Consider the following 144,179-nt stretch of genomic DNA (forward strand, 5'->3'; position numbering starts at 1 on the left):
CTCTCTCCCCCTCCCCTCTCTTCCCTCTCTCTTCCCTCCCCCCCCCCCTCTCTTCCCTCCCCCCCCCTCCCCCTCTCTTCCCTCCCCCCCCCTCCCCCTCTCTTCCCTCCCCCCCCCTCCCCCTCTCTTCCCTCCCCCCCCCTCTCTTCCCTCCCCCCCCTCTCTTCCCTCCCCCCCCCTCCCCCTCTCTTCCCTCCCCCCCCCTCCCCCTCTCTTCCCTCCCCCCCCTCCCCCTCTCTTCCCTCCCCCCCCTCCCCCTCTCTTCCCTCCCCCCCCCTCCCCCTCTCTTCCCTCCCCCCCCCTCCCCCTCTCTTCCCTCCCCCCCCTCCCCCCCCCCCCCCCCCTCTCTTCCCTCCCCCCCCTCCCCCTCTCTTCCCTCCCCCCCCTCCCCCTCTCTTCCCTCCCCCCCCTCCCCCTCTCTTCCCTCCCCCCCCTCCCCCCTCTCTTCCCTCCCCCCCCCTCCCCCTCTCTTCCCTCCCCCCCCCCTCCCCCTCTCTTCCCTCCCCCCCCCCTCCCCCTCTCTTCCCTCCCCCTCTCTTCCCTCCCCTCCCCCTCTCTTCCCTCCCCTCCCCCTCTCTTCCCTCCCCCCCCCCTCCCCCTCTCTTCCCTCCCCCCTCCCCCTCTCTTCCCTCCCCCCTCCCCCTCTCTTCCCTCCCCCCTCCCCCTCTCTTCCTCCCCCCCCCCTCTCTTCCCTCTCTCTTCCCTCTCTCTTCCCTCTCTCTTCCCTCCCCTCCTCCCTCTCTCTTCCCTCCCCTCCTCCCCCTCTCTTCCCTCCCGCTCCTCCTCTCCCGCTTCTCCCTCTCTCCATCCTCCCTCTCTACCCCCCGGGATCAGCCTCGTTTCCCCCCCGCGCAAAATCAGCCTCACTCCCCCCTCCCCCCGGCATCAGTCTCGCTCCGGAAACGCTGCCCCTCGCGCCGAGCCGGGACGAGGAAGTACTTCCGGGAAGCGCCGAGCTGAAGATGGCGTCGCTGAAAGTCTGCCAGGAGCCTGTTGGTGGTTTCAGTTTCGAAAATTGTAGACGGTGAGTCCCAATCAAAATCGAATCCCTTCTCACCGCTCTGTTAATTCAATATTGTACGGATAGATGCTTCTGGAGTCAGTTTTATTGAAATATTTCGTTTTTCGGGCCTTTAGACATTGTATCAAGTCGAGGATGACTTAGCACATTGACCTGATTTGAATGACTCATCTTACTATATTATTTTTTAAAACTTTTCTCTAACAAAATTAATTGTTTTCGGGAATTCGTTTGACTACAATACACGAATGCTATATAAGCATTTCAAACAAATCGAAATAATTTTTGGGATAACTTTGTTTTCATCTTTTACGAATGGTGAGCAAATATGCTATTAATTTTAATTTAATTAAAGCGTTTGTTAAAAACCCGTTTTATGTACTTTACGATCTAGTATCTAAAATAAATAAACTTGAAGTGTCAAATGTTTGGTGATATTGCTCCTCCAAATGTAAATGTTTTAATGATCTCAGCTTTCTTAGTTTTTAATTATTTTTTAAAGTAATTACTATTAGTGTCCAATTGTGATTAGGTTACAAGAACTTAAAATAGAAATTCATCCAGTAATTTCTTTGTAATTACAGTTTATTTTATGGCGATCTGAAGGTTCTAGTAAATATTACATGTTAAACTATCAGAAACTGATGCAATTGACTATAATTGGGCATTGTGGCTTAATATTAAACAACTGCTGGAAGAAAGAAAATCAGCTATTTTAGCTAGTAACCTCCTTAAAGGTTTTTAATTTTATCTGCAGTTTTCATGTGCCTAGACTGACAAATAAAAAGCAAAAGAACTACAAACGTTGGATATCAGAAACAAAAACAAAAAATGCTGGAAATCTCAGCAGGTCAGTCAGTATCTGTGGGGAGTTAACCCATCATCAGAACTGACAAGACTGACACACTTCATTTTAATTTTATGCCTAATTATCTCTGGGATGTGTAGATACCAGAGGTGGTGATTGAAGCAGTGACCATCTCAACATTTAAGAATAGGTATCTTAGGTGGTTGAAGGAAATGGATAAAGTGACATGGGAATAGGGCAGGCAAATGGGATTAGGACTAGTGCTTATGCAGAGGATAAACACCAACACTGACTGGTTGGACCAAAGGCCAGTTTCCATGTTGTAATTCTATGCAGATTATCTTTTTATAAAACAACATAGAATTCAATTTACTGAGAACAGTGCCATGAGAGATTTTTTTTTAAACCGTAGCATTTTGATTTAAAAATACTCAACCTATTCCTTAAAAAGAATTTCTTGCTTGCCAATTTTCTCCTCTTGCTGGAGTATGGCTGCACAGCTACTGGGTACTATCCAGTACTTCACTCATTTGGCCACTATTTACATGAGAGTTTGAACATTGAGTGTTACCAGCCTATTCAAGTGCTGAGTGCCTCACAGTTCATGGCCAGTGTCCAGAATTGGATCACTGAATAATGATCAGCAGCAGGAACCCTTGTTGATTTTTCTCCCCTCTGACTCAGGGCAATAAGGACAATTGTAGTGTCCATTTGCTCAGCCAGCTCAGCACAGAACAGGGATTGAATTAGGTACCGAGGTAGATAACTGGGGCAGTGAAGGAATCCCTCAACATATTTAAACAAATGGATGCCAGCTCTTGTTCTGAGTAATATCCAGATGATTGGTTTCATGTATCGTTTTTAAATATCATTAAAAACCCAATATGTTTCTCTTCTACTAGCCTACTTTTCGCTAACCTGTAAAACAATGCTGTGTACTTGGTTATTAGCAGGTACTTTTACCCCCTCCTTTTATTATTGAGTTGTGTAAGGATTTAAATGTTTTCTTGGGTCATGTAATATACAGAGTAACAGTACATGCTGCTTTGTAAGTTACACAGTACTTCTAGATACACAAATTGAGGTCCGATGCAACTACATTTTTTTTCAAGGTTGAGTGGAATTCTAGTTGGCGAGGTCAGAATTATTCCTTGTCAGGAGACGCCAGTGACACGGTGAGGGGAGGGACCTTGTTGGGCACCAGATTTAACTCCTCTTAGCGTCTGGTGGTAATCAGATAGGTAACGCAGATCTGTCCATTCTGGTGTCATGCTAGGGCAGGCTTAAAGTGCAACTTAAGCAAACTTCATAGGGTGCAGTTTTGCTGCTACTTTTGTGTCAGTGAGAAGCAGTTCAGCATATAATAGAAATAACAACAGAAAATGCAGGAAATACTCAGCAGGCCAGGCAATAATAGATCCTGATCTTATTCTGTAACGAAGAAGTTGTCTAATATCACATGGGCCTGTCTCCAGGGAAGTTGCATGTAGTGCATGGAGAAAGACAATGGATTTAAATATGGTTTCAAGCTGAAATTAAAAACTCTTAGATGAATAAAACTTGAGTCTAGTATTTATAAACTTAAAATTCTTCAGTAATGTGTGCTTTGTTATAGGAATGCATTTGTTGAAGCTCAACTTACTAAACAAGGTTTCAAAGTTCTTGAAGCAAGAAAAACTGGTACCACAATTGCTGGGATTGTATTCAAGGTATTGTGTTTGCAACTGCTCGAATCAGCTAATAAAATTAAATTATTTTTCAATACCACAGGAATAGGTATGAAATAGATGGCTTTTTGAGCCCCACCCACCATTTTATTTAACTAAGCTTGTTTGAATGATGCGCTTAATCTTGGCATTAGAGTATTGGCTATAAACAAACTGGTTGCATTGAACTACAACCTTGTGTTATCAGAGTGTGCTATTTATAAAAAATAAAAAAAAATCTGTATAACTTTATGATTTACTGTAAAAATGCAGAACTCAGCAGTCGCACACAAACTACTTGTGTTTAAAACTAAACAAGAAAAGTGACAGTGACTGGTCAGAAATAATTGGGTCATTCTGCTGATTTCTATTCTCTGCTCCCATTATATTATCTGACCTGTGAGAGATTTCTGACATTACATCTCTTAGGAATTTTAACATTAAAGATCATATTCACAGCAGTGACTAATATGAAACCATTTGTAACAGTTTTGAACAGGAGAAAATGCAATCAGCGATAGCTTAGAAATTAACCTATGTGATACTAGCATACAAACACTTAATATATTTGTATGAAATTGCTATTTACCAGGCACCAGCAGGTTGACACTTCCTGTTTCACAGCAGACAAAGTAACTTCATGTTAATGTGTTGAACATTTTTACACTAATGTCGCACAAAATTTTTAAGCTTTCAATTTAGCGATTTCCATTAAGCTGTACTGTTTTTAAAAAGTCTAAGTGTTGTACTTGTCATTAATTTGCTGGGTGAAGAATGCCATTGTGAGAAATGGCGTGTGTCTGGCAGCCTTAAAAGTGTTTGGCACAGAATTAAGGGCTTAATATTTCTCACCCGACATTATGTTTTTGTGTATTTTCTTATGCATTCAAAAGGCTGTTTATAAAACCAGGAAATGTTTTTTCCCTTCAGAAATAATGTCTAATTATGATCATGTTTTAATTATCACCTTCTGTGTGCTTTGATGGTAAAGAATATTTTGATGCCAGGGTACAGCGGTGAAAGACTAATATTGTAGATAAGTTTGTGTAATGTTCCCATTTCTTGTGTCAAGAAAAACTCCTGTATGCTGCTGTGCATTAGCACTGACAGTTTAGCATGAAATTCTTCTAAAACATTTAGCTGGACTGTGAACTCTTCAGAGAAGAGTTGTATATTTTGGCAAATGCTTGGTTCATTTAAAACACAGTCTGATAGTTTTTTTTATAGCAGAATTGTACCGCTGAGAAAGTCACAAACTAAGATTCCTGCCCTAGTGTATCTTGTCATTTCCACTGATTATAAACACGCACCAATTTTAGTTAGCTTTTGTGAAATTTTTGGAGAAGCAAATCAGTTAATATTCAGATTTTGGGCCAGAAATTGGTGAACGGGGCTTGCAGCCCCGTTTCTGCACTTACCCCGCGCTACTGCCGATCAGCTCCAGGGACGCCTGGAATTGGTGTTTCCAGAAGAAGAATCCCGGGCAGCGTATGACGTCACGCCGCCCAGGAGTGCAGCCAGCGCGAAGCCAGGAGCGTGCAGTGCAAGTGAGACACGCCCCTTGAGGTCTCAGTTTCACTGGACACGCCCCCAATGTTTCTGTCAAGCTGCTAAGCATTTTTACATGCAAAGCAGCAGTTTAAATAGGTTTTTGGAAGTTTTTTGAAGATTTTGGTAACTTTTATAAACTTTTTAAAATGTTTACATTATTTTGAGTAATCTGAAGTAGTTTTAAACAGAATTAAAGCAATTTAAAGACTTTTAAAAGCCCTAAAAGAATTTTTTTAATTCCATTTATTTATTTAGCAATGTTGTCGTCATACGTGTCTTCACACTGTTCCCTTTGGGGAACTGTATGAAGTGGTGGAAGGATTTATGGCCATGATTAATGCTCATTCCATGACCGTAACCATCTTTGAACCAGGCATTAGGGCGGTTAGTCCTATGGCGGGAGGGTTTTATGGGCTCCCACAAGCTATACAAGGAGGGGGGGCCACCCACACCCACGGACGCAAATATCCCACTGGATGTCAACCCAGAATTTAGAGCCGGAGCTCCGACTCCACTTGCCGGGACTGTCTGGAGCGGGGTTCGAAACCCTACCCTGATCTGGCCCAGCGGCGGGGATCCTACCGCTATGACAAAGGCCCAATCCGATTAGCAACGTGAAATGGCAGCATAGGGCTCCAGTCACGGGGAGGGAAAAGGCACAGGAAACATATGGGTGTCACCTTTTGTGCGGAGTGGGCCTTTTGCGTAGCAGTAAGCATCCCCGCCGCTGGGCCAGAAGGAGTAGGGTTTTGAACCCCACTCCAGACAGTCCCGGCAAGTGGAGTCGGAGTTCCAACTTTAAATTCTGGGTGGACATCCAGCGGGATACTTGCGTCCGTGGGTGTTGGTGGCCCCCCCCCCCCCCCCCCTCAGATGGGTTGTGGGAGCCCGTAAAACCCTCCCGCCATAGGACTAACCACCCTAATGGCTGGTTCAAAGATGGTTACGGTCACGGAATGAGCGTTAATCACGGCCATAAATCCTTCCACCACTTCATACAGTTCCCCAAAGGGAACAGTGTGAGGATACGTACGATGATGACCTCTTGCGCAATGCACCTCCTTGGACCCTCAGTCGCAGATGCGAGGGGGCAAGTCGTGCAATTGTTAAATTTTTCATTTTATTGACATGTAAAATGTTGGCCCAGTAATTCCCTTCCAACTGTGCGAGTACGGTCGGGGTACTTACGCATCTGGCCGGATGAAATGCCGGTTTTCAGCATGCACAGTGCTTTTGGGGAAAACCGGCATTTCCTGTCCTCTGAACGAAGGGGTTCAGAGGCAGAACGCGTGCGACTGCACAGGCAGCGCGTGCGCAGTATAATTCGCCGCTTTCATTACTGCTTTCAGTGAGGTCAAGTCCTTACAACTTACACATGAAAAAAGCATGGGTACAGTTGCTCCAGAGGCTGCGGAGGAAGGTATTTCTTATCGTGGAGCTTCTGAAAGTATGTATGTCTGTATATATTCCTTTGCGTGTTATGTATATATTCCTTATGTGTATGAATGTATTATTTAATTATGACTTTCAGAGAAAGTAACTTATTGGAAAATCATAATTAAAAACATACATTCATACACATTAGTAAAGGAATATAAAACATACATACATATACGTAAAGGAATATATGTGGACATACATACATAACTCATTCTCACATTCTATTCACACAGCCACAATTGCTCCTTCTACCTACCGTTCTGAAAACCCTTTTTAAAAAAAAAAAAAAAAAAAAAAAATTTTAACTTTAAAACTTACTTAAAATTTCTTAAAATAACTTCCCTCCCTTTCCCAAACAAAAATATTGCATTTCAGAAGCTCCACGATAAAATGTTTCTTCCTCCGCAGCCAATGAACCACTTTACACTTGCTTTTTTCAAGTGTAACTTCTGAGGACTTACCCTCACGGATTTCATGAATGAAATCTACGAAGTTCACTGCGCAAGCGCTGCCTGTGCAGTCGCAAGCGCTCGAGGTCTGGAAATGCCGGTGTTCCCCGCATGCGCTGTTCATGCTGAACGCCGGCATTTCCAACGGCCAGATGCGTGAGTACCCCGAGCGCACTCACGCCTTTGGCCGCGAATTTCTGGCCCTTTGTGTTGTGTTTTTTTACCTGTATGGAGAGGTAGGATTAAATTAGATCAGCGGCTAATTGGGTCAAGTTGATTAGCCTTCCAGATGTTCCATTAGTCATCTGTAACTACAGCAATTTATATCGGGAATCAGAAGCCACACTATTGAGTTTCTTGGTTATGGTGCTTTAGTGCAACACTGCAGTTGCTGTTTGCTGAATGGCATTGACCCTTGCCAGCACCTCCTGATGGTCAGAGAATGGTGCATGTAGTAGGACCTGAAAAAGAAGTAAGAAATTAAGCTGAATTCTTTAATTCAGTCCCAACAGTAAAATTGAAATGTTGGTTCTGCACATTTATTTTCTTTCATTTTGAGGTATTTCTTTGAATAATACATTTAAAGTTAAGTGAGGCTGACTTCGAAGGGATGAGAAGTAAACTGACTGACGTGAATCTTGCCATTCATGTAGAAATGACTTATGAAATAATACTGGGTGGCCTGCTGGTGGCGCTGTCCCGGGAGAGTATAAATACTCTGGTGCGGGCCCAGCTTGCTCAGGGACATTTAGTAAACAGGAACTAGTGAAGGATAACTAGACCTCCATGTTGTGAAACAGTCGATTAAAGCCTTGTTTAATACTCCGACCAAGTGCCTAGTAGTTTTCGTACGTCACTGACCACAGTAAACTTGGCTGAACTGAAGATACAGAGAAACTAATTCCTCTAGTGGGGGGATCCAGAACAAGAGGGCATCATCTTAAAATTAAATCCATGCCATTCAGGAGTGAAATCAGGAAGCACCTCTTCACACAAAGAGTAGTAGAAATCCGTAACTCTCCCCTAGAAGAGAGTTCATCCTGACGAACTGTATCACAGTATGGTATGGCAGCTGTAGCTACTATGACCGGAAAGCCCTGCAGCGGGTAGTCAAAACTGCCCAACGCATTACCGGCACCCGGCTACCGACCATAGAGCACATATACCAGAAACGCTGTTTACGGAGGTCACGGACCATCATCAAAGACCCTACCCACCCCAACCACAGTCTGTTCGCCCTCCTGCCATCTGGGAGACGCTACAAATGCATTCGCACCCGTACGACCAGATTTAGGAACAGCTTCTTTCCCAGGGCTGTCATCCTACTGAACTCCACAAATAAACTCTAAAGCCTGCACATCTGCCAATGCACTTTATTATGGTAATGTTTATGTTAATGTATTACAAGCCAAATGTATGTTGAATGTTTAAATGTCTTAATCTAAATGTACACTCTCGGGAGCCGCAAGCCTACATTTTGTTGTACTGCACTTGTGCACTAACAATGACAATAAAGTTGATTATGATTATGATTATGATTAGAAGATTGTGGATACTGGGCTAATTGAAATTCCCAGGACTAAGTGCGATAGCTTTTTGTTAGGTAAGGGTATCAAAGGATACGGAACAAAGGCGGGTAAATGCAGTTGAGGTACAGATCCGCCACGATCTGATTGAATGGCGGAACAGGCTCGAGAGGCTGAATGGCCTACACCTGTTCCTAGAATAATCCTAATTTGGTAAAAATGTGCTTTCAATTTTTTTACCCCGACCTTTTTAGTAAGAATGTATTTCAGCAATAAGACAATGGCCCAGAATTTCTGTGAGACTTGCGCTATTGTAGTGTGGTATCTACATCATAGGGAACATTTTACAGCACAAAAGTACCAGAAAATTATGGTTTAAGTTACTTATGCCATAATTTCCTGGGACCTTTGTGCCACCCTGCCATTTCCCCTTGCCAAAACAGTGAACAATTAATTATAATAGCACTGCCTCCCTTAAAATCAATGGTGAGCGTGAATTTGCTGAATGAGGACTACTTTGATCGCTGCTGCCACTGAGGACACTTAAAGAATGGCACTTGTGGGTTTAGTATGTTTGTTAAAATGACAGTTTTGTGTGTTTATACAAACAATGTATTTTAGGCAAAAAGTGGGTTCCACTGATTTCTTTCACTCACCTTGCTCGAAGTCCATCCAAAGGCAGAACAGATGAGCTAATGGATGTGATGGAAGGAAACCTTTAAACTTCTTGCGCTGCTTAACTTTTGCTTGAAATGCTTCACTTTAATGTAGGAGAGAGCTCAAGTTATAAGAACTCGCCCACTAAATCAGTTTGGACGAGCCTTTTTTTTGCTGTCACTTTTTATTAAGATTTTATTTCCAGGTGATGGAGCAGTTTAAGGCTCTAACAGTTGCATTTTTCGGCTCCCACAGTGGCATCTTCGTTTACTAATAGCGAGGAGACCCTCTCTTGCTCTTTAAGATAGGTACAGACCTCTGACACCAAAGTGAATGTGGTGGGGACCGCTGATCTCCATCTCCCTGCAGATACGTCATTGGCTGCGCTGTTTCTGATTTGCTGCTATGCTTATCTGTGGCATATTGTAATCAGTTTCCCAGGAAATTTTGGTGTAAAATTGTCACTGGAGGATTGGGGTGCAGAACGGTCTAACTATGGCGTTACCACTGTCAATGTTGCAGGAAACTCCTGACCAATGACAATTGCCATAATTTTGCTGGTGGTGTCTGTCCTGCTAATAAAGATTTCTGTTCTATGAAATGTGTCATTTATATAGCTTCATGCCAAAATGCCCATAATTACTTGCAAAACTGTTGAGGTCACTTAAAGACTTGAGTAAACTAGACAGAAACTTTCCGGTTTCATTCTAAGGAACACAGTCAGGAAAAAACTTCTTTTGAACGGCACTGTAGCAGCTCCTGATCCATGACCTGTGAACCCTTTTTATTGTCCGTTGAAATAAGGGTCATTAATTAGCTGCCGTTTTTGGTGGGAGTCATAGCACAATCTGTTGTTGGAGCACCCTCTTCGTGCCCGTCCTGCGCTGGTTTAGTTACGAGAAGTTAGAACTGAAAATTGGTTATTTTTCGACATTCGGCTACAAATAAGCAACATAAAAATGTTGAATATGTTTCTTCATTTATTTTTAGTAACTAAGCAGACTTAAAATAAATCAGAAATTTGCTTTGTGGAAAGTAACTTAATTACAGTCAGCACAAATGATGTCACTGTTTGTAAAAGAGTTTTTATGTATGTTCTTAGAATATCCTATTCCGTTAAAGCAATCTCAATTTTACCCTTTCCTTAAGGATGGAGTAATTCTGGGCGCTGATACAAGAGCAACTGAAGGCATGATCGTCGCTGATAAAAACTGCTCCAAGATTCACTTCATTGCACCTAATATTTAGTAAGTAATAAATCTGGTAAATGTTACATTTTTTAATATTCAATTTTCATTCATGTGATCGTTCCACTATTGTGTATAAGAAGTGTTACACATTTAAAAGCCTAATCAATAGCGTGACCCTAAGGCTAGATTTTAAGTTGGTTATTACACAGACTGAATTCCTCAAAAAACAGATTAGAGGAAACTTTTTTTATCCGGCACCGATGGGACTGGCGTGGTGCCGGTTTATCAAAAAGTCCGGATTACAGAGAGGTATGAGAGCTCCGTACACAGCAACAAATCCAGGCTTCCCTGTTGCTTAGCAACAGGTGCAGGAGCCCTGGCCACAAGATCCAGGCGTCCCTGTTGCTTAGCAACAGGTGCAGGAACCCTGGCCACAAGATCCAGGCGTCCCTGTTGCTTAGCAACAGGTGCAGAAACCCCGGTTACACAGCCACAGATCCAGGAACAGGCCACTAATATGAAGTAAAACTTACCTGAACCTACTCCTGAATTTTGCCGGTTAACAGAGTTTTCCGGTTATTTAGGTGCCGGTAAATCGAGAGTTTCCTGTATGTACTCTTCCCAAATTATGGTATATTAAAACTTTTCTTAAAATCAAAAGAAAAAACTTCAACTGCTGGAAATCTGATGTCAAAACAGAAAATGCTGGAAATACACAGCAGATGAGTCAACTTCTATAAAGAGAAAATACAGGTTGTGATGTTTTGGTTGTGTAACCTTTCCTCGGTTCTGATGATGAGTCACAAACCTGAAACATCATAACTTACTTTTCTCTTTTTCCGGATGCTGACTCTCACCTGATGTATATTTCCAGCTAATTCTAATGGGTAGTTTCCATTATAGATACAAACATAGGAAATTATAATGGAAATAAAATATAAAGTCAGAATGTATGACTTGCAGATGTAATTCAGTTTCATTTTAAGTACTAATGGGTCCAATTATCCGCCAGCCTCTAACCCTGCTTCACTTAGTCTTGACTCCTTTTGTGCAACTTCATGGGAGATAGGCTGGTAGTACTCTCACCTCTGAGTCAGAAGGCTGTGGGTTCAAGTTCCTCTCCAGAAATTTGAGGACATAATCCAGGCTGATACTTCAGTGGAGTTGCACTGTCGGAAGTGCTATCTTTTGATGAGACGTTAAACCGAGGCCCTATCTGCCCTCTCGGGTGTCACTATTTGAAGAAGAGCAGGGGAGTTCTTGGTGTCCTGGCCAATATTTATCCTGCAATCAGTATCACTAAAACAGATTATCTGGTCATTATCTCATTGTAGTTTGTGGGACCTTGCTGTGCACAAATTGTCTGCTGTGTTTCTTATATTACAACAGTGACTACATTTCATAAGTACTTCATTGTCTTAAGGATGTGAAAATCACCATATAAATGCAAGTTCTTTTACTTTTTCTTTCTCTCTATTTCTTTCTCTTTCTATTTCTTTTTCTTTTCCTTTTCTTTTCTTTCTACTAGATGGCTCTGTGTAGCGAGTTTCTGAAGTCTTTCTCACCATTGGCACCATCGTATATATGTATGCATAATATATATATAACACTTATTAATCAACTGAATGTGGGCAGTGCCACAAACAGTTACTAGTAATGCTTAAAATCATACCATTTTATTTCATTTGAGGATTCTAACTGGATGAGGTTTCTGTAATCCCCTTTAGTTGCTGTGGTGCTGGTACTGCTGCAGACACAGAGATGACCACTCAACTGATCTCATCCAATCTGGAGCTACATGCTTTGTCCACCGGACGCCTTGCACGTGTAGCTACTGCAAATCGGATGCTGAAGCAAATGCTTTTCAGGTAAATAAACCTTGGTGCAATTACACTTCATGTTTAAATTGCACAATTTTATCTTATAATTCAGATTTCTAACTGACTGAGGGTTTCTGTAATTCCATTGGGATTTATGCTGCATTCACCTTATAGTGCTGCTGCTAATTGGCAATCTCAGCTTCAGCAGCAATGTGATAAGTATGTGAGCTGCTGCCTCTGGAGGCTCCAACACCTCGTTAGTGGTGGTTTTCATGGTACTTACAGAAGCGATGTCTACCCTGGCAGCAATATAGATGTTGCTGCTGGAGGGGTACTTAGCCCTGTTACCTGCTTGCCAATGGACTGCGTGTCTGACTGCCCATGTAGGCCAGGATGTGGTTTTGTGATCATTAGCCTATACATATTGTAAACCATGATATTATGCTGTGGAATCCACTGTGCATTAAAAACGGGATGGTTTACATAGCAGCGGTATCCTGAGGCAATATTGCAGGATTGTTTCTTGAAACTGTTCTGCAATACCAAGATGCCACTAGACAAGAATTGGTTTTGGAATTATGTCATAAGTATACGCTTTTACTAGAGTATCCATAACCTTGCTTTTCTGAATCTGCTCCAAATAAGTACCTATAACTTTTTTAACTTTCAGGCTATATCCTATAAACTTATAATGGGGTATAAATTCATTGCGGGCGGTAGCACAGAACAAGCAATAGCGAATCAACTGCCCATTTTGCACTCTGTCTGATTTTCTTTTCCATTGAAGTTAATGGAATTTATACAGAATATTTTTTGAATGGTGAGAGACTGGGAAATGTTTGCATTCAGAGGGACCTGGGTGTCCTTATACATGAATCACAGAAAGTTAGCATGCAGGTACAGCAAGCAATTAAGAAAGCAAATGGTATGTTAGCTTTTGTTACAAAGGGATTAGAGTATAAGAGTAAAGAAGCCTTATACAATTATACAGGGCATTGGTGAGGCCACACCTGGAGTATTGTGTATAGTTCTGGTCTCCTTACCTAAGGAAAGACATACTTACCTTAGAGGGAGTGCAGCGAAGGTTCCCTAGACTGGTTCCTGGGCTGAGGGGATTGCCCTATGAGGAGAGATTGAGTAGACTAGGCCTATATTCCCTAGAGTTTAGAAGAATGAGAAGTGATCTAATTGAAACATATAAAATTCTTAAGGTGCTTGATAAGGTTAATGCTGGGAAAATGTTTCCCCTGGCTGGGGAATCTAGAACATGGGGTCACAGTCTCAGAATAAGGGGTAGGCCATTTAGGACTGCGATGAGGAGAAATTTTTTCATTCAAAGGGTTGTGAATCTTTGGAATTCTCTACCCCAAAGAGCTGTGGTGATCAGTCATTGAGTATATTCAAGACAGATGTTGATAGATTTTTGGGAACTAAGGGATATGGGGATAGTGCAGGAAGGTGGAGTTGAGGCGGAAGATCAGCCATGATCTTGTTGAATGGCGGAGCAGGCTTGAAGGGACAAATGGCCGACTCCAGCTCCTATTTCTTATGTTCTTATAGCCCAATTTATACTCCAGCCAATTGACATTAATTTCTGGCATTCGAGACTGGTCATCTCAACTGCTGCAGGGACAGTCTGGCCCAGCTGGCTCTCTTGCACCATGGCGGGTATTTGGTGAGGGGATGGCGAGGGAGCAGACCTGCTGTTATGAGAGAGTGCAATATGTACCACTCCGGTTGCACCGCTGCCACTCCCACGGGGCTGCAGCTCATCACTTCCACTGATGTGTGGGAGAGTGGACTGGAGGAGATCAGCTACGCGATTGACGCCCCTATCCATGTGGTCCACCAATCTTTCCAAAGTAATATAGACGTTGGAGCCCAGAACCTGATTAACACCAGTTTGAGCTTTTAGCAAAGTTGAAAGAGCTGGTGGAACAGACTGCAGAAAACAGCTTTCTTTTGAAGGCTCTGAAGTCAGCATTTCTGTCCTGCTCAGCAAAACTAGGAGCTGAGCTTGCCCTTCCGCCACCTCCTGGGCTGTCTTTTCCTTTAGCCTTGCTCCTGCTCGCGTGTGCTGAAGTGTTCACCAAGTGAAGACCCTTCTAATGATATTTAACCCAACTGGGGAGCCAATTTCTGCGCTGGTGCTTGAGAGGGATGGAGCACGTGTTGATGCTTCTTCGAGGAGGATTGTCCTCCAAGTCCTCTTCTACAGGCGCCAGGTGTTGAGAAGGATATCAAAAATGGGAAGAGCGACACGGTTAGCATGACACTGAAAGGCTAGATAAAAGCAGATGATTAGCAGCACTATGCTGCATCAGGTTGCCATGCTGCTTGAATGAGTGATTGCTTAAAGAAAAGACAGCAATAATAGTAGGCGGACACCCTTCTGCGTGTGGCTTGCAGCCTCGACATTGCTGATATTCCTACTTCTACATGCCCCCAATGATGTCAGTAACTGCCAGCCCCATCACACTGAAGGCCTGGATGTTTGCTGGTCCTCTCCCTTCCATTGTGAGCCATTTTATGCTGCAGAAAGAGAGGGAGAGGATTAGTGAGTGGCTGTTGAAAAAGAATGTGCAGATGCGTGGGGTTTCTTCATATAGTGTGCATGGTGGGAGTGAGAAGCAGCAGATTGGGGAAGTGGTCATTTGAATGATAGTAGCTGGAATGTGAAAGGTGAAAGCAGCCAACAGAGGAGTGTAATGTTTAGCAGTTGTTACCTGTTTAATACAGAATGCTGTTAGTATCATTTGTGAAGGCAACAATATATGTATCTGCACCCCAGATCTGTTCTTCCACTCTATTAAGAGTCTTAGGCCTAGAAATTCGTCTCAGGCGGTGGTGAAAAATGGCCGCTATCAGATCGGCCGCCCGTTATAGGCAGAGCCTGATATTCAGTTCTACTGCAGCCAATGGAACGGAATATCAGGCTCTGCGTATAACGGGCGGCCGATCTGATACGCCTGTTTTTTTGCCACCACCTGAGACGGATTTCTAGACCTTACTGTTTAGAATTTACTTTGTTTCACTATTTTCCCCCAACTACTGTTTCGCATTTTTCTGCCGAGAACTGCATATTCTTTTTCAATTTTAGTATCACCAAACTTAAGTATCATTCCTCTTGTGCCAGTGTCCAAATGATTTATATAAACAAAAGAGGTCGCAGCACAGATCCCTGGAGCATACTAATACCCTCACCATGTCAGTCCAGCAAACATCTAGTTTTTGCTTTCTGTCCCTTGTCTATCCCTGTACCCACATGGTTACATTTCTTTTAATACCATATCCCTTAATAGTCTCTTTGGTATTTTATCAACCACCATCTGAGAAATTATATATTCAACATTATTGTATCTGTACAGTCTTTGATTTCCTCTAAAGATCCAATTAAATTAGTCAAGCACGATCTGCCCTTTACAAACTGGTGCCAACTGTCCCTGAATAGCCGGTGCTTTTGGACGTGTTAATGAACTTCATCTCACCACTGAGAACAGATTAGTTGGCCTATAATTTATTTGCCAATCCTTTTTCTTGAGCAGGGCTGTAACAATTGCTACCCTCCTTGTCCTTTGGCATAAAAACTGTGTCCAAAAATTACCTCCTCCCAAACCTCCTTTTACTATTCTGGGATGCATACCATATGGGCCTGATGAATTTTCTGTTTGTTTTTCATTTGTTCTTGGGAAGTAAGCAAAATGCAGGACTACATTTATTTTCATTGCTCATCCATACTTGCCCTGAGAAGGCGGTCATGAACCCTCTCTTCAAAGTACTGCGCTAATGTCTTTCGGGAAAGGGAGCCATTCACCCCTACCTGATCTGGCCTACACGTGTCTCCAGCACCACACTACGGTGTTGACTCTTAATGCCCTCTGAATTGGCTTAGCAAGCCATTCAGCTGAGAGCAAAAGATATTTTTGTCTCAATAACTTTTCTGTTGCAGTGTCCTTTTGAATATTTATCTCCAGTAGTGACCCATGCACATCTTCCTTGGGTACTGCTACAGTCCTACTTTCACCTTTCTCTGTATAAAGTGATGCAAAATAGTTTAGCACCTCTGCTGTTCTCTCACTCTGAAGTAGTAGATAGCCTCCTTTGTCTCTAAGCGGCTCCATCCCTTTTGGCTATCCTTTTTATTTCTTAAGTGCTTATAAAAATTCTTGGTATTTTCCTTTTATATTAACTACCAATTTGCTTTCATTTGCCCTTTTAGCATTCCTAATCTCATTTGATTGTACTTTTAACACCGTTTACATTTCTCAATGTTCTTTCTCTATTCTCCCCCTGTATCTGTTAAATGCCTTTTTAAAAAAATCTAATTTTGCTACAATCAACTTATTCTTGTCTTTGCTGTGCCCCTTTTGCTCCTAGTCAGACTGTACCATATCCATTGTGTATTGAAATCTCTCACACGGCTAGCCTGCTATTTTATCTCCAATTTTTTTCTTTATTCAATTATTCTGGGCTATGTCAACTTTCATCTCACTGAATTTGGCTAATTTTCAGTCCAGTACCCTTATCTTGGACACTCTATTTTCAGTGTAAACCTAACTAAGTTACGGTTACTTACCCACGGGTTGCTCAGTTGTCCTGCTTGGTTACCCTTTTTAAAAAATAATTAATTCTCGCAATGTTGGCGATGCTGGAAAGGCCAGCATTTATTGCCCATCCCTAGTTGTGCCGATACATGGAAACATAGAAGATAGGAGCAGGAGTAGGCCATTCGGCCCTTCGAGTCTGCTCCGCCATTCAATGAGATCATGGCTGATCATCCAAATTCAGTACCCTGTCCCTGCCTTCTCCCCATATCCCTTGATCCCTTTAGCCTTAAGAAATATATCCAACTCTTTCTTGAATATACTTAATGAACTGGCCTCCACCACCCTCTGTGGCAGAGAATTCCACAGGCTCACCACTCTCTGGGTGAAGAAATTCCTCCTCATTTCAGTCCTAAATGGCTTACCCCTTATCCTTAGACTATGACCCCTGGTTCTGGACTCCCTGGCCATCAGAAACATCCTTCCTGCATCTAGTCTGTCCAGGCCTGACAGAATTTTATAGGTTTCGATGAGATCCCCTCTCAATCTTCTAAACTCCAGTGAGTATAAGCCCAATCGACACAATCTCTCCTCATACGTCATTCCTGCCATCCCAGGTATCAGCCTGGTGAATCTTCGCTGCACTCCTTCCATGGCAAGAACGTCCTTCCTCAGGTAAGGCGACCAAAACTGCACACAATACTCAAGGTGTGGTCTCACCAAGGCCCTGTACAACTGCAGCAAGACATAAGAACATAAGAAATAGGAGCAGGAGTAGGCCAATCGGCCCCTCGAGCCTGCTCCACCATTCAATAAGATCATGGCTGATCTGATCCTAACCTCAAATCTTCTATCACTCTGCATCCACCCGAACCCATGTGATCTCCCAGGAGAGGCGAAAAACCAGATAAAGACCCAATGGCCAATTTGGGAGAAAAAAATCTGGGAAATTCCTCTCCGACCCATCTAGGCGATCGAAATTCTTCCAGGAGATCACTCTGTCCCTATACTTTCTACAGTACTTACCTTCTGTAAAGGCGATCTCCACCCCAGCCAGGAACAGGAATAAAACCATCTCCTGAAATCTAACACAGAATTAGAACACAGTAGGAGCAGAACAAGGCTACACGGCCCCTGGGCCCACTCCACTACCCACAGGGCCATGACCATTCCGAACCTGGACTCATGTCCAATTTCTTGCCCGCTCCCCGTAACCCTTAATTCCCATTACTTCTAGGAAACTATCTATTTCTGTTTTAAATTTATTTAATGATGTAGCTTCCACAGCTTTCTGGGGCAGCAAATTCCACAAACCTACCACCCTCTGAGTGAAGCAGTTTCTCCTCATCTCAGTTTTGAATGAGCAGTCCCTTATTTTAAGATTATGCCCCCTAGTTCTAGTTTCACCCATCATTGGGAACATCCTCACCGCATCCACCCGATCAAGCCCCTTCACAATCTTATATGTTTCAATAAGATCGCCTCTCATTCTTCTGAACTCCAATGAGTAGAGTCCCAATCTACTCAACCTCTCCTCATATGACCACCCCCTCATCCCCGGGATTAACCGAGTGAACCTTCTTTGTACTGACTCGAGAGCAAGTATGTCTTTTCTTAAGTATGGACACCAAAACTGTATGCAGTATTCCAGGTGCGGTCTCACCAATACCTTGTACAACTGCAGCAATACCTCCCTGTTTTTATATTCCTTCCCCCTAGCAATAAAAGCCAACATTCCATTGGCCTTCTTAATCACTTGCTGCACCTGCATACTAACTTTTTGAGTTTTGTGCACCAGGACCCCCAGATCCCTTTGTACTACAGTACTTTCCAGTTTCTTGCCATTAAAATAATAACTTGCTCTATGATTTTTTCCTGCCAAAGTGCATAACCTCACACTTTCCAGTATTGTATTCCATCTGCCAAATCTCTGCCCACTTACTTAGCCTGTCTATGTCCCTTTGCAGGTTTTTTATGTCCTCCTCACTCACTACTTTCCGTCCCATCTTTGTATCATCTGCAAACTTTGATATGTTACACTCGGTCCCCTCCTCCAAATCGTTAATATAGATTGTAAAGAGTTGGGGACCCAGCACTGACCCCTGCGGAACACCACTAGTTACTGGTTGCCAATCTGAGAACGAACCATTTATCCCAACTCTCTGCTTTCTGTTAGAGAGCCAATCCTCCACCCACGCCAGAATATTACCCCCAATCCCGTGATTTTTTATCTTGAGCAATAATCTTTTGTGTGGCACCTTGTCAAATGCCTTTTGGAAGTCTAAATACACTACGTCCACTGGTTCCCCTTTATCCACCCTGTATGTTACTTCCTCAAAGAACTCAAGCAAATTTGTCAAACATGACTTCCCCTTCATGAAACCATGCTGAGTTTGTCCTATTAAATTATGTTTATCCAAATGTCCCGTTACTGTCTCCTTAATAATGGACTCTAACATTTTACCAACCACAGATGTTAGGCTAACAGGTCTATAGTTCCCAGCCTTCTGCCTACTACCCTTTTTAAATAAGGGTGTTACATTAGCAGTTTTCCAATCTGCCGGGACCTTTGTTGAGTCCAGTGAGTTTTGGAAAATTATTACCAATGCATCCACAATCCCTACCGCCACTTCCCTCAAGACCCTAGGATGCAAGCCATCAGGTCCAGGGGATTTATCCGCCTTGAGTCCCATTATTTTACCAAGTACCACTTCCTTAGTGATTTTAATCGTATTTAGTTCCTCCCCCCCTAGAGCCCCCTGTTTGTCCAGTGTTGGGATATTCTTAGTGTCCTCTACTGTAAAGACTGATACAAAATAATTGTTCAGTGTTTTTGCCATCTCCATGTTTCCCACCATTAATTTCCCGGTCTCATCCTCTAAGGGACCAACATTTACTTTAGCCACCCTTTTTCTTTTTATATAACTATAGAAACTTTTACTGTCTGTTTTTATATTTTTTGCTAATTTACTTTCATAATCTATCTTCCCTTAATCAATCTTTTAGTTATTTTTTGCTGTCTTTTAAAGACTTCCCAATCTTCCATCCTCCCACTAGATTTGGCTACCTTATATGCCCTTGTTTTTAGTCGGATACTATCCTTAATTACTTTACTTAGCCACGGATGGCTATCTTTTCTTTTACACCCTTTTTTCCTCAGTGGAATATATATTTTTTGGAAGTTGTAAAATAACTCCTTAAATGTACACCACTGGTCATGTACCGTCTTACCCTTTAATCTATTTTCCCAGTCCACTCTAATTAATTCCTTGTTCTTGTACTCGAACCCTCTTGCTACGAAGGCCAACATACCATTTGCCTTCTTAACCGCCTGCATGCTTACCTTCAGTGACTGGTGCACAAGAACACCCAGGTCTCTTTGCACTTCCCCTTCTCCCAATCTATTGCCATTCAAATAATAATCTGCCTTCCTGTTTTTGCCACCAAAGTGGATAACCTCACATTTATCCACATTATAGTGCATTTGCCATGTTTCTGCCCAATCACCCAACCTGTCCAAATCGTACTGGAGTTTCACGACATCCTCCGCACAGCATACCCTCCCACCCAGCTTTGTGTCGTCTGCAAGTTTGGAGATATTACATCCATTTCCCTCGTCCATATCATTAATATATATTGTGAACAGCTGGGGTCCCAAGACCGATCCTTGCGGTACCCCACTAGTCACTGCCTGCCACTCGGAAAACGACCCGTTTATTCCAACTCTTTGCTTTCTGTCCGCCAACCAGTTCTCTATCCAAGTCAATACCTTGCCCCCAATCCCATGTGCCTTAATTTTGCACGCTAATCTCTTATGCGGGACCTTATCGAAAGCCTTCTGAAAGTCCAAATACACCACATCCACTGGTTCTCCCTTATCTATTTTACCAGTTACATCCTCAAAAAATTCCAGTAGATTAGTCAAGCATGATTTACCTTTTGTAAATGCATGTTGACTTTGTCCGATCCAGTCACTGCTTTCCAAGTGCTCTGCTATTACATCTTTTATAATGGACTCTAGCATTTTCCCCACTACCGATGTCAGGCTTACCGGTCTATAATTCCCCGCCTTTTCTCTACCACCTTTTTTGAATAGTGGGGTAACATTAGCTACCCGCCAATCCATGGGTACCGTTCCAGAGTCTATAGAGTTCTGGAAGATGACCAGCAATGCATCTACTATTTCTAGGGCCACTTCCTTAAGTACCCTGGGACGTAGATTATCAGGCCCTGGGGATTTATCGGCCTTCAGTCCCATCAATTTTCCTAACACCATTTCCCTACAAATACTGATTTCTTTCAGTTCCACCCTTTCATCAGACCCTATGTTCCCCGGCATCTCTGGGAGGTTATTTGTGTCCTCCTTTGTGAAGACAGAACCAAAATATGTATTTAGTTGGTCTGCCATTTCTTTGTTCCCCATTATAAATTCCCCCGATTCTGACTGCAAGGGACCTACGCTTGACTTCGCCAATCTTTTTCTCTTCACATATCTATAAAAGCTTTTACAGTCAGTTTTTATGTTCCCTACAAGCTTACTCTCATATTCTATTTTCCCTTTCTTAATTAATCCCTTTGTCCTCCTTTGTTGAATCCTAAACTGCTCCCAATCCTCAGGATTATTGCTTTTTCTGGCCAATTTATATGCCCTCTCCTTGGACCTTATGCTATCCCTAATTTCCCTTGTTAGCCACGGTTGGGTCCCCTTTTTTGTTTTATACGGTGATGCTGGTGGGCCGCCTTCTTGAATTGCTGCAACCTGTATTCATTGTAGTGGTTTGACACAACTGAGTGACTTGCTAGGCCATTTCAGTGGGCAACTATGAGTCGGTGTGGGACTGGAGTCATATGTAGACCAGACCGTGTAAGGACGGCCGGTTTCCTTCCCTAACGGACATTAGTGAACCAGTTGGATGTTTAATGACAATCTGATAGCTTCATGGTCACTTTTACTAAAAGTAGCATTTATTTCCAGATTTTTTAGAAACTGAATTCAACTTCTCAATCTGCCTGGTGGGATTTGAAATCACTATCTCTGGATTATTCGTCCAGGCCTCTGGATTACTAGTCCAGTAACACAACCACTACAATAGCGTACCCAGCGTCATTCTCCTGTCCCCGCAAACCAAATTTGGCTTTAACTCCTCCCTTATCAGAGATCTAACATACCAATGAAGTAATCAGTCCTGGAAGCATTCAAAGAACCCCCACCCCATTTTGATCACAATCTTTTGTTTTATCCCAGTCTGTCTTATGATAGCTAAAGCCCTCCATAATTACAACTCTATTATTACTGCAAACCTATCTAAATTGCCTACAACTTTCATCCGCGATTATCTTTTCCACTATTAAATGGTCCAGAATGTATTTCCCTTACTATTTCTTCGATTCTGAGCACCATCATCAATTAAAACTTTCTATGACTTAAATGTTGTCTTTAATTAAGAAGTGCACCCATCACAAACTTTTGTTTCATCTCAATCTTTTTTCTTCTTCTCTCCTGAAAATTGTGTTTATCATTGTGGAGTAATTATGACAATGATGGCTACGGATTATTTTCTGATCCAGTACAGTCTGCTCCTCTGTTCAAATTTGTTTTTGCGCTTAAAAGAATTGAATTATCCAGTAATAAATTGAGCAAAATAAGTAATACAACAAAATAGGAACTTAGTGATTAAAACTTCTGAACTATCAGATAATTTGCATGAAGCAACTTTGAATCAAGAGCAGAAAATGCTGGAAACACTCCGCAGGTAAGGCAGCATCTTTGGGGAGAGAAACAGTGTTAACGTTTCAGATTGATGTTTTTGTTTCAGATGTCCAGCATCTGCAGTATTTTGGTTTTGAATTGCGAGGAGACCGCACTCCCTAAGTTTTGGGTGTGTTTGCTAATGTGTCACTTTTGGTTTGTGTTTAGATGAGGGAAAACATATGTTAGATTTGTAAGTTAAACTGCACCACACTAAATCAAAATGTCTTTGATAATTTAGGTAGTTCAGAGCCCGCTACACTAAGTAGGGAATATCTTGCACTATAAAATTTGATTTCAGTAACGAAGCCAGGAAGGAATGCACATTTCCAAACTCAAATGCTAATTCTGAAATACCGAAACTGATGATCATTTTTTACATCTGAACCATCTTTATGTATGGTTGTTGAGGAAGTGTGAGTATAAATTGACAATTCTTTCTGATCTTCTGAGTTCCTGATCTTGGGTGAGACAGCAAGCATAGGTAGGACACTTTCCCTGCACGTTGAGAAAGCTTGCCTAAACTTGTGCACCTTCTGGAAGGACTTTGGCAGAGTGACTGGTGAAAGTCTGCGAATAACTTACTCGATTTTTATTCTTAAGCATTATGTATATAAAAAAATATTATTGTTGCCCTGGTATTGTCATTCACAGTAGTTTAGAACCTGTTTCTAATGTGATATATTTTCAAACAGGTGTGTTAGATCGAACTGAAATCATCAACTGTCCGTCATGCGGCACCTTTACTAGCAAACAAATAATCTGTTCCTCTTTCCTGAACTAGATATCAAGGATACATTGGTGCAGCACTAGTACTTGGTGGAGTGGACTGTACTGGCCCCCATCTGTATAGCATTTATCCACATGGATCAACTGACACATTACCATATGTAACTATGGGTGAGTGATTTTTTTTTTTAAGATTACTCAACATTCTTTGCTTGAAGAAATGAAAAGGGAACAGAAAATTATTTTGGGTTATGGTTCATTAACATTTTAGAAGAGTTAGTTGAGTATTGTGCCACTATAGTAATGAATTTGAGTTCGTACTGCCCATTGCATAAATAATTGAAAAGGAAAAATTTGCTGGGCTATGGGAATAGAGCAGGTGAGTGGGACTAATTGGATAGCTGTTTCACAGAGCCGCCACAGGCACGATGGGCCGAATGGCCTCCTTCTATGCTGTACCATTTTGTGATTATTATCAGAAGAATGGAACTATAAGATTTCTAATTACACGCAAGGTCACTCCCAATGATTCACGTAGGGTTCTGGATTTTCGACCCCTGATTAAAATGGAGGAATGATGCTTGTAATTATGGAGTTAGCTAAAAATAAAATTCACATTTGATAGTGTGATTTTCTGAACCGCTTCCTCTCTGCAGGCAATGCTCCTTCACTTCAAAAGTGTCATCAGCCCCTCCATCGTAGTCAGCTATTCCCTCAGTTACAGCTTTTCAAAAATATAACTGCTTACCTCTTTCACTACTCCCTGTTTGAATTCTTTTCCTCTAGGTTCTGTCCTGATGACAGCATTTAGTACTCCATTAGCTAGTAAGCGCTTTCAAGGGTCCTGAAAGGTGCTAAATAAATGCACGTTCTTTCTTTACACAATCTCCACGTTGTGCAAAACCCAGGTCCCACACCTATCACCTCTGTCCTTGACCACCTCTTGTTCTCCATCCCCCAACACAGTCATTTCAAAATCCTTCCATGGCCTCATACCACTCGCCCCCTCCTTACCGTAGCAACTTCCTTCAGTCCTTTGTGCTAGCTTTCACCCTCTGCTCTTCTGAAGCTGGCCTATTGTGTGCTTGCCCCTCCCTCACTCCTCTAGATCCTACATTAAAAAAAAAAATTGTTTATGGGATGTGGGCGTAGCTGGCAAGGCCAGCATTTATTGCCCATCCCTAATTGCCCTTGAGAAGGAGGTGGTGAGCCGCCTTCTAGAACCGCTGCAGTCCGTGTAGTGAAGGTACTCCTACAGTGCTGTTAGGTAGGGAGTTCCAGGATTTTGACCCAGTGACGATGAAGGATCGGCGATATATTTCCAAGTAACTTGGAGGTGGTGGTGTTCCTATGCACCTGCTGCCCTTGTCCTTCTAGGTGGAAGAGGTCGCGGGTTTGGGAGGTGCTGCCGAAGAAGCCTTGGCGAGTTGCTGCAGTGCATCTTGTAGATGGTACACACTGCAGCCACGGTACGCCGGTGGTGGAGGGAGTGAATGTTTAAGATGGTGAATGGGGTGCCAATCAAGCGGGCTGCTTTGTCCTGGATGGTGTCGAGCTTCCTGAGTGTTGTTGGAGCTGCACTCATCCAGGCAAGTGGAGAGTATTCCATCACACTCCTTACTTGTGCCTTGTAGATGGTGGAGAGGCTTTGGGGAGTCTGGAGGTGAGACACTCGCCGCAGAATACCTAGCCTCTGACCTGCTCTTGCTGGTCTAGTTAAGTTTCTGGCCAATGGTGACCCCCAGGATGTTGATGGTGGGGGATTCGGCAATGGTAATGCTGTTGAATGTCAAGGGGCAGTGGTTAGACTCTCGCTTGTTGGAGATAGTCATTGCCTGGCACTTCTGTGGCGCGACTGTTACCTGCCACTTATCAGCCCAAGCCTGAACGTCGTCCAGATCTTGTTGCATGCGGGCATGAACTGCTTCATTATCTGAGGAGATGTGAATGGCACTGAACACTGAAATTTTCTTCCTAAACCTCTCTGCCTTCCATATCGCCCCTCGCTTTTGGCCACACCTTCAACCACTATCCCTAAATCTAACTCCTGATATATGTGTCTCCACTCCTCTTCCTCCCTTTTGGGATGCACCTTGGGATATTTTGCTATGTTGAAGGTACTATATAAGTTGAATACGGACCCAGTATCCTGTTTGAATTGTGTTTTGATCTCCAATTGTATTGGGTGAATTGTGGGGATATCTGCCACTAGTTTGTATAATGCAGGTTGAGCGCCCAAAATCCGGAGTACCGGAATGTTCAGGACTCCGGGACGATCGGTGGCAGTGTCGTCCGGAATCTGTAGAATGTTCTGGAATCCGGACACCCTGTTTCCGCCGCCAGCCGGGCCCAGGCATTTCTGGACTTGGAACGTGTTTCTGATGTCCGAAGTCCGGAAACGCCCGAGCCCAGGTTGCGATATTTCCGGACTTCGGACATCAGAAACACGTTCCGAAGTCCGGAAAAACACGAAAACCGGCTCGGCCTCGGTCCCGAGGTTGCTGGATTCGGGATGCTCAACCTGTACCGTCATAATGTTTTCAATTCTGAAACTTTGTAGCTCTGAAAATTTCTCCATGCAAAAATGTTCTGAGTTTCCTATAATACTGAATTGTGAAGATCACATTCCAATCATCATGTAAATAAAATGTTACACTCGAGTTTTCTTTTTTGAAATGCTGCTGCATTGTGGGTGTAGCTCAGTTGTATTGGCAAAGCAATATATTAGCATTGCTGTTGAAGTAGGATTGATTTGTACTGTTAGTAGTTCCAAAATCCAGTCCAGACTGAATGTTAGACTTTGGAACCAGGGAGCTGCATGTTAATCCAAGATGGGGAGAAGGCAGGGACAGGGTACTGAAATTGGATGATCAGCCATGATCTCATTGAATGGCGGCGCAGGCTCGAGGGGCCGAATGGCCTACTCCTGCTCCTATCTTCTATGGTTCTATGGTTGCCTTGGCTTGCAGAAAATCTGATCAGCATCAGCTTGCCCGGTTCGAACTGTGCCATCTATTGGCTGATCAGAGTGCTGCTGTAGGCATGTACAATTCTGTTTCTACTCGCATTTGCAGGGTGCAATTTTAAGAACATCTGAAACATCAATCTCTTTTAAAGAAAGTGTACATAAATTTGTAACGTAGCATATTTGGTGTTTTTAATACTGAAGAAAGTTGAGGCTTATGCAGCATGATTTATTTATTTGCTCCACTGTTGTGTATTTTACAGTCCCCTTACAATTGCCTACAACCATTGCTAATAAAAATGTACAAAATCTAACTACATATCCCCAGTCTATGTTCCTTACATAAATAAAACAGTATAAGCAGCAGGGTAGTACAAGCTGAAATACGTAAATTATTTTCTGCTTTGCTTTTAAGCGTGCGTGTTGCATACTTAAAATGCAATTCAGATAGTGGTAGAGAGCTTTGGAAACCAGTAGATGGTGTCATTGCATTAAAATTGAGCTCTAACATTGTGCACCAAGAGGCTTCTTAAAAATCTGAAGGATATAAATAAAAATAATTGATTCGCAAGTTGCATGTACAACTGTTATAATGTAATTTGCTATTCAGAGTTTTTAGTTGCCTCTTAAGATGCATTGTTCTTTCAAATTTTGAGGCAGTTCTGTTCAGATGCATGCACAGAATGTTATTATGTAAAGTGCACTGCACTCTTTGTATTTTAAATAGGTCAGAGATGATGGTAATTGAGAATGCTATCAGCTGCTTTGTACATTCTATTGTCAACAGACCCTTTTTTAAAAACAAATCTTATTTTATTTGCTCTTGATGTATCATGCTTAAGTGGAGAAGGCCCACGTTGGGCAGGAGGGGGGCAAATAGCGAGTGATCTTTCTGTGTTCATGTGTTCTCCTGAAAAGATTTTGTATCCTCAAAACAGCATGATTTCTTGTGTCCCATGTATAATGCAACTTGTGAACTGTTTGCCTTTTGCTGCTCCTGTTGTCAGTCTCATAAAAGAAAATTGACAAACAGTACCACAGCTGTTTCTGAGCCTGTGGGTTTGTTTTCTAAATTCTAATTTTGTTTCATGATGAAAAATGTTCAACTTATAGCCAAGTCTAACTTTAACGAAGGTGACTGCAGGGGGAACTACTTAATCCTTTGTTTTAGACACCTAATGGTTAAGGACACCCGCTAGTGAAAAATTACTTTTTTCCCAGAAACGTTACCCAGCATTTTGGAGAGCAGATGTAGTATACTGATGTCGGTGACTGGTATTTTAACCAGGTGTGCCACCATATAGAATCATACAAGTTTACGGCACAGAAGGAGGCCATTTAACCCATTGTGTCTGTGCCAGCTGAAAAAGAGCTATCCAGCCTAATCCCACTTTCCAGCTCTTGCACGTTACGACACTTCAGGCACATATCCAAGTACTTTTTAAATGCGATGAGGGTTTCTGCCTCTACCGCCCTTTCAGGTAGTGAGTTCCAGACCCCCACCACCCTCTGGGTGGAAAAAAAAATCTCCTCAACTCCCCTCTAATCCCTCTACCAATTACTTTAAATCTATGCCCTCCTGGTTATTAACCAGAATGGAGATTGGTATAGTTTTTATGCTGGGTAAAATTAAATCCTCATTTGCTTCTGCAACAGTACAACACAGAAGCTATTGCACATCAGGCTGTTGCGAATCTTCCTCTCTTCTAGGGTCATCAACTTTTGTTAATCCTGCCATTTTTAAATTATGAAGTTGCATGTTACAATACAAGATATAAAATAATAGTTACTGCAAGGTGATTGTGTCTGAAGTTTAAAAAAAAAAAAAGTGGATTTGTGGATTACTCGCACTTAAACTCATCTTTAAAGTTGTACAAGAGCTCATTTTCTTTTGGCTGCCTGAGCCAAAGGCATTTTTTTCCCCTACACATACTGAGATTTTCAGATTGAACCTTTTATTTGGCTTCTGCTGCCCTCTTTCCTGCATTCTCTTTCTTGACCATTTACACCCCATCTTCTTTTTCTTACTTAATACTTTTCACGAGCTGAAAATCTTCCTGTCAGTAAGCCAGATTCTTGCCACTGGATAGTTGAGTAATTGTTAAGTTTCCATCCGCTCAGGCTGCAATTATGTGATTTCAAATCAGCAGGTACAATATTGATTCACGGTTGACAGTACCTTTTTCATATCACCTGGATGTGAATTTGATTGGCTGCTTTTCTTCAGTTCATAAAAGTGTCCAGGAGGTCTAGTGAATCCCCTAATTACTGGCCAAACCAGGTTTGACATTGCATTGCAGTTATAGGCCATGTTGCATCAAGCCAAAACAGTATATATGAGATGACCTCCTATAAGGGGTCTTTCACTGCTACATGCTGGAGTTGGGCTGGAGCCCAACACTTGTCACTTTCCGTGATAGCTGTACCCTTACAGCCACTGTGCAGAAATGCTTATTGTGTATTAGTACTGTTAAATTGGCTTGAATTGTATATAGAAGCTATAGTGTTTGTTGTGGTGCCATCAAATGGCAAGAATGACATACTACAGTCTGTTTGATCAGTAGAAGATGTCCACTTCACAACTTCATGAGGTAGAAATTGTTCGTCATTTTGCCCTTTTTCTGGATGGAAGACGGAAGCAAAGGTCACCAATTTTGCAAGTCACCCCAAGGATGCCTGAAAAATGTTGGATGCCATATTAGTCTCGGATGATTTTCAGGCATCCTGAGCAGCTGCCTAAAACAACTTATTCGGCCCCTTGCTATGCTTCAGGGCCTCTCTGAGAAATAGCGCTGCCCTGAACAGAGTAGGCACCGGGTGTACTCTGATCACGCTTTTCTGGCATGGATGCAGCCTAGAAACTGACTGCCGCTGAAGTGGTAAGTTTTTATTTTTTTAATTCTTGTGGTGGCCAGGAGAAGCAGGAGGACTCCCCCTAGCTCCACAGCACTCCTTGTAGTCTCTGATAGCCACAATCGACCTCTCTTGGAAAATGGACCCAGGCAAAATGCTACCCTCATGTCTCTTTAGATGTCAATAACTTAATGCTTCACTATGTACTCAGTAATTATCTCTCCCTTCTTCCCTGCCCCATTAGACATTTGTTTCTTCAAAATATTTCATTATTCTTTTCAAGTTCAGTAATAACTGCCTTTCTTTTAAATTCCCGTGCTAGTGCAAATTCTATGGTTTAAAAGTAATTTTTTTTAAATTGCCGTGCACAATTTGTGCTTCATTTTTCTAAACTGGGCCCTTTTATTGTTTGCAATTGGTTTGGAACTAAGGTGCACAATATGCGAAGAGCACTCTGCTTCTATATACAAAACAAACCCCCACAATTACATACCCCAGGAACCACAGTCCTTCCCAGTAAGGTATTGTCATTTAAAAAAAACTCCAAGGGTTTGTTGCATTTTGTTGCAATAAGGCTGCTAGAGCTCGTGGGTCTGCTGAAAAAGCCTTGGGTGGTTTGGGGGGGGGGGGGTGGGTGGCGAATGGGGCAGAAGGAACAGATAAAAAGCTACAAAAACAGCACTGTATAGGATAAATTATTAAATCCAGTGCTTTACTGTGATTTTTCTCCCAATTCAAGTGATTACCCGAGGATTAGGACAGCAAAAAGTAACCAGCAATAGTCTGGTAATATGTCTTAAAATAAGTCTATTTGAAATAATTTCAAATTGTTGTAGCCCCTAAAGGTTCAGCTCACAAACATTTAGAAAAGATTTCCAACAAAGTGCCTTCATTTTTTCAGTTCAGCAGAGAATAGGGAACAATGTAAAAATCTATCACACATTAATATTTAAAACCTATTCCTGTAGTTCAGTTTTTTATGAAAATCAATTGTATATTTATCAAAATAGTCAGTCTTGGAAAAATTTCAGTGAAATCATGTTTTTGTTTTTGAGATGCTAATATTCCTAAATTGAATTTAAAGAGGAAGTTTTGCTTTCGCTTTTTTTGGGGGGGTGGGGGGGGGGGAAATATCATTCTTTTAACCTCTTATTTTTAACTGGATATTTTGTTACTGGGTGGGGAAATGACTGCTGCTGACAATGTGATACTTTTTTTGGAGAGGAGGGTGGGTAGGAGGGGGGAGTTGGATTAACATCAGAGAGAATTATTAGCCTAAGGTGGTTCACTGACTTTTTAAAATTTCCATATGCATGTTCAGCTCCTTTCCACTGACATTTATATTCAGCAACTTTCCCCAGACAATTTTAGCTGTTGAATGTTTCTAAAAATTTCTCAATACTGCTGATTGTAATTATATGAATTGTCCTAAATAGGTCACAGTCTGTCTCCTAAAGGTGGTCGGTGTAGAGAATAAAAAATGTACCTTTGGTGTAATAGGAAATGCCCTTTTCAGTTGAGGGTTAAACACACAATTTTGAACACACTAAATGAAAGTTATCCAGCATATAACTCCCTTCATAAACTTCTGCTCATCCAAACTTCTGCTCCACATATCCGATTCCACAAAGACCATTTCACCCTATCCTCACTGACCTACACTGGCTCCCTTTAATAGCCATATAAAAACGTACCTTATTGAACGAGCTTTTGTCGCCCCTCCTAATCTTTCCTTCTTTGGCTCGGTGTCCATTTTCCTCGTGACTCTCTGAAGCATCTTGGGATGTTTATCTACATAAGAACATAAGACGTAGGAGCAGGAGTAGGTTATTTGGCCCCTCGAGCCTGCTTCACCATTCAATAAGATCATGGCTGATCTGATCTTGGCCTCCACTCCACTTCCCTGCTGGCTCCCCATAACCCTTGACTCCTTTATTGTTCAAAAATCTGTCTATCTCCACCTTAAATATATTCAATAACCCAGCCTCCACAGCTCTCTGGGGAAGAGAATTCCAAAGATTCACAACCCTCAGAAGAAATTCCTCCTCATTTCTGATTTAAAAGGGTGCCCCCCTTATTCTGAAATTATGCCCCCTTAGTTCTAGATTCCCCCACGAGGGGAAACATCCTCTCTGCATCTACCCTGTCAAGCCCCTTCAGAATCTTGTGTTTCAATAAGATCCCCTCATTCTTCTAAACTCCAATGAGTATAGGCCCAACCTACTCAACCTTTCTTCATAAGATAACCCCTTCATCTCCGGAATCAACCTCGTGAACCTTCTCTGAACTGCCTCCAATGCAAGTATATCCTTCCTTAAATAAGGAGACCAAAACTGTACGCAGTACTCCAGGTGTGGTCTCACCAACGCCCTGTACAGTTGTAACAGGACTTCCCTACTTTTATACTCCATTCCCTTTGCAATAAAGGCCAACATTCCATTTGCCTTCCTAATTACTTGCTGTATCTGCATGCTTACTTTTTGTGATTCATGTACAAGGGCCCCCTGATCTCTTTGTACCTCCACATTTTGTAATCTCTCCCCATTTAAATAATTTGCGTTTTTATTTTTCCTACCAAAGTGGATAACCTCCCATTTTCCCACATTAAACTCCATCTGCCAGATTTTTGCCCACTCACTTAGCCTATCTATATCCCTTTGGAGATTCTTTGCGTCCTCCACACAATTTGCTTTCCCATTACATTAAAGGCGCAACATAAATGCCTTTTTTTCCTACCATCTGACCAGAGTGTATCTGATACAGAGTGCATAACAACAAAAAGGAGGTATATTTTTAACTCTACTACAGTAGTTGTTGCCTTGAGCTGAGTATCACTACTGCAAATAAATGGCCTATTTACTTAAGTGCAAAATCTTTTAATTGGAAGCAATCAGTGATGTAAATTAGAAGAGGGAGCTGGAATATTCAAGTGCATTTTTTGATACGCTAAACCTGTAATAATTAGCCACTTGGTTATTCACGAGACTAATTTTGTGCAGTTTTCACACATGCATGTAGTCAGGAGTGGTAAAAATAGAAGAATTAAGAGCAGCCTTCAAAATACAATACAAAAGCGAAATACTGCAGATGCTGGAAATCTGAACTAAAAGCAGAAAATACAAGAAATACTCAGCAGGTCAGGCAGCATCTGTGGCGCGAGAAACAGAGTTAGCGTTTCTTGTCGATGACCTGGGTTCTGATGAAAGGCCATCGACCAAAACATTTCTCTCTCCACTGATGCTGCCTGACCTGCTGAGTATTTCCAGCATTTTCTGTTCCAAAATACAGTCCTGGGTGCCTTTATAAGGTTAGGGAAAAGCAACAAATTCACTTGGAAAGCTGTTCAGTTGGTTTACTCCAAACTGTTGGGTTACTGGATTAAATGTTTAAGCTCCAGGGCCTAGAAATTCAGTCGCGCCACTTCTGGGGCGCTAAAGTCGGGCGGGCGCTAAAGTTAGCGCTCGCCGGAAAGTGTAGGCCACTTCGCCGAAATTCAGTAGATTTGGCCAAGGAGTTTGGGCGAGCGCTGAAACTGGCGTTGCACTCCTATCTTTAGGCGCTAAGCTGGCGGTGCGGACTGATAACGCCGAGGCCGGGCGCAGCGCAGGTGCGGTCATGTTTTGATTGACAGCAGACACCCTGACGCCGGCCAGCTCTTAAAGGGGGAAGGGTCGACTTTGTCTGCTGCCACGCCCTGGATAGTGGAGCCCTGCAGCTAGGCCTGAACACTGCTGGTGGACCCAAATAGCGCCTGAAGCCATGCAGAAGGCCCGTGAACGAGCGCAGCGCTTCTCAGAGCATGCTTTGAGGGTGCTGCTTAAGGCTTTTGAAAAGAGAAGAGAGATCTTGTGCCCGGACAGTGGCAAGAAGGCTCCCAGGAGGCAGTACAGGAGAGCCTGGAGGGAAATCGCCCGCAGGGTGTCATCCACCAGCGATGTCCCCAGGAGTGCGGACCAATGCCGCAAGAAGTACAACGACCTCACTCGGATGGTCAGGGTGAGTACCCTTTCCAGTGTCCTCCTCATCCTTGCATGTGCACCTCACATTATGGGCAAAGGGACCTCAAAGGCCTAATGGCCATCCCTCCTCCCGCAGCTATGGCACTGGCATGATCATCAATAGCACTTTCTGCACTTTACACACTGGCCAAGCTATTCGACCATGGGAGGCAGTGCACACAACAACAGGGCACCACACTGGCCATGCTATTTGACCATGGGAGGCAGTGCACACAACAACAGGGCACCACACTGGCCATGCTATTCGACCATGGGAGGCAGTGCACACAACAACAGGGCACCACACTGGCCATGCTATTCGACCATGGGAGGCAGTGCAGACAACAACAGGGCAACACACTGTACTTAGAGGCCGTCCTTTCTCTTGCAGGCCAAGCTGGCCAAGAATATGAAGAGCCGGAATGTCACCGGGGGAGGCCGTGGCCAGTTCCAGGAGCTCAGTGACCTGGAGGAGCGCGTGGCTCAACTCATGCGTGGCCGGGTGGTTTGCCCCGTTGCTATTGGAGATGCCGACCCTGTGCTGGGCCCCAATGGTAAGGACATGACCGTTTGGACCTCTCTCGTTCCCCTTGCGCTTCAGATCTACATCCTTTGCCACTGTCCGACCAATGCGCACAATGCCACCACTCATGCCTCCCTCGCTGACGCCCTGTCCTCACTCTAAAGCTACTCTTGTGCCTTCCTGCTTTCAGCTGGTGAGGAGGAGGTCCATGAAGCTGAGAGTGCCAGTCCCTCGGAAGAGGAGGACGACGAGGACCAAGAGGAAGGCGGCACATCGGGGGAACCCTCATCCCCCGCCAGGGGATGGCAATGGAGGGGACACGTCTTGCCTGGAGGAGAGCCAGGGGGAAGTGTTGCAGGGGGGTGCAGCTCCTGGGCCCAGTGGCGTCCAGGCAAGCGGGAAGGGTCGGGCAGCACGGCTGCCTTCTCCCCAGAGGGGGGAAGTGTTGCAGGGGGGTGTAGCTCCTGGGCCCAGTGGCGTCCAGGCACGCGGGAAGGGTCGGGCAGCACGGCTGCCTTCTCCCCAGAGGGGGGAAGTGTTGCAGGGAAGGGCAGTTGCTGGGCCCAGTGGCGTCCAGGCACGCGGGAAGGGTCGGGCAGCTCGGCGGCCTTCTCCCCAGATGGAGAGTCCGCCCTCCAGTCCGGAGACGGTCCTCGCCCAGGAGGTGCGCCTCCTTGATGAAATGTCCGCGGCCTCCGAGCGGCGCCACAACGAGTTCATGGGGGTTGTGGGACAGTTGCCTCAGGCCATTGAGTCCCTGGCTCATAGTGTGGCCGCTTTCGGGGACTCACAGGCCAGGGGTGTCGAGCAACTCGCGGCAGCACAGGTCAGGGGTGTCGACCAACTCGCGGCAGCACAGGACGCGAGTCGCGAGTTCATGAGTGGTGCCGTGCAGAGACTGGCTGATCTGATGCGGGCACAGAACAGGGCAGTTCGGGCACTCACTTCTGCCACACTCGCTGTGTCACGGAAGCATCGACAGGGCACCCGCCGCCCTGCTGCAGCACAGCAGTCTGGCCTCCACCAGATTGCTGCGCTTGCTGCAGTGCCAGCCCGGCCGAGTGCCAATGTCTCTGGCGACCAGCGAGCGCCTGGCATCAGCCAGCTTGCCCCCATTGCTGCAGCCGCCACTGCCACTCCCCCAGCCAAGGTGCGACGAGCTGCTGCAGAGACTGATGCTGCCCAGCCACAGCTGCAGCAGTCAGCAGCCGGACCCTCCAGGGCCGGACCTCGTCTAGGCCGACCCCCAAGGGCATCTGCCGTTACGCATTGTGGCCCTCAGGAGCCTTCCCCCAGCCTTCCAACACCCACAGGGCCCAGGTTGAGGCGGAGCAACAGGTCGGGCAGGGGCCGGAGAAGCCTGCACAAGGACTCGCCCTCTCGGCACACCAAGTAGAGGGTGTCGGCAACTTTTTTTTATATGGGGGTGTTTGTGTTCTGGAGGGGGAGGGCTTATTTTGGAAAGGCCGAAGATGAAGGCCAATTGGATTGACAAGTTTTGTTATTCCTCCCCAAGTTGTGGGAGTGAGATATGATTTTCACTGTTTTTTGGGGGTCTTGTCTGTTTTTCTGTTTCATGTGGGAAGGGCCCTGAGTTTGTTAAATAAAGCTTTTTATTTATTCAGCTTGTCCAGGTGTCATGTTTCAAGTGGTTGTTGCGTTAACCGGCTGAGGGCTTGCGGAGCGGCTGCATTCAGGTGCGTTCATTGCCACAAGCCATTCCCTGACAGGGGGCCTAGAAGTGTCGTTCAATAAGCCGCCGGCGGACGGCCCTTGGACCTTGTGGCTCCCTTCTGGGCTGGTACTCCTCCTCCTCCTCCTCATGGTCCTCCTGCTCGTCCTCCTGAGGTGGTGGCCCAACGTGAGGTGGCAGTGCCTGAGTCCTGCGGATAGCCAGGTTGTGCAGCATGCAGCAAATGACGACGAACTGGGAGACTCTATCCGGCGAATACTGTAGAGATCCGCCGGATCGATCCAGGCAGCGGAACCGTTGCTTCAGGACGGCAATCGTTTGCTCTATGATGTTCCTTGTGGCTTGATGGCTTTCGTTGTATGCCTCCTCCGCAGGGGTCCTGGGCGCGCGGAGCGGGGTCATGAGCCATGTGCACAAAGGGTAGCCCTTGTCCCCAATAAGCCATCCCCTTGGTGGAGGCTGTGCCTCGAACATGTCAGCCACAGTAGTCTGGCGCAGGATAAATGCATCGTGGCTGCTTCCTGGAAAGTGGGCATTGACAGCTAGGATGCGCTGCCTGTGGTCACACACCAGCTGTACATTGAGGGAATGGTAGCCCTTCCGGTTGCGGTAATCCTCGGCATTGTCGATAGGTGCCCGCATAGCCACATGCGTGCAGTCAATGGCGCCCTGCACCATGGGGAAGTCGGCGATCCTGGCAAATCCGACTGCACGCTGCTCCTGCCTCTCTAGGGTCATGGGGAAGGAGATGAATTGGTGTCTCCTTGCGAAAAGGGCATCGGTGACCTGCCGGATGCAGCGATGCACGGCGAACTGGGAGATATTCGCTATGTCCCCAGCAGCGGCTTGGAAGGAGCCGCTTGCATAAAAGTTCAGAGCCACCGTGACCTTCACTTCCACCGACAGAGACGTCCTGCACATCAGCTGTGGACGCAGATCTCTGTGAAGCAGCTGGCAGATCTCTGCAACCACCTCCCTTCTGAAGCGCAGCCTCTTAACACAATGCGCGGCAGTCATGGTGAGATAGGACACCTGCTGCCGGTATTCCCTGAGTGGGTAAGGCCTACGTTGCCGACGCCTGATGGCCCCTCTGCGTCTAGGCATGGCTGGCCCTCTCACACAGCGTCTGCGAGCCCTTCGCACATAATGCTGGAACTGAGGGTTGGAACCCCATGCAGCCCCCATAATAAACTTGCAAACAGTGAAATCACAAAGAGTCAAATTTCCAAGCTCTGGCCAGAAGCCAAAAATACCTCTCCTATGTTGTCCCAAATCAGTAAGGTCTGTTCCTTGGTCTCTGTCCAGAAATCCAAAGCACTAAAGTCATTGCTGCAAAATGGCTGGCCTTTATAGTTCAGTGTAAGTGCCCTTTAATTAGCGCTCCCCGAGGCCCGCAGGGCCTCTGCTGCGTTCCACTTCACAGTTCTTAACAGCGTCACGCCCACATTGGGCGGGCGCCACTGAATTTCTGGTTTGGGGCGCACAAACAGCGTTGCACGACGAAATGACGTCATAAGCTGCGCGCGCAGCTGAGCGGGCCGGCGCTAAATGTCAACTGAAGTTGGGCGTTGGCGCAGACCGGCCTGCGCCCGGGCGCTAAGTGCCTAGCGCTGGAAATCTACCCCTCTTATGGCGTGAACGCAACTGAATTCCTAGGCCCAGTTTCCATGCAATTTTTAAATAAATATTGGAAGCTTTGCGTTGGTATCTCACAGGCTTGGTGATATCTGCTTTTTTGTGTGTGGAAGGCTTTGTGTATGATACTTCTCAAAAATGAAAAATTTGCACAATTGACTCCGTTCTATTAAATGGATATTGTAAAACATTCTGGAATTTGCTATCCAGTATAGGTCTTAATTGACAATTAACTGAAGTTAGTTATATTTTCATTCTAATGTTTCCACTGTGGATCTGTGAAAATACCAAACACCTGTGTAATTACTTGGAGACTGTCTCCTACTGTACTATGCGCAGGATTGAATATAATAACTTGCTTAAAGTTGTTTGTCTATTGCAAAAAATAGCTACATTGGAAATTGAGACCCAAGCCATTCAAAAGATTAAAAATGCTCTGCTTACTCAGGAGTGAAATCATCAAATTAAACTGTTTGTGCTGACAAAAGACAAATTTGGTTTTCAGCAAACGGTGCAAGATAGTTTGATTGCTCGGCTTGTCCAGGGATGCTCTTGGCAGACACTTGTAATGAAATGTGGAGCGTTTGCATAAAATTAAAGTGTTGCAGGCGATCAGCAGTTCAGCTATAGGAAGGCAAGAAGAGATCTTCCTCAATCTCTTGTGGATAAACTTACTCCCCTGACACTGAAGTTGTTTCATATTCATAAATCAGCTTTTTGTGCATTGGCAATGTCGGCCTGCGGAGCAAGCATTACCACCAAGAGACTAGGCCTCTCAGCCAGGAACCAGGGTGAAAAATGATCACAATTGATGGGGCTGTGGAGTGCACCAAATTTTTACACAGAACAAGCAGCAAATTGAATAACAATGAGTAAGTGTGAATAAGCACTCTGTCACACCATTCTGACACTGATGGATGAGAAGGTCCTAAATGTTGTACTTTCGCCGCTGCACAGATCCTGTACTGTGGCAGGCTTCAGAATAAGGAACAGGCTGAAGTGGCAAATGGGGCCTTGGGTACTTAAAATGGACTGCTGTGTAGCATTACAGCAGGGTTAGGAGAATGCCACAAAAGGCATTTAGGAAAAATGAGAAATCCTGTTTAAAGGAACTAATTATAATGTTCTTGAAAAGGTGACAGCGTTTCAAACAGCGAGACTCGTATAACCCAAGGACCTTCTGTTACTGTTTAAATTTAATACATGAACTTGCAGGGATATAGAAAAAATAGAAATTCTTCAAGTCATCTTGTAAAGTCTACTTATGAGGCTAGCTTGTACATTTTAAAAAGCTAAATGTCTTAAATATTCAAAAAGCAATGGGTCTTAAAGGTCAGGCTTCAGAATGTTGGCTTGCACCAGAATTTGTGTCACTGATCAGGCATGTCAGTTCTGTCATACTCATTCAAACATTACACCACTTGTTACAGCTAGTGTATCTTTGCCTGGTTCGTTCATCACACTGGAAAATCTCCTGTGCTGCCATGTTTTACAAAGCTAACATTATGCCCATCAATGTTTAGCTATGCAGTGGAAAAATAAATGAGTACTTTCCCATATTTGCACACTGATTGTTGAAGTAGACTGTAAGGAATTCAGTACACTTTAATTTAAAAAGAAAATTTAAAATCTTGCTTAAGCTTTTCAAACTTATTTGAAATGCTTTCATTTTTGTTGTTGCATTTGGGACAGTACACTGCATCGTGGCGTAGTAGGTTGTGAGTTTGTGTCCCATATCTTCTGTCCGGAGACCCTGGCCTCCATTGTGCTGATGTGGGGAGGAACCAAGTGGAGGTCCGGAGGTTCTTCACAGGGGAGGGGTATTGGAGGAAGTATTATCCCAGGTCACCGCTGTGCGACTCCTGATGGCTAGTTTGAAAGTTGCAATAGTGCAGGCTTGAAAGTAGGTTGACTTCTTGGTCAGCGATACTGCATGGTGTGGGGAGGCTAAAGAGTGGTGAAGGAGAGAAAATGCCTCTGGGTTTGGGATTGGCAATTGGCCCTTAGGAAAGAAATATTAACACAAAATCCACACAAGCTAAGGGAAATAAATAGGGGACTGAGAGAGAAGAGGAAACTAGGACCCAAGAAAATAAATGCTTAATTTAGACCATAATGAATATGAATATGTGTGTATTTTGGTGGTTTTGCAATATCACTAATTGATTTGGCATGAAGCAAAACCAATCTACTGGGGACAAGCCCATTTTGAAAAAAGGAAGCGCCATTCAAAATGGACAGTAGTCAATATATGCACTGAGTCTAGCCATGTTACACTAGATGGCATGTAAAACAGTCATATGGGGTCATCTTTACAACCACCAAACATTGCTTCCTGAATACAGCTGCAAAAATGTGCAATGTAGTAGAATTTTCTTAGCTTGTGTAGTGATTCCTGAGTAAACCTGTCCCCTCTTCCATGTAAAGGTAGTTGCTTTCGGAGGATTATATGTAGAAGATAACTATGGAAGAAAGGTAGATTGCTTGCCAATTTGGTTGTAATATTCCTCTTCTGAGTTAAGGTAACTTGCAGATACCAATTTGTTTCCCTCTTTTATCCTTTGCACTTTAATTTGAAGTAAGAATATGAGCTCATTGCAATTTGGTTTTTGCACCTGTGTTTTCTACCACTAAGTTAAAGTTCAAGATAATTGTTAAATTAATACTGGTATACTAATGTCATTGTTTGAAAAAGACAGTGTATATACTTGGAATCTCATTTTATGGAATAGTTAGATTCCAGCAGCTTGTGTCATATGATCTTGTGTTAATTAGCTGCATTTGGGGGAAAATAGTGAAATTATTTGTAGGGATGAAGGAAATCGTACTGCTGATCTAAAAGTCCTTAAAGAGGGGGATGTATCTTCTGTTTTTGCCAATTGTTTTATCACATAGAACTGATGAGGTTAACACTTAGAATGGAGAATTCTCTAATTCAGTTGTAATAATCTCCTGAGTACTTTTGTTGGGTAACAATCAAGATCGCAAAAGATTTCCCTGCGTCTTGCATTTCAGGGGAATCCGAGAAGTGATAATATAGGAAACTACTTTTAAACATTCAAATCAATTTTATACATTATTATTTATAAAGTTATTTTTGGTTTCAGTTTGCCAAATTCAGATGTAGCAATTCTTTGCTTTATGCGTTGGAATGTGGTTGTGTTCTTTCATATTTTTCATACAAAGCCTACTGTTCAAACAGTCACGGTCACCATTCTGATAACTTTATTCTGTGCTTTTGCTGCCTTTGTCTTATAGTTCAGTGTTTAGGGCTTCTGGCTTGCAAAGGGACCAGCTTTCCCAAATTGTTCAGACATTATTTGTGGCCAAGCTGGTCTCATTTGGGAGCAGGGAGGGACAGTGGGAAAAATGAGAGTTTGCCCAAATGTTAAGGATGTGGCACTTGTCAGCCCTTACCCGAGAATGTTCCTTTTAATAGATTCCGATTTAAAATTATTGATCATTTCTACAAACAATTGTGCAACACGTTAAATGCCTATCTTTATAAATTGCAATCAAATTGAAGTTGTAATTATGCAATATGCATTGTGGACTTATGGAAATTTGTTTCGAATCATTTTGAGGAAAGAATGTTAGTTAATTGCAGGAATTCAACAAACCCTTTCAGAAATTGAAATTACCTATTTCTGTTTTTATTTTTAGAATGCATAAATCTGATATAACAAACTGAATTCCAATAATGTTGTAAACTACAATTTATTCTCTGCAGATTACATTTTTTCCAAGTATTTATTGCTAAATATTAGAAAATGATACATGAACCTATGTATTGTATTTTAGTAAGGTCCTATGAGTTGGTGTGTAGCCATCACAACATTTCCTCATGTCATAACTGGTAGAATAATTGGGAGGAGGGAGGGTGTAATATTTTTAAATAATGTAAATGAATTGCTATCTTCACTGTGACTTAGGAGCTTATTTATCAAAATTTGTGTGTGGCAAATAATATGAATATGGAATGCAATAATATACATTGCTGATGCAAAATTTGCATTTATATAGCACCTTCTTACCACTTCAGGATGTCAAAAGCGCTTTGCAATCGATGGATTACTTTTTTGAAGTGCTGTTAATGTTGGCCCAGAAATTCGGGTCCCAACGCGTGAGTACACACTGGGTACTCGCGCGTCAGCCCAACGAAAGTGCCGGTTTCGTGCATGCACTGCGCATGCGCGGGAAACCGGCACTTCCGTTCCCCTGAAAGAAGGGGTTGATAGGTGGAACGCGTGCGCCGGAGAGGCAGCGCGTGCGCATCGAACTTACGTTTTTTTCCCAGGTTTTTCCAGGAGGGTAAGTCTCCAGCAGTTACACTTTTAAAAAGCAGGCGCAAGGCCTGCTTTTAACAAGGTAAGTGGTGAATTAATTAAAATTAAAACACTTTTTCCACAGGTTTATTATTTTTAAATACTTTAAAGACAGGTAAGTTTATTTTTAGCCCTGTTAGAAAATGTAATTAATTTTTTCAAAAATTTAAATTGTTGTTTAAAATAGTTACTTCATGTAAATTATAGTTATTTTTAAAATGTGATTTAAAAAAAAAATTATTTGAAGTTTTAGTGATGTTTTGCGGCTTATAGTATTTATAGGTTTGACAGCTCTTCCTGTCAAACTTATGAATGAAGCATTCCCTGCTACCATTGGCTCTCCATGGCCCACGTGATCCCAGGGGACGCATCGAACTAACTGCGCGCCGGCAGTTGAAGGAGGCCCAGGATCGGAATCCCACGTGGGCCCACAGCTCAACGGCCGGCGCGCTAGGTAAGTGCAGGTCGGGGGCTTGCACCCGTGGGGAGCCTCCGACCCGAATTTCTGGGCTGTTATGTAAGCAAACACGGCAGCCAATTTGCACACAACAAGACACCACAAACAGCAAATGAATGAGTAGGTAATCTGTTTTTGGTGGTGTTGGTTGACACAGGAAGAACTCCTTTCTCCTTTTTGAACAGTGCCATGGGACCTTTTACATTCACCTGAGCAGGCAGACCTTTGATTTAATGTTGCATCTGAAAGATGATACCTTTGACAATGCAGAATACCTCAGTACTGCCTAGATTATGTGCTCAAGTCTGTAGTGGAGCTTGAACCCACAACCTTTGGACTTTTGAGGCAAGAGTGTTACCAACTGAGACAAATTGACACTTAAATATAACTACATCTTGCATGATCTATATTCAAAAGAATTAAGCTAGCATAGGTCATTGTAACACTTCTGGGTTTTATGTAATATATAAACATTCCCTTAAGTGGACCTTTCAACCCTTACACTTCAGAGTTTGTCTTCACCTGCCCAATATCTTGGTAAACAATAGTGAGACCCAGGGATCGAACCGAGAAGTCTTGTGGAATGTGCCTTGTGCCACCACACGATTCTTCTCTTCTTCGACTGACTGTAAATCAGCTGACAAAAAACAGGTAAATGAATAGTATTTGGTGCAAAGCAGTATATTTTATAGTAATTGATGATGCATATCAAAACAATAAAGGTACTTCTGCCTGTGCTATTGCTACTCACATTCAAACGTGAAAATTGATGTTCACTTCTTATGTGGTGAAACGTTCTTATGGAGTCAAACTAGCCCGCACCTCTGCCCTCACCCCTGCCCCTCCCTCCCGGAACCACGATAGGGTTCCCCTTGTCCTCACCTTTCACCCCACCAGCCTCCACATTCAACGGATCATCCTCCGGCATTTCCGCTACCTCCAAAGTGATCCCACCACCAAACGTATCTTCCCCTCCCCTCCCCTTTCAGCATTCCGCAGGGACCGCTCTCTCCGAGACACCCTAGTCCACTCCTCTATCACCCCAAACAGCCCTTCCCCTTCGCCTGGCACCTTCCCGTGCAAGCGGAGGAGATGTAACACCTGCCCCTATTCCTCCCCCCTCCCCACTGTCCAGGGCCCCAAACACCCCTTCCAGGTGAAACAGCGATTTACTTGTACTTCTCGCAATCTAGTATACTGTATTCGCTGCTCACGATGCGGTCTCCTCTACATTGGGGAGACCAAACGCAGATTGGGTGACCGCTTTGCGGAACACCTCCGTTCAGTCCGTAAGGGTGACCCCGAGCTTCCGGTCGCCTGTCATTTCAATTCACCGCTCCATTCCCACTCGGACCTCACCGTCCTTGGCCTCTTGTACTGTTCCACGGAAGCTCAACGTAAACTCGAGGAACAGCACCTCATCTTCCGATTAGGCAGTCTGCAGCCTTCCGGTCTCAATATCGAGTTCAACAATTTCAGATCATAACCTCGGCCCCTATTTCATTTTCACTTATATTTTTCCACTCCTTTCCTTTCCCCCCCCCCCCTTTCCTTTTGTTTCTCTCTCACACCTGGCAGCTATCTTTTGCCCTGCCAGTACACTTTACACCTAATCACAGCCTATTACCATCTCGTCTAGCTTCTAATCTCTTTTACTTCTTTTGGTTCTTTAATTCTTTTGTCCGATCGCAGCCCTGCCTTCGATCTAGTTCCTTTTCTCTCCAGTTTTGAAGAAGGGTCAAACCCGAAACGTCAACTCAAATTTCTCTCCACGGATGTTGCCTGACTTGCTGAGTTTTTCCAGCATTTTCTGTTGTTATTTCGGATTTCCAACATCTGCAGTATTTTGCTATAGCCTAGGTTCTCCGTTAGTTGTAAACTGATGAGCTAATTGCAGGTAGCCAGATAGGAACCTGTAACCACATTGTTCGTTAACACGACTACAAAGAATTATTGGCGCTGCACTTACTCACTGGTCCGACCCATGTCTTCACCCCACGCACAGCTATCAATTAAGAAACACTACCCCAGGATGTCAGTCTCCTGGAGATTGTGGAATTGAATGAGATGGGCAGTTTTGTTGATCTTGTACTAAAGAATTTGAGCAATCTGCCAGGTGGGCTCACTAACGCACAATGTCAGCAATCAGACCACGCATATCAAAGACTTCAGGACTAACCAAGTCTCTCTGCCTTGTCCCGAGGTGCGAATAATAGCCAAACTGTGATGTAAATTTCCCCCAACCTTGCAGAAAACAGCTAGCAATAATTAACCGTAACCCTATTCGTGTGCTCTAGGCAACAATAAAGAATTGAAAAATAATCTAATGCAGACAAAAGTTTATTTTTTGTCACACTATATCAAAATCATTTATTTTTTGCTCAAGATGCCAGTTGTTAGAGAAGAAATCCTTTTGTGTGGGCCCAATGTAAACCTAGCTCCTGGAGGCTGTGGGGGTGGGGGGAGGAATTATATAAGTGGAGATTCACTACAGTAAGTTTTTGCTTCAGATAAATGTCATCTGAATAAGATTCTGCTGTCATAAAATAATAGAGTACATTTTTAAAAGTCAACTGTTATGTGATAATCAGTTAATCTATAGTTCAGAAAATGCTAGAGTCTATTATAAAGGATGTGATACCAGGGCACTTAAAAAATATCAACGGGATTAGACAAAGTCAACATGGATTTATGAAAGGGAAATCATGTTTGTCAAACCTACTGGAATTTTTTGAGGATGTAACTGGTAGAATAGATAAGGGAGAACCAGTGGATGTGGTGTATTTGGATTTTCAGAAGGCCTTTGATAAAGTCCCACATAAGAGGTTAGTGTGCAAAATTAAAGCACATGGGATTGGAGGTAACATACTGGCATGGATTGAAAATTGGTTAACAGACAGGAAACAGAGTAGAAATAAATGGGTCTTTTTTGGGGTGGCAGGTGGTGACTAGTGGGGTACTGCTGTGATCAGTGCTTGGGCCCCAGCTATTCACAATATATATCAATGATTTGGATGAGGGAACCAAATGTAATATTTCCAAGTTTGCTGACGACACGAAACTAGGTGGGATTGTGAGTTGTGAGGAGGATGCAAAGAGGCTTCAAGGTGATTTAGACAAGTTGAGTGAGTGGGCAAATACATGGCAGATGCAGTATAATGTGGATAAATGTGAAGTTATCCACTTCGGTAGAAAAAACAGAAAGGTAGAGTATTATTTAAATGGTGATAGATTGGGAAATGCTGATGTACAAAGGGACCTGGGTGTCCTTGTACACCAGCCACTGAAAGCAAACATGAGGTGCAGCAAGCAATTAGGAAGGCAAATGGTATGTTGGCCTTCATTGCAAGAGGATTTGAATACAGGAGCAATGATTACAGTTGTACAGGGCCTTGGTGAGACCACACCTGGAGTACTGTGTGCAGTTTTGGTCTCCTTACCTAAGAAAGGATATACTTGCCATAGAGGGAGTGCAGCAAAGGTTCACCAGACTGATTCCTGGGATGGCAGGACTGTCTTATGAGGAGAGATTGGGTCGACTAGGCCTGTATTCACGAGAGTTTAGAAGAATGAGAGGGGATCTCATTGAAGCGTATAAAATTCTGACAGGGCTAGACAGACTGGATGCAGGGAGAATGTTTCCCCTGGCTGGGGGGGGGTCTAGAATGAGGGGTCACAGTCTCAGGATACTGGGTAGGACATTTAGGACTGAGATGAGGAGACATTTCTTCACTCAGTGTGGTGAACCTGTGGAATTCTCTACCACAAAAGGCTGTGGAGGCCAAGTCACTGAATATATTTAAGAAGGAGATAGATAGATTTCTGGACACAAAAGGCATCAAGGGGTATGGGGAGAGAATGGGAATATATTGAGATAGAGGATCAGCCATGATCATATTGAATGGTGGAGCAGGCTCAAAGGGCCGAATGGCCTCCTCCTGCTCCTATTTTTCTATGTTTCAGTCATTACAACAGGCCTCACTTTGCTGTATTATAATATACTAAAATTGTTTTCTTAATAATGTAAGTCATCAGAAACATATTTTGTAAAATTGTACATGGTTTTCTCCTTTAAATAAATGAGTGCCTGGAACATAACTGACCGGGTGAACCCTTTCATTCATCCATGTGTGTGTGCGTGCGCATGTGTAAGTAATTTATGGAAAGATAACCGTGATAAAAGTATTTATAATCAGATTAATTAACATTTTAATTAAGATTATTTATATTTTAATTGCCAAAATTGTTCCTAAAAACTATTTAAATTCAAAAGATAATTTGAAAAATGGGTTTGCAAAATTTATCTTTAAGACCATCTCCATTATGTCGGTCTAGTGGCTTGCTTGCCACATTGCTGCTTTGCTGCATTGCTGTTTTGTCTAGGAAACTGTTAGTACAGTGTTAATTTAACTATTTAGCATTCACCCTACACTTACTCCCACACAGAAATTTACATACAGCATTGAAGACCATGTACCAGGTTGAGGTAGTGCCAAATCAATTGGGTCGGGATGTACCACACATAGACTAGCAGCTAGAGAGGAAGGAGCAAGAATGTGCATTTATATAGTACGTTGGTGGTACCTCTCCAGTGCTTTGAGGTGCCTGCTGTACATGGTTCATGTCTCTGAGGCATACAGCAGGGCAGGTATCACCGCTGCTCTGTAGACCATGAGCTTAGTGCCAGGTTTGAGGTCCTGGTCTTCAAACACTCTCTTCCTCAGGCGACCGAAAGCTGCACTGATCCGCAAGATCCTGCAAATCCATTGGCAGGATAGACGCACCAACGTCAGTGTTCTCGCTCAGGCCAACATCCCCAGCATTAAAGCTTTGACCACGCTTGATCAGCTCCGATAGACGGGTCACATTGTCCGCATGCCCGATACGAGACTCCCAAAACAAGCGCTCTACTCGGAGCTCCGACACGACAAGAGAGCCCCAGGTGGGCAGAGGAAATGCTTCAAGGACACCCTCAAAGCCTCCTTGAAAAAGTGTAACATACCCACCGGCACTTGGGAATCCCTGGCCCAAGACCGCATAAAGTGGAGGAGAAGCATCCGAGAAGGTGCCGAACACCTCGAGTCTCTTCACCGGGAGCAAGCGGAAGCCAAGCGCAAGGAGCGCACGTCAACCCAAGCACCCCACCCACCCGCCCCTTCAACCACCATCTACCCCACCTGTGACAGAGACTGTAGGTCCCGCATTGGACTGAGAACTCATTTTTAATGTGGAAGCAAGTCATTCTTGGTTCCTGAGGGACTGCCTAAGAATATAGTGCATTATCACATCTTCAGGATGTCTTGAAGTGTTTTACAACTAGTAAATACTTTGTTTTAAGAAATGCAGTCACTATTGTTATGTAGGCAAACATGGCAGCCAATGCGCACACAGCAAGATCCCACAAAGCAAATGAATAAATTACCATATAACCTCTATTTGCTGGTGTTGGGTTGAGGGAGGAATGTTGGCTGCAACACTGAGAAAACTCCCTGCTCTTCTTTGAATAATGCTGTGGAACTTTTTAAGTCTACCTGGGGCAGGTGGGAGTTTAGCATCTCATCCGAAAGGTGGCAATGCAGCACTTCCCTCAACACATCACTGAATTTTAAACCTAGAATATTTGCTCAAGTTCATAACTGGGTTGAATCCACAGCCCTTTGACTTGGGCAAGTGTTCTACCAACTGAGCTAAGCTGAAAACTGCCTTCCTCTACTCCGTTCCAGTGGATACGCACCCAGAAAATTAAGCTGTTTCGATACATACTTTAAATCTCCAATAGGCAGTCATTGCTTATTATGTACCCTTTTGCTTTCCTACAGCTTTAAGCAATATATTTTGTTGCAGAAAATTGCTCCACTCTAATCGCCCTGAATTTAGTGATATTTTATCCCAGGGTTATCTGTCCGATTGAATATGACTATTCAGCACACTGATCAATTTATTTCTTGTAAATCTGGTGCTTCTAGGCATTGTATTTGATCTATAATCAGACTGCTTAAATGTTGCTGATGAGAAAGTCAGTTTTTTTTCTCAACACCATAACTGTCAAGTTGTATTATGCCATTACATATTCACTAGAATTGATAAAGTCAGCAGGACATCTCATTCAAAAGCCTTTAATCGCTACCTCTTTTCAATTCAAATCCATTGCGGAGGTCGACCAGTGTTCACAAATCACTTTAAATGGGGAATGCTGTTCCTTGTGCAGGCCTGTTAAATGAGAAGTAGTATGCAGAGTTACTTAAAACAGTAATAAATGCCAAAAAGTTATTTTAATTGGATTGAAAAATAGGTACCAAATGCATTTTTCAGCAGAAATAGAAGTTTCGAAACCATTTAGTAACTATATAGCAGATGGGATGATGTGTTTTAAAGCCCCATGCTTTGCTCTGCGTGGCACAAATTGTTAACATTTCTCATTTTCAAAATGATGCTGAATTGCTTTTAATGCCTAATATAGAAGACGTTATATATTTGCTGTTTGGGGGATTAGGTGTTGGTGAGATCACACCACACATAGTTGCAAACCCATCTCATTGGATATTCATTGACCTCTTGAAATTGGTTTAAAAATGGTATATTTGCCATTTTTTAATTTTGCAATCCATTCTTTAAAAAAAAAAAAAGATTTTAGTGATTTCTTGTACGTCTGTGCCAGCCCAAATAGAGGTGGCAGTGGTTTGTGGTTTCACTTATGAACATTACTTGATGTTGGACAGATCTCCGTGAAAGAGATCTATAGTTTATGGAAAAGTGAAATATTTTAGAATAAATTCTGCTTTGCAAAGCACAATGTGTAACGGATGGATACTGCAGGATGTAATTTGTCCAGCGAGCTGTCTTAACAAACTTGCTGTATCCAGAGCTTGCTCACTCTGTATAGTGATGGACAGTTTAGTACTGTGAAGGCAATAAGTTTCTAGCCTGGCCTGGACATACAAGTACTGTACTGCACATTTTCTCCACAATTTTATCTCTAGCTGGTTTAGTTGCTGCTTCAGTTTGAGATGATTGCATACATTGCATTCCAATCTTGGACTTTTTTTGTGGGAAACACCTCCACATACAAAAGGGGGAATCCAGGTTGTTCCTCTAGTGACCGGTCAATAACTGCATGAATGGTTTGCCTGGTAAGGGAAAGAATAAGAGATTGTTTTATGATAGACTCATATAAATTTCAACAAGAGAAGAAAGAACTTGCATTTATATACAGGAAACTCTTTGGTATCCAGCACCGACGGGACCGGCGTGTTGCCGGTTGATCAAAAATTCCGGATGACGGAGAGGGTTATCTACCGAGGCTATTTTTAACAAAGAAAAATTTAAAAATCAAGAAATGTGCAGTATACAGTAATTAGGTACTCACCTACAGAATGTTGTGTTAAATGGATGGTGGAAGATGCTTAAGTACAGTACTGCCAGTTGAGGGTAATGCAATGCAATGACTACCAGCAGCGTGGGAGACACACACTACCCCTGTAAAATGGCGGATCAGAAGAGACTACCGGCAGCACGGGAGAGTCAGACTCCTGTTACAGGAGTATTGAGGTGTTCCGACTTCCGACAGCGCCAAGAAGCCGAGCAGTGGCAGTTTGGAGAACTACCCCCACTGACTAACTCGGCCACCGCGGGAGACTCGGGACTCGGACTCGGCAACATTGCCGGTTATTAGGTGTTGTTTTTGGAGTATGAATTTTGCCGGTTAATAGAGAATTCTGGATATTTAGGTGCCGTTTAAACGAGAGTTTCCTGTAGTGCTTTGTCATGTCCTCAGGATATTCCAAAGCGCTTCACAGCCTATGAATTACTTTTGAAGTGTAATCGTTGTTACATCGGCAAATGTGGCAACCAATTTTTACACCGCATGCTCCTACAAACAGCAAATGAAATGAATGATTAGACAAGTCTGAATTTGGAGGTGTTGATTGAGGGAGGAATGTTTGCCTACTTCACTGAATAGTGCTATGGGATCTTTCACATATATCTGAACAGATGATGGGGACTCAGTTTAACATCTTATCCAAAAGACAGCACCTCCACCAATGCGGCATTGATATGTCAGTCTAGATTATATGACCAAGTTCTGGAGAGGATCTTGAACCAACAGTGTTCTGACTCAGAGCTGAGAGTGCTTCCAAATAAACTGGGCATTTCAGCTCTCATTCTCTTGCCAGTGCTCGCCCAACGTCAGAGCTATTTTAATCCTACTTGCCTGTTTTTCTTCAAGCATTCAATTTGCTCCTAAACTCTGTAATTGACCTAAGCTTTAATGGCCACTTGTAGTAATATATTCTATATTTTAATGACCTTTTGTTTCCCAAAATAATCCTTCTAACACACTTTTATGCTCCCAATAGTAATCTAGATTTTATGCCTGAAAGGACCAGTTTGTCATCAGTGAGGTGTGTTCCCAACTACCTACAGTCTGATTTTATTTTCAAGATAGCATGTGGTATGGTAACCAATGCAACAGACTTGCTACTGCATCTGCTTCTGCAACTGACAGGACAGCAAATTTCCTAAACAAATTGGAAAAATGTAGACAGTCACAAAAATTTGAGATTGCATCATTATTAGATCAGCGGGGGAGTGGCGGGAAGGAAAATAAGTTGCATTATTGTCCGCCTGTCTGCAATTCATCCAGCCCGTGTGCCAATGATCTTTAAAGATATTTGTACAGTTAACTACATGTAGCTATAATTAATAATGTGCTTGAATATTTTCACACTTGTATTATGTTGAGTTTTACAGATATATGTGATCTTTAATGCTTTTAATTCTTAAACAGGTTCTGGATCTTTGGCAGCAATGGCAGTATTTGAAGATCGATACAAGCAAGACATGGAGGTAAGAGTGTCACCACGGTAAATAATAGCTGGTGATCTGGTATTCTTATCGGTGCGTAATAATACAACAACAACTTGTATTTATATAGCACCTTTAACGTAGTAAAACGTCCCAAGGCCCTTTACAGGAGTGTTATAAGACAGAAAATTGACACCAAGCCACATAAGAAATTAGGACAGAAGTTTGGTCAAAGAGGTAGGTTTTAAGGAACGTCTTAAAGGAGGAAACCGAGGTAGCGAGGCAGAGAGGTTTAGGGAGGGAATTCCAGAGCTTAGGGCCTAGGCAGCTGAAGGCACGGCCACCAATGGTTGAGCGATTATAATCAGGGCAGAATTTGAGAAGCGCAGATATCTCGGGGTGGGTGGGGGTTGGCTGAAGGAGATTACAGAGATAGGGCGGGGCTGAAGGAGATTACACAGATAGGGCGGGGCGAGGCCATGGAGGGATTTGAAAACAAGGATGAGAATTTTGAAATTGAGGCGTTGCTTAACCAGGAGCCAATGTAGGTCAGCGAGCACAGGGGTGATGGTTGAACAGGTGTGAGTTAGAACACAGGCAGCCGAATTTTGGATGACAAGTTTATGCAGGGTAGAATGTGGCAGGCCAGCCAGGAGTGCGTTGGAATAGTCAAGTCTAGAGGTAACAAAGGCGTGGATGAGGGTTTCAGCAGCAGATGAGCTGAGGCAAGGGCAGACAATGGCAATGTTACGGAGGTGGAAATAGGCAGTTTTGGTTATGCCATGGATATGTAGTTGGAAGCTCATTTCAGGGTCAAATATGACACCAAGGTTGCGAGCAGTCTGGTTCAGCTTCAGACAGGTGCTAGGGAGAGGGATGGAGTCGGTGGCTAGAGAACGGAGTTTGTGGCAGGGCCTGAAGACAATGGATTCGGTCTTCCCAATGTTTAATTGGAGAAATTTAAATATTGGCCCAGAAATTCGGGTCGGGGGCTTCCCACAGGTGCAAGCCCCCGACCTGCACTTGCCTACTGTGCCGGCCGTTGAGCTGTGGGCCCCTGTGGGATTCCGATCCTGGGCCTCCTCCAACTGCCGGTGCACAGTGCTTACGTATCCCAGGGGCGCAGTTCGATGTGTCCCCTGGGATCACGTGGGCCATGGAGCGCCAATGGTAGCAGGGATTGCTTTATTCATAAGTTTGACAGGAAGGCCTATCAAACCTATAAATACTATAAGCCCCAAAACATCACTAAATCTACAAATAATTTTTTTTTTTTAATCACATATTTAAAATAAACTAAATTACATGAAATTACTATTTTAAACAATAATTTACATTTTTGAAAAAATGAATTACATTTTCTAACGGGGCTAAAAATAAACTTAACCTTTCTTTAAAGTATTTAAAAATAATAAACCTGTGGAAAAAATGTTTTAATTTTAATTATTTCACCACTTACCTTGTAAAAAGCAGGCCTTGCGACTGCTTTTTACATGTCTAACTTCTGGAGACGCACCCTCCCGGGAAAACCTGCAAAAAAAACGTAAGTTCGATGCGCACGCGCTGCCTCTCCTGCGCACGCATTCCACCTCTCAACCCCTTTCAGGGGAACGGAAGTGCCAGTTTCCCGCGCATGCACGAAACCGGCACTTCCATTGGGCCTACGGGTGAGTACCCCGTGCGTACTCAGCCGTGGAGACCCGAATTTCTGGGCCATTAAATACAGTAGGAAAGAAGAATCTAAATACAGGAAACTTTCGTTTAACTGGAGGTTAAAAGTCCGGAAAGCTCTATCTACCGGCAAAATTCAGGAGCTGTTTTCTATAAGTTTTTTTACTTCTCGTTGCTTTTTTTTTTCCCAGTCAGGCTCTGCAAGGTCTGTAGCTAAGCAACAGCTTCAGCTAGAGACGCTTGCAGCTGCAGCTGACTGTTTTGAAGCTGTCGCTAAGCAACAGGGTTTGTTGATTCTCACAGAGCTGAAAAGCTCTGTATGTTTTAACATTGCCGCTGGTTTATACGGCAGTTTTGATCTAACGGCACCAGCTCGGTCCCGTCAGTGCCGGATACCAGAAAGATTCCTGTATAATTTTCATTTTCCCAATTTCTGTTCCCAAAAGGCAGAATGTAATATGGCTTGAAAATCAAACTTTAAATGCTACTTATAAAAAAGACTGATCAGAGTCTGGTTTTAATACATGCCATTAAGTATGAGGGTGAATACAGTATTAGATTTTTTTTTCCTTTCCTATCCCCACCTCGCCTCCAAAGAAATGATTACCCTGGATGTGAATGAATCTTTGGGTCTAGTGTGCATTGTATAATTTTAGGTTTGATACTGTAGTAAAGAGCTAGCCAAAACTTATATTGTGAATGTTATAGACTCAAAAGAGAAAAGTTTAGATTATGGAAAAATTCTAGGTTTTAATACAATGTGAAATTTAAGAAAAATCAAGATCAGTTTTGAGGGATGTTGAAATTACTTATAATTCTACAAGAAAGGAACGTAGACAAGGAACATTAAAAGCTAAGGAATTGTACAATAACGAAGCAAGTTCCTGAAAGCAACGAGGAATTTTTCTTGTTCTTAAAAAGTATGTTTTAGATTATGAAGAGATCATGTTCATGGGAGAAAATAAGATAGAGATGGAACATGATCCATGTCTTCAAAGTGCTGACAGATATGGGCAGTATGAATGTAATGCTATTTAACTAAACTTAGGTTCCAGAGCTGGAGGACAGAAGTATAAAATTGGCAAATCTCAAGTGAGGCTAGAGGAAATGTTCTTTTCCTTACAACTTAGTAGATGTTTGAAATTGTTCCATTAATGGTGGACTTCTGTGTTGCTCCCTAGTGAGGTAGAAGTACAAGGAAAAGGTTTTGCCCTAGTTGTTTTCTTTGTTTTAAATTGGACAGAATATGCTTCCTGAAATATTAAAGTAAAGAAGAAATAATAGGCAGTCCCCAAGCTTGTCTGTACCACAGACAAAGTCTGAAAGTGACGAAAGTAAGTGACTACACTCTTTTGAAGCACCAAAATGGGTAACTACAATTGGGGAAATGAGTCTTCAACTAGGAGACATCAAAATCGCAGGCTACTGCGGTACTTATGATAAAAAGGAACCGTGGAAAAGGACAGAAAGATATGTATGTTTCATAAGGGTTAATGAAATTTTGAAATTAGGTATTGATTCAGTGTCAAACAACATGAACATTTTCATTGAACAAAATGATTTTGACAACACATGGGGCTAGATTTTCGTGGAGCCATCAGGCGGGGTTTCAGGCATGTGGGGGGGGAAATCCCGAATTTGGGGGTCCCGACACCATCCCGCCCAAAACCCCGCCCCACGTAAGTTTCAAGGGCGGCGGGTACCTGCCCCGCACTGGGACCCGCCGAAACCAGGCGGGAAGGGATTAGTGCCAATTAACTGCCAGTTAACAGGCAGTTCTTAGCCTAATCCCTATTTTGAGGGGTTTCGTGTGGGTTTCCCAACGGCTCCAAACCACGCCAGGTTAGAGCAGGCAGGTCGTCGGGTTGAAGGAGTTGGAGGGGTTGCGATGTTGGCGCTCAGGTGAGTGATGGGTGCATGAGTGTAAAGGTAAGTGTGTTTGGTGTGTCTAAAGTGTGTAAAGAACTTTTACTTACCTGTACTTACCTTCACAGCCTTGCTTCCTGTAGCCGTCGGGAGCGCATCACTCAGCCGGAACTGAAAGCTGAACGGCTGCGATCTGTGAAAAGTGACAGCCTTCAGCTTTGAGTGCCGGTAAGAGTTCTAACTGAGCCTGTGCAGAATGACTCATGGTAGAACTCAGACTGTCAGTGTGTCACAGCGTCAAACAGCTGTAAAACGCTGATATTTCAAGATGAAATTTCAGTCTGTGACGTCACCTGTTGCCGGGTGGCCCTTAATTGGCCTGCTGAGCCCGCTGGGCGGGCTCAACAAGGTCAATCAAGGGAAAATCACGCGGATTGGCCGGATGTCGAAGTAGGTGGGTCAAAAACCCGAAAGGGGAAGTCCCGCCTTCTTCCCGACAGGGTCGGGAAAATCTACCCCCTGGAATTACTAGAAGGGCCAAATGGCCTACTCCTGCTTCTAATTCTTATGTTTTTAGGAGGATAACTGGAAATTTACCTTAAAGAAATTAATGATGATGGAAATGGTCCAGAGTATCTGATCCAAAACCTGAGGCCATATGTCTTTCTTTTAAGTTTAAATTTTTTGTGTTTTTAAGAAAAAAAAAACATTCTTTACATCTTCCCTCCACTTTCCCTAATAACCAAAATTCAGAAATCGGAGTGGAGAAAACTTATTTCCTAAATCCTACTATCTCAGTAGAGGAACAGATATGACAAAGATTCCTCAGAGCTTCCATCTGACAGCCTGGCCTCTTGAAAAGGCCAGCCTAACAAAACAGCTTCCATCCTTAAGTGATAGATATTTCTAGCATTGAAGAAAGCTTTCACATTAAAAGCCTTTAAATGCTAAATGGGAAATGGTTGTTGGTTGCAAGACTATGACTATTGACACGTGTCACATGTAGTGCTTAAAGGAATTATCCTCCTAGGCGTTTTTTTCCTGTTGGGACAATGGAATATTAATTTGTAATGTAGAGATCGAATGGGATAGATAGTATTATAGTAGTTCTATGTTAGCATCGCTAAGAACAAGAATAAAGCAGGTGACCACTTTTAGTCAGCAGACTTCAACTTGTATACAGATTTGTCTGCTGCATTTCTCCAGCATTTGGAGTGCACCAAGAACCAGCTGCAAAGTGTATAATGTTGCACCAGCCTACGTGAAAATACTTCACATATATGGAAACATAGAAGATAGGAGCAGGAGTAGGCCATTCGGCCCCTCGAGCTTGCTCCGCCATTCAATGAGATCATGGCTGATCATTCAAATTCAGTACCCTGTCCCTGCTTTCTCCCCATATCCCTTGATCCCTTTAGCCTTAAGAAATATATCTAACTCCTTCTTGAATATATTTAATGAATTGGCCTCAACTGCCTTCTGTGGTAAAGAATTCCACAGGTTCACCACTTTCTGGGTGAAGAAATTCCTCCTCATCTCAGTCTTAAATGGCTTACCCCTTATCCTTAGACTGTGGCCCCTAGTTCTGGACTCCCCCGCCATCGGGAACATCCTTCCTGCATCTAGTCTGTCTAGTCCTGTTAGAATTTTATAAGTTTCAATGAGATCCCCTCTCATTCTTCTAAACTCTAGCGAATATAAACCTAATCGACCCAATCTCTCCTCATACGTCATTCCTGCCATCCCAGGTATCAGTCTGGTGAATCTTCGCTGCACTCCCTCCATGGCAAGAACATCCTTCCTCAGATAAGGCGACCAAAACTGCACACAATACTCAAGGTGCGGTCTCACCAAGGCCCTGTACAACTGCAGCAAGACATCCTTGCTCCTGTACTCAAATCCTCTCGCTGTGAAGGCCAACATACCATTTGCCTCCTTAACCGCCTGCTGTACCTGCATGCTTACCTTCAGCGACTGGTGCACAAGGACACCCAGGTCTCATTGCACTTCCCCTTTTCCCAATCTATTGCCGTTCAGATAATAATCTGTCTTCCTGTTTTTGCCACCAAAGTGGATAACCTCGCATTTATCCACATTATACTGCATCTGCCATGCATCTGCCCAATCACCCAACCTGTCCAAATCATACTGGAGTTTTTCTGCACCCTCCTCACAGCACACTTGCCCACCCAGCTTTGTGTCGTCTGCAAACTTGAAGATATTACATCTAGTTCCCTCGTCTAGATCATCATTAATGTATATTGTGAATAGCTGGGGTCCTAGCACCGATCCCTACGGTACCCCACTAGTCGCTGCCTGCCACTCAGAAAAAGACCCGTTTATTCCAACTCTTTGCTTTCTGTCTACCAACCAGTTCTCTATCCACCAACCAGTTCTCTATCCAAGTCAGTACCTTACCCCCAATCCCATGTGCTTTAACTTTGCACGCCAATCTCTTATGCGGGACCTTATCGAAAGCCTTCTGAAAGTCCAAATACACCACATCCACTGGTTCTCCCTTATCTATTCTACCAGTTACATCCTCAAAAAATTCCAGTAAATTAGTCAAGCATGATTTACTTTTTGTAAATCCATGTTGACTTTGTCCAATCCTGTCACTGTTTTCCAAGTGCTTTGCTATTACATCTTTCATAATGGACTCTAGCATTTTTCCCCACTACCGATGTCAGGCTTACCAGTCTATAATTCCCCGTTTTCTCTCTACCACCTTTTTTAAATAGTGGGGTCACATTAGCTACCCGCCAATCCATGGGAACTGTGCCAGAGTCTCTAGAATTTTGGAAGGTGACCAGCAATGCATCTACTATTTCTAGGGCCACTTCCTTAAGTATCCTAAGATGTAGATTATCAGGCCTTGGGGATTTATCGGCCTTCAATACCGTCAATTTCCCTAACACCATTTCCCTACAAATACAGCAGAACAGCTTTTGTGTTTTTACCTAGTGAGCTGGAGACATTTTTAGAACTGAAGCAAATTAAACATTCAATTCAACAGCGTACCGGACAGTAAAAGACAGAAGGGAACATCATGACTGTGTGTGGACTCCAAAAAGATAAAGCAGAAAGGAGACTGGGGCAGAGGGTGAGCAGAAAAAGCAATAGAAGAACACCAAATGAGAAATAAGCTGAAGTTAACAATATGGCTGAGGTCTTGGAAGAAGAGAATAGGAAGATTTGGGCACAAGGTAAAAAACAAAAGCATAAAGGAATTATAGGCAGTGAAATACCCCAATCCACCAAGGAGATCAAATAAATTATATTTGGCAAGAAGGGAGTGGAGATTGAAAGAAAAACAAACTTAGGAAGAGAGTCTTAACACAGCTGAACTTGTCATTGTAGAAAAGATTGAAGGCAGATATGGCCCAAGTATTTTAAATTAGGTGCTTGGATGACGTTACTATAACCTGGTTATTTAGTTTAAGTCACCTTCAGAATTGAAAGACAATAATTACAAAAGGAATTAACTGAGACTCAGGATGCCAGGAAGTTTTCCTCTTAGAACAGATAATTTATAGAATCTGCCTGCAGCAGAAACAGTTAATATTGACTCCTGTTAAAGATCACGTTAAGAACAGGATTGCTGATTATATGGATAATCATGGATATAGATGATTTTATTTTTGTCAGCTGGGAGTGAACCACACAGAAATCCTAACACCATGTTGGAGTCGTCAAATGAAGTTATGGAACAATCCATACAAAACCTCCACATGTGTGCATGGCAACTGCTGAGGCTGAACCAGCTAAAACCACACAACTTATTAACACGGTGTGGACCTACCTGCTGGAGATGTTGGATTACTGAGTCTGCCATAGGTTTGATTCATTTCCAATCTTCAAATGCCAGGTGTGCCATCTTGTAGTCAACTTGCGCACCCCCCCCCCCCCCCCCCAATCACTAGAAAGGAGGATAGTCAGGTTGAACCCTTCCATACTTTTAGGATCATTTGGGACAGATAGCCCTTGTACCTTCCAATTAATGCCTTTTTGAGATGCGATCTTGAGCTGTGTAAAGCCTTGGTGCCCAGCACAATATTCCACTAGTTTGCGAATTGTTCAACATGGTGAGTAGAACACAATAAATCCTTGGGTGAGTCTGCCAACAAGACGGTGTCATCTGTGAAAAGAAGCGCTGCTATTCTTTTAGAACTGCCTGGCGCAGACCATCTGAGACCATCAAGTAGGAAACCATCTAATATAATGATCAAGACATCAAATAGAATGGGTAAATTTGGTCAACTAAGTGTCCCACTGATCAGTTGGTAGCACAGCAATGTCATCTGTGGAATGCACCAGGTGAAAGTTGATTCATGCAGGGTGTCATGTTAGATTAACGTCCTGAAATTTCCAAGAGCTTTATCTTCTCAAAAAATGTACTCATTGTTAATTGTCTTGAAGAGATTAAATAAATTGGAGAAAGTCCCTGTGACGAAAATGTAAATGAAGTATGGAAGGAATGGGCTAAATGGCTTTTTCTTGTTGTGTTCTAACAGCCAAGATGAGTAAAGGGGGTGGAGAGGGGAAACTATGTTGCCAATTGTGACTATCACTGGAGAATGCATGGAGTGCAAGTACATGTTCACACTTCAGAAATGTTTTTGTTTGCAAAAGATTTTGTGAATTATGCAATAATAATGTACTGTAAGCATCAATATTGGGAAAGTGTAGTAGCTCCATTGAGCTTGCCACGGTGTAATGTGCTACTAATATAGCTGTTATGGAGAAGAGGGATTTAAAAGTGCCATGTAGAATGAGGATCTGTACAGGTACCTGCAACCGTCTGTGGGAATTGATGAATGATTGTGGTGTATAAGATCGTTCTGTAACTGCAATAGAATGAGATGTGGGAGTAAGTTGATGGAAACATAGGAACAAGAGTAGCCTATTCAGCCCCTTGAGCCTGTTCCACCATTCAATTAGATCATGGCTGATCTGTATCTGAACTCCACCTATCAGCCTTGGTTCCATAACCCTTAATACCCTCGCCTAACAAATATCTTTCGATCTCAGTTTTCAATTTTTCAATTGACCTACCCTGAACAGCTTTTTGGGGAAGAGAGATGCAGATTTCCACTACCCTTTGTGTGAAGTGCTTCCTGACATCACCCCTGAATGGCCTAGATCTAACATTAAGGTTATGCCACCTGGGTCTGGACTCGCCCACCAGAGGAAATCGGCCTCGATCTTATCTAGGAGGCGGGGAGGGAGGGTTCCCTCAGGCCCTGCCAAATTTAACGGTAGGACCTGATTACAGGAAACTCTATTATCCGGCACCAACGGGACCGGCGTAGTGCCGGTTTATCAAAAAGTCTGGATTACAGAGAGGTATAGTTAAAAGGTACGAGAGCTCCGTACACAGCAACAAATCCAGGCTTCCCTGTTGCTTAGCAACATGTGCAGGAACTCCGGCCACAGACCAAGCGTCCCTGTTGCTTAGCAACAAGTGCACGAACCCCAGTTACACAGCCACAGATCCAGGAACTGCCACTAATATGAAGTAAAACTTACCTGAACCTACTCCTGAATTTTGCCGGTTAACAGATTTCTGGTTATTTAGGTGCCGGTAAATCGAGAGTTTCCTTTACCATTTTTTGTCTCCGGTTCCCGGCTGCAGCCAGCCAGATTGAGAGGCTAGCTGGCTGTCAGGAGGGTAGGCCTTCGGCACCAGGCCGCAGCAGGGAGTGGAGTGGAGGGAGGGATCGGAAAGACTGGGGTGAGGGGGTTGATGGTATAGTGGAGATTGAAGGCCAGAGGGGAGGTCAGGGGAAGATCAGGGTCTGGAGCAGAGAGGAGATCGGAGCCCGGGGTCAGGTGAAGATCGGGGTCCGGAGCAGAAGGGAGATTGGAAGCCTTTGGGGGATGGCCGATTGCGGGGGGTGGGTGAAGAAGGTAAACTGGATCCAGCAGGTAAGTGGAAAGGCACTTACCTGCTGGATCCAGCAGTCCTCGCCTCCCTTTAGCTGCCAGGTTTTCTGAGCCCGGGAAACCCGGCGAGCCAGGGTTAAAATGGTGGTTAATTCTGAGGCACACAGCCTCGTTATAATATTTAAATAATCAACCCGCCTCTTGTGAACGGGTTGGTTGCACCCACCCCTGCCCACCATCCTGCCTCTGTTAAAGCCGGAAGTGGGCGGGTTTCAGATTTTTAATATTTTTACATTCCACCTAACCCAAACCCACCCGTTTTTGGGGGTTAACATTCTCCCCACAGTTTCTCTGTCTACCTTACCAAATGCTTCAATCATCCTAAACATCTCAATTAGATCACCCCTTAATCTTCTATATTCAAGGCTAGTCTATGCAACCGGTCTTCATAATTTAAACCTTTTAGCCCCAGTATCATTCTGCTGAATCTGCGCTGCACCCCCTCCAAGGCCAATATATCTTTCATGAGATGCAGTGCCCAGAACTGAATTCAGTACTCCAGATGGGGTCTAACCAGAACTCTGTACTGCTGTAACTTCCAGTCCCCCTTGAGATCAAGGCCCAACATTGCATTAGCCTTTTAAATTATTTTTTGTACCTGTCCACTAGCTTAGCGTGATTTCTCTACTTGGACCCCTAAATATCTCTGCTCATCCATAGTTCCTAGCTTCTTGTAAATGTTCCCTTTATGCTGCACGGCCACGCAGCGATCTGCAGGTCCCGCGCAGCCAGCTCAACAGCGTTCTAATGGCAAAATCCGCACATGCGCGGTATTTTGAATGGACCGCGCAGCCCCCTTAAAGGTTTGCAGATGAGAGGGGCTTAGGACAGGCAGTAACTTATTGCAGTGCGTAGAGGTGACACTGCTGATCAAATGTAAGGGCATGGAAGTATATGTGTGCTGTTTATTGTGGAGAGCAAACACCAGTAAAAACATTTTTGAAAGCTGCTAATGTCAGTTACCAGTTATTAATGAGTTATTTGGCTAAGAAGAGGACTGAAGATAATAAGCATGCATATAGATATAGATGTGCTGCAGGACACTCTTTCCAGTCCTATCGGACCCATGAAAGTGTTGTCTGAAATGCAAGGCCGTAGGGTTGAGTGATACAGATTTTAATGCTAGAGCAATATCCTGGAGCTTTTGCTCGATTTGCTTTCAGTTCAGGGGGGAAAAAATGTGTAATTTCTTGGAAATTGGACCTTTGTTCCCTCAGGAGATTAAAATGAGTTCTGTGATTGTGAAATTTGTATATGGTTTGTTGGCAGGAGTGGGCTAAATGGCCTTTTCTAGTTGCATGTTCCCTTAGTTTATAAATCTTAACCTTTAGATTACCGTTATTTTCCATATACTGTATATGCCACTCCCTGCTGAACCATTTTAATATAAACCATAATGTTACTAAATCATGTATAATTTAATAGGTTACATTGTAATGAGACATCAAAATAAAGGTCCTGAACTGAATTTTGTGTATAATGCATGTTATTAGCCCTGTTTTTCAAACTATGGTCACAATTTAGTTGTAGGTTTTGGCACAGTTATGTATTTTCCACTTTGAAGTATCAGTGCAGCTATTTTGAGCACAGTCAGAAAAGTAATTTGGGAGAGAGAATTCTTTTCAAATGTTTTTCTGCAGACACCTACAGTACATAGCCAGCACATTCCTAAGCAGTGTTTGTTGTTCATTAACAAAAAAATATATCTTTTAACATGCATTCTGTGAAATAAAATTATTTGCAAACTGAGCTGTAATAATCTGTAAAATAATTGAAACCAAATTGTTTGAAGATTTACACTTACTCTGTTCCTGACACATCAGCATGACACTGTCTGAGATTGGCATTTTGAAATTATTCATCAATTTCTCCAATTTATTGCTTTAGCACAATATTTAGAGATTTAAAGATTATTAGTTAACAGCCATGATATTGGGTGTTCATGCAATGAATTGAGTAGTAATGTGTATAGGCCCCCATGTCAAGCGATGTAAATACAGTAGACTTTGTAGCTGGCAATGATGAAAGCACCAATGCAGTGCGATTTGCTTGCTCAAAATATAACAATCCCAAGTGCCTTACATAGATCATCCATTCCCATGTTCAAAAGCGGCTCCTGTAGAGAAGTGCATTATTTTGGAGCAGCAATATGCAGCATCTGAGTCGAGAGGCAAGGGTTTGACACCCAACTCTGCCGAGTTCGCAATTATGGTTGCACTGTTTGGAGAGATACCGAGCAGAGACCAGGCGAGATCTCCTCAGCAATGAAGGAATATTGCACAGGGCACTCTCGTGCAACTCTTGCAACCTAGAACAGCAGTGGCTTGAGAAGAAGACTTTCCACTCGGCTTCTTGGCTGTACAAAATGATGGGGGGGGCGCGGGGGGAGAGCAGGAGCCACTGGGGAAGAAAAATCGGAAGAGTGAAGGTATATTCCCTCAGAGCTAAATATAACCTGACAACAAAAATGAGACTGAGACAGGACACCATTCTCTAATTTTCCCAATTACGCAGTATTAAAATATACTATCTAGGGACTCTGGTATGTCTGCTTGGGTGGCATACTAATAGTATTTGAACTCTAATTTATTTGGAGAGAGCTGAACTGTTCCTTCTGTTGCCGAGGCCCTAAGCTCTGGAATTCCCTGCCTAAACCTCTCCACCGCGCTACCTCTCTTTCCTCCTTTAAGATGCTCCTTAAAACCTACCTCTTTGACCAAGCTTTTGGTCACCTGCCCTAATTTACACAGCTCAAGAGGACATCTTGAAGGTGGAAAACTTGTTTGGGGAAGGGGGGAGAGAGAGAGAGAGAAACAAATGTTAAGAACGTAAGAACTAGGAGCAGGAGTAGGCCATACGGCCCATCGAGCCTGCTCCGCCATTCAGTAAGATCATTTCTACATCAACTCCACTTTCCCGCCCTATCCCCATATCCCTTGATTCCCCTAGAGTCCAAATATCTATCGATCTCTGTCTTGAATATGCTCATGGACTGGGCATCCACAGCCCTCGGGTAGAGAATTCCAAAGATTCACAACCCTCTTGAGTGAAGAAATTTTTCCTCATCTCAGTCCTAAATGGCCAGCTCCTTATCCTGAGACTATGAACCCTTAGTTCTAGACTTTCCAGCCAGGGGAAACAGCCTCTCAGCATCTACCCTGTCAAGCCCTCTAAGGATTTTATACGTTTCAATGAGATCACTTCTCATTCTTCTAAATTCCAGAGACTATAGGCCTATTCTACTCAATCTCATAGGACAGCCCTCTCATCCCATGAATCAATCTAGTCAACCTTCATTGCACCCCCTCTAAGGCAAGTATATCCTTCCTTGAGTAAGGAGACCAAAACTGTACACAATACTCTAGGTATGGTCTCACTAAAGCCCTATATAATTGCAGCAAGACTTCGTTGCTCTTAATCTGCAACCCCCCTTGCAATAAAGGCTAACATACCATTTGCCATCGTCATTGCTTGCTGTACCTGCATATTAACTTTCTGTGATTCATGTATAAAGGCACCCATACCCCTCTGAAAACCTCTGAAATGGTCTGTATTTTCATGGGGCGAAAGTATAAGATAAACTGATTTTTCAGATTTATTTGAAAGAAATGTAAACTGAATTATTTTATCGTTCAGTATCTGGGAGGAAGGGTTTACTAAAGGTGAAATTTCATAGGTAGAAAAAAATATATATTTTGCCCATTTGTTCAGTGCACCTTAGGTGGCAATACTCAACACATTAAAAAGATAAACTATTGTAATTAACACGTTGAGTAGGGGTTCATGAAGAGCTAAATCCTGAGCAGATCATGTTCTATTTTATAAACAGTTACTTCTTTCAGAGCCATTAAAGTACTTGTTAAAATCTTAAAACTGCTTCCGTGTCAGTTGAGTCATTTTCCTGTATGAATTAGTGAGTTGACCGTCCTAGCAGCACAAAGGATTTGAGCATTGCTTATTGGTGAAATGGCTCCTGCTCCAAGTCCTAGATTACCGCTTTCTAATTTTGAATTGATTTTGAGCTTGCAATTCGAACATGGGGGCATCACAGCTGTACCAGATATCTAACAACACATCTTCTAGTCATTTGAAACATTGGGCTGATTTCCTTCTCTCTTTCCCTGCTCCCACCTGGCGCATTAAGGTCAATTGTAATGCCCCCATTAGAACAGAGCGGGGAAACAAATCGCAACCTTTCTGATCTCTATGATTCCGTTCCACCCTGGGGCAGTGCACAAATTCACGGATCCATTGGGGAGTTATATTCTTGCTTTTCCTAACCAGCCGCAGATCATTCAATGACCATAGTTCACAGCTCATATGTTCTTGCCTTTTTCTCCCTTTTGCTATTATGCGGAGAGAAACCTGTTTTTTTTGAGCGCCCAGCAATAAGGAGGGAATTTACAAAATTGATTGCTTCACACATGCTACTTCAGTTAGAGATTGGCTTTTTTTAAATTAGAGAGGGAGAACAAGCAAGCTTTGAAAAACAGCACATTTTAGCCTTGTGACTGTGGTGTTTAAATATACTTTTGTTTGTCACAGTTGTGAAGGTTTTAAGGGGGAGGGGAACTGAAGAATTCTAGGAATTATAGTCTTTTTAGGTCTTTTACCTTAGTATTTTCAATGTGCCATGTGTAGTTCTTTTAACAATATTCCCCTTTGGTCCTGCGAAGGCAGTTTGACAATTAGTACAGAGTGTCTATAGGGTACACATACAGCAGCATATCACAGGGGTGCAATTCAAAAGCAAATGTCCTGCAGCCTCTGGTTTTGACTTGTAAATTAGCATTTGGAAAGTAATTAAGCCAGCTTAATTAAGACTGCAATTGAAATCCATTGGAAATAAAATCAGATACCTGCTGCACTAAATCTACTTCATTGTTGAAAGTAATTGGTGAATGAATAAAATGTAGGCAAAGTGAAAGTGAGATTTTTCAAAAGAACTGGCCTTTTTTTTCATTCTCTTATGTTGTCACGTAGTAGAGTCCCATGAGAAGCTCACCACGGCATACACTGAGCAATATTTATAAATCCATGACAGGCAATAATGGCAACTTGAAATATTCTTTTGCATGAATCTTGAGTACTACTCAAAACTGGAGCCGTATCAGATTTGTGATGGCAGCTGTTGAGCCCTACAGTCACATTTCTGGGCTTTGAAGGCACTCCAACTCAAGGAATAGAGGCCGGAGGCTTACCCTGTTTCTGTGGGTTGCTCGCACTTAGGCTCTCTGCCTTTTGAAGTTGTGCCACCACCAATTCTGCCTGTGCCCGAGGCAAGTTAGTACCAGCAGGACCTGTTTTCTGCACAGCCTCTGAGTTGTAGTCTTCAGATGTAAGCAGCAAATGCTTTGTCAATGCCAGTAGCTTGATTGTCTGGTCCCTTGTTGCACTGCTGAGAGATAAGCTCTACCCAAGACCCTTCAGAGACGAGTGGTGAGATGGATGGTGATGTGCACAAGTGCCACTTCTGCAGCCTGATTTATGGTATCGTATTTCATACTGATGCAAGTACTGGCCTCTAGAGGGACACTTATGGATTGCTGAAGATCTGAGCAGTTTCAGCCCTGATGGGCCCATAGGCTTCAGAACTGTGATGCCAAGCACCAAACAACTACTATAGAACGACATTAATTTGTCATGTGGGCAGCTATGGATCTACCTTAAACAACTAAAGTGGAAAAGCAGTTCAGCTCATGACGTACTTAAAATGGAGAGCTTTTACGAACTAGAATGTGCATATTGTTGTTGTGTTTGGATGGTATTACAGCATATAAATGTTGACTTTCTACTTGGCTTTTGAAACTAATTGAATATGAGAAAGCAGACATAAATAGAAATTAAACTCTTTACTATACTGTCCCTTGTCTACATAACCAGTGCTCCTATTTCTTATCATCTTTTGCTTTGTATTTTCAGTACACGCAACAGTGCTAATGCACTAAGAAAATAAGGTATAGGATCAGTAAAACTTTCTGTACTTCATTTTGTTTTCAGTTGTGTATACAGTACTAGGATTTTCTTTATGTAAAGTTCTATTATATACATTTCTGATTTACGGTTCATTCTCAAAACGACCTCACTTTGATTGTCTTCTGACTTTTTTGCCCGTCTCTATTATTTTTGTAACTCTCAGCACTTTATTTTCTCACTCTGTGCCCTGTTGCCCTGAAGTGAAGTAATTCAAGTGTCCTTCCCAGCCACTTAATCTACCTCTTTGAATATTTCTGATTCCTGCCCTTACAGCAAAAGTTGAGCCACCCCAGTCTCTCATGTGCTCTGAAATTGGAGAGTTCTAAATTCAAGAGACTGGGATAGTCATAATTCTCATTATAGGAACAAGCGTGTTCAGATTCAGGCTGGAATCTCTCACAAATAACAAGTAATTTTCTTTAGAGCCCAAGCCCAATAGAGTTTGAGAGCACTGAATCTGACCTGTGTGTAAATGACTCCCCAGTTTTACATTTTAAAAACGACATGTTTGGGCCACAGAGAGCAAAAGTCAAGTCAGCCAGGATTCCTGCTGCAGCATGCGATCTAGTGACCCTGCTCGAAGTGCAAGTTTGTGGGTGCTAGGTGAACAGGATCATGCTCGGCTGAGAAGGCCCCCATGGTCAAATAGCCAACCACTGTCTAGTAACAGTGGCGAGTACTGCTTTAGGTATGGTACACTGTAGATTAACGGCAATATAACATTTTCTTTTTTGCTGAAGCTCATGCCTGCGCTGGTTTGATCTCCTCACACCCCACACCATTTACCCATGCGAATGTCAAATACGTTACTGATTTATGGGTGGTTTTATCTTATGTATCTGTGTTTATTGGAAACTATTTGAGATTTCTCATTCAGTTTATAAAACCCTCAACAGTCACTTGGATGGAAACTATGGGGTTGAATTCAGGTGCCAAAGGCTAAATATCTTCAATGACTAAGCAATCAGCTGTCAGTGGCTACTGTGTGGCTAAGGTGTATAGTAGCAAATTAACCAGGTGCTGGAATTTACCTAACACAAGCTAGGACTGCAAAGAGACCTTTAACTTTCTCTTCACATTGATCAAACTCCTCAAGTCAATCAGTGGATTAATTCCAGAGGTAGAAATTTAAATAAGAATAAAATGCAGGTTTGCTGCTAAGCTAGAAATTGAATATAAGTAATGCTGATGAAGGTACTAGCCTTGAGAGTAGTCACAATTTTATGAATCTCTCCAATCAATATTGATGCTCAAAAATATTAGTGTATAATTGCAACACCGTGACTATTTTGAACAGAAATTTTCAACTCAAATGTTCAAATGTTTTCTGCTATCCTAAGAAAGTTTCAAAACTTGGATGAATAGCTGCAAGTGACATTACGTTACTGTAGAGATGACCATAAAAGGGGCAGTCATCTACTCCTGAGCAAAGGGAACAAAATAACATGTTCCATTGTCCCCAAAATTTCTTAACATTTTATATTCTATAGGTAGGATGAGTATGATGTGTGGGAATTTCTACACTTGCCAGTTATAGCATGATTTGCTGCAATTTTGAACAAAAAGTCAAAAGTGGAGGCATTGAAAATGCCTGTTTGAGCTGTAAACGACTTGCCTTATCCTTAGGGTGTATCTGTATGTTCTCTTTCACTAACACTTTCCAGTAGTTACAGCCACTAATTTGCTTTTTGCCCTGGAATTAACATTTTTTGTTTCGGCAGAACAGGATGCTTGGAGACAGCAGAAATTCCTCAAGACCATAACAAAATAAAACGAGCACCGACTGTCATGGGCCAATTATATTGAATTGTATTGCATTTGATACCTTTTTTATAGTAGCAAATGGGAGCTGATTGAATGCATCACATCATTCGGCTCCCATTTACCACAATAATGGCGCAAATTTCCGAGCTCCGTGGCACCAGAGATTGTTTCAGACTTTGCTTTTCTATCACTAAACAGTGGCACAAAATGCAACATCAGCAACAGCAATGATACATAGTCACCATGAGCAAGACTGCCCCAACCCCCACCCCCCTTTATTAATGTTATGGTTGCACAGTGCCACTTCCATTACAATGGAAAGTTGTTGCGGGGGGTGGGGGGGGGGGGCAAGAGAGGAAATCATAAACTGCAGAATCATGCTGTAATAGCATGCATGCATATTTTTTCAAATTCTTGAGGCAGGCATACAAAAATCAGTTTTGCTGTTAACATGGTAGAGATTAACTCTGAAAACTTTTTATCCTTTTGAAATGCACGCACTTTAATCAATCTCATTTAGACCGCATCTGTCAGATGGAAAACGGGAGAGTAATGACAGGCTGCATATGAATTCAGTGTTTGTTACTGACAGTGATCCAAACAGCCTGTATGTGCCTGCCACAGGGCTCAGGTGTGGAAGTCCGCAGGCTAGTACCACCAGCTGACATTTTGAGTTTTAATGACTCCATAGGAAGGTGACCGCTTGCTGTGAGGTTTGCTTACCAGATCAAGACAGCAGGCAATGGAGATAAAGCAAGACTATTAGTGTCGTGGTGAATACTCTGACAAAGCAGTTTTTAAAAAAAAGTCTTGAGGCTCATGGACTATCGTGTCATTATTTCAGTAGCTCTAGTCTCCATCCTGACTGTTCGGACAATTACACTGCAGTACCTGGAGGAAACAAAATTGCCATTTCGTAACAAGACTTATGAATATATTAATTGTCCTTTCCCTTAGGAGTACTTATAAAACCCGTATTTTATTGAATTATGCAACATGGAGCAGGATTACAGAATACATTATGTATATTTTAGTTATTTTTTGAGTAGCTTTGTACAAGTACTGTTTTGTGCTGTAAAGAATTTATAATGTCTAAATATTGACACACATTCTATTTTAGTATCCTGGCATAAGCTATTTGCTTTATTTCTATTTGAGGTGGTTGTTAATGGTGGCTTTGTGAATTAATCATTTTAAATTTCCATTGATAATGGTTGTAACCAAATCAGATTTATTCGAAAGCTATACTGCTAATTAATTCATTTTAAACTTGAATTACTGATCAAACCTATCTTGAAAGGGACCTAATGCTCTAGGGGTAGCAGATGTTAAATTTGCATTAAAAATAACGTACTTAATGTAAGAACAGTGAGGTCAATGGGCAAAAGGCATTTTGTTTAAATTCATAACCAATTTTCTAATAACAAAAACTAACAATGATAATCATTTGCTTAAAACTTTCAGTTAAGGCTTTATAAGGAAACCTAAAAATGACTCTTTAAATTTTAAATACCACTGCTTCATTTATAAATGTTGCTTTTTAATAAGATATTCCTGTAAACCTTATATGGCATTTGATAAACATTGCTAAAATAGACCATCCAAAATGCTGTAACATGTATAATGTAATCATCATGGGCACTACAAAAGAATCTCAGAAAAGGAAGTATTGGAAACTGCTTTAACGGTTTATACATATAGTAACGAAATGGATTGTGACTAAAGGGCCCACAGTCTTAATAGTTTCAAGTACATAAATATTAAAATCAACTTTTGCAATAAGCTAAAATTCAAAGTTCTTAGTCAAAAGGATTGCTGACCACAAAACATAATATTGAGCCCAGCTCTTGAGATTAGTTTTCATTAAATACAATGGCAAACAGCTATACATTAACAAGGCATTACGCTACCAAAGATTAGAGGTAAAATTGTAGCCTCCAGCGGTTTTCGATCACCTGAACCGTCTGTACGTAACCGCCTTTTAAAGTGCATTAAAAAAAATGTAAACTGTCACTCCGCTGTAAAAATATAACTTGGCATTAACTGCACTTTGTAGAAACAAATAAGGATTGCTTGCTTTTAACCCTATGGTTTAAAATGCTTAAAATCAGTACTACACCAACTGGCGCTGGAAACACTCAGCAAGTCAGGCGGCATCTGTAAAGAATAGAAAATATTGACATTTCAGGCATAACCCTTCATCAGAACTGTGTTGTTCGCAGTCCTGATGAAAGACTACGCCTGCAACGTCAACATTCTCCTTTCTTAAAGATGCTGCCTGACTTGCTGAGTGTGTCCAGCATTTTCTGTTTTTGTTTCAGATTTCCAGCATCTGCAGTATTTTATTTTTTGTTCTACTTTTACTGGTGTTCACTCTGGATATAACATGGAAAATAGCAGAGGGGGGGGGGTGCATTGTTTAGAACAGCGTTTAGTACTTTTATGCACTACAGAGTGAGGCTTTGCACAAGATATTGTTTATAAATAGCAAACCAGATCAGGTGCAGATGAAACTTGTTTTACTAAATTGTTTGTCATTTTACCAAAGAGACACGAGTTACCATTTGTTACAAGTTAGTTTTGAAAATTGGAATAATGTCAAATTAGTTCATAGATTAAATACATTGAGCACACAAATCATATTAAAGATGTATTCCAGTTTCTTTGTTATAGTTTGATTGAAAATTCAAAAATTAGCTTAAATTATTTTTTAAATCTTTATTTCTGTTTTCAATGAAAACTTTTTTTAATACCTAGCTTCGAGGGTATCAGGAATTTTTACCGTATAAGACAAAAATCCTTGTTTATAATGGCCAACCATTTGGAGTATCAGAGGCGGCAGCAGGAATGTTATTCGACACTTTTTTTCTTACAACAGAGACATTTCTAAGTTTCAAAAATTGTGTTTTTATATGAAGATGCTGCCTTTAAAAATTTCACTGCTCGGTGATGTTTGCTTGAAATCCCAGATACTCCAAATTGGCTGTTATTTGTATACATGAATTTATGGCTTGCAAGCTTGGAATTCCTGACAACAATAGCTTTTTTAAAGGACCAGAATCTCCTCTTGATGAGCTCCAATTCCTGTTGGTGTGCAGTTCTTCAGATAATGAGCTTAGATGCAATATACAACTATCAGAAACTCATTTGTATATCTTGGATTGTGCGACCAGTAACAGAACCTACATGAAGTACTGCAGCAATATATAAATCATTTTCGAAAATGACAATGCTTAGAGTGCCTCCTTGTATTAAATGCAGCAGATTGGCAATGTTATAAATATTTTATCAAACACAGTTGTTGATTAGCAGTATATGCTGAGATTTTTATTTATCTCACACACTGTTAATTCCTCTGGTACCTTCTGAAAGTGGCCATTAGTGGTCAATTTAATGACTTTTGGTGTTGCTTAAGCTTGCTGTGCACTATGATACAGCTGAGGTGACCGTTACATGACTGGTGTAGACCTTTTCACACTTCCCGCAAGTGCTGCTCATTTGTCATCTGGCAGTAAATCGAGCTGCACATAAGAGCCCAGGGACACATTCTGTGATGGTCTGATGGAGGTGAACAGATAGTGCTGTAAAGGCTGCTTGTCACAGATGACTTGTGTTGTAGAGCATCATTCTGTGCAGGCTCCTTTAAGGTAAAACACTTAAGCTCCAGGGGATGAGATGCCTAGAGTAAGTTATTGTAAGAAATTGTGTGTTTTCACTGTATTAAGTTAGTGATTTAAACAGTTATATACATGTCAAATATTTGGCACAATTGTCTCTCTAACAGTTGATCTTGAAAAATGTTCAAGTATGCCTGATTTCTGTGCTGAAAGATGAGGGAATTTGCTGCCTTTTTCTGAAAATTGAACTTCACTGGTTGTTAAGACATTTTGGAAAAAATCTTAAGACATTGTAGCTAAAAGTTCGCATGTAGAATTTACTTAAATTAGTCAGGAAAGAAAATGGTCATCTAAAATGGCATGTGCACATGGATCATGGCTGCCAATGCATGTGGTTTTTAATTCTGCGCCATTATTTTTCCCTCACCAATCATCTCCTCCAAAAACACACCATCTACCTCTATTAAAAATCTTGTTTCTGTGTATCTGTAATGTGTGATTGGAATATTGTATGATTGATTGTAGTGAGCCGCTAACTTTGAACCATGTGTTGACACAAAACCAATCAAGACTGTTAGAAAAAAATTTCAACCTCCTTTCAGCTGCAGTTCCTCTTCCCACCCCATCCCAATGTACACTCCTTAAAAATAAGCTTTAATATATTAACATAAAAAATGTGATAATTCTGGGGGGGAAACTTGTCTATAAAGATCCTCACTCCAACTTCCAGAGGGTGAGTGAAGAGAGCAGAGTGAAAAGAGGAGAGTAATACAGTCACAGAGGGATCCCAGAGCAGCTCTTCCAGGGGGCTGGAAACCCTTTTAATCTGACCAAGTATACTGAGAGCCAGTGAGATGTACACACAATCCATAGTTCTAGTGAAATCTCGTTGATTCCCAAATGTTAATTGTCAGAAAACATAAAGTGCTCCACAAGCAGCACCAACAGAACCAGCCCAACCTCAGCCTTCCAACCCTCAAGCCCACAACCTTAGTGCCTATTCTTGTCCTGATGGATAAATGAAGCCCTTGAGAGACAACTGCGAGTCCGCGATGAGAAGCAAACTGGCGGCATCAGCTTAGTATAGGTAACGTCTATGGAATATCACGCTTCAAATCCCAAAGTACCCATGAGCAATGTCATAGGAGATCTACTTTAAATTTAATAGCTTTACTAGCAACATTGCATTGGAATTTGTAGGATATTTAAAATCCTTATTGGACCAGATTTTGTTTGCGTTCTTTTCAACCTCCCTCCCCCTGGTTCATATGAAATTGGTAGGTGAAAATCCATTTTTTTTAAATGACTATCAACACCAAACAGGTATATAAACAGTTAACTTGGTTTAAAATTGTACATTGCCATTCTTTTTTAAACCAGTCTGAAAATGTCCAAACCTTTGCACTTAATGAAAATCTATTTTGCACAGCCTCCAGCAATCGGAAACTTGAGTTGTTCTTACTTATTCCTGGACTGAGTATTGAATTAGCTGATTAATAGTTGCTGATACCATGTAACACAACTGTCATGGGCCTCCAGCGTGTAGGGGTGTGGTGGCTGAAGACTCTGCCATCTTAGGAGGACCGGGGATGGGGGTAAGCGTATGCAGTAGACCAAAGTTTCAAGATCAGAGGATGCAATCTGAGAGGTCGGGCTGGGGAAGATTATGAAGGTAGGGTGAAGTGAAGCCGTGGAGGGATTTGAAGATGAGGCTTTTGAAATCGATACACTGAAACGGAGCCAGTGGAGTTTAGCAAGAACCAGTGTGATTAATATACAGAATTTATTTTCAGAATAAGATGCAAGCTGCAAAATTCTGCATGTGTTGGAATTTTGTCAAGAGTGGAACTGGGAGGCTGGCATGGGGAGTGTTGGAGAGATAAAGCTTTGCAGTGACAAAGCCATAGATAAGGATTTCAGCAGCAGTGTTAGTGAGGTAGAGGCGTAGGCCAGTGATGATATGGAGGTGGAAGTAAGCGGTGTTGATTATTGATCTGGTGTGTGGTTTAAAGCTCACCTGATGGATAAATTCCCTTTCCTGCTCTTAATTTCCTCATTTTTAACGTGCGTCCCCTCGCATTTGAATCTTTTACCAGAGTGAGCAATTTGCCCTAATCAATTTTGTCAATTCACTTCATAATCACCGTGATGTCTCCCCTTTTTCTAAAGAAAGCAATCTCAAATTCTATAACTTGTCGTTATAACTTAGGTTCATGGATGCCTCGCATCCTTTTGATTTCTTCTGTACAGATTCTGCTAATTGCCAGTTGCTAGTGTTGGCAAAAAATATCAATGCTGATGGTTTAGAGCCACAGCTTCGCCTAACTGGCTCACTTAAGATGTACAGTACACAAAATTCAATCTAAAATAAATTTATGGGCCAGTATCCTTATCGGTTGGCTGGATGCATTTTTCATTTGGTTTGGAAAAGATCTGTGCTACAAGGAGATAAAAAGCAAACAAACCTGCAAAAACAGGAGGTTTAATAATTTAAAGTACTTGTGTGGCCTTGAACAAATCTCTCAAAAGATAAAAGCCCCAGTTAATCCATTAGAATCTGAATGTTTTTAATAACTACCACTTGTACTGTGTGGGTCACAAGAGAATGCATGTGATGCAGTGGGGATAGGTTTGATTGTTGTTGATAGTTTTAGGATTCTGTTCAGATTCACTTGAGCATTGAGAGCACATAGCAGCTGTATCATCTTTTAAGTGGCCTTTCTGCAGAATACAAAATTATACACCGTTAGTTCAGGTGTGTCTTCCAGTCTTTTTAATGGTGTAACACTGGCAAAGATGGTTTGTATGTAACTTTTTTCTTAGTCAATACAATGGCGAGGCCTATGGAATATAACTTTTGACTATTTTTGTACTTTTGGTTCCTGAAAGACAAACTAAGGTAATACATATGGATTTTGGAACTGCACTACTAAAGTATAGAGACATTACCAGACTAAATTAAAAAGCATCAGCCAGGAATTTGTCAAAACAAGGAAGTTAATAAACTAAATTTAAATTTCTATACTTTTAACTTCCTACTTTTATTTCTAGACATGCCCTTGCAAAACATTTCGCTCGTTGCATTGATGGTAAACCGTGTTAAATATACAATAATCACATTCATTTTATGTACAAAAAAAGTAATTATTATAATGCAGTTTCCTTAACACACAAATGCCGTGCCACATATGGTAAGTTTGGTCAAAATAATAACGAGGCAAAATTTCTGTAGTTTGCTGAAAATGCAAAAAAATTGTATTATGGAAGCCTATTGTGTGAATAAACTTGTTTCTATAGTTCTCCCAATAGAGGGAGCTATTGCTGTTTCATTGTGATACATAATGCACAGTGTTATACCAAGAATAGGAAATGGAGAGTCTTGGGATAATAACCAGGCAGGAAAACTCCAACTAGATTTTACAAAGTGCCTCAAATTGTCCTTCAATGCAAGATGCAAATAACTACTTTGCAACTAAAGAAAAACAGTTTCTCCTTCATCAGAGTTTATAATCCAACGTTTATGGATATACAGAAATTTTTGCCTTTAACTGTTTCCAAATTATTTTAACTTTCTAAACTCCATTTGACGAGACACCTCTCCAAAACTTTTCTAATAGGAAGAAGAGGCTAAGCAACTTGTACGAGATGCCATTGCTGCAGGTGTTTTCAGTGACCTCGGATCAGGAAGTAACATTGATTTGTGTGTGATAACGAAGAATAAGTTGGACTACCTAAGACCTCATGATATTGCCAATAAAAAGGGTGTGCGGTAAGCAGTTTCTGTCTTTTTTTTTGCACTATGAATGTTTCTTTGCAGAATTTCCAAGGAGTTCGCAATCTAAAATTGTGTATTGATGATGCAAAGCTAGAAGGTGATAGGATATAGGGTTACATCTGTAATGTCCAGATCTTACCTGGACTACTGGGAATTTTTCCTATGGGGACATATTGGGGCGGGGGAGAAGTGGAGACAGATTTTGACAGAAGACGGGCCATGCCTTCTCTAAACATAAATTGCCAAAGTGTGGCTTTGTCAAATGCTTAATAAAAAGAAAACTTACAAAAGAGGATGAAATCACATGGAATTGCCTGTGTTGGACGGTGCGTGGAGTTAATGAAAGTGAAAGATACTCTAGAAGTACAAATAACATTTGTAAAACATCGAATGGTCAGATCCCAGTGGTAATTATAAATATTGCTTTCTTATAAAACACTCTTCATGTTTTATTTAAGTGGGGCAAGGGGAGGAAGACATTTTAATGTAGAAATTCAGCTGGAAAGATGACCTGGAGAGTTGAGACACATAGACCAAGAAGGTTTCAGATTTAATCCCTAGTCTGTGCTGAGTTAGCTGTTCTGAGTCAGGGTGGTTGCAGGGATACTGCAATTGGACTAGGTTACAGAGGAGAAAATAGGCCAGGATTTCCATGCCTGATCCCTGCATGTGTGAACATTGGATAAGGAAAAATCAGATTCAGCTGTGATGCCCCCTAGACCTTCTTTCCGCCCCCCGCACCCCCCCCCCCCCCCCCCACCCTCAGTCTTTGAACAGCATTCTGGCATTCAGTATTGAAACCTAAATAATGGACTCTTGTGTGAGATAATGGTAGGTGCCTGATGCCCTCAGAGCCGTACCCAGACTAGAAGTCAATGCTTTTGGGAGTTGAGGTGGTGGGAGGGGTGTGGTGGGGGGGGGAGGGGAGAAAAAAGTCAAAATCTAGCTTGGAAAAACATAGCATCCAAAATACTGAAATAAACACATTCTGATTTTATTAAAGGATGCCTTGTGTTTGGCAATAGCTTTTGGACACTAATAGATAAAGTATGCAGTCTGTTTTTTATGGATCAACCAACAAGACTAGTCTTGACTTTCAGAAGAATCACAAGATAGTACTTCATTCGTTCAGAAGTGTATCTCAGAATTGTACAGCATCTGAATATTCGTTCAACTGTATCTTACCATCTGTGCTTTTGAATGGGGGTGAACTAATGAGTTTTTAATGATGCTGACCAGAGATTTTATTGTGTCTAGACTAGAGCCGAAAGTGTAATTAAACTATAATGACAGTAAATAAACATTTTGATGTCACTAAATATGCTATTGTGGGACACTAGCTTATTACTTAATATATATAGTTTTTTTCTGACTATTTTCCCTCTGATCTCTTCCTTATCCCTCCTCTCCTAAAGGCAGTCATTCATGCTGTGATATGATTCCATAGGCAGCAATGGCCCCATGTATCTTGCCTAAGTGGTCATTTTCATGTGACTGTCTTGGCAAGAAACTATCAGAGAGTTCGTTTGACCATGGAAGACATCACAACCAAGTCCTATTCACATGCATTTTTCAGCAGACATCACTGAAAAGTGATCAGGAGAGGAGCCTGAATGACTTTCCCCCTTCCACTCTGGTAGGGTTGATACCACTTGTAACAGCCACACCAATACGCTAGCTGAAATCAGCTAACTGAGCACAGACAACTGATTCAATCTGAGCTCTTTTCTCGCATGAGCCACTGAGTCCTATCAGTGTAGCCCACGTGATTTGTTTTTTTGAGAGTTTACAGTGGTGATTAATCCAGGAAAAGGTGTTCCATTTTGTGTCAGTGTAATATTTTTGTATCAACAAAATATTTTAAACCTTCCATGCATCATATAAACCTTTATTCTCTCCACTCAATTTTCTCAGTAAAATTTATTTCATTTATAAGAGATATCCAATTTACAAAACCCAGTCCTGAAATGCAGAGAAGCTGCTATTATCTGTCCTCCCATTTAGCTGCCAGAATTGTCACTGGAGAAAGCCTTGGGTGAGACAGCAGCTTATTGCACAGTCCACTAGCCCAATCTCCTTACTGTAAATCAACCTCTGAGTAAGAAATATTAAATTAAAACTATTTGTATTGTACTTGTCCATCCCATGAGAATTGGGATACTGAACCCTGTATGGCCAAAACTTGGGCCCCCTTAAATTGCCACTGTATGCTGGGGAGGAGGGTCTCCCTGCATTAGGTCAGAATTGGAGATTACATTTAGGAGCTGATTTTGTGTTAAATTATAAACTATTGGCCTTTAGTACTTAACACACAGGAACCTAATACAGTGTATTCCACTAAAACTTTTTGTTGCAAATATTCAGTTAAGCACTGTTTACCAGTAAAGTTGTAGCAATGTTTTGAAGGGTAAATGCTGCAGTTTTCTGTAATCTGCCTACAAAATTAATTTGATCTCTGGCTGCTCATAGAATCATACCACACAGAAGGAGGCCATTTGGTTCATCATGCCTGTGCCGGCTCTTTGAAAGTGCTATCCAATTGGTCCCACTCCCCTGCTAATTTTCCTTTTCAAGTATATATCTACTTCCCTTTTGAATGTTACTATTGAAGCTGCTTCCACCACATTTTCAGGCAGTGCATTCCAGATCATCATAACTCGCTGTGTAAAAAACTTTCTCCTCAACCCCCTGTATTGTTTTTCAAATTATCTTAAATTTGTGTCCTCTTGTTACTGACCCTCTTGCCAGTGGAAACAGTTTTATCAAAACCCCTCAGAATTTTGAACACCTCTATTAAACCTCCCCTTAACCTTCTCTTCTCTAAGGAGAACAATCCCACCTTCTCTAGTCTCTCCAAATAACTGAAGTCCCTCATCACTGGTACTATTCTGGGTACCCTCTCCAAGGCCTTGGCATCCTTCCTAAAATGTGGTGCCCAGAATTGGACACAATACTCCAGCTAAGACCTAACCAGTGATTTATAAAAGTTTACCATAACTTCCTTGCTTTTATACTCTATGCCTCTATTTATAAATGCCAAGGATCCCGTATGCTTTTTTAACAGCCTTATCAACTTGTCCTGCCAACTTCAAAGATTTATGTATGTGAACCCCCCCAGGTCTCTTTGTTCCTGCATGCCCTTTAAAATTGTACCATTTAGTTCATTCATTCTTTCAAAATGTTCTCTAGAAATGTTGTTCATTTGTATACTGTATTTTTCATTCTGTTGTTATGGAGGCCATTTTGTCCACAGAAGGGTCAGAGAAACAGCAGTCGTCAATGACCAGTTAATTTGTTTTCCATGGGTGGTGGTGTTTGCAGGAGGAATGTTGGCAGGACACCAGAGCTCCCTAGTCTTGGAAGAAGGGATCTTTAACATCCACTTGAACCACTGTAATAGGCAGGCATGTCCTTGGTTCAGAACCTCATCCGAAGAAGGATAATTAATCTGTTTTCCATATAGCCTGTATTGTACTTTAAATATATCCGTAACACACACATATCTGATTCAGATTTCACAGGGATCAATCAAAAAACAGTCTACTTCATATCTGTAACCTTGCACGCCTCCCCAAGAAAAAAATTAAGTTACAGCCTACTAGTTGTACATCCCTTGACTCACTGTGAGCAACTTCACAGGAGATGCACTAGTCTGTATAATTAATTTTAATGTAAATGAATAACATCTGTTTAACTGTGCAGATGTTTTGTTGCTTCTGCTATTATTTCTCCTGTCAGCATTTACCAGAAATAGGATAGCAACCTTTTTTTTTGAAGACTCTGCAAAACCGTGGTATTGTTTTCAGCAAAGAATTTTGTGTGGGGGAAAATACTCAAGTACAAAGTGTGGAGCAACTGAAACCAAATATATACACATTCATTTAAAATAATTTTGTTGATAGTAGCTGCATACTTTATCTTTGCTACTCAAAAAGGCACATCACAAAAAAATTCTGTCACGCCTGCAAGAATTCATACTTTTAACCTCTTCCATCAACTTTGAAAGCTGAAAATTTCAGCAAAAGCAATTACAAATAAACAATTATGTAATGCTCCCAATACCAGGAAAAATTTGGTTTCTCTGCTGTAGATAGTTACTGTGTACTGCATGACGTAAGAATACTACTAGGCACTTGGTCTAAGCGTTAAACAAAGCTTTAATCAACTGTTTTACAACATGGAGATCTAGTTGTGTCCTTCACTAGTTCCTGTTAAAGAATGTCCTGAGCAAGCCAGGCCTATGCCCGAGTATTTATACTCTCCCTGGACAGTGCCACCAGCAGGCCGCCCAGTATTATTTCATAAGTCATTTCCACATGAATGGCTGATTCATGTCACTGCATCTTTTTTGTCCCACCAGGCAAGGCAACTACAAGTACAATAGGGGAATAACGGGAATCCTAACGGAAATGGTTACTCCACTGGATCTCGAAGTTGTGGAGGAAGTTGTGCACACAATGGACACTTCCTGAAGAATCTGACCATCGTTTTTTACCTCCTTGATGTGGATGTGCATAAAAGCTCTAATAGTTGTATGTACATTGAAATAAGTGAAATGTGTACTAACAGGAGACCTGTTTAATTTTTACAAATAAAGTTAGTCTCCAAGATTTCTTTAACATCCACAACGAGTTGTCTATTATTTAAAACCCTCCCAATTTCCCAGGAAGTATTTCCTATTTGCACATATAATAGTATCCATATCTCATTTCTGCATAATCCTTTGTTCTACTATTATCTGGTTATGCCTGTGCAAGTCTAGCTGGGTTAAAAGATCAGTCAATACCTTTCCTAAATTAGAAAGTCAAAGGTCAGGTTTTGCATTGAATTTGACATTGCTCCTGTCTAAGAATTGAGTGGATAGTTGGTCTACACAGCAACTTGAAATGTTTATACAATGAAAATGTTTCCTTCTGTGCAGTCACCACTTAATAGACATTTAGCTGCACACATAAGGTCATTCTACCAATTAAATTGATAACTGACAATTCTAGTACAGACCAAATACCAATGTGCAGATTAGTTCAAAGCAAATCCTATCAGATTGGTATGAAAACCCACACATACAACTTTGTATACACCAATGAAACATAACTAATGTGTTTTGTTTAACACATTTTTTTATATCTGCCACTTGCAGTACTTGGTAATAGTTCATATAAAATGAATGTTGGGTGACCCAGGGCTTTTTATTGTGGCACACATCTGACTTCATCATCACGTTATTGGTGAACCACATATTTTGAGATTAGTGTTAAGTACTTAACCTTACTTGGCATCTGTTTATTTTGGGATTTATATTATTTAATATGTACACCATGTTTGTAGCTTAGTCCTAAATTATGTTGAAAATGTGTTGCATCAGTTTAAATGTATATGCCAGGGTGGGAGAGTAAACTTGCCCACCAGTCATGCCACATAAAAATTGTTATTTAAGTTGTGTCAGTTTTTGCCCTCAAATATTCTTGTAGGTTCTGAATCTAATTACTGGATATGTTTCTTGGTAATTCACTCTGATTTACTATTGGATTAGATTTGCAGTGGAAAAAGGAAGGATGTCCTAGAGTGCTCCACACACACAGAATTACTTTGAAGCCTGTGTTTAACATCTCATCTGAAGAATAGCATCTCTGACAATGTAGTTCTCCATCTGTCCTGGAGTCGGCCTTGAAGCCATAATCTTCTGAGTGCTATCAACTGAGCCACGCAGGCACCAGTAACTGCACCACATTTGTTAATCTCTGTAGGTATTATCAGATCTTACATGAAGCCCATGTACAGTCAGTGTTTGCTATAATCTCTCATCAGCAACAGAAAGACCCAAAAGGAAATCAAACCACCCATGAACTCCTGCTTTTTAGAGGGAAAAGATGTGACTAAAGGTAGTAATCTCATTTATGAATCTAGATGACAATTATAACCTCAAATCCCCTAATGAGGCGGCTGATTTATAATTGTTTGAGTTGCAGCTCCAATACCTCTCCAAAGATTTATAACCGGTTTGTCAAACATAATCTCTTCCCCTCCTCATAAAGGCCTACTGATTTTCCCTGATGACTTCATTTATCTTGAGGTGTTTCATGATGCTCTTCTTCAGCCTTGCCTCTAATATTTTACCATCGACAGATGTCAGGCTCACCGGCTTGTAATTTCTAGGACAATTCTTTTACCCTTTTGTAAAAATAGGTGTGTTCCTTTCCTGTAATCATTTGTACAATTTCCAATCCTAATAATTCCCTAAAGATCCTCACTAGAATATGACCAATTTTGTTGGCCAATTCCTTAAATACTGTTGTGTGCAACTCAGGTACTTAATGCCAAATTAGCAAAAAAATCCTGAAAATTAATTTGATAGAATAATTTGACAAACATCTGTCAAGGGCAACTGACCAGTAGGAAGAGGAAACAATGTAGGCATTTAAAATGCTGAAAGATATGGATAATGGTAAAACTAGGTTTTGGCTTTTTAAAATTAAACTGATGGCAAGACTAGAGGACAAGTCCAAATTTGTGAGCCTCGAGCAAGGCAAGAACAATTTCTCGTTAGCCCCCTCCACAATATTGGATATTTGGAATGGATTTCCATCGAAAGCAATTAATGTGTGATAACTAACAGAAAGAAGTTGGAGAATTCTCTGGGTGAAAGAAATTGAAATTTACCTGGAAAAGTATAGATGTAAATGATCCAGTATTGTACAGAATACTGCAATTCCAATCCTATTGGGCCCCAGGTGTACTTCTATGGAATGCAGCCAGTTAAGTTGAATAATGTTGATTATAATGGTGGATTTACATCTTTAGAGTTTGATTTATATTTATGCACTGGAGAAATTTCAATTTTCTCCTTGAGGTTGGGTTTCTCAGTAGATTAAATAAATTAGAGAGAGTTCATGACCGTACTAAGTATATATTGGTTGTTAGAGGGGATAGGAAATTACTGTTTCTTCTACACTAAAACATTCTTGAAGCAGGCCAAAGCAGAATCACAGACCTGCCAAAGAATTAGTCCATTTTCTTTTGGGGGTGGAATGTTAAGCCACAACGTCTCCTTAATTCTAAGTAGCTGCTAAGTGAAAATGTGAATATTACTCCTTGCACGTGTGCACTGATTATTTTCTCAACAGCTTATAGATCCATGTCTGTATCTCAAACAGATACAGTTGTACCCCTTAGGTGATGTTTGGCCCATTCAAGGCCTCTCTGGAGTGAATTCTTAGTTATATGGGTTGTGCAGACCTTTTGCAGTACTGCAAGTTTGGTAATGTGAAGAAATCCAAATTGAAGCCTCTGAAGACAATCTTCATTGATTTAATTTTTGACTCTACTAAGTAAAGTTTGCTGCCTGAGGACTAGCTTACAGGTATTCAAATCCAGCTATTGAGATTCTCATCAAGTGACATTATCATGACTTGTCTGAGCTTTGAAATTAAGAGTTGGTACCAAACACAAAATGTGAGTTCTTTGAAATGCAACCTAATGCCAAGGTGATTGCCTTTATTCCATCAAAAACATGCCTTTGGTGGTTAAATCAAGGCAGGATGAGTCCCATTGCTGTACTTACAAGTACAAAACATCTTATCCCTTCATAGGAAAACAACATCACAGTGACGGGTATAAAACTAAGGTGCTGCATAATGCAGAATTCTATGCTTACTGGTTTAGAAAGCATCAAGTTATAGTGGTAGTCCAGCACACAGGAAGCACAGAACATAGTGGCAGACCTCAGTGACAGCATGATTCAACCTCGCTAATGGATTCTTCAAGGAAGCAGTCTCCATGATATTTGGCAGATGGAACTCCCTCAATTAACATTTGCTTTGAGTGAGAATGTACAACTACACCAGTTCATTTCCATGGCTTAAGATCAGTGCTCTTGAAAGAATAAGCTGCCCCTTTCCTAGCATCTGAAATATCAAATGCCCCCTTTTACCATCTGTACATATGGTTTCATTGCAGATTATAGGGAAAATGATGAGGGATCTACTAGGAAAAATACAGCAACTCCAAAATAAAATGCTTTAAAAAAGGCAGTCAAAAGGGAAAAGCCGAAACTAGCAATGAGTATAGCTGTGGAACTCAAATGCAACAAGAAATAAATGTATTATTACAGCAAATGGGTTATCAGAGGAAAATTGTGATCCCTTAATGATACAGCTGATAAACTAGCAATAGATAACTTACTAAATGATTATTTCCTGTTAGTATTGAATAGGGAAGACACCAGCAGGATACCACCCATTGAAGGAGGTTTGAAGATGTGAAAGGTGCTATCTAAATACAAATTTTTTCTAAATACAAGTTTTTTCTTTCAATGTGCTTAATCTGTCCCCAACTAGGAATAAAATCATATAGCACAGGAGGTGGTCATTCAGCCCATCGTGCCTGTGGGATATTCTAGACCCAAAGGTAAGAGATTGTGACTTTGCAAATTCTGATTATTGTTAGCTTACCACAGATTGATTTCATATTCATCCTTATCTGTTGCAAATTCTGTTATTTAAAAATAGAAATAGGGCTAGTGTGACTTAACATTTCTTGCCATGTTACATAAAAATAATTTCAAAATGTTGTATTTAGTTGCTGCAGTTGCGTTTCGTACTGGGTGGTAAATTTGTTTAGGGTGGATGCAAATTCATTAGGTTCTTTATATATAATTCATTTTCAGGATATGGGAATCACTGGCAAGGACAGCATTTATTGCCCATCCCTAGTTTCCCTTGAGACGGTGATGGTGGACCACCTTCTTGAACCGCTGCAGTCCATGTGATGAAGGTGCTCCCACAATGCTGTTAAGTAGGGAATTTGAGGATTTTAACCCAGCGACGATGAAGGAACAGCGATATATGTCCCAGTCGGGATGATGTATGACTTGGAGGGGAACTTGAAGGTGATGGTGTTCCCAAGCACCTGCTGCTCTTGACCTTCTAGGTGGTGGAGGTCACGGGTTTGGGAAGTGCTGCCAAAGAAGCTTTGGTGAGTTGCTGCAGTGCATCTTGCAGATGGTGCACACTGCGGCTATGGTGCTCCAGTAGTGGAGGGAGTGAATGTTTAAGCAAGTGGATGGGGTGCCAATTAAGCGGACTGCTTTGTCCTGGATGGTGTCGAGCTTCTTATGTGTTATTGCAGCTGAACCCATCCAGGCAAGTGGAGAGTACTCTGCATCTACCCTGTCAAGCCCCCTCAGAATCTTAAGATCACCTCTCATCCTTCTAAATTCCAATGAACATAGGCCCAACCTTTCCTCATAAGACAACCCCTTCAACTCAGGATTCAACCTAGTGAACCTTCACTGAACTGCCTCCAATGCAAGTATATCCTTCCTTAAATAAGGAGACCAAAACTGTACGCAGTACTCCAGGTGTGGTCTCACCAACGCCCTGTACAGTTGTAGCAAGACTTCCCTACTTTTATACTCCATCCCCCTTGCAATAAAGGCCAATATTCTATTTGCCTTTCTAATTACTTGCTGTAACTGCATGCTAACTTTTTGTGTTTCATGTACGAGGACCCCCAGATCCCTCTTTATACTGCACCTTTGGCACTTTCCGTGTAACCATGCAGCGGTGAGAGGGTAAAAAACGGCCCGAGAGCGGACCTGAATTAAAGCAGCGACAGCGGCGAGAGGATAAAGAGAGTGGACTTGAATTGAAGCAGCGGCAGCGACGAGAGGATAGAGTGGCCTGAAAGCGGACCTGAATTAAAGCAGCGACAGCTGCGAGAGGATAAAGAGTGGCCCGAGAGCGGCCTTGAATTAAAGCAGCGGCGAGGCTCCGATTCAAAAAAAACATCAAAGAGTGACGTCACCGGAGAGCAGGTAGGTGATTGATTGGTGAGTATTACAGCTCTTTTTGTTCTCTGTTAGGGAAGAGGGTTAAATTAAGAACTGAGAAACTGTAACTTGCTACTACTTAAAACGAAATAAAATAATCAAAACAATAAACCTAAAATATCAATTGAATAAAATCTTTAAATAATTAATAAATAAAACAAGGTTAGAGATGGCAGGGCAGGTAGTGTGTCGTAACTGCAGCATGTGGGAGTCTGTGGAGAGCATCGCCATCCCGAGTAACCACATCTGCAGTGTCTGCAACTCGAGGAACTTCGTCTCAGAATTGTTGAGCTGGAGTACGAGCTGCAGACATTGCGATGCATCAGGGAGAGGGAGAGTTATCTGGACACTTTGTTCCAGGAGGCAGTCACACCCTTTAGGTTAAGTAGTACTTTAGAGTTTGTCAGTGGTCAGAGACAGGAGGGTGTGACTGCGAGTCAGCAAAGTATGGGGAACCAGGATATAGTGATGGAGGAGCCTCAGCCCTGGACCTTACCCAACAGGTATGAGGTACTTTTACCTGTATGGATGAGGAAAAGGACTGCAGGGAGGATGGGCAAACTTACCACGGCAGTGTGGTACGGGGGCCATCTAAGTAGGGGGAGAAGGAAGGAATGTGGTAGTAGTAGAGGACAGTATAGTCAGGGGGGATAGATACTGGTCTCTGCAGCCGTGAAAGAGTCCCGAAGGCTGTGTTGCCTGCCCGGTGCCAGGGTTAAGGATATCTCCTCACGGCTGGAGAAGAACTTGGAGTGGGAAGGGGAGGATCCAGTTGTCGTGGTCCATGTAGGAACCAACGACATAGGTAGAACTAAATGAGTTTGAGGAGCTAGGGTCTAAATTAATAAGCAGAACCACAAGGGTAATAATCTCTGGATTACTACCTGAGCCACGCGCAAATTGGCATAGGGTCAAGCAGATCAGAGAGTTAAATGCGTGGCTCAAAGAGTGGTGTGGGGAAAAAGGGGTTTCAATTCATGGGGCACTGGCACCAGTACTGGGGAAAGAGGGAGCTGTTCCGTCGGGATGGGCTCCACTTAAACCGGGCTGGGACCAGCGTCCTGGCGAATCGAATAACTAGGGCTGTAGATAGGGCTTTAAACTAAAAAGGGGGGCGGTCAGGTGAGGGGAAATTTAGAAATTTAAAGAGAAAGGTCAAGACAATAGAGCAGTGTAGGGTAAAAATAAGCAGAGTGTGACAGGAAGGGACAGAGCGTTTAATGGTAGCAGTGCAGCAGAGAATAAGGTCAAAGCAGGGAATAATGGTAAAATATTTAAATTAAAGGCTCTTTACCTGAATGCAAGAAGCATTCGTAACAAGATAGACGAACTAGTGGCACAAATAGAGATAAATGGGTTTGATCTAATAGCCATTATAGAGACATGATTGCAAGGTGGCCAAGGTTGGGAACTAAATGTTCCAGGGTACTTGACGTTTCAAAAAGACATGCAGAATGGAGAAGGAGGGGGAGTAGCCCTGATAATAAATGATGACATAAGGACAGTAGTGAGAAAGGATCTCGGCTCGGAAGATCAGGAAGTACAATCAGTATGGGTGGAGATAAGGAATAACAAGGGGCAGAAAACACTGGTAGGAGTAGTATATAGGCCCCTTAACAGTAGCTATACAGTTGGACAGAATATTAATCAAGAAATAGTAGGAACTTGCAACAAAGGTAATGCAATAATCTTGGGGGATTTTAACCTTCATATAGACTGGACAAATCAAATTGTAAAGATAGTCTGGAGGACGAGTTCATGGAATGCATTTGGGACAATTTCCGAGAACAATATGTCATGGAACCAACCAGGGAACAGGCTATTTTAGATCTTGTATTGTGTAATGAGACAGGGTTAATTAGCAATCTCATAGTAAAGGATCCTCTGGGGCAGAGTGATCATAATATGATAGAATTTCACATTAATTTTGAGAGTGACTTGCCTAAGTCCAAAACTGGAGATTTAAACTTAAATAAAGCCAATGAGGGGCAAGTTGGCTAAGGTAGATTGGAAAAATAGATTAAAAGGTATGGCGGTAGATAAGCAGTGGCTAGCATTTAAAGAAATATTTCACAATTCTCAACAAAAATACATTCCATTGAGAAACAAAAACTCCACGGGAAAAGAGATCCAACCATGGCTAACTAAAGAAGTTAAGGATAGCATTAGATTGAAAGAAGAAGCTTATAATGTTGCAAAGAATAATAGTAAGCCTGAGGATTGGGAGAGTTTCAGAAACCAGCAAAGGTTGACCAACAAATTGATAAAAAGGGAAAAAATAGAATGAGAGAAAACTAACAAGAAATATAAAAGCAGATTGTAAGAGTTTCTACAAGTATGTAAAAAGGAAAAGAGTAGCAAAAGTAAATGTTGGTCCCTTAGAGGCTGAGACAGGAGAAATTATTATGGGGAATAAGGAAATAGCAGAAACGTTAAACAAATATTTTGTATCTGTCTTCACAGTAGAAGACACAAAAAGCATACCAAAAATGGTGGAGAACCAAGGGTCTAATGAAGGTGAGGAACTTAACATAATTAATATAAGTAGAGAAAAAGTACTAGAGAAACTAATGGTACTAAAAGCCGACAAATCCCCTGGACCTGATGGCCTACATCCTACGGTTCCAAAAGAGGTGACTGAAGAGATAATGGATGCATTGGTTTTGATCTTCCAAAATTCCCTAGATTCTGGAATGGTCCCAGCGGATTGGAAGGTCACAAATGTAACACCGCTATTCAAGAATGTAGGGAGAGAAAAAACGGAACGACAGGCCAGTTAGTCTGACATCAGTCATCGGGAAAATGCTGGAATCCATTGTTAAGGAAGTGGTATCAAGTCACTTAGAAAATCATAACATGATTAGGCAGTCAACATGGTTTTATGAAAGGGAAATCGTGTTTGACAAATTTATTTGAGTTTTTTGAGGATGTAACTAGCAGGGTAGATAAAGGGGAACCAGTGGATGTAGTATATTTGGATTTCCAAAAGGCATTCGATAAGGTTATTACACAAGATTAGGGCTCATGGGCTGGGGGTAATATAGTAGCATGGATAGAGGATTGGCTAACGGACAGAAAACAGAGAGTAGGGATAAACAGATCTTTTTCAGGTTGGTAGGCTGTAACTAGTGGGGTGCCACAAGGATCAGTGTTGGGGCCTCAGCTATTTGCAATCTATATTAATGACTTCGATGAAGGGACCAAGTGTAATGTATCTAAGTTTGCTGATAATACAAAGCTAGGTGGGACAGTAAGCTGTGAGAACAGAGTCTGCAAAGGGATATAGTGAGTGCGCAGTAAGGTGGCAGATGGAGTATAATGTAGGGAAATGTGAAGTTATTCACTTTGGTAGGAAGAATAGAAAAACACAATATTTTTTAAATGGTGAGAAACTTTCAAATGTTGGTGTTCAGAGAGATTTGGGTGTCCTCGTGCAAGAAACACAGAAAGCTAGCATGCAGATACAACAAGCAATAATAATAATAATAATTCAACTTTATTGTCATTGTACAATGCACAAGTACATGAACAACAAAATGTGATCTTGCAAGCTCCCATGAGTCCAGTACAAATAACATTAACATTAAACGTAAATAGCACCGTCCTGGGAGAAGCAAAGCCGCTGCGTCTGTGCGCGCCGCCATTCCATTTCCACCATTCCTCCTGTCCGACAATCTTCAGCCCAACGCCCGGGCCTGCTCACCAGCCGCCCCTCCCGGGGCTCCTTCCGTGACCTTCTCACCAACCGCCCCTCCTCGGGGCTCCTTCCGTGACCTTCTGCACCTGGTCTTCCCTGATGGTCACCCCTCCAGGTACTAACCAGGCCTGGCTCTGCTTAGCTTCCAAGCCTTGCCAGTGACCCTGTCCCTAGTCCCAGGAACAGGGCGGCAAATGGCATTTTGGCCTTTATTGCAAGGGGGTTGGAGTATAACAGTAAGGAAGTCTTGCTACAATTGTACAGGGCCTTGGTGAGACCACACCTGGAGTACTGTGCACAGTTTTGGTCTCCTTATCTAAGGAAGGATATACTTGCCTTGGAGGCGGTGCAACAAAGGTTCACTAGATTGATTCCTAGGATGAGAGGGCTGTCCTATGATGAGAGATTGTGTAGAATGGGCCTATACTCTCGAGTTTAGAAGAATAAGATGTGATCTCATTGAAACATACAAGATTCTGAAGGGGATTGACAGGGTAGATACAGAGAGATTGTTTCCCCTGGCTGGAGTGTCTAGAACTAGGGGGCATAGTCTCAGGATAGGCCATTTAAGACTGATGTGAGGAGGAATTTCTTCACTCAGAGGCTTGTGAATCTTTGGAATTCTCTACCCCAGAGGGCTGTGACTACTGAGTCCTTGAGTATATTCAAGGCTGAGATAGATTTTTGGAATCAAGGGATATGGAGATCAGGCGGGAAAGTGGAGTTGAGGTCGATGATCAGCCATGACCTTATTGAATGGTGGAGCAGGCTCAAGGGGCCGTATGGCCTACTCCTGCTCTTATGCCGAAGTGCAGCATAAAACTTGGGGTGAGTTTGGTCATTTATTATGTTTTAAAAATTGATTGATCATTGCCATTACTTAGTTGTTTCTTTTAACTCTACTAATAACTGCTGAGCTGAGGTAATAATTTGCTACCTGAATGAAATATGTGAGAGCTTTATTGAGGCATATGGCTCTGTTTCATCCTGATACTTTTAATAGCGCTACCTGTGATAATGTAAATAATCTTTAAACCAACTTGCAACATGAAAATAATAGAATAGTAAGTTTCAGTTACAAAGATCTAAGCTCCTAAGTAGTTAAAGGTATTTTTATTCTGTTAGTATGCTGCAAATCATTATGATTTAATGGTTGGCAATTCATTTACAAAATTTTGCAAGCACATGATAAAAAAAAAAGCACTATGCAGTTTTGAATCCATGTATCAACGTAATAAAAATCAATAGATGCAAATACAATTTTACCCCTTTAAGCAACTATGTTTTTGAACATGTCAAATAGCATTGCTTTACAATGTATACAGTGTTCCTATATTAGCCTGCATAAATGTAACTGATGCAGTGTTTAGATCCAGAGCATAATCCGGTACACACACATAAATAATGGACTGCTTAACCACAAGAGTTGTATCAATGTACTGGTTCTGGCTACACGGGTTGGAGATACGACTCCCATTTGAAACAGCAAGAATGTTGACCTGGAAGTCCTTCTGCTTTACCTGTGTATTGTCGAGCATTAATCATTAACAATGGTCTACAATTCCCTACTGTTGCCTTGCAGGGCTAGTACCAGTAAGTACTGAATGAAGCATAGGGAAACAGAACAGACATTTAAGTGTCCGTAACATTCTAGCACTACTTTTTGTGTGAGTCATATCAGTTATTATGTTTAAAAATACTCTTTTTTAACTTCAAAAATGACATTGAGTACACAGGAAACGTTCACATTTTACAAGGTTTTCACAGTCGGTAAATTATCCAAATTGTTGCAAAGGACCACATTGCTCCAACCTAATCATTACTGGCTATGTTGAACTATCACAGTTATTGTGTGTTTTATACACTTGTTCTCCCCAGTCTATCTGATACAGCTTGCTCTGGGTCTTTGGGCACAGTGTGAATGTTATTTTGTCTTTTGAACTGTGCCCAAGAAATTGCTCTGCATCATTTCCTCAGCGAGGATTGACCAACCAAAAGCTGCTTTTTTTTATTTCATTGTATGTAAAAGTATTACAAAAATAATTGCAGAATAGTCTACACCAGGTAGTGATAGAAGTGAACTAGTTTAGACATGGCAAAGAGGAGAAAAAGGAACGGGCACTGTTCTGAGCCTGAACAGCAGAGAAGCCTAAATGGCATTTCTGATGCCAACAGACTTACTTGGAGAAAAAAACATCATTATGGTATATCAATAAGTAAAAAAGCACTCATTTTTGTCCACGGTAATTAAGCTGGACTTGTTCTTTAATTCTCGTTAACATTTAATTGAAAAGATGGATAACGGGTTATGAGGATTTTTGTATCTGGTTACAGTTCAGTGGGAAGAAGTAGATTAATAAAAAAAAAAAAAATTTACATTTGGCTTACTGCAGCATGTTTTACAGATGCTGCCTTTTTGGCCATAATAAAAGCACACAAGATTCCAATCCTTTTCAACGGCTAAATATTCTACTTACAGATTATCTTCCTGGTTATAAAGTTTAGATCCTCCAAATAAAGATTTGAAAGCTGACCACATAGAAAATTTAAGAAATCAGTGGGTCAATCAATGCTAAAATGTTATCTGTCACTGTAGTTTGAATCCACGTCATGGACTAAGTCTAGGTAAATAGTGTCAAATCCCAACAAGGCAGAAATGGGGTAAGTTTCCATTGCAATACTGCTACTTGAGTACTTAACCTACAAAGACAACAGTATATCCTGTGGGTAGGCACAGTGGAAGTACGCTAAATAAATGTGAAACGAGAAGTACATTTGTTTCTAAGTTAATGTGTTAGTACAACTATCAACTCTTATGAAGATTCTTTTATAGATCATTTATTTTTCTAATAATACAAAGATTGGCCTACCATTTCTGTCCATTTAAGCATATTATATCTATAATTTCCATCATGCCACACTGACAGCAATATATCTAAAACTGTGATGTGTGTACTGATTTCTGTTTCGCCTAAGCACTGTACTCTTGTGTAACTTGTTTTCGTTACTGTATCTTAATTTATAGACAGAAATAAGAGTATGAAATTAGAAGTACATCTATAAATATATTTTTGAAAATGTAACAGAACCATGGAGACTATATCATTCTTTTTTCATTTGACCAAATGACAGAACTTAACCATTCTACAGTTGCTAAAATCTACTCCTAACAGTATCAGTCCTTACAGTGCTGTTTAATTCCAAATGGCTCAGCCACATTCCACTAATGATGGCGCTTTCCCTCTTGAGATCTTCACTGTGGTGCTTCTTTTGTTTTTTTTAACAATATTCAAGCAGGAGTGTGATGTAATTGTTTTGTAAATTTCCATACAACTTAATGAGTTCAGGTGCTTGATGTCCATCCATGCATCTGCTTAGCTATTTGATGCATATAACTAACGTCAGGTCGAAGATCCGCTTCAGGGTTGATGCACATGATCACTAACTCTCGTAACTAAGGAAAGAATAAAATACAGTTTGTTAGACCAATCTATTACATTTTTTTGCCAAAGAGATGTTAACATTATTAGTCTCCATCATCTACCAGTAGGAGGACTGCTTTGTAACTAAGTATTGTGAACAATTCTTGGGACCGTAGCTTTATTGGGAACAGAGCCCAGAGCTAAGTGAATTTCTCAGTAAGCACTGCAGCAAGAGAGACCAATGCCACCCTCTTGGGACAAAGGGCAGGGTTACCAGCTCATCATCTCCAGCATGAAACTACATGGGGTGAGAACAGAATGACAACCAACTGTGCTGGTAAGCAGTTTTTGAAACCATCACCTTATGGCACCTATATGGAGCTACAAGGAAAACTACTATATGAAGCATCATTAACTACGCAAAGTGCTGACTCCTCTGCCCAATTTAGAGCTTGCACAGTGAAACATAATTATATGATTTTTGGATACAAGCTACAATTTATAAAAGACTCCACAACTTTTGCTCTGCACACAAATCTTTGGCTGTGATTCCACATTACATCATCTTGATTTAAACCAGTGATTATCTAAACAATAGCAAAATACTGTGGAAATCTGAAATAAAAACAGAAAATGCTGGAAATACTCAGCAGGTCAGGCAGCATCTGTGGAGAGAGAAACAGAGTTAACGTTTCAGGGCGATGACCCTTCGTCAGAACTGGACAAAGTTAGAGATGTAACAGATTTTTAAGCAAGGGAGGAGGGGAGGAAGAACAAAAGGGATGGCAAGCAGGAGAGATTAAAAGACAAAAGGGATGATGGTGCAAGGCAAAAGGAGATGGTAATGGGACTAAATGAGGTGTAAATAGCAATGGCAGAATCATCAACAGCTACCATGTGTGAGAGAAAAAAGATAGGGGCTGAGGTCATAGTCTGAAGTTGTCGAGCTCGATGTTGAGTCCAAAGGCTGTAAAGTGCCGAATCGAAAGATGAGGTGCTGTTCCTCGAGCTTACGTTGAGCTTCGTTGGAACAATGTAAGAGGCCATGGACGAAGAGATCCGAGTGGGAGTGGAGCAGAGAATTAAAGTGACAGGCGACCAGAAGCTCGGGGTCACGCTTACAGATTGAACAGAGGTGTTCCGCAAAGCGGTCACCCAATCTGTGTTTGGTCTCCCCAATGTAGAGGAGACTGCATCGTGAGCAGCGAATACAGTATACTAATTGCAAGAAGTACAAGTAAATCGCTGTTTCACCTGGAAGGAGTGTTTGGGGCCCTGGACAGTGGGGAGGGCAGGTGTTGCATCTCCTGTGCTTGCACGGGAAGGTGCCGTGGGAAGGGGAAGGGGTGTTGGGGGTGGTACAGGAGTAGACCAGGGTGTCGTGGAGGGAGCGGTCCCTTCAGAATGCTGAAAGGGGAGGGGATGATGTGTTTGGCGGTGGGATCACACTGGAGATGGCGGAGGATGATCCGTTGAATGTGGAGGCTGGTAGGGTGAAAGGTGAGGACAAGGGGAACCCTATCATGGTTCTGGGAGGGAGGGGAAGGGGTGAGAGCAGAAATGCGGGAAATAGAATGGACTCGGTCAAAGACCGTATCAACCACGGTAGAGGGGAATCCTCAGTTGAGGAAAAGGGAAGACATCGGAAGCACCAGTACGGAAGGTGGCATCGTCAGAGCAGATGTGGTGGAGACGGAGAAACTGGGAGAATGGAATAGAGTCCTTACAGGAAGCGGCGTGGGAGGAAGTGTAGTCCAGGTAGCTGTGGGAGTCAGTGGGCTTATAGTGAATGTTTGTCAATAGCCTATCCCCAGAAATGGAGACAGAGAAGTTGAGGAAGGGAAGGGACGATGTGAAGGTGAGGGAAGGGTGGAAATTGGAAGCAAAGTGAATGAAATTTTCTAGTTCAGGGCGAGAGCAGGAAACAACACCGATTATCTAACCAATATTGTTCTGTAAACCACTTGCAAAACTGTTCTTTGTCAAGACTTTGTAATTAATGTTAAAATCAAGAAAAATGCTTAAAATTGTATTTTGGTTGGTGATTGATTATTGCACTTTTAAAGGAATAATGGAAAAACTTTACATTTTTAACCTGACTAATTAGGCACATTGATAAGAACTGGCAGTCTTTGTGAATTAAGTGAAAGTCTTCTCCCTCACATAAACTCTCAGTTCAAATCAGTAATCCTTGTGTGAAAAATAGTAGCCCAGTGAAGGCAAAAGTTTTTAAGGTTATTTAGATTCAAATTGTGCACATTTCATCAGGGAATGTGCTACAGTGTCACAAGGGAATACTATTATATCATTCTCTGCGGTAATCTTGTATTTTATTCTACAGTAATGTAATAGCATACACTCTGATACAATCTGCTGCACAGTGCTCTCATTATTGCCAAACAAGAACGCAGAAGATAACCGGATTCATATATGTACTTGTGTGCACCTTTAACCCCATTGTAAAGTGATTGGAGTTACTAGGGAATATTTCAATATATCAAAACATAGTTTATGTGCTTTTCTAAAAATCAGGTTGATTCAATTATCATGTACAGGCCAAATCAGTTTCTGTACATTACATTTCATAATATGTTTCCATTGATCTTTAACCCAAATAGGGAAATAGCAAATAGCCCACTTAATATCAGTGGCAGCCCAATTTTACTGAAAGTGCTTTATGGTAAATGAGATGGCACACTGCCTCCGTAGGCTGTGAGATCAATTCAAAGTGATGCTTTTTGTTGGAGTTAAATGAAGTAGCCACACTCCAGTGCTAATGCAAAGTTGCTGCTAGAGACTCAGGTAGCCAAGTTGACAGCATGGCTGGTGATAGGCTGAGTGGCTCTGTACGAACTGGTGGTGAAGTTTCCCGGTGATTTGGGACGGTGCCATAGCCTGAAACTAAGTCATTGCAACTTTAAAACAACCGCATGAGTGCAAACTCGCACGTGTACAGCTGTTTTCCATTGTCCCAGCTGATGTGGGATCTATCTCCATCCTGATCCAGCTGGGGAACGCTGTTACATGAAGGGGCCTGTTTGATGTCACCATCCCTACAGGAATGCTGTCCATACTGCACGGGTTAACAAGGTGTCCGAAATCCAGAGGATCTGGCAGTTGTTAGGATAAGTTCTGGCAGTATCAGAAAATTTGCCACAGTAAGGCTACCCAGCATTTCCATTACGAAGTAGATGGGCAAAGCATGTTTGCCACAAAGAGCTTCCTCTCGACCTGTTATATCTTGACTGAAACTGCATGTAAAGCAGTCAGACAAACATATACAGGAAACTCTTTTTTAATCCGGCACCGACGGGACCGGCGTGCTGCCGGTTTATCAAAAAGTCCGGATTACAGAGAGGTATAGTTAAAAGGTACGAGAGCTCCGTACACAGCAACAAATCCAGGCTTCCCTGTTGCTTAGCAACAAGTGCAGGAACCCCGATTACACAGCCACAGATCCAGGAACGGCCACTAATATGAAGTAAAACTTACCTGAACCGGCTCCTGAATTTTGCCGGTTAACCGAGATTTCCGGTTATTTTAGGTGCCGGTAAATCGAGAGTTTCCTGTATTGTAATTCTTTCATAGCTTCACATGCACGCCTGAACTACAACTTAAAACCAGAACTATTGTCGCATTAGTACCTGTAACGGTGGGCCCTAAAAGCAATCTTTCAGGAAAGCCTAGCTACATGATGCATGCTCATTTGCTCACACACACTGGGATGTCATACTCCACACTTCCAGAATCTCAGGGCGACTTCTCTGTTAGTAGGACAAGGTGGTGCATAAAAGGAGGAAGCAAACCGGTGAAACTTTTTAAGTCCTCATCTCCCTTTGAAGAAGCCAACTCCAAATGCTGGGGCTGGAGAGCATGGAGTGAGAGGGGAAATTTCCTGCGATCTGAGATCCTTTTTTACTGTTTCCCCTTACTCAACCACTCACTGAAGCGCATACACTGCAGCAGACCACTGTGAAACACAGTATACAAGCCATTTAAGCACTGTTTAAAGAGGTGTCTTGCAGCCAGTATTCTAACATAAGGCCATCTTCTGTTGCTATAAGCGACCACCAAAAAACAGTCTGACCTGGAATAAGATAGCGTCACACAGCATTCTGTCATTCATGCCACCTGTCGCAGGCACCGACACAAGTCCATCCGCACTGTGGGATGTAGACAGTCAGTTTAAGGAGGGTACACTAGGTGAATCACAGAGTACAAGTGAGCAGTTGCATGCAAAGGCAACAGTGAAGGAACTGCTGGCCGAAGGTCTAGCATGCATTTTTGATCATCTGCATGCTACTTGGGTTTGGCCCTCGCAGATCCTGCACTTAAAATAAAATTGCTCTGAGCACTAACATTTATGCAGCCAGTTCAAAGTGTGCAAAGACCCTTGCAGTGAGTCTGGAGGAGTCCACTATCATTATCTGTGCAGTTGTATATGACCGCTTAACCAAAGAAGTCTAACATAGAGTGTGTGACAACTGCGGGGTCACCTGCGGTGGATCCCCAGTTACAGAGCTCTTTCGTACAACAGCAGTATCTCTTGTGAAAACTCACACTGCTGATATGGAGACCCTGGGATCCAACCTCCAACAGATTTTTTCTCTGGCTTTGTGGTTGACTCTTAATTGTCCTCTGAAATGGCCTAGCAAACCACTCGGTTGTAACAAACCGCTACAAAACAAAATAATAAGAATGAAACCGGACGGACCGCCCGGCATCAACCTCAGCACCGGCTACGGACACGGCAACGGCACTCCCAGCCCAGTCGACCCTGCAAAGTCCTCCTCACCAACATCTGGGAACTTGTGCCAAAATTGGGAGAGCTGTCCCACAGGCCCATCAAGCAACAGCCTGACATAGTCATACTCACAGAATCATACCTTTCAGCCAATGTCCCAAACTCCTCCATCACCATCCCTGGGTATGTCCTGTCCAACCGGCAGAACAGACCCACCAGGGGTGGCGGCACAGTGGTATTCAGTCGGGAAGGAGTGGCCCTGAGAGTCCTCCACAGTGACTCCGGACCCCATGAAGTCTCATGGCTTCAGGTCAAGCATGGGCAAGGAAACCACCTACCCCCCTCCCTCAGCTGATGAATCAGTACTCCTCCATGTTGAACACCACTTGGAAGAAGCACTGAGAGTAGCAAGGGCACAGAATGTACTCTGGGTGGAGGACTTCAATGTCCATCACCAAGAGTGGCTTGGAAGCACCACTACTGACCGAGCTGGCCGAGTCCTGAAGGACATAATTGCCAGTCTGGGCCTGCGACAGGTGGTGGGAGAAGCAGCATGAGGGAAAAACCTACTTGACGTCGTCCTCACCAATCTACCTGTCGCAGATGCATCTGTCCATGACAGCATTGGTAGCAGTGACCACCGCATAGTCATTGTGGAGACAAAGTCCCGTCTTCACACTGAGGACACCCTCCATCGTGTTGTGTGGCACTACCACCGTGCTAAATGGGATAGATTCAGAACAGATCCAGCAGCACAAAACTGGGCATCCATGACGCGCTGTGGGCCATCAGCAGCAGTAGAATTGTATTCCACCACAATCTGTAACCTCATGGCCCGGCATATCCCTCACTCTACCATTACCATCAAGCCAGGGGATCAACCCTGCTTCAATAAGGAGTGCAGAGCATGCCAGGAGCAGCACCAGGCATACCTAAAAATGAGGTGCCAACCTGGGGAAGCTGCAACATAGGACTACATGCATGCTAAAAAGCGGAAGCAGCATGCTATAGACAGGGCTAAGTGATCCCACAATCAATGGATCACACACAGAAATCACACACAAACCCCACAGTGCAGATAGAGGCCATTTCGGCCCATATCCCACCCGATCCCCGTAACCCCACGTATTTAATCCCCCTAACACTAAGGGTCAATTTATCATAGCCAATCAACCTAACCCGCACATCTTTGGACTGTGGGAGGAAACCGGAGCACCCGGAGAAAACCCACGCAAACACGGGGAGAATGTGCAAACTCCACACAGACAGTCACCCGAGGCCGGATTCGAACCCGGGTCCCTGGCGCTGTGAGGCAACAGTGCTAACCACTATGCCACCGTGCTAAATCTCTGCCGTCCTGCCACATCCAGTCGTGAATGGTAGTGGACCATTAAACAACTAACGGGAGGAGGAGGCTCCATGAATATCCCCATCCTCAATGATGGTGGAGCCCAGCACATGAGTGCAAAAGACAAGGCTGAAGCGTTTGCAACCATCTTCAGCCAGAAGGGCCGAGTGGATGTCCATATCAGCCTACTCCTGAGGTCCCCACCATCACAGAAGCCAGTCTTCAGCCAATTCGATTCACTCCACATGATATCAAAAAACGGCTGAGCGCACTGGATACAGCAAAGGCTATGGGCTCCGACAACATCCCGGCTATCGTGCTGAAGACTTGTGCTCCAGAACTACCCGCGCCTCTAGCCAAGCTGTTCCAGTACAGCTGCAACACTGGCATCTATCCGACAATGTGGAAAACTGCCCAGGTATGTCCTGCCCACAAAAAGCCGGACAAATCCAATCCATCCAATTACCGCCCCATCAGTCTACTCTCAATCATCAGCAAAGTGATGGAAGGCATTGTTGACAGTGCTATCAAGCGGCACTTACTCACCAATAACCTGCTCACTGATGCTCAGTTTGGGTTGCACCATGACCACTCGGCTCCTGGCCTCATTACAGCCTTGGTCCAAACATGGACAAAGGAGCTGAATTCCAGGGGTGAGGTGAAAGTGACTGCCCTTGACATCAAGACAGCATTTGACCGAGTGTGGCACCAAGGAGCCTGAGAAAAATGAAATCAATGGGAATCGGGGGAAAATCTCTCCACTGGCTGGAGTAATACCTAGCACAAAGGAAGATGGTTGTAGTTGTTGGAGGACAATCATTACAGCCTCAGGACATTGCTGCAACAGTTCCTCAGGACAGTGTCCTAGGCCCAACCATCTTCAGCTGCTTCATCAATGACCTTCCCTCCACCATAAGATCAGAAGTGGGGATGTTCACTGATGACTGCACAGTGTTCAGTGCCATTCTCACCTCCTCAGATAATGAAGCAGTCCATGCCTGCATGCAGCAAGACCTGGATGACATTCAGGCTTGGGCTGATAAGTGGCAAGTAACATTCACGCCACACAAGTGCCAGGCAATGACAATCTCCAACAAGCGAGAGTCTAACCACCGCCCCTTGACATTCACTGGCATTACCATTGCTGAATTCCCCTACCATCAACATCCTGGGGGGTCACCATTAACCAGAAACTTAACTGGACCAGCCACACAAATACCGTGGCAACAAGGGCAGGTCAGAGGCTTAGTATCTGGGTATTCTGTGGTGAGTGTCTCACCTCCTGACTCCCAAAGCCTTTCCACCATCTACAAGGCACAAGTCAGGAGTGTGATGGAATATTCTCCACTTGCCTGGATGAGTGCAGCTCCAACAGCACTCAAGAAGCTCGACACCATCCAGGACAAAGCGGCCTACTTGATTGGCACTCTATCCACCACCTTAAACATTCACTCCCTCCACCATCGGCGTACCATGGCTGCAGTGTGTACCATCTACAAGATGCACTGCAGCAACCAAGGCTTCTTCGGCAGCACCTCACAAACGCACGACTTGTACCACCTAGAAGGACAAGGGCAGCAGGTGCATGGGAACACCACCAGCTCCAAGTCACACACCATCCTGACTTGGAAGTATATCACCATTCCTTCACAGTCACTAAATCAAAATCCTGGAACTCCCTCTCTAACAGCACTATCGGAGTACCTTCACCAGAGGTTCAAGAAGGATTCTCAAGGGCGATTAGGGATGGGCAATAAATGCTGGCCTTGCCAGCGACACCCACATCCCATGAACGAATAAAACAAAATGGAACCTCACAGACCTTTCCACTTCATCACACTGACCAGTAAAATGAATTTAAATGTATATTTTATCTTGCTGGGTAGTGTAAATATCAAGCAGATAAAAAGAAAGTGGATATGTTTCAAAATTAATTTTTTTCCTTGAATGGGTTCAATGGGGTAGATCTTCATCTTCACTGCCTAGCTGTTAGCATCGTCTGTGTGGAGTGCAGAAAGAAAAACCTCGTGGAAAGGATTGAACATCCTTGCAGAACCTGCTGGATTTTCCTTCCCTTCATTTCAATGGGAGGAAACTCCGGCAGATTCTATTACTGACGGTGATTCCTGCTGCCAGATTTCCTTCTCCACGTTCCGCCCAGGCGATGCTTAGTGTCTAGGCCGTAAACACGGACACCTACCCCATTCAGTCTATTATACTGAACATATGTTACGGATTGTTATAATTGCAAAATAAGTCTCTTTTATAATTCAAAGTTAAAACTTTGAACTTCTGTAGACTTAAAAATATAAATGTCACTAAATTGTCCATTGAATCCATTTTAAGGCATAACTCAAATAGTGCACGCTTGACTTTGTAAACGATATAATCTACAGAAATGTTACAGCAGCAACCGAAGAACCCAGTGGAAATACATGATTTATGATCAGCTTATTCCTCTTTTTAAACAATTTTGTTCATTTAAATTTTTTAACAGTGCATTATGATACATTATTAGTGAAATGGAGCAGCTGGTTATAAATGTATTTATGAAAAATGCAATCATGAACATTTTCACATTTTATTAACTGTGGTAAGCTGTTTACGCTGAGCAGTTTCAGGAAAAGTTGAAATAATTACTTTTGTATTTCTAGTTTTTTGCACCACCAACTCTCCTCACAGTAACAGATTTGTCAAGTTATTCATCAATATTCATTCTGTTATTGAGGTATCGGCCTGTAAGAAAATCACAAGCTGTATTGCAGCACAGGATGATAAAAGGTATCCAATGTACGGCCTAATTTCAAGCTCCGTCATCTTCCCTGTTAAATGTAATTGCCATCTGTGTTTCAGCTATCCAAGACCTGGTGCTTTGGAATCAGAATTTTTCCTCACACCCAGCTTCATATCATGTATATTGTACTGACTTTTAGCACTACCAGAGGGAGACCAGCACAAACAGGAATCAGGGGGAAGGAGCCACATCTGTCCATTATGTTAGGATTCCTGTCAGTTATTGGCAGGCACAAGTGAAATGAAGTGTACTGAGATCCCAACAGCTGAAATCTGATGCCCTGCTTCATCAAAATCACAACAATTTTACGTGTCTAACATATAGATAAAGTCATAACAAGTTATTTGCTTTAGAGCAGTATAGTCTTAGAGGTGACCTGATAGAGGTCTATAAAATAATTAAAGGACTAGATAGCATGCCTATTGATAGATTATTTCAGTTTTAACAGCATGAGGAGGACCAGGGAACACAAGTTTAAACTGTAAGAGTAGGAATAGACTAGTTGTTAGGGAGGAAGTGTTTAGTCATGGTGCTCTGGCCATCATGGTGTGGGGCATGCTTTATGGACCAGCTGGTCTCTTCCTGCCCATCAATTTTGTATGTAGGTATGTGCAATTGCTGATCAAAGTTTAAATGTACACATCTTTCTTGTAACCACATAATTTTTTCAAGTGTGTTTTATTCCCTCAGTACTGGGGAAAGAGGGAGCTGTTCCGTTGGGATGGGCTCCACTTAAACCAGGCTGGGACCAGTGTCCTGGCGAACCGAATAACTAGGGCAGTAGACAGGGCTTTAAACTAATGAAGGGGGGTGGGGGCAGGAGGATTCAGGAAAGAGTAAATTTAAAAGCAGCGAGAGAAATGTCAAGGCTCTACAGCAGAGTAGAGTTTTGGGTAAAAGTAAGCAGAGTGGGTCAGGAAGGGACAGAGAGAGTAACAAAGGTAATAGGGCATCAGTGACTAAGGTGACATCAGGGAAAAAGAGAAATAAGTCAAAGCTAAAGGCACTATATCTGAATGCGCGAAGCATTCGCAGCAAAATAGAATTAATAGCGCAGATAGAAATTAACAGGTTTGATCTAATAGCCATAACGGAGACGTGGTTGCAAAGTAGCCAATGTTGGGAACTAAATATTCCAGGATACATAACTTTTAGAAGGGATAGGCAAAATGGAAAAGGAGGAGGGGTAGCTCTGATAATAAAGGATGGGATAAAGACAGTAGAGAGAAATGATCTTGGCTCTGAAAATCAAGAAGTAGAATCAGTTTGGGTGGAGCTAAGAAACAGCAAGTGGCAGAAAACATTGGTGGGAGTTGTTTATAGGTCCCCAAACAGTAGTTGTAATGTAGGGCAGAGTATAAATCAGGAAATTAGAGGCGCATGTAACAAGGGTAATACAGTAATCATGGGGGACTTTAATCTACATATAGACTGGGCAAACCAAATTTGCAGTAATAGTGTGGAGGACGAATTCATGAAATGTATACAAGATAGTTTTCTAGATCAGTGTGTTGAGGAACCAACTAGGGAACAGGCTATTTTAGCTCTAGTATTGTGCAACGAGAAAGAGTTAATTAATAACCTTGTAGTACAGGGGCCTTTAGGGAAGAGTGACCATAATATGTTAGAATTTTATATTGAGTTTGAAAGTGACTTCGTTAAATCCGAAACTAGGGTCTTAAATCTAAACAAAGCAAACTACGTAGGTATGAGGGGCGAGTTGGCCAAGGTAGATTGGGAAACTACATTAAAAGGTATGACAGTGGACGAGCAATGGCTAGCATTTAAAGAATTAATAAATAATTTACAACAAATATACATTCCTTTAAGACACAAAAACCCCACAGGAAAAGTGGTCCAACCGTGGCTAACAAGAGAAATTAAAGATAGTATTAGATCAAAGAGGTTTATAATGCTGCTAAAAATAGTAAGCCTGAGGATTGGGAGGATTTTAGAATGCAGCAAAGCAGGACCAAGAAATTGATAAAGGGAAAATAGAATGAGAGTAAACTAGTGAGAGACATAAAAACAGACTGTAAAAGTTTCTATAGGTATGTAAAAAGGTGAAGATTAGCGAAAGTAAATGTGGGTCCCTTACAGGTTGAGACAGGAGAAATCATAACGGGGAATAAAGAAATGGCAGAGAAATTAAACAAATACTTTGTGTCTGTCTTCACGGAAGAAGACACAAAAAACTTCCCGGAAATAGTAGACAACCAAGGGTCTAGCGAGAATGAGGAACTGAAAGATATGAGTATTAGTAAAAAAGTAGCACTGGAGAAATTAATGGGACTGAAAGCCAATAAATCCCCTGGACCTGATGCCTACATCCTAGGGTTTTGAAAGAGTTGGCTATAGAGATAGTGGATACATTGGTTGTCATTTTCCAAAATTCCATAGATTCTAGAATGATTCCCGTGGATTGGAAGGTAGCAAATGTAACCCCACTATTTAAGAAAGGAGGGAGAGAGAAAACAGGGAACTACATACCAGTTAGCCTGACATCAGTAGTAGGGAAAATGCTAGAATCTATTATTAAGGATGTGGTAACAGGGCACTTAGAAAATAATAATAGGATTGGGCAGAGTCAACACGGATTTATGAAAGGGAAATCGTGTTTGACAAATCTGTTGGAGTTTTTTTGAGGTTGTAACTAGCAGAAAAGATAAGGGGGAACCAGTGGATGTGGTGTATTTGGATTTTCAGAAGGCATTCGATAAGGTGCCACACAAGAGGTTATTATACAAAATTAGGGCTCATGGGATTGGGGGTAATATACTGGCATGGATTGAGGATTGGTTAACGGACATAAAACAGAGAGTAGGAATAAACAGGTCATTTTCGGGTTGGCAGGCTGTAACTAGTGGGGTACCACAAGGCTCAGTGCTTGGGCCTCAGCTATTCACAATCTACATCAATGATTTGGATGAGAGGACCAAATGTAATATATCCAAGTTTGCTGATGATACAAAGCTGAGTGGGAATGTAAGTTGTGAGGAGGATGCAAGGAAGCTTCAAGGGGATATAGACAGGCTAAATGATTGGGCAAGAATATGGCAAATGAAATATAATGTGGAGAAATGTGATGTTATCCACTTTGGTAAGAAAAATAGAAAAGCAGAGTATTTTTTAAATGGTGAGAGATTGGGAAATGTTGGTGTTCAGAGGGACCTGGGTGTCCTCATACATGAATCACTGAAAGTTAACATGCAGGTACAGCAAGCAATTAGGAAAGCAAATGGTATGTTGGCCTTTATTACAAGAGGATTTGAGTATAAGAGTAAAGACGTCTTACTGCAATTATATAGGGCCCTGGTGAGACCACACCTGGAGTATTGTGTACAGTTTTGATCTTACCTAAGGAAGGATATACTTGCCATAGAGGGAGTGCAACGAAGGTTCACCAGACTAGTTCCTGGGATGGGGGGATTGTCCTTTGAGGAGAGATTGAGTAGACTAGGCCTATATTCTCTAGAGTTTAGAAGAATGAGGGGTGAACTCATTGAAACATACAACATTCTTACAGGGCTTGACAGGGTAGATGCAGGGAGGATGTTTCCCCTGGCTGGGGAGTCTGGAACCAGGGGTCACAGTCTCAGAATAAAGGGTCGGCCATTTAGGACTGAGATGAGGAGAAATTTCTTTACTCAGAGGGCGGTGAATCTTTGGAATTCTCTACCCCAGAGGGCTGTGGAGGCTCAGTCGTTGAATATATTCAAGACCGAGATCGATAGATTTCTGAATATTAAGGGAATCAAGGGATATGGAGATAGTTCAGGAAAGTGGAGATGAGGTAGAAAATCAGCCATGATCTTATTGAATGGCGGAGCAGACTCGAGGGGCTGAATGGCCGACTCCTGCTCCTATTTCTTACGTTCTTTTCCCCTTTCATCAACAGTGCCAGATTGAATGGATCTGCATTCTACTTAGAGTTACTCACCGAAAATAGCATTCAGTGATGTTACAAAAATTTGGTTCGAATCGTTAACCTGCTTTATTTTATGAGGTGAACATGCAATGGAAGTCATGAATGGTTTCACTTATTCCAATCAATATAACTAGTCCCTGCATGCATAGTACTGTACTATAAAATAGTGAATACACTTCGCTTCCCTACATCAGTGGGTCATCTTATTTAAGTTAAATGGAATTATCTCCTTCATTCTAGTCCGTAGCTCCCGGCAGAATCTCTTCTCCCTGTAGTATCCTGTCTTTTTCTAGCCTGTTTTTTCTGGGGCCTCAGCATATTATTAGCTTCTCCCCTGTAAAAGCTCCGCCCTTCCTTTTACCTCTCTTTTCACAGACATCAAGCAAAGGCTCTTCCGATACAATGAGTGTGAGGTGTTTTTTTTCAATTATCCAGACAAGCTTACAAATGACTTATTGTTTAATCTCTGGATAAAACAACTTCCATTTAGCATATTAACCAACTTTTGTCCAGGAGCCTTGTTTTTGCACTTGTGGGAATACACTTCTGCTTTAAGAGTAACTGTTATTTTCAAATCCTTTCTGTAAAGAAACTGGTCAAAACATCCTGAATTGTGACCGTAAAACATTTAGAGAATGCAGATGTTGAACCCAGCATTGTTCATATGATTTTCTCTGCATTAGCTCTTCGAGTTGGGAGGCTCCTCCTTGAAGGGAGAGGTCGGCTGTGTATCTTTTGGGTCTCTTCTAATGACGGAAGATTAGAACGGAGTCTAGGGCACTGCTGATGATTGACCCGCCAACTTCGATAATGAATGGGACATGGAGGCGTAGACCTGTCACTGGGGTTGACATTCTTCCCACTTGCCTCTAGATAACCCTACAAGTTAATGGCCAAACGGGTAGCTGGATAATAAGTGGGAAGAGCATTGTGCTGGTAAACTGTACAATTTCAGTAGGTTAAACTCGAGCAATGCCCGTGCAGATATTTGGAAATCACAATATGATTATGATTGTTAAACAGTAGGGCAGTTGTGGACTGTTTGCACCTTTGGTGTCGTATTTGACCCCAAGATGAGCTTCCGACCACCTATCCACGCCATTACTAAGACCACCCATTTCCAGCTCTGTAACATTGCCTGACTCCGCCCCTTGCCTCAGCTCATCTGCTGCTGCAACCTTCATCCATGCCTTTTGTTACCTCCAGACTCGACTATTCCAACCCACTCCTGGCCGGCCTCTCATGTTCTACCTTCCAGAGACTTGAAGTCATCCAAAACTCTGCTGCCGTGACCGAACTCGCACCAAGTCCCATTCACCCATCACCCCTGTGCTCGCTGACCTAAATTGGCTTCCAGTTAAGCAACGCCTCAGTTTTAAAGTTCTCATCCTTGTTCAAATCCCTCTATTGCCTCGCCCCTCCCTATTTCTGTAATCACCTCCAGCCCTACAACTCTCCGAGATATTTGCGCTCCTCCAATTCTGGCCTCTTGAGTATTGTGGTGTATGTGCCTTTAAGAGCCCCAGGTGTGCGTAATGCCGGTAATTGCCACTTGGGCTATATAAGCCTGTGTATTGTGTATATCCTTTAGAACCCCCCCCCCCAGACTTGCTTAGTAAATACCTATGAACCAACTCCTGTCTTCAGTGTCTTTATCTACACACGGACACCACAAGTATCCCCAATTTTAATCGCTCCACCATTGGCGGCCGTGCCTTCAGCTGCCAAGGCCCTAAGCGCTGGAATTCCCTCCCTAAACCTCTCGGCCTCTCTACCTCTCTATCCTCCTTTAAGACGCTCCTTAAAACCTATACCTTTCATCTGCCCTAATGGCCCCTGAAATTGCGGTGTCTGTGATGGCGTACACTCAGAGTCCGCCATCGCAATTCCTTTGAAATGCCCAGCAAGTTTTGGATTTCCGCAGGCGCTTGTGCGTGCGCGAAATCCGGCACTTGCGGCCCTGTCAACGTACGCGTTCACAGGCCATCAGCGGGAGCTCCGAAAAAGCAATGGCTGGTGCAGAGTTGGGCTATTTGCCCAGCGACTGGCCAGCAATTGCACATATAAGTCTTATGGTTGATGCAAGCAGGTGTAGGTCGGGCCTGTTTGCATCAGCATATGGGGATATCTAAGGCTTAAATTAAACATTTACATATCCAAAAATTATGTACATACACTGTATTAAATGAGTTTATGCAAATATCGGCCTGGATTACAGTTTTAATGATGTATGAAATTATCAAAAAATTTAATTTTTATTGAGTTTGGTGGAATGAGGTAATTTTGATTAAAATTCCAACTCTGTTAATTGTATAATTTTTACATTTCGGGATTCCATTGCATATCATTAGGGGATTCCTTTCGTAAATGATTGAAATGAAATTCTCCTTTGTCATTGGAAGACCAGGCCTACGTAATCCCAGGTACGATTCCGCACCTCCTGCATCTCTGGGATCCACGGGCCATTACGCTGCCCTCCGCCTCAAGGCCTGAGACGCCAACTTTTTGCAGCCTGGCCGCCAGCAGGTAATTTCGTCATTGTTTCGGGGAGGTCGGAGGCTTACTCCGGAGGTATGCCTCCGACCACAAGTTCTAGCCCATAATCTCCCTATGTTTGCTCCTGTGAAGCGCTTTGGGACGTTTTACTACGTTAAAGGCGCTATATAAATGCAAGTTGCTGTTGTTGTTTATTTCAATGCAATGCTGTCAGGTGGTATTTTAGATTGCATCACCTGGAATTTCCACGGGGGTTCTCCCATTTCTCCAGGGTTTCCACCGATCTTCCACCAAAGTTATGGTGGGAGATTGGGGATTCCCTGTGGAAATTCTATCGCTGTGTGTTTAAGTGAATCTGTATTTACAAATTTATGCAGCATATAGCTTTAAAGCAAGGATGATACCAGAAATGCGAGGGTATACATATCAGGAAAGGATGAATAGGCTGGGTCTCTTTTCTCTTGAAAAAAGGCTGAGGGGTGACTTAATAGAGGTCTTTAAAATTATGAAATGTTTTGATAGAGAGAGAATGTTTCCACTTGTGGGGAAGAGCATAACTAGAGGCCATCAATATAAGATAGTCACCAAGAAATCCAATAGGGAATTCAAAAGAAACTTCTTTACCCAAAGAGTGGGTGAGAATGTGGAACTCGCTACCACAGGGCGTGGTTGAAGTGAATAGTATAGATGCATTTAAGGGGAGGCTAGACAAGCATATGAGGGAGAAGGGAATAGAGGGTTATGCTGATAGATTTAGATGAGGAAAGACGGGAGGAGGCTCGAGTGGAGCATAAACGCCGGCATGGACTGATGGGCCAAATTGCCTGTTTCTATGCCGTATATCCAATGTAATGTAATCCTATGTAAAACGTAGATTAAAAATTACAAAATATAAGAAAGAAAATAATCAAAACCAGTAAATCCAGAGGCAGTGTACAACATGTTATGATAAAATGATTGAAATTGAGTGCTATAAACTGTGCACAGAAGTCAAATAACTGGCAGAAAACAGAAAATATAAACTAAAAATTAAGGAAACGTAAAGGGAAATGTGAAAGCGAGGGAGCAGGTCTGTCAAAAGTCAATGAGAGAACATTTCAAACGAAGGCATGTAAAGAAGAATCTGAGATTATATGAAGCACAGAGATTGCTACTGGTAATCCCCAGTGAGAGTTACACCACAAATGTTATACCTGTTTTGTAAATCCAGACCCTGGGAAGATTGCAAGAAAGATTTATTAATGAGAGGATGGGATCAAAAGTTGTTGAGCAAAAAAAAAATTGCAAATATATTTCCCACAAAACAAGGGGGAAATGAGAAACAGCAAGAAAACGACAGCTTGGAGAAATAAATAACGTCAAATCAGTACAAAACTGGTTTTGAAAATAGAGGAAGAATGTTTAACCATTTAACAAGGCCGTTTTTGTACTGCAACATCTTTTCTGTGAAAGGCTTCAATTTTGCTTTTATTAACCTCATAATGCCTGATCATTTTTAAGGTTCAAAGCAATTCCGGTTTTGAGGTCTTATGCTGTGGGTTAATGTGGTTCCCATGGTAAGTATATGCTTCTTAAAAGCATTAGAGATAGAAATATGGGGATAGATTTTCATGTGTCCAATTACATATTCGTATCCTATGTAAGATAAGAATATCACTTGGAATAACAGAGAACCCTTTTTAGATTACCTCAGCTACTGGATCTATCTCGTACCTCCAAGGGATTTTTCTTGTCTTTGAAAGACACCAAAGCAACACTAACACTAGACCTTATTTTACACTTTAAATGCCAAACAAGTTTATTGAACAGTAAATGAACAAGTGAATAATAGTGGACACATAACGTATACTATGCTAGCTTCTTGTACAGATTGAGCGGCCCAAATCCGGAGTTCCAGAATCCGGACTCTGGGACGATTGTTGGCAGGGGTCCGGAATCCGCAAAATGTTCCGGAACCCGGGTACCCTGAGGGAGGCTTACCAAAAACTGGAAATAGCACAACCTGGGCCCAGGTATTTCCGGACTCGGCACGTGTTTCTGATGTCCGAAGTCTGGAAATATCACAACCTGGGCTCGGGCGTTTCCGGACTTCGGACATCAGAAACACGTTCCGAAGTCCGGAAAAACAGAAAACTGGCTCGGCCTCTGTCCCGGGTTGCCAGATTCGGGACGCTCAACCTGTATAGTACAAAATAAAAAATAGCTCATGATTGTAGCGCTGAAACTATTTCCTCACCAACTACAGAAATTGTTTGGCATATCTTTTTCTTTCAAGAGGTTCCTGTCAAACAACCTCTTTTTGAAGATTCCAGGTCAGACTTACTGATTTGAAAAGCGCAGACCAGCAAATAACCAGAGCTAAACAGTAATTTAAATAACTGTTTGCTAAATTCAAAAAGTTGCAAATCAGAAACATATCTAATCACACAGCAAGATTTGTATGAGAACTGAGTGACTTGGCTCCTCCCTCAAGCCAGCTGTTCAGTGATGAACCAAATCATCATTGTAACATCCGATCAGACGTAACTGTGAGTGAAGTTGTTTTTTAATCTCTGATGTACTGTGATAGTAACTTTCAGGACTGCGATTGATAGACTTTTGTTAGGCAAGTGGATTAAGGGATATGGAACAAAGCTGGGTAAATAGTTGAGCTACAGATCAGCCATGATCTAATTGAATGGCTGAGCCAGCTTAACGGGCTGAATGGCCTCCTCCTGTACTAATGTCCTGATATTCTTATATCCTATATCTCTTGCTATAAAACCCAGTATTCCTTAAAAAAAAATTGTGGCCTGATTCACTTGAAATACTGTTTTTATTGTTTTATGAACCTGAATTCCCCCAAATCCCTCTGCTCTTCCACATCACCCAACATTCCCCCTTTAAAGGGTAATTATTACTTTTTTTTAAACCAAACATTTACTACTCCATCTGCCACATTTCTTCCTTTTCTTCATCTTATCTTATAGCTCCCTTTGGTTCTCAGAATTATTTACTATGCCTCCTATTTTAGCATAATCTGCAATTTTGGACAGCACTCCCTTTAGCTCTGAATCGGAAATCATTGATATACACAGTGAACAAGAGCCCTAACAGACCCCTGTGGGACAGCCGTACCCACTACCAACCATTCTGAGAAACTGCCCTTAAGTCCTACTCTCTGTTTCCTCCCTTCTAATCCATGTTGTTACCCTTGCCCGAGTCTCATATCCAGTTTTGGGGGCTGCGCGGCCCATTCAAAGTACCGCACGTGCGCGGTTTTTCGATTTAAAAGCCGGCAAGGTGGCTGCGCGGGATCCCTGGAGCGCCACGCAGCTTACGGGGCACATTGCTCATACCCTTTAATCTTCTCTAATGATCTCCTGTGTGGTTCCTTGTTAAAGACTTTCTGAAAGTTCATGTACACCAGGTCAACTGCATTCTCCCCATCTAGCACATCTGCCCTCAAAGAAACTGAGACTATTTCCAACAGGGCAGCGAAGGCCAAGAGGAGATTTATAGAGGTTTTTAAAATGAAGAGTTTTGATAGTGAAAGGGGTCAAGGGGTCCAAAGTTTAAAAGTTCCACTAAGAGAGAGCGGAGAGAGTTTAGGAGAAATTTCTCTATGCAGTTGGGCCGAATGGCCCCCTTCTGTGCTGTAAACTTCTATGGTTCTATGGCTAAGATAAGAATACTGAAGTTAATAACAGTGACAGATTGGATGAAGCTTTCTTGAGAATTCTCATTTTTCTACCAATATTTCCAGTCATGCTGGTCATTTGGGATCTAAATACCAAACCAAGAGGTTGAAGGAACTTGGCTGAAGTATTGGGGCCAACAATGTACAGGGACTGAATTAAAATCAGTTCAGACATAGCCATCCACGTAGGCACTCGAGCTGTAAGTAGGTGTTTTAATTCAGCTCCATCACACTTTCAAGCTGAGTAACTCCAGATGATATCTTACTGTTTAAAATTAAACTATATATAAAAATCAACAGGAATAAATAAAAGAATGTTAAATTAAGTCATGGTTCTTTGTAATGTTGAATATTTTTAAAGGGATAGTCATAGCTTTTTAAGATCAAATTTAATTGAAGCTAATTAAGATAAGAAGGCCAACAGGTTCACTGAATAAACAGGTTTTATCATCAGTTGTTTGAATTCCTTAGGACTAATTAAGAATATAGCATCACTTTTGAAGCTGAAAGAGATCTTTCAGGACAATTTAGAAATTGGCATTACTACAGTCTCCAACATCATTAAACTTGGAAGTTTCATGGTGGTTCTTCCAATCTTCTGCTGTAACTTCAGCAGAAGAACTGTGATACCCTGGTGAAACAGCATGAACCTCCGATCTTGGTGATACCCTGGTGAAACAATATAAACCTCTGATCTTGGTGATACCCTGGTGAAACAGCATGAACCTCCGATCTTGGTGATACCCTGGTGAAACAATATAAACCTCCGATCTTCTCCCACAGTTATGGCGGGAGATCGGAATACCCTTGTGGAAATTCTATCTCTTAGTGTTTAATGTTTAAAAAACCAAATATATTTAATAATCAATTCACTGTGAAATATTTAATTTTATTTATTGTCAATTCTCCCCATTTCTCTTCTGTACTGAAGGTGTTTCAACAGGGTGTTCAACGGTGGGAGCGTCACAGACCTCCCTGGTCCTGTCATCACCCGACATCCACAGTTATACATTTCAGTCCCCATTTTAAAGTCATACATTCTGTTGTTATTTTTATATTATACTTTGATGTAATATTATTTATACCTAAATAGCAAAAGGTACAATTTGGGAAGCAAAGTAGGGTTGGTTGGAGCATAGGACTTTCAGTGGTGTATGCTGAGGAACTGGGAGAGGCAAAACTCAGGTGCTCCAGCACCACCATTGGCAGGAGGGTGTAATTACAGCCTGACAAATTTACATAGACATTTTCCCAAACACTGCTGTATGCATTCCTACCAACAAACAATAGAAGGAAGAATGGGCAGTAAAATGTATTGTACAAAATGTACACTCACATCACTTCAATGTATAGACAATTTAGTCTGTTTATCATCAGTGAAATAATGTTTTATCACAGAGGACTGTATGACCTTTGTCTTGTAGCCTTGAACCTGCCCAGCGTTGTTAAATAGACTGTTGTATTTCTAACGTGGCAGGATCAGTAACCTGTGGCCATACTGGTCCTGGCCTTGGTCCTGGAGCAGTCCCACTCTCAGATAATTACATTTGGATTTTGCAGCCACCTTTCTTCTCTGCTACAACTTATTTGACCTCCTGCTGACTCGGTTGGTTCCAATGTACACAGTGTTGAACTACAAAATTGCAGGGTTGATGGATAACAGAGTTCGTGAACGGGGTCACAGCAGTTCAAGGGAGACAAGACTAAACAAGTCCCATTGGGCAACTAGCCTCAGCGGTTATTCAAAAAAACTTCATTTAAGAAAAGAAGGTGACGGTCAAGGCCCACAGCACAGGACATCACCAAAATTGGAAAGAGTAAAAGACATGAGGTAAATCAGAAAGTAGTGATTAGGTGACAGTGAGGTTTGATTTAAAAAGCCTGAAGATTGTAAAAGGAAAGAAATACTGAGGGAAGTAAAGTTTTGCACAGTTTTGAAGTTGTAAGAAAGAATGAGGTAGAGTAGGAGACTGTGCGATGAGCCGTTATTTCAACACAGGGAGGAGGAAGAGCTTATGTGCCAGCCATCCACATTGGATACAATCAGGTTTGGGTGCCCAGTCAGTGTTGCTGTGCTTAGTTGGACGCCCCTCCGGCGCCATTCCTACCTGAGTCCTACTGGACATGTAAGGATTCAGTCTGCTGTTACTGCAGGCTGGAATTCTTGGCCGAAAGAGAAGAATGCAGAAGCAAGGGCAAAGGGTGGGAGGAGGGAAGAACTCGGGAGCTCCACTTTGAGGAGGGGAGAAAAGGGCAATCTCAAGCATATAACTGGGGTTCAGTTTATCTATTCCTTTATAATCTGGTCTAACTAGTATTAGCTGTTCTTTCCTTGTTTTCAATATGATGGGCATTAATTTCAGATAAGCTCTCTCCCCAGAGAATAGTGGACCTGTGGAACAGGCTGCCGGCTCGTGCAGTCAACACTGATTCGTTGACCTGCTTCTGGCTGAGGCGGAGATCACTTCGTACAAGAGATACCTTTCCTCTAATGTAAACACGGCCTCTGTGATCTCCTAGACTGCTTTTCCATCACCTAAGGGGGCTGGATTTCTATCTTTTTTCACATCTTCCAGGGGATGACATGGCTCCGGGTGGGCTGGAGAATGTATGTATTGTGATGTATAAGGTATCAAAACTGCATAGGACAGGCCGGAAAGACCCGTCTTTTCCTGTCTTGTTATTTTTGTCTGTTCATAAGTTATATTCATACAAGCTCAACAGGATGTGTTTTAAAATTATTTGTATTGCACTGTTTTGGGACCTTGGACAAATAACGATAGGAACTGAGTGAGATCGGTGCTAAGCACTCTGCCTTCAGCCCCAAACACTGAACTGTGTAGGACTGTATTATTAGTCGATACAGATCTCTATCGAAGAAAAATCTAAAACTTGCCATAAGGAAACATTATCCTTTCCATAAGTTTTTATATTCATATGTTGACAATGATAGAAATGATCAAACATCATTTCGTACTATATCTCCCATGGTGCATCCATCTGTGTGAGTGTGTAGAAACACAAGATTAGATTAGTATGGAATCGTACAGTTCCCCTTTCACAGTTTGGTTCTTTGAGTTTTATTTCAGTAATCATTTTCTAATAAGCCCCCTACAATTCCATTTGCAAGCACAATTCTATAACTTGGATTTGAGTGATCTTAAATTGAACATGAAAAGGATTGGTTATATTTTTAAACTGAAATGTGGATAAATGTGAGGTTATCCACTTTGGTGGCAAAAACAGGAAGGCAGATTATTATTTGAATGGCAATAGATTGGGAGAAGGGGAAGTGCAAAGAGACCTGGGTGTTCTTGTGCACCAGTCGCTGAAGGTAAGCATGCAGGTGCAGCAGGCGGTTAAGAAGGCAAATGGTATGTTGGCCTTCGTAGCAAGAGGGTTCGAGTACAGGAACAAGGATGTCTTGCTGCAGTTGTACAGGGCCTTAGTGAGACCGCACCTTGAGTATTGTGTGCAGTTTTGGTCGCCTTATCTGAGGAAGGACGTTCTTGCCATGGAAGGAGTGCAGCAAAGATTCACCAGGCTGATACCTGGGATGGCAGGAATGACGTATGAGGAGAGATTGGGTCGATTGGGCTTGTACTCACTGGAGTTTAGAAGATTGAGAGGGGAATCTCATCGAAACCTATAAAATTCTGTCAGGCCTGGACAGACTAGATGCAGGAAGGATGTTTCCGATGGCAGGGGAGTCCAGAACCAGGGGTCATAGTCTAAGGATAAGGGGTAAGCCATTTAGGACTGAGATGAGGAATTTCTTCACCCAGAGAGTGGTGAACCTGTGGAATTCTCTGCCACAGAGGGCGGTGGAGGCCAGTTCATTAAATATATTCAAGAAGGAGTTGGATATATTTCTTAAGGCTAAAGGGATATGGGGAGAAGGCAGGGACAGGGTACTGAATTTGGATGGCCAGCCATGATCTCATTGAATGGCGGAGCAGGCTCGAGGGGCCGAATGGCCTACTCCTGCTCCTATCTTCTATGTTTCTATGATCCAGTTTTTAAATATTGCTCATATCTTGTTCTGAATGGAAATCTGACACATGGCTCAGCCTTTGTTCCACATCTGAAGTCTGACAATCTGTTAGCACTGTTGCAATCACTGCATTCAAATACATTTCCCAAATGTTGATTGTCTCCATTGCCAAACACTTCTTTGATCATCAGCTCAGTTGAGCACTTACCTTTTCAGAATAGTGCTCTGCTGGAAGAGGTGGGTAGTCACATTGTTCTATCTTTTTACAGAGAGAAAAGAGATTCATTTTATCTCCATAAAAGGGACTCTGGAGCGCGGCCATCTGAGATAGGAAGGAAGCAGAACGATGAATAATTTCAGACGATTACTTTTAGACAGGTCTTGCATTGTATTTTTCGTATCTGAAAAGTACTCGTGGATTTATTTTCTGTTGCAGTGAATCTCCATGTCATGAACATTATAGTTGTAAATGTTTACACACATCAGACAGACTTACAGGCATGGAATTTCCTGTGTATAAAAGCTTGAGGAAACTCGAGCGCAGCGGTGTTATGCACATAATTACATTACGCCTGAATTTCCTCTTTCACAACCGTCTATTGATCCTTGCACTCGGACGCACCTCGATTCATTAAAGTGACTCCATTCCTACACTAACGAGCCGTGCAAGCAAATTTCCTGCAATTATTGCTGGTTCACAAAGGGTGTAAAACAATGCCCAGAATTTTAGACGCAGCAGGAGGCAATTATTTTTCTGGTGTTTTATTACGATTTTCGCGATTTAAAAAAAAAATTATCTTCACTATATTTTCTGGGTTTTTTATGGCATCAGTATGAGTTACATTAAAAATTCCATGATTGCATGTTCTTAAACATGCCATGCCTAATGTATATGAATGGTGCTTAGACGGATTGAAATTTTAATTTTTATACTTAAAAAAGGAATATATAGTGCAAGTTCCACGCTTTCCTTGGGTCTCGAATCATTTATGCTGATTTCCGCTTGCTTGTGCCAATTTTTACGTTCCGGTGTATGCGAATAGATTGGCAGGAAATTTAAGCGTAAATTGACATCTGCAAAATATGAGCACGAAAGGGTGTAATTTTGGGCGTAACTTCCCAATTACAGGAAACTTTCTGGTATCCGGCACTGACGGGACCGAGTTGGTGCCATCCCATCAAAACTGCCGTATAAACCAGCGCTAATGTTAAAACGTACAGAGCTTTTCAGCTCCGTGTGAATCAACAAACCCTGTTGCTTAGCAACAGCTTCAAAACAGTCGGCTGCAGCTCCAAGCGTCTCTAGCTGAAGCTGTTGCTTAGCTACAGACCTTGCAGAGCCTGACTGAGGAAAAAAAAGCAACGAGAAGTAAAAAAACTTACAGGAAACGGCTCCTGAATTTTGCCGGTAGATAGAGCTTTCCGGACTTTTAACCTCTGGTTAAACGAAAGTTTCCTGCACATCCCTGCAGGAAATTCTACCCCAGTGACTGTCCGCAGATATAACAAAAAGCCACAAGTTTAAACTTAGTCCATTTATAGGTAGCAGGATATTGGGCCGTATTTTCTGATCGGAGGCTTCCAGCGTGCGGAAGCCACCGATCTGGAAAAAATCTACACACTTACCCGAGGGCTCCCGAGGTGCGTATAGTTCCGATGCTGGGCCTCTCGAACTCCAAGTGTGCAGGGCCCACGTATCCAAGGGGCGCAGGCGGTTCACAAGCGTCCCTGGGATCACGTGGGAAGTCAATCAAAGAAGGGAATCTCCCTTCATACACTTGACAGATAGACCTGTCAAATATATGAATGTAGATCACCCCAAAAACACTTCAAAACACTAAATACATTTTTTTAATGAGTTGAAATTACAATGAATATTTGAAACAAAAATTTAATTTTTTGAAAAAAATTAAAGTTTTTTACGGGGCTAAAAATAAACTTACTTTTTAAAGTATTTTTAAATGATAAATGACTGAAATGTTTTTTATTTTTTTTACTTTTTTCAACTCTTATCCTGGTAAAAGCAGGCCTTACGCTTTTACCAGGCGTAAGATTTCTAAGGGTTTTCTGCGGGCGGAGGGTCTCCAGAAAGCAGAACTATCCGCCCGCAGGGCAGGCGTCCAATCCGTCAAGAGCATTCTTGACAGATCGGAAATGCCGGTTTTTAGTGCATGCGCTGTGCAGGCCTGAAACCGACATTTCCGATGCCCCTACGGGTGGGTACACAGCACGTACACACCCATAAGGATCGGAATATCCGGGCCAATGTTTGAACCTGGAGTCCTGATATCTCCATATGTTTCTGGCACAGAAACACTTCACATGGGAACCATGACTTACTCCTTTTTAAAAGCTTACTAGAGGCGTTGCTATGCTCTGAAGGGAGAAAAACAAATCAACCTAGCTTATTATCCCTGTTTAGGTCGTCATTCAAAATTGAGTATCATACAGTACATAGTTTTGAAATTTTCACTGCAGTTGAGGAATGTAGTGGTAATTTACTATCCACTGGGTTATAGGAGTGATTGAAAATGTCATATAATGCTTAAAAGAATGAGGTGGATTATTATAGATTGGAGGTCATTTATGTAACGCAAAAGATAATAGCATACATTATAGTCTGAAAACTGTAATCAATAGAGTCTGTTCTTCATGCATAATATATTATATACATACACGCACACACTTCATTTGGATATTTTACAGTATATAGGTAAGAAAGGTTCCTATATACAATGAAAGAAATAAAGGTTATAAGGAGCTTCTCTGATGGCACAGTAAGTAGAGGAACCACCCAGTGTAGCACTACACCATACAAACCAGGAACAAGCTCTAGTCTCTGCAGAATTTGCTTATCTGAGTTGGGACACTACTGTTGCCCTCAGTGTATCAATACTAGGGAGGACAAAAATCAGCCAGGGTTCTCATTTACCATCCATTGACCCTTGCTGAAAAGTGCACAAAAATGAATGTTAGGTTAGAACAGGAGTAGCCTCGATTTCCATGCCTTCCATGGTCCAATAGCTTTCCATGGGAAGAACGGTTACTTGGGTGAGGGGCAAGAAGGCTGCCTGCTTCCCATGGAACCATAAGGCACTAAGAATCAGTGCCTTCCAGAGAGATGGAGGGAAAATTGGACGTCCCGCTTTGGTCTTCTGACTTCCAGCTGCCGCCAACCAACCATGGGCAGTACAAGGCCCAGCGCAGCCATTTCAAAGGCTATATAAGGAATCCTCAGCTGTTCTCAGGGAAAGCTGTATGGAGCTTTTGGAGGCATTTTTTCTTGCAGTTGCTTGTGAGTTTTTTGACCTTCAAGGATTTTAAAGTGTTTGTAGTCACAATTGTAGGTTCTGAATTGTTAAGGGCTAATTGCGGGCACCAACTAATGGGTGTGTCTAAGAGTTCTCTATCAGACTGTTCAAGGAGTGAGATCTCACCAGGGCCGGAAGTTTTTCCCTTCTGTCCAGCAGTCCACACTCCCGCCCCCCATCACTCCACCCTCTGCCCCACCCAACTTTAATAAAATCAGATGTAACATTGCACTATTATTCCTTATTTTACTTTCTCACTAGGGGTTTGCTTCTGCAGGGACTAAAATAGCCATCAAAAATGCTGCTGCCTCAAGCACGATGTCCATCAGCCACAGCCCCGATTCAACTCTTAAATTAATCTTCTCCATACTTGCTACAGTTGGTAATAACTCTGCCGGCTGAGATTTAGCCATCATAAGCAATAATTGTATTGATTACATGGACTTTTGCCATTCACAGAGTTGAAAACAGCTGCCGTCACAAACAGAAAGCCAGCCAGACCTGCCCCAAACATCAACATGTATAGCATGTTCATTTGTTAACTGAAACTGCAGGTGCACTGACAGCGAACACGAGTACTGGCACTTTGTGTACGAGTCTTTGGAACTATCTGCATTAAGCAGAAGCAGATCACAGAAAAAAAGATGAACTTAACATAAATGACCATTTCTGAATCTAGTTATTCATCCCACGTTCTGTTCACTTACCTCACAGTATGTCCTATAACAATTATACTGTGTGACTCAGGTAATGTCAGTGAGTTGCTTCAATAACAATGATTTATATGTCAGACTAACCACAATCTTCAGTCAAATACGGGGTAAAAAATCATAATAGAGAATGTACCAAGGGATCACACAGGCTTAAAGTAAAACTTAGAAATGCGTGGATCACTATTTGATGGTCCTTAAGCAATATTAGTGAAATTTTATTTAGAAATCTAGTTCTACGTCGACAGGTAGTCATAGCTGGAAACAGCAGTCTTCAGTGTTAAAAATAATAGTGAGAGGCAGATACAGTCCTGAGAATGGGAGGGAAAGATAGGGATTTAGTGGATTTGGAGATAGTCTAACTTGCACTTTTTGCACGTAGGGGCTGATTTCATGCCTCCCCCCTCCCCAAGCCCCTTGTGCACAATGCGCTGTGTCTGTCCAGGCTGAGACACCTAACTGTGATGGTCTGGGCACAGTTACATCCCCAGTGCAGGCCAGCCCTTTGGGAGGACCTTGTGTCAGGATTTGAGGGTGAAAACAGGAGTGCAGCTGCAGGCTTCTGATGTCCACAGCTGTGGGTCTGGCTACTGGCCTCGGGGCCTTCTAGCTGGCATATCCGGTTATAAAATTTAACGCAGAAAAGTGCGAAGTGATACATTTTGGTAGAAAGAATGAAGAGAGGAAATATAAACTAAAGGGTACAATCCTAAAGGGGGTGCATGAACAGAGACCTGGGGATATATGTGCACAAATCGTTGAAGGTGGCAGGGCAGGTCGAGAAAGCAGTTAAAAGTGCATACGGGATCCTGGGCTTCATGAATAGAGGCATAGAGTACAAAAGCGTGAAAATTAGGATGAACCTGTATACAACACTGATTCAGCCTCAATTCTGGGCGCCGCACTTTAGGAAGGATGTGAAGACCTTAGGGAGGGTGCAGAAAAGATTTACGAGAATGATTCCAGGGATGAGGGACTTCAGTTACGTGGATAGATGGGAGAAGCTGGGGTTGTTCTCCTTAGAGCAGAGAAGATTGAGCGGAGATTTGATAGAGGTGTTCAAAATCATGAGGGATCTGGACAGAGTAGATAGAGAGAAACTGATCCCATTGGCAGAAGGGTCGAAAACCAGAGCTCACAGATTTAAGGTGATTGGCAGAAGAACCAAAGGCGACATAAGAAAAAACTTTTATACGCAGCGAGTGGTTAGGATCTAGAATGCACTGCCTGAAAGGGTGGTGGAGGCAGACTCAATCACGGCTTTCCAAAAGGGAGTTGGATAAGTACCTGAAGGGAAAAAAATTGCAAGGATACGGGGAAAGGGCGGGGGAGTGGGACTAGCTGAAGTGCTCTTGCAGAGAGCCAGCACAGGCTCGACGGGCTGAATGGCCGCCTTCCGTGCTGTAACCATTCTATGATTCTAAAGCTCCAGTGTCCAGCTTCTATATAACTCCCACCATAGAATTCCCATATTCGCCATATAGCATTCCCCAAATGGAGTCTCCTAAAACTCCCAGGAAGAATTTTTAGCATGATCATTGACAGAACTTTTAAAGTCACATATAGAGATTCAATAAAGTATTCGCTATACTGATACTCCAAATCGCTTGCAGACAAAAGCTTTCAGGTCTCTCCCATAGAGATTCTAGAAAAGTCCTTGATCAAATTAATTATAGTACAGCAATTGGTGAAATGATGGAAATGTGAAGTAAGATACTGCAGACCGATTTCTCGTTTCTGGCTAGGGGAGTCAACGGATATGGGGATCGGGCGGTAAAGTGGAGTTGAGGTCGAAGATCAGCCATGATCTTATTGAATGGCGGAGCAGGCTCGAGGGGCCGTATGGCCTACTCCTGCTACTAATTCTTATGTTAACTAAATATTTGATTCAGAGTATTAACTACATGTGTGGTGTGGGGTATATAACATTTGAGTGGCACTGCGCATCAGTGAAGTGCTATATGAGCAATATGAGGTAAGGTATTAACTATCAGTAGTGGGGTTTATTAACCGCTTGCATAGCGTATTTTGTCAGTTTTCTCCTTGGATGTGAGAAAAGATGTCCATTTTGTGAAGCCTGAGTCTTCTTACATCTTGTTTGGAGGTATCTACACCTCATGCCAACTGAGATATGGAATATCATTACTGCTAAAAGTACGGTTGAAAGAAAAAAAAATAAAGAACTTGCATTTATACGTTCCAAAGCACTTTACAGTCACTAAGGTACTTTTGAAATGTAGTCACTGTTGGAATGTAGAAAACACGGCAGCCAATTTACACACATAAGGTCCCACAAAGCAATGAAATAAATGATCAGCACATCTGGCTTCGGTGTTGGTTGAAGGATAAATGTTGGCTAGGACACCAGGAGAACTCCCCTGTTCTTCTTCAAATAGTGCCATGAGATCTTTTACATCCACCTGAGAGGGCAGGTTTAACGTTTCATCCAAAAGACAGCACCTCCGACAGTGCAGCACTCCCTCAGTACTGGAGTGGGACTTGAGCACGTGACCTCCAGACTCTCAGGTGAGAGTGCTACCACTGAGCCAAGCCTGAAACCTATAGTGCAACCCATTCGCTGTTCACCCTGTTTCCTGGCTGGAGGAAGTAATGTGTGGAGACTAATGGATAAGGATAATGCATGGAAGGTGCAAAAAGTAGAAATACAGTCATGTTTGCCATATAAATGTAATGAATTCCAAAATAAGAAAGTCACCATTATTTGTACATTTTAGTTTCTCTGTAATTAAAAATGTTATTGAACCAATTGGATGGAACGTCCTAACTCTTTCCATGGTCATTCACAAACTCTTGTTGCAAATTACAGTTATGGACTTGGTTCTTTCCAACTGGTATGAGTAATCCAGGTGTTGTTTCAATGCATCCATCGGAAGTACAGCATCTGGCACTGTGACGAGTTCAGACTTTGGAACTCCTTGACTGATTCTAAAAATAATTGCTAAAAGCACTGCTGCATTTACATACCGAGGAGCCAACAGTACTAATGGGGGTCTATCTTCAGGAGCCAAGATTCAGCTGTATGCAGGCTCAGTAAGCAAGAGGTATGTCATCGCAGCAGGCAGCCCACACAGTGCCCCAGCTGCTTATTAATCCATAATGTGATTCAAGTGCTTCTTGTCACTCTCACTCACTGTCACATACAGAGCCATATAATGGAATAATACCTCACTCTAATGAATCACCACTGGATAATTGTTGATATTATCTACTCTGTTTAGAGTGTTCATGCAAACTGCTTGCTCAGACCTGTGACACCTCTCATCTTATGATTTTTTTTTTGCATGGCAGTTGAAGTTGATGTAACTTACTGTTTTTAATAAGGTATTATTTGATAATTGCTTTGACCTTTCACCCCAGGATGTGTCTTTTGCTCATTAGCATGCACTGCAAGTGCCAGCCAAAGGGTGCTGCTGTCTTGCTGCTGACAGTCGCTGCCACCTCATGTCAGTGCTCAAAGACGGCCACAGTCTCTGCTATCGCTTTGCAAATGATAAGTAGCACTGACAGAAAATTAGCTGTATGGTAATGAGCATGTTCTTTAACCCTTCAAGCATGCTGCGTGTAAAGAGCTCGACTGCCCTTAGGCATTTAATGCACACAGCTGGCTGACTCTTAAGCTTAAGATTAGCACAAATTTGGTTTAAAGCGACAGAGTTCCATTTTCTATGGGAGATGGCTGAAATTTAACCCTTTCACCACTTATTCCCTTAAGAGCAGGAGGTTATTTATATTTAAGAATCGTGGGAGCTTTCTTTTTGAAGCCCAACGTAACATGACAACGTTTTTGAGTAATGATGGGATGTTTGGTGGCTTGCATATTTCTCCAGTGTTGCTGTAATATTTAGCATTACAAATTTAGAGAGAATTATTTTCCCAGATGTTATACACGTCCCTTGAAAGGTGCAAAGGGAATTCAGTACTTCAACTGCAAACCACCTTGTCATAATATTTAAGGTGTTTGAAATTGTTGTACACCTTTTTATTGCAGTAATGTGCGTTGTGACGGCCTCAATTCAAAATCAGCTGAGTAAGGCAGAGATTGCTGTAACTGTTAGACAGGATGGTTGCTTGGAGAAGTTCAGCTTTCAGATTTGGAGATGTTGAAGTCCAAAATTGGGATGATAATGCCTGGGTACAAGTGGGGGGAAGCCTCAACTAGATCACCAAATATGTCACATGCCAGCCCCAGTCCTCTAACTCCAGTCCTCCAAGAGCCAGAATACTTCAGTATAAACTATCGTGCGTGTATCGGCCTCAATACCAGGCTGTTTCCACAGAGGATTGGACATTAGCTCAACATAAGGGTTAAGATGTATGCCACTAACCCCAGATCACCATGATTTAGGCACAGACCCAACACTAGCCCAGGTATTGGACAGTACCTGGTTCCTTTCCTACATTACAACAGTGACTACATTTCAAAAGTATTTCATTGGGTGTGAAAGGTGCTATATAAATGCAAGTCTTTCATTCTTTTCTTTCATATCCCGTGTTATAAAAAATATTTTATTATTGAAAGTACTCCCATCAGCAGATTAACATTGCCCTTTAAAGGGCAATGTATAATGTTTGGCAAAGATTTTTTTGTTGTGAGGGAGAAGAGCTACAAGAGCTGTACATTATCATCACAATGTTGTCATGTGTAAGTGATGTGATGATGGGACCAAATCTGCTTCGACCTTCTGGCACACTCTGGCCACCACTCAAGCTGGGAGTTCCCTGTCAGCCACTTAAGGGGGGGAACACTTTGCCCGCCCCTTACAAAGCCAGTGATGCAGAGTGGGCAGAGCTGAGGGCATGACTAGGGCAAGGACTCCGTATAATGGGCGTTCTGGCTTCTCAAACCTCAGTGGAACCCAGTATGAGATTGGAGGCAGGTATACCCAGTGAGATGAGGCCTACAGGCCTCCAGTTTTAAAAACATTTTTAGTATTGAAGAGGATCAATACATCATTTCTCCAGTGGAGGTAAGTGGACACCCTGCCTTTGCCCCTGCCCCCGGTTGGCAGAAAGCATTGGAGTTCCCAGCAGCATTGGTGTGTCAGGTCCGTCTATATTGGCGCAGGTGCCCACCAACTACAGGCAGATGAGGTGTCCTTCCACTCACCCACCATACTCTGCCGGGGTCAGTGTTGGAGGGCACAATTCCAGCGTAACTGCCTGGATCGTGGCCCCCTACAAGTCCGAGGCTAATGTGCTTAAGCGTGATTTGTGTCATTTGGTTTGACGTTTGTAAACGAGAGGAAAAAGACTCAACAAATATTTTTTCATGAATACAAGATCCTTTTTAAAAAAATAAAAAAAAACAAGAGAAGGCTTGAATATGTGTGAAATTGACCTGAAATGGATAAGTACCACGTACTGCTGGAATCAAAATACTAGAACTTGAAATGCAACTAAGATGCATTCTCAGTTTAAACATTACATGACAGCATCTGAACTGTGGTTTATCAAAATTATTTACGTTGTGATTTTTTTTTAACAAGCTAAGCCTCTTAATATTGGAAAGATTTGATTTAGATTTTTATAATTTCAGTCTACACCAGGCCAAAGGGGAAAAAGGGATATATGTTCCTTGAAACTCCTTTGTGCCTCATATTGCCTGGACAAAATAACATGGTAAAGACTGACAATGTGCAGGAGATACATCTGTGGGGTGCGTAATTGTATTTCACTGAGGACAGCTTCATAGTGACTGCTGTGACATGACACAGAATACATTCAGGAAATAAATTCATTTAGCACAGTAATACCTGTAAGTATTATGTGAGTTGCAAAGCAGGTCTATGAGAATTTCAATGCCTGTGACAAGAAATGGCTTATATTAACACTGATTATTGGTCCATGTACATGCATGCACTCAGTGCCAATCTGTGTAAAAGGTTTCATTTATTTTAAGGAAGAAATCTTTCAGGCTCAGATTGATTCCTTTTACCCTCCCACTGAAAAGCTGCTGCTCCACGATTGGTTTAGGCTGAGGATCTTGGGAATGGTGTGTATCTGTAGCGGCTGCTAATGATGATCAAAGTTATTGTGTATCTGTAGCGGCTGCTAATGATGATCAAAGTTATTGTGACAAAGTGGTCACCCCCTCCCAGGTGGTTGTGCAGCACACGGTGAGCATTTGAACCGAGCTAAGCTCCAAGTTGTCCGCTGGTTTCCCCTTGATGTTGTGTGGGTGTTTCTGTGTTCTTCTCATACCTCTGCTCTGAAATGTAAATGGCTTCATTGCCTCGCAAGACACCACCAAGATTTCTTTGGTCAGCTGAATGTTTGACAAAAACAGAAGCCATCACCATGCTTACAGGTTTCTTAACCAAACCAAACTACTGAGGAATCCTTCCCGTGCAAGCGGAGGAGATGTAACACCTGCCCCTATACCTCCCCCCTCCCCACTGTCCAGGGCCCCAAACACCCCTTCCAGGTGAAACAGCGATTTACTTGTACTTCTCGCAATCTAGTATACTGTATTCGCTGCTCACGATGCGGTCTCCTCTACATTGGGGAGACCAAACGCAGATTGGGTGACCGCTTTGCGGAACACCTCCGTTCAGTCCGTAAGGGTGACCCCGAGCTTCCGGTCGCCTGTCATTTCAATTCACCGCTCCATTCCCACTCGGACCTCACCGTCCTTGGCCTCTTGTACTGTTCCACGGAAGCTCAACGTAAACTCGAGGAACAGCACCTCATCTTCCGATTAGGCAGTCTGCAGCCTTCCGGTCTCAATATCGAGTTCAACAATTTCAGATCATAACCTCGGCCCCTATTTCATTTTCACTTATATTTTTCCACTCCTTTCCTTTCCCCCCCCCCTTTCCTTTTGTTTCTCTCTCACACCTGGCAGCTATCTTTTGCCCTGCCAGTACACTTTACACCTAATCACAGCCTATTACCATCTCGTCTAGCTTCTAATCTCTTTTACTTCTTTTGGTTCTTTTATTCTTTTGTCCGATCGCAGCCCTGCCTTCGATCTAGTTCCTTTTCTCTCCAGTTTTGAAGAAGGGTCAAACCCGAAACGTCAACTCAAATTTCTCTCCACGGATGTTGCCTGACTTGCTGAGTTTTTCCAGCATTTTCTGTTGTTACTGAGGAATCCAATTAAGTTAAGATTCTATTTGCCTAATATGGAGTGCGCAACCTCTCTCCATAGGGACACATCTTACTTGCTTAAACCCAGGACACGGGTACTGGTTGGCCAGACCCAAAGCTTGGCGATTCCTAAGTGTGCATACAGATACTGCTGGAGTTCAATTAGCTCAAACCGTCCAGTTTATCAGTATTTAAGACTCCTTAAAACCTGCCGCTTTTACCAAGCTTTTAGTAATCCCTCCCAATATCCCTTTCATTGGCTGGTGTCAATTTTTATCTAATTATTCTTCTGTGAAGCACGGTGGGATGTTTTCTATATTAAAGGTGTTATAGAATTGCAAGTTGTTGATGGGACTAGAGCTTCATAAAATGATACCCTTGCTATTGTTATGAAATGATTGCTATTGTTTTTATTCTGTTTGGTTTATTGGAACAGTTGGATAAAGGGAACATTGGGCTGTGACTAAAGTGCTCCTATTAAAAGGCTTTCACTGGATTAACACCTTTTATAATGAGTATCGAACTATTAAATGAGTCTGTTGCAGAGAATGAATTTAATGATTTATAATTGTATCATATGAAGAATTACATATCAACCTTCTGGGTTTGTTTGGCATCTTGTAAAAACAATAGCCTACGGTTAAGGGACGCATTCTTTCTATTTTAATGACCCGCAGATACACAAGACTCACATTTTATGTCAAGAGCCCAACAAAATGCTAGTGGAGATTTCGGCTTTGTAATTACAAGCCAAGCATTGCAAGTGAGGCTTGGGACTCTGGGGTGCAGCATCCCAGCACAAAGCCTCAGTGCCCTGGTCAATTAAAGAGCTGGAAAATGCAGCATTCTCGGATTTATAAAGAGTGAACTGTATTCCACCTCACCACGCAACCAGATTTTCCCCTGCCTACCTCTGGATTGCTGTTCGAGGTAGAACTCTCACAATTACTTGCAGTTGGGGATGGACCCTATACAGGAAGAGATCAGAAATTATGAATATTGATCATTTAAAGTTTTACAGTGTGGTAGTGAGGGATACAGGACGGTGCCAGTGAAGTCCAGACTTTGAGAGAGGCCGAGGCCTTCAAGTAAAAACTTTAATGAAGGTAGTTAAAGAGACAAACACAATTCAATGTAATCATCCTATTGTGAAATATGTAATTTAAAACATATTAATGCAGGCATTAACTATTTATTTAAAATGGGTTAATGTCTTTGCTAAAATAACAGACAAAAGAATCTCATACAAATGTGTTAAGTGCTCATCTGCAATTATTAGCAACACATTTCTAGGCTACTGTGTGGAACATGACCACAATACAAACTATGGCATCAAAAGCGCAACAATACATTAAACGGTTGGGGGAGGGCGGTAGATATTTAGCAGCACAGTTCAGATTTTAAACCTTTAAGCATTCGAATATTAATAACGGATCCATTACATGTCAGAGTTTGCTTCTAACTTAAGAATTGTAAACAAATTAATGTATGCAACATCCATTTTCAATTTTTTAAAATCATTCCAACAATTGCAAGATACCTAAGCCATTTCTTCACTATTAATCTTGACATTAAGCAAATATTGCAAAGATGAATGAACACAAGATATCCAGTGAGCAATTGTGGGATATTTAGTTTATCCTAACAAGTGAGGAAGACCCATTAATGTGATAATTAACTGTGATGGTGAAATGTTGACATGCTCCTATGGGGTTTTCCATTATAAATGTTGATATAAAAATGTTATAGGAAGTGAGGTTTGTAGACAAGATGCACACACCATATTTAAGATTTTTAATAATATATTTGATGTGTACAATTTTGTATCATTTTCAGAATTCAAAATTGTTATTTCCAGTCTTTTACATGTAGGTGGGAGATGGTTCATGGCTTAATAATGGTCCTGTGGTCACCATTGTGGAACGTTAGGCTTCCAGCATTGATTTGTATTGGACAATGTTGGAGGAGTAGCTCATAGGTACAAGCCGAGAATGACATAACAAGGCAGAACATTAGACTAAATGGCAAACTGAGATCAGTACTTTAAATGAAAGCAGAGAATGAAAGGCAAGATACAGCTGAAGGAAATATAAAGAGAATTAGCTGATGTGGGGAACTGGCAACTCGTGAGAGGGGTTCTTGAAGGGCTCAATAAATCTGTTTAAAAAGATGTTTGAAAAAAGGAGTGAAGGTTTGGGAGAAAGTGATAAAGTACCATTGATCTTTATTTAATCTGAAAATTCCTACCCCTCCAAAAATGGATTAATTAACCTTAGTAAAACTGTAGACAATAAGCTGTTCCTTGCTTGCTACGGCCTTGTTAAAGGTCAGTCATGAGAAGACATGCAAAATTGTACAACACTGGAGGATCATTGAAAGTTGAGTGTTAAATGCCTGTTCAGGCCAGACGTTAGTGAGTTTATGGGGTCCCTTTTCAGATGTTGTCCTTTTTTAGTTCTTCGTATTATGAATTAACAACAGAATTGTTGTTAAAATAATAAAATGGGAATTAGAATATCTTTGGACAGCAAAATTCATCTCAAAGGTGCCACCCTGTCTGTGGGAACTATGAAGTTGCAACCAGACCTCCAGGCATCAGGGAACACAATATGTATTTTAATAGCCGTCTGGGACTTGTACATAAATTTGCATCAATTAATGCTTTAACTGCACTTTGTGGTTTAACAATCCACAAATGACTAATGCATGGGGTCTTTATAATGGCTCTTACAATGAGTGAGGATAAGCTATATCCTGTAATGGGAATAACACAACTGTCAGTCTGTCTGTGTGTGGTGGTGGTGATACATCAGAACACCTTTATCAAAATACACTTAAACATAAATCTTGGTTCCCAACAGCTTATTTTTGTGCCAATTAAATTATATTTGATTGAAATGTTCTTCAAATGTTTTCCTTACCCCTTCATGGTAATGGGTCTCATTAAATCTGGCTTTTATTTTCAAAAAATGTCTTCTAGGCTTTTAGACAAAGATCAATTTGAACTTAACTCAAGACACACAAACAAAATAGGGTCAAATTTATTTTTGTTGTGTGAGTTGTCCCAATGTCATATTGGTGAAAAATCAAAATATGGAGACATTATCAACAGTAGCAACCTATACCATAGCTCGGTAAATCTATATGAACGGCACATGGAATGATGTTGGGGGAAGAGGATCTTCAGACAAGTGGAACACGTTTTTAATTTCACTGGGAGTAAGAATTGAATTTTAATCTTCATTGTGATATTATGAATTGTTTTGGAATTTACATGGAGAGGGTAGGGGAGCAGTAGGTTGTTGGCATATGCAGTTCAAAGTAACTAAGTATGAAGTATACATTCTGGGAATAAGAATAACGAATGCAAATAAACTCTAAATGACTAGTTCTCAAAGGAGTGAAGGAACAGAGAGATCTAGGAGTGCAAATACACAAAAGGAGGATTAGACGCAGAGAGGAATAAAAAGGGCATTAAGATTTTGGATTTTATTTCTAAATGCATTGAATATAAAAGAAATGATAATGATTCTATACAAGATATTGGTATGGCCACAGTTGTGGGAAGTTTGAGACATCTGTTATAGCAAAGAGCCACAGAAAGTGTACAACGTAGACGTTCCAAAATGACACCAGGTATGAGAGGATTTAATTATGATGCAAGATTTGAAAAACTAGGACTGTATTCACTAGAGTAGAGAGGGTTAGCAAGAGATTTAATAGAAGTGTTAAAAAATGTAAATGGTTTGAGATGATAAATAATGAAAGATTATTTCCTCTGGCTAGTAAATCTGTAACGGGAGCATGGACTTCGGATTAGTACTCGAAGCTTAAAGGGGGAGGCTAGAAGACATTTTTTTCCACACAAAGGATTATTAGAATACAAAATGCACTAACATAAGTTTCTGTTCTAGTTGAGTCAATCATAACATTTAAGGTGGAATTAGATAAACTCTTGAAGAAGAAAAATATTAAAGGCACAGGGAAAATAGCAGAGAAATGGGACTCGAGTAGACAGCTCCAATGATGGAGCCAGCAGTGGAACAGTCACAATGGGCTGAATTGCCTCCATCTGTGCAGCAATTTCTACAATTCTGTGATTTCTGTCTGTGTTAGTGGGAAGTGTCTAACCCTTATTTAATGTTGTTTTATATCCGTTCAGTGCACAGTGTTTGAAAACGAGTTAGATTTATGCCTCTGCTTCTGTTTACCATCCAGCTACTATGGAAATTGGACCTTTGGGTAATTACTGAATATAAGTTGTTTAGTTTGGTTATTATACAGCCAGGTGCCTGACAATGGAACTGTCAAAACCAGTAAATTAAAATATTGACTCATTCTTTTTAAAGTAGGGTCATATTTCAAATGTCCAGGCGGACCCCATATCTAAACGGTCAGGTCAGGCTGATTGTTACTTACACAATATCCTAAACCTTACTATCCAGCTGTGTGTGCAAATAACCCGGAAGTGATTCTTCATACACACAATAGCACATAAAAATGAATAGATAAATAAATGCATGCAGAATTGCATGAATTATGACAGCTTGCCTTACACTGGGTATCTGTATTACTAATTAGTTCTGCTCTGGTCCAAGAAGATACTCTATTTTATCACAGCTACAATTTAATATCTCTCATAATCAGAGATAATTTCATACAAGACTAACCAGAGCTGTGTATACATTTGCAACACAACTTCTCTAAAATGCAACTAGCTATAGGATGTCTATAGGGTCTGGATAAAGGAGGGGGGGGGGGGGGGGAAGGGAAAAGCACAAAACTATCCAGTTTTTCCACTTGCACTGATTTTATTTGTATAGTTGAACGTTTGAGAGGTGGGCATTGTGAGTGTAATAGTATTTGTTAAAGCTGAATTTCTCATGAGCTGTTTAATAAGCATTAAATGTTCATTACTGCATGTATGTTGTGGTTGGCTGATATTTGAGTAATACCTCTAACTAAATCTTTCTAACATAAACTGTACATTTCAAAGTCGTGTTCTGTTTCTATCACCCAAAGCCAGGCCCCTCTCATTGCAAATTATTATTGCAAAAAGATGATTCTTTTTCACTAAAGATTCAAAAATACTTTCCGAGATAACGCCCAGGCCCACAAACCCTATGCAGTATAAAATAAGGGATTAGTGTTGTTCGTTTAATGATTTATCTCAGAAATATGTTAAACTTTAGGAGCTACCACTACCGAAAGCCAGTATAGGTTTCTACTTTCTTGCTTAAGGACATGGCAAAAATTGACTTGTGAATTGTAACATTAGTAAATGGTCAAATGTATTAGGTGATAACAAGTGTGACAAAAAATTGATGACAGCAGATGTGTGACAAAGCAGAAGCAGAATATCTCAAATGAGGCAAAACATTGAGGAAGTGAAGATTCGAGTGTGGGGGAGGAGAGAAGGGAGAAACAGTTGTGGAGAAGAATTATTCCGTGTATCCTCCACTGAGGAGCCACAATGTATCACTGGCAGCCTTAGCTTTCTGGAGTTGTTAGAATTATCGACTTATCAGCGATAATATTAATACTATATGGATCATTGAATGTATAAGCATTCCCATTTCTGATTATACAGTAGTCTTGCTCCACACAAGCAGCCTGTTATGACCAGGGATGCATTAGAGAGAATGCTATAATTTGGTTTCTCTCTGAATGTTTTGACTACTGAAACACTAAGTTTAAAAATGCATCTTCACATAAAATCTACAAAATTGATTTTCTGCAACTTTTTAATGATAATCTTATGAAACAAAATTACAAGTACAGGGCCAGCTAATTCTTTCAATAAAGAAGAAAGAAATTATTGGGTGAAATACTGAGTGAGCTGAATCCTGCTACAATGGCAGCTTTATTTTTTTTAATCACAAGGGATCCATGGGGACATCAGCTGCTTCAGCTGAAACACATCTGATGATCGGGTGACCTTATTGTGACTAGCTGATGGGAAATCTTGGCTCTATTGACTGTTGTATGTTACAGAATAATCACTGGTAACATGCCCTAGTTCTTGTGGTGTGGAGAAGGAAAGGGTCAATGATTATGTAGTTTTTAATGTGTTCGAGCTAAGTCAATAAAAATGCACTCGAGAAGATGTGATTTCTTTCAGAAGTATAGATGCCTTTATGTTTGATCATTAAACAAAAGTCAGAGGAGGATGATCTAAGGCTATTCCATTGACTGCACTGGATCTGAATATTGGGCATCATGTGTAACAGGCGACAGATCGGATACCACCCGTATGCAAGATGAATTTTTACGCCTATGAAACCAGGACCATCTCTACCCTCTTCAGCTTCTGGAAAGTTAAATATTGTCAACTTTTGGAGAAACATTGCTATTATAGTCTTTAAGACATTAATCCAACATAATTCTCTGTTTACACTGTAGTGGTGAATTCCAAATATTTTTGATTTTATTGCTATTTCAAAGCCAAAATGACAATATTGTGGATAAACTCAACAATCAATTTAGTTTGGATGCACCCAATAAGCTTATTGAAAATGAATTCACCGTATAAAAAGAGCAAAACATAGGATAGAAATGTAAGTAATTTGTATTACAAGCGTTACTATAGCATAGATTTGAGATGTTTAGTCTGAGCAGCAGCTTACTGAACCTCGAAAGGTTTTATAAACAGCTCAGCAAGTCATAAGTCCAGTAAAAATCCACATGAATTAGATCACTTCCAACATAAATATATCACCGAAACAGGATGAGGTTAATCAAAATGTAGAGCAACTCATGAACTCTGGGAGAGGTTTTATTTTTATTCAGCTGTGCTATCTTTAATGTAAGTACCTCTATACAGATAAGATACTCAGTTCTTACCTATGAATTATGAGGTAGGTAGACTGGATAAGTCAGCCTCACAAGTGACAATCACGTTTCATGTAAAGCCTGATTATCAATGTGGTTTACAGGATTCAAATACAGTAAACTCTTTCTTATCCGGCACCTACAGGACCAGGATGGTGCCGGTTGATGAAAAATTCTGGATAACAGAGAGCTATACCTACCAAGGCAATTTTTAACAAACAAAAATAAAAACTACTGACTAACTCGGCCACCGCGGGAGACTCGGACTCGGCAAAACGAGTGCTGGATGGATTCGGCAAGATTACCGGTTATCTATTTTGCTGGTTATTAAAGTATTCCGGATGATTAAGTGCTGTTTAAACAAGAGTTTACTGTACTATTTTTTCCATGATTTATTTTAGCTTTCTGTAAAGCCAGAATAGAGGGAGAAAACGGTCACAAACCATCAGTTGAGGTCAGCAAAATTCAGTTGCGTGGTAACTCACGCCAGCATGACTAGAATGGGACGTTGGCTATTGTGGTTAAAGTTAATGCTTTGCCTGCACAACGTGCAAACACATATCTGATTTGGGAGGTTAGAATCTATTAATAAAACTCAAAACCAATTCATAAGCAAACTTGGACCTGTGAAGTCTTGGTTATGAAAAATAAGTGAATCAGTTTAAAAGCGGTGTCAAAGATTGAACTTATCCAGGTCTGATTATTAATTCAAAGATGTGATGTTCTGTGTGGGATTGTTTGAATAATTGACTACATAATAATTTGGTGGAACTAATTTATCTTTGTTGCTTGTGGCCAGTTCATCACTGAACACTGGTTCCTAATGTTGCTGCGATGGAAGTTAATCCACCATAGTATTTAATTTGCATGAAATGTCAAACATTAACGAAACGTACGGTTGTTTGTAACTGCTGACAGTCTGAGCTACAGTGCAGTGGGCTGATGCACTGCGGTATTGAGTGTTCAATCTGCAGATTACTCACAGGGTAAGTTCCTGATCTCAGTTGGGGGCATCTTGGAGACAACTAAACGGAGGCAAATTACGTACCCAAGGAAGAAAGGAGAAATCAAAGGGAGTGGACTCACATTGTTCTCATAGAAACATAGGAGCAGGAGTAGGCCATTCGGCCTTTCGAGCCTGCTCCGCCATTCAATATAATCATGGCCGATCCTCTATCTCAATACCATATTCCCGCTCTCTCCCATTACCCCTTCATGCCTTTTGTGTCTAGAAATCTATCTATCTCCTTCTTAAATATATTCAGTGACTTGGCCTCCATAGCCTTCTGTGGTAGAGAATTCCACAGGTTCACCACCCTCTGAGTGAGGACATTTCTCCTCATCTCAGTCCTAAATGTCCTGACTGTGACCCCTGAGACTGAGCCTGTATGAATTACAAACAGTCACACTGCAGAACGATTGGACTCTAGGAACAGGCCTGTTGGCTTATAGTTGGGTATGTGAAATGGAGGAATAAACCAAATGAAAAGTGAGAAGAAACATAAATAAAACAAAAATGCCAACAATTCCTAGTTATTGTGATTGTATATCTTACAATGTGACCAGTATACTGGGATATGATATGCCATTTTGAGATGCAATTACTTCATCTTAAAAGTTTTCTCCATTTAAACTTAACTAGAAGTTGTAACAGACTTAAAAGATGGGAGTGTCAAATGTACAATGCTGCGACACAATGTAGCCTCAATAAATACATCCTGCACCCAAGTACAGAATTCCAATGTATAATTCTTTTTCACTCCCGCTGTATAGAAATCATGATCTATGCTTAACATTTCTCAGCAATGAGTTATAGAGTGATCAGAGTTTAGAATTAAGGAGTGACTGAACAGCTTGAAAATTGTCAGCTGATCAAAGAGAGCCAGCATGGACTTGTAAAGGGTAGGTCATGCCTGGCGAACCTGATTAAATCTTTTGAAGAGGTGACTAAAGTAGTGGACAGGGGAATGTGTATGGATGTTATTTATATTGACTTCCAGAAGGCATTCGATAAAATCCCTTATAAGAGACTGTTAGCTAATGTTGAAGCTCATGGAATTGAAGGAAAATTCAATTCAACCTGGTTAAGAAATTGGCTGAGTGGCAAGAGACAGAGAGCAGGGATAATGGGCAGGTACTCGAACTGGCAGGATGTGACTAGCGGTGTCTCACAGGGATCTGTGTTTGGGCCTCAACTATTCACCGTATTTGTTAATGACTTAGATGATGAGATAGAGAGCTATATATCCAAGTTTGTCGATGACACAAGGTTAGGCGACGATGGAAGCATAAAATTACAAAGCGAAAATAATAGATTAAGTGAATGAGCAGAACTGTGGCAAATGGATTTCAATATCGGCAAGTGGAAGGTGGACCTAAAAAGGATAGATCAGAGTACTTTCTAAATGATGAAAAGCTAGAAACAGTGGAGGTCCAAAGAGACTTAGGGGTCCATGTACATAGATCATTAAAATGCCATGGACTGATACAGAAAATGATCAAAAAGGCTGATGGAATGCTGGCCTTTATATCTAGAGGACTAGAATACAAGGAGGTAGAAGTTATGCTGCAGCTACACAAAGCCCTGGTTAGACCACACCTGGAGTACTGTGAGCAGTTCTGGGCACCACAGCTTAGGAAGGATATATTGGCCTTGGAGGGAGTGCAGCGTGGGTTTACCAGAATGATACCTGGACACCAAGGATTAAATTACAAAGAGAGATTACACAAACTAGGGTTGTATTCTCTGGAATTTAGAAAGTTAAGGGGTGGTTTGATCCTAGTTTTCAAGATATTAAGGGGAACAGATAGAGTAGATAGAGAGAAACTATTTCTGCTGGTTGGGGATTCTAGGACTGGAGGCATAGTCTAAAACTAGAGCCAGACCTTTCAGGAGTGAAATTAGGAAACAATTCTACACACAAAGGGTGGTAGAAGTTTGGAACTCTCTTCCACAAACTGCAGTTGACACTGGGTCAATTGTTAATTTTAAAATCTGAGATTGATAGATTTTTGTTAACCAAAGGTATCAAGGGATATGGGTTAAAGGCAGGTATATGGAGTTAGGTCGCCGATCAGCCATGATCTCGTTGAATGGCGGAACAGGCTCAAGGGGCTGAATGGCCTACTCATGTTCCTATCTGAAGTAATATGCAACCCAAAGTTTTGGATAATGTTTGGTTTCCATGAAAATTCACGCATTGGAGAATCAATTCAAAAATGGTAACGCCCAGTCACAGTTTATTCTGTATTTCTACATCTAGATGTATATAAAACCAATTGAGAGTCTTCACTGAGAAACACTAAAGGATCCTAATGGCAAAACACTAATCCTAGCATTAAGCCAAACTATCTACCTCCACTGTTAGTCCTGTCAGGCTCACATGTATCTCTGAACTGAACATAAGTATCTATTTATCTTCACATATCTTTTTAACTGTTCCTGTCTATCTAGGTGCATTGTGGTATTAATCTATATCTGTGGGTATCTCTATATATCTTCTTTTGTCTGCGCTGATGGAAATGGTAATCCATTTTCAGAGAGCTTGGTATTGGTTACTGAATTACAAAAAATGCACAGCAGCACAGAGGAATCAATTTCCAGATTTTCCTTCTCTCTAATCTAAGCTGAGGAGGGGCTGTTATTTCCAGACTGTGATGGACTATTCCCACAACAGCTCAGGTCCCACAGGCAGGATTTACATTGATTTTCATTCAGCTCCCCGCACCAATATTTCTTTCTCTAAGTATAAGCCAGACAACCTTTACTCACCGCCAGCACATAAATCAGCTGCACTTGAGCTGGACACTCTGTCCCGCTAATTCACTAACAGCAGTCCATTAAATATGTTAAACAAGCATTTAGTTTCAGTAGATGAGGATTCAATTTGAGAAACGGCTTGATTGAAAATCAATTTTTTTGTTAGCCGAAAGCTTGTGTACAGCCTTCTTGAAGTATATGTGTCCTACGGCCTCAGTGCAACATAAGGCAACATGCCTTTGTGCACAGATGAGAAGTCTCAGTGGTGTCCTTCCAACACACAGCAATACAATCAACTGAATCTATCAGCTCATTTTCTTCATATTTACATGTTACACTCTTACATATCATGCCACAGATCACGTCTTAGATGATTTGATAGAATATAATAGGGGGCTCTAAAATGCAATTTTAAATGCTGTCCAGTTTTATTTAAAAAAAAGATATGTCTTATTTAGGTTACTTTTGTGCAAAACCTTTGACTTCAGCTATTTCTTTCATTGGGAAATGTATTGAATTTTTAAACCATCACTATAAGAGATGATTGGGACAATAAGTTTGTCGTAAGGACACGGGGGAATCTAATGCAGGCCAAGAGATTGGATTTCATTAGTTGATAGTGTCTCTTGTGTCAGTCAGCACTTATTGTAGCAATTCTACCTCTTGACCAAAGAGTTATGTGCAGTTAGTATTGTGCCTCACAGTCTAAGCTTTCTATATAGGAATCTGGATAATACAAGTGATGTGCAGCTCTTTGTTCCTTCCATTTTGTCCAATTAGACTCCTTAGGCTGAATTTTCCACTTGAGTTAGGCCAGCGTCCTGCTCACTCAGCCACTTCCGGCATTTTCTGCCAGAACTCATGTTGAGCATATAATACATGGGCCCAAAAAAAAGGATGAGCATATTATAACGAGCTGCCTTAGCAATGCGGGATGCAAGAAACATCAACGTATTCTTGGCATCCTGCATTGCTATGGGTGATGGAGAGGAGATTTAAATTTGATATTAATTCCCCAGTGCCACAACTTTTAACAATTTGACCAGAAGTTCTCCCACACTCTTTAGCTGAACCACAGGGCACCGACCATGCCAAACTATGCCAGGTGTTCGAGACCTGCCACAGCCTAGGTCTGCTTCCACAAAGTGGACTCGCTACCAGAGTTCGGGAGGCCCACCTCAATTGTACAAAACATCCTGACCCCAGAAAATTATTCAGATTCAGTGCCAGATCCTTGCAGATTGAAATGTATAAAATTCTGACAGGACTAGCCAAACTGGATGCAGGGAGGATGTTTCCCCTGGCTGGGGGGGTCTAGAATGAGGGGTCACAGTCTCAGGATACGGGGTAGGACATTTAGGACTGAGATGAGGAGAAATGTCTTCACTCAGAGGGTGGTGAACCTGTGGAATTCTCTACCACACAAGGTTATGGAGGACAAGTCACTGAATATATATAAGGAGATAGATAGATTTCTAGACACAAAAAGCATCAAGGGGCATGGGGAGAGAGCGGGAATATGGTATTGAGATAGAGGATCAGCCATGATCATATTGAATGGCGGAGCAGGCTTGAAGGGCCGAACGCCCTACTTCTGCTCCTATTTTCTTTTTCTATGTTTCTATGTAGAATCTCTGCCCTTCCAAAGATGTGCCAGGTTTCCAGCAAAGCGGAAATTGTAACTGATAGACAAGCTGAGAATGGGCAAACCGCTGCAGAACTTGCAGCTGACGGAATTAAGCATTGAAAGCTATTGGACTGGTTCAAATTGTGTTAGCACACCTAGATTTGGGCACGAATCCCAAACTGATGTGATAAAAGTCGTCTCTCTCTGTTCATTGGAAGGGATTTACGAAAAATGGATTTAGTGATTTTTCAACCCAGTCCCTAACGACTGCAGGCCACACTCAACACTTCCCTTACCTTGGTTCTAGATTTGACAGTCAGATTTGGAGAAACCACTGGGAGAACATCTGCTGTGCTATGCCTAACTGGGGAAACTTTCCAAGGTTCCGCGTCCATGGTGGGGCCTCGTACAGTGGGCGATTTCTCAGAAAAATCACTAATGTTTTTCCAATCCATGATTTTCCAATGTCTCGCAAAATTTCACCCAACCTGGGAGCCCTTAATGTCAATGATGGGTGATAAAAGTGAAAGAAGCATTCTGTATCCCAGCACTAGCATCCTTCACACCAATGAACACAAATTCATCAAAAAAACCTTCAAACTTGCGGTCATTGGGTCACAAAGCCTTTAAGGGCTGCAGAACTCTTTTCCTATTGGTTTATTTGTTCTACAAAAACATTGGGGGGAATTTTCTGGGGGGTCAGCAGGCACGATTGGTGGTGGGTCGGGTGGGAAAGTGTTTTTTTTTGACAGCGGGTCAAGACCCCGTTGTCAACCTGCCGCCATGCGCCTCTACCAAATGTTGGGTCTGTCAGCGCTGAGCAGACCTGACACACAGCGGTGGGGGAGACAATTCAGGTCATTATGACCTTGTTAACAGAGGATTAACAACAATTTTGAGCTCACCTTTAGAAGTTACCAGCTCGCCAACGGGGTCCATGCTGGTCGGGGATCATGTCTGTTAAGCTGGTTGAGAGTTGAATGGCCGTGGAATCATCTCATTACTTGACAGCTTGAAATGTGCTGTAAAAGCTCCCATCTCACAGCGGTTTACTTTCCAAGCTCAGAAGCTGTTGCTTACTGCATTTGGAAGACAGATTGAGCTTTATGCAGCTTGCAAGTGTTTGGAACAAACTCTCGATCCAGCTTCACCTCATTGGAACAACCTCTCTCACCAATGACAGATTGCTTCTGTCATCTCAATTTCACCTGCCATCTATTCCATCAGCATGCGAACGGTTTATAATGTCTCACCTTGGTCTTCAGAATCTGACCACGATCAGCCGCAACACCAACAACAACACCAACTTTCTCCGCAATCACCTGATGCTGCACAGGACAGAGGGTTTCAGCACCCGACCACATTGCTGCCCGGGAGGCCAGGGATGGCCTCACCATGGCCAGATTTACTTCACTTGACGCTGTACACCCTGGCTACCACATGATGCGCCAGGTTGGCACCACCCCACACCAACAACATAAAGCATCCCTACAATGTCCAAGCCATTCCTTTCACACTCATGACCATTGCGGGGGGTGCCATTACATCTCACCATTCACTGCAACTCACTAAGCCACTTCCAAAGGTGTACACAAATCTGTCCAAGTGTTGAAAATAAAGATTTCAATGTTTGACAGCATATTAACAGAAACTTCACATGAACATTGGCTAAAACACACAAGTGTCTACCCTTGTGTGTTGTTAGTTAGTATGATTGGATATGAGGGTGAGTGTGAGGGGTGGCTAGTGAGATGGGGATGTGATAATATATATATATATAGAGAGTGATGGGTGGAGGTGCGAGTAAGGATGTGCAGGAGTAGAGTAGGGAAGGTAGAGTGATGGGGATGTGATGAGTGGCACAGCAGGATGAGGTTGAGTGTGGCTTTGTACTAACGTTTCGTGATCTATTAAGATCATTGAAATGTTTGCGCTACTGCAGCCTGGTCCTCCTAACAACATCCCTCCTTGTGCCCTCCTGTGCAATGTGCAACCAGGCTGCGTTGGTCTCCTTGGGAGGTCTCTCCCTCCCATTTGAAGGGAAGAGGACCTCCCTGTTTGCTGTGACTCCCTCCATAAGCGTATGAAGGGAGTCAAGGGAGTTCCTGGGTGCAGCCGTGCACCTCTGTGCAGTGCTCGTCAGTGTTTGCAGAACCTCAATGCTGTAGAACACTGACAGCACAACTGTCAAAGTAAATTTGCACATGATCCCTTTAAGGAAACCGGCTGATGACGCGTCATCAAATTACGTCATCAGATCCGCTTCCTTCAATTGGACTGGGAAACGCGCTGGGCGGGCTTAACAAGCCGAATCAGGGGAATTTCATTCTACAGAGCGGGCTGGAGGCAGCAGCGGGGTCGGCACCCGCCACTGACGTCGCCCGCCACGGACCTGCCGAGATAGGGAATATCGCGGCCATTATATTCGATATTGTATGCTTGCGGTACACTGGAAAGAAATGAAAAGTTTAATATGATGCAGTGTGTGAATCGCTTGACAGACTCACTTTATTTTATATGGGAGCAGACTGATCAGTAGACTGCTGGACATTTACTGCTGCATAATGGTAGATTAGTAAAAGTATAAGAGTCCTAGATCTACAAAGGCTCCTTCCATATATTGTATGTCCAACTATCCTGTTAATAGCACTAACATTATTCTTAATGCTAACAAGGTGTAAATGAGCTGAGGAGCAAGGATTCTATTTGTGTTTCTGGTGCCGAAGCAATTTTAATGATATTGATATAAAATGGAAGCACAGAATCAGATTCTAGGTTCAACTTCTCCCTCCATGTTGAGATCTGTACCAGTGAAGATGGCACACTGTTGTGAGGTTCATGGGCCCTCTGCCTATTTAAATGTTCTTTTTTCTTTAGAACTTATGATCCAAGAACAATTATTGGTTTCTCTAGGCCCCTGTCTTGCTCAGGGCAGGAGTTTGATTTCTATTTTTTTCACATCTGCTCTGTGATACTGCATAGGGGAAAAAAATCAACTGTCAGAATGCAAAAAGGAGTGGATCATCCTGCTCTTGACCTCCCTCATGTAGCAATGATACTTGATCATGGGCATCAACCCTGACGGGGGTGAGGGGTTTGCTGTAAGAGGAAACCCCGAGTGCCAGTGACAAGGATTTAAAAAAAAACTCATTCCCATTATTATGCAAATCTACTTTTACCCATTGTCTTGTGGCTGGGAAGAAATGTTGTACCGCACCGAAACACTAGTGTCGTGGAAATCCAGCGATGCAGACACTGCCACATAGGCCTGCAGCAGCACCTTAATGGGGAGGGCTGGAATCAGCTGGGGGTAAATGGAGCAGCATAATTCAGCATCAGGTGAATTGAATGAGCCCCCCCCGCAGCAAGGAGATGAACTTAAGGAAACCTTTAAGGCTCAAAACCCCTAAGGTATGAAGAAAATGTGATGCCAGACCTGCTTATAGCTTTACAAAAAGAAAATACTGCAGATGTTGGAAATCTGCTTATAGCTTTCCTTTATTGCAACGAATAATGTTCCTTTTAAGTAACCCTCTAATGCCTCCCAATCTGTGCCGCCCTATAATTTGTGGGCAGTTTGAGTAAGTAATGGAGGCAGCGTGGATCGACACGGAAATTGTGCTGAGCGTTCTAACTCCGGTTGACTCCTGTTTGAATATTATAACAAGGCCCCTACCTGTTTTTGGCAGAGCGTTGACTGCCTAATCAAGGTCTGCCCGAAAATTGGAGTGGCGGCCCTCCAGTCGTAAGTCAGCAGTCTTTACTTTCTGATTTTTGTCCCGCTACTGCCACGTTTACCAACACAAATGAGGCTGCAGTGAGGCAAAGTCTCATTGTGTGCCTAGGAACAAAAGCAGGCCATTCAGCCCCTCGAGCCTGTTCCACCATTCAATTAGATCACGGCTGATCCATATCTCAACTACACCTACCCACCTTGGTTCTGTAACTCTTAATACCCTTGCCTATCAATAATCAATCAATCTTAGATTTGAAATTTTCAATTGAACTAGCCTCAACAGCTTTTAGGTGGAGAGAGTTCCAGATTTCCACTACACTTTGTGTGAAGGAGTGCTTTCTGACATCACCCCATAACGGCCTAGCTCTAATTTTGAGGTTTTGCCCCCTTGTTGGGAAATAGTTTCTATCTATCCTACCAACTCCTTTAATCATCTTAAACTCAATTAAATCACCCCTTAATCTTCTATCTCTCTTAGGCAGTCCCTCGCAACCGAGGATGACTTGCTTCCACATTAAAAATGAGTTCGCAGGTGACTGATGAGTCCAATGCGGGACCTACAGTCTCTGTCACAGGTGGGGCAGACGGTGATTGAAGGGGGCGGGTGGGTGGGGTGCTTGGGTTGACGTGCGCTCCTTGCGCTTGGCTTCCGCTTGCTCCCGGTGAAGAGACTAGAGGTGTTCGGCGCCTTCCCGGATGCTTCTCCTCCACTTTGTGCGGTCTTGGGCCAGGGATTCCCAGATGTCGGTGGAGTACGGGGAGTAAGCATTCCATTGTACTAGTACATATGGCAAATAAAATTGAATTGAATTGAGATTTTGCACTTTTTCAAGGAGGCTTTGAGGGTGTCCTTGAAGCATTTCCACTGCCCACCTGGGGCTCCCTTGCCGTGCCGGAGCTCCGAGTAGAGTGCTTGTTTTGCGAGTCTCATATCGGGCATACGGACGAAGTGGCCCGTCCATCGGAGCTGATCGAGCATGGTCAAAGCTTCGACGATGGGGATGTTGGCCTGAGCAAGAACACTGACGTTGGTGCGCCTATCCTGCCAATGGATTTGCAGAATCTTGCAGATCTTCCATATTGAAAGGAATACAAGCCTAGTCTATGCAACCTGTCCTCATAATTTAACCCTTTTAGCCCCGGTATCATTCTGGTGAAGCTAATGTTTCCTAAAAATTGACAAGATGACAGTGAGCCTCAACCCAAAACGATAACCTTAGGAATGCTAATTGGCACTTTTTACCTGTTGTCTCTTTTAGTGAGTTTACCAAATTGGTGTCACGGCTGAGAGCAGTTTTTGTCCCTTGGATTTCCCTCTGTTGGTGGCTAGTTGGAAACTTATTTCAAACCTTAACTTGTATGCCTTATTTATTATATACCATAATTTATTCAGATCTTTTAATAATTATCAGAGAAAAAGTGAGCATCAGTGCTCTTGTCTGGGCTGGATTAGAACCAAAAACTGAGGAATAAAAGGATCGAGTCACACTCTGCGCCAAACCATTGCCGGAGTTCAACCACACACCAGTGCTACTGCTTTGAATTATCTAACATTTTAAAATAAAAGATGAAGAAAAACATCCAGCTTACCTCATACAATAAACAGCCAAGTGACCAGATATCTGATTTGAAGTTGTAACCGTTTTCATGTATCCTCTCGGGGGACATATAGTATGGCGTTCCAACTGTAATTAAAAAAAAAGCACAGGACATTATGGCACTCAGTTTTATTAGCAATAAATTCAACACTGCACAGAACAAGATAAATCAAACAGTACTGATAAATTTTCTGTGGGGCCTAGCTTAACCCATTGTGAACTGTCATATTTCTACTGTGCATGCTTAAAAGATACGAGGGCATTATGGGATATCAGCAGTCCCAGCACAACACAAGAAGCTCGGTTCGCTACCAATTAGTTTCCCTATTGGAGATCATTACCAGTTATATGGAAGATGTGCTCTGATCTTCAAGTCCTTAAAAACATGCCATGTGGTTATCACAAAAAATTCATACAGACTTTCATTATGACAAGAATTAAATTTAGATCCCTTGTGTATAAAGTCATGCTAAAATGCTGATGTTTTAATAACCCTGTCAGGCTTT

At 42.1% G+C, this 144,179-nt stretch overlaps 2 protein-coding genes across 6 annotated transcripts in view; one reads left to right on the forward strand and one right to left on the reverse strand.

Moving 5' to 3' along the window:
• The first annotated feature begins 880 nt into the window (after nucleotides 1–880).
• psmb7 (proteasome 20S subunit beta 7) lies at nucleotides 881–79,687 on the forward strand. The gene is made up of 8 exons (XM_085965671.1): nucleotides 881–1,024; nucleotides 3,445–3,538; nucleotides 10,308–10,405; nucleotides 12,076–12,216; nucleotides 23,246–23,361; nucleotides 50,428–50,486; nucleotides 74,902–75,053; nucleotides 79,420–79,687. The coding sequence occupies exons 1-8, from the start codon at nucleotides 963–965 to the stop codon at nucleotides 79,529–79,531; spliced, it is 834 nt and encodes a 277-aa protein (XP_085821797.1). The 5' UTR covers nucleotides 881–962; the 3' UTR covers nucleotides 79,532–79,687.
• A 9,994-nt stretch (nucleotides 79,688–89,681) lies between these two features.
• Nucleotides 89,682–144,179, reverse strand: part of LOC147101762 (serine/threonine-protein kinase Nek6-like) — a 334,143-nt gene continuing 279,645 nt past the window's right edge. For 4 of the 5 annotated variants that reach the window (XM_085965669.1, XM_085965668.1, XM_085965666.1 and 1 more), the window contains exons 8-10: nucleotides 143,666–143,760; nucleotides 115,199–115,312; nucleotides 89,682–92,039 (exon numbers count right to left, since the gene is read on the reverse strand). In XM_085965669.1, the coding sequence (XP_085821795.1) occupies nucleotides 91,929–92,039; nucleotides 115,199–115,312; nucleotides 143,666–143,760 (320 nt within the window). In that variant the 3' untranslated portion in view covers nucleotides 89,682–91,928. The remainder of the gene's footprint in view (nucleotides 92,040–115,198; nucleotides 115,313–143,665; nucleotides 143,761–144,179) is intronic. The other variant, XM_085965670.1, reaches the window with a different exon arrangement.

This window comes from Somniosus microcephalus, chromosome 23 (genome assembly GCF_052327205.1).
Source record: "Somniosus microcephalus isolate GS21.2 chromosome 23, FLI_Smic_1.0, whole genome shotgun sequence".
Lineage (NCBI taxonomy): Eukaryota > Metazoa > Chordata > Chondrichthyes > Squaliformes > Somniosidae > Somniosus > Somniosus microcephalus.

Coding starts and splice junctions, on each gene's coding strand:
- psmb7 (XM_085965671.1), top strand. CDS start 963: ATGGCGTCGCTGAAAGTCTGCCAGGAGCCTGTTGGTGGTTTCAGTTTC. Junction 1,025..3,444: donor AGTTTCGAAAATTGTAGACG/GTGAGTCCCAAT, acceptor GCTTTGTTATAG/GAATGCATTTGTTGAAGCTC. Junction 10,406..12,075: donor TTCATTGCACCTAATATTTA/GTAAGTAATAAA, acceptor AATCCCCTTTAG/TTGCTGTGGTGCTGGTACTG.